This window comes from Tympanuchus pallidicinctus, unplaced genomic scaffold, assembly GCF_026119805.1.
Source record: "Tympanuchus pallidicinctus isolate F22 unplaced genomic scaffold, pur_lepc_1.0 scaffold1, whole genome shotgun sequence".
Lineage (NCBI taxonomy): Eukaryota > Metazoa > Chordata > Aves > Galliformes > Phasianidae > Tympanuchus > Tympanuchus pallidicinctus.
In genome coordinates, this window is record NW_026294618.1 from 54,379,761 (window position 1) to 54,523,939 (window position 144,179).

Here is a 144,179-nt window from a genome sequence, read left to right on the forward strand (position 1 = left end):
CACCTAGACTTACAAATTGTTTAAAAACGATCTGCTCTTGCTGAAAATTCCTGTCCCCCAAACTAATGAAGCATTTCAAAGTTTCTTTTGCTCTTTCAAAAGGATTTGTAAATAAAACAAAAGCAGAGTAACACATGCACTAATACAGTGGTTCATCCACAGCCTAGCAAAATGTGTGACTGAGGGTTTAAAAAACAAAAGCAGGTGTTCTACTGCCATCACATGGTCATGAAAATGCCTAAACAGAGCTGTAAAATGAAACCTTAGTGCTTCTTCAGAATACTAAGCCTATCATTCCAACTGCTAGTTCTCTTAAAAGTCACTTCCAGCCCCTCCTAATGAAGAATAATCTCTGTTCTGGACAAGTGTTCAAGAATGTGAAAAACATAATCACTGAGTCCTAGAAGTGACAAAAGGCTGTAATTTCAGAACAGTTAGGGAATAAGTGTCAGGATGTTTCAGCGACATAAAGTAAACCATGCAATAATTAAAATGCTTATTGCCTCTATATATCATGAGAATCTCATGACCCCCTAGTTCAATGCCACTTAAGAGATAAAAGGTACTGCCTCATGCATGTAGTGTGCTATAGCATCAGTCCTTGGCTGACATCGATGAAGCATAAAACAAATTGGTACATAGAACTTAATGGAATACTTATAATGGAAATAGGCTGATTCTCATTACAATATCAACTTCTCAATGTACTTCTATCTTGTCCCTCACAGTGACTCACCAACTACATGTACAGCTGTACATCATTTTTTCTCCAGTCTTTCTCCATAAAGCAGATTTTTGAGACCAGAATACTCTAAAAAAATCATACATGAGGGTAAGATACACAAGTGATCTGATTTAGGATAGGTTAATTGTGGAGATCACACCAATCATCTCATGTAATGAAAGGCTACATTCAATATTAGCATCTGGAGTGTGTGTTTGCAGCTGTCATTGATGTTTCTTGACAGACAGACATCCAAGGAAAAGATGAACTCAAAGCAGTCTGTATCCCAGAAAGCCATTTAATTTAAGGTAACACAAATTAGTAATTTATTTTACCCTGACATTTTTCAATTTATATATTTCAGTGCTTTATTGTGATGGTTTTGACTTCAGTAAAGAACTCATAAGAATCCTTTGCTCCCTCCCTTCCTATACCTGAGGCTTTCACTCCACCAAATGGCAGGTTCAGATCTCTAACAAGCCAGCAGTTGGTCCACACCATGCCAGACTGCAGCCTTCGTGCCACTCGGTGAACGCGTCCCACGTTGCTGGACCACACAGTGGCTGCAAGGCCATATTTCACACCATTGGCTCTTTCGATCACTTCATCTTCTGTATCAAATGCTACCACACATGTCACAGGACCAAAAATCTCTTCTTGCATGCAGCAAGATTCATCTTTGATTTCGGCAATAATGGTGGGCAACATGAAATAGCCTTTCTGGTTGCCAGCTGGGAGAGCCAAGGAATCCACTCCCTCTCCACACAGGATTTTGGCTCCTTCAGCCTTTGCTTTCTTCACATAGCTTCTCACCTGAGGAAAAAGCAGCAAAATATCATTTCTAAAGGATAACATTCAGAGAGCTCACTTCTCCAGTCTGGATAAATCCTCAGGAGTCCAGGAATACCCCCAACAGCATCACACTGCTCTTACTTCCCTTCTAATGGCAGAAGGGTATTCCCCAGCTTTTGATCCATTTCTATAAAAAGCCTAGCAGGCTTCACTATTGACCCTTGCTAGTAATCAATCTCAAAATGGCAGGACCCGTGGTAAAATCACAAGTGGTCCAAAAGCACTCCTCCCTTTTTCCAGTAGCTTGGTCAATTTGACATATCTTCCATGCCATGGTTCACTCATTACTTCAAGGGATCAGTAACATTTTCCTGCCCCATGGGCAGGCTTGGTGAATGTTTACATGGCACTAGGATGATGAAGCCATGAAGCCTATAGGAAATCTCATCAATAAGTAATTAAAACTGCTCCCATGGCTTCTGCTATCATATGCTGTACATAGAACATGCTGTTGGAACTTCTGCTGATCCAGAATCTTTGTTCTGTTTCTCTCTCTATAGAAATACCACAGAAATAGTACTGTGCTTCTTTCTCACTGTTTTTTTAAGCACATTTGTATTCTAGATACAGAAGTCCTCTATCGTGCCCAAGATGACCTCAAGCACTGGGTGTTTCTACCACTCTACAATAGGAACAGGCTGAAGAACTTGCTGAGGCCTCAAGAAGCACGACAGAGGGTTGGCTTTCTCCCTCAGTTTGTGGTTTTCCGGTTGCTTCTTGTTTACACTGATTGTATCAGTTTTGGGGTCCGAGCATCTGCCTTCTTGAACTGTGGCTGAGACCACAAAAAGTCATTGAAGCAGACATCACTGTGCATTGTCTCAGCTGTAACCTACACTCGTGCCATTTCAAATTCCTGCTAGCAGAGTATGCTAAGAGAGATATAAAAATAAGATTTTTACCTCAGTTGATTTTCTTAATAGGCAAATAAATGATCTCAGCAAATGCAATACTAACATAAGTGAAAACGTTGTTAAGCTGTAAGATTAGTCAGCATAAATTCAGGATTTTGAATTTTTCCACTTCAAATGAGAAAAAATAGCTTTTTAAATTACTTCCTGCATGGAGTTGATTCTTCCAGAGAAATCATGTGATCCCAAGCCACAGGCAACAGAAACTTTACCTAATGAAAACCTTATAATGGCTTTGAATCTTAATCCCACCCAGCATATACATGTAAAAACATTTTTTGTAACTCAACAAAAGATAAGATCAGAAAAACCTCATGTAATACTACCTTTTCTAGATGTTCTTTACTTATTAGTGCTCCCATGTCGACAGAAGGATCTGAGGGGTTCCCAACCTTCCACTTCTTAGTCTCCGCTACAAACCTCTTCACAAACTCACTGTATATCCCCCTCTGAACAAAGATCCTGGAGGTGCAAAGGCAGATCTCACCCTACCAAAACAAAACAAAAAAATCAGTTCATATTACATTGTATTACTCACCTGCATTAGGACCTGCTTCCCAGGATGAGAGTTGTGCCCCTGCATCCTGGGGAGTGGAAACAACATTCACCTACACAGCAAAGCAGGATTTTTCCCAGATCAAAAGGAAGAGAGAAGACAATACAGTAACAACAGTGTTGAACAGTCATTCACTAATGTAAGCAAATTTGGGTTTTTTTCATTAATAACACTCTACCTTCTCCAACATTTTTCATAGGAAATAAGATTTCCATTTTGGACTGATGCCTCTCTTCATTTCCTTAAAATGCCATGCTGATGCCATGCTATTTTTCTGAACCCTTGTCCTGATATAGTTTCATGGCTTTGGCAATCTCTCCTAAGGATGGGAACAGTAACACTGATAGAATTTACAGGGAATTTTCTAATTTATTTTCAGCAAATCAAGTTTTCCACTTAATTGCAGGGAGGAATTTAAAGCAATTGCTTCCTGGAGAAATAAAGGACACATTTATTGTAAGAGGGATAAGGATACTTTTTTTTTCCTAGCATCTGATGGAGAGCTATAGAAAGAGCACTTTCTTATTTTACTTCCCTGACTCTGGAATAACGTGCATATTCTCATATTTTTTCTGCTTGTAGTTCACTCACTACACAGAGCCTAAAAATAGACCTTGTCAGTTTAGGATTTGGAATCAAAGGTACGGACATGTGTGCCTTCACTAACATATGCACACCTCCTGCTGCAAGCACACAGTACAGAGGCAGGAGGCACCTGGTTGGCAAAGCTGGACCGCAGAGTTGTTGGGATGCACTGGCTCAAGTCGGCATCATCGAAGATGATTGCAGGGTTTTTGCCTCCCAGCTCCAGAGAAAGCTTTTTGCAGTGCGGAGCGCTCTTCTCCGTGATCCGCTGGGCTGTGAGTGTGCTTCCCGTGAAGGAGATGAGGGGCACGTCAGGATGGCAGACGAGGGCTTCTCCTGTCTTGGTGCCTGTCCCAAACACCACATTCACCACCCCGTGGGGCATCCCTCATGGAAAGAGAGGCACAAAGTGAGCACACCCTCCTCTTGCTCCGCAGGTTTCAGTTATCAACGTTTTATCTCTGGGCTTAGAAAATCACTAGAGACAAAGAGTGACCCTCAACATAGGTAGCATGGTCACAGGTTAAACAATAAAACCAATTCTACCCATCCGTCAATCTTGCCCAACATCCACCATCAGTAATCCAGTTTTCAGTCATTCAGCAACAGGGAAAAAACAGTTATCTTCTCATTTTCCAAATGGAATAAGAACTGGATCTCAGTCTTCTACGCTTTCATGATTCCTTTGCTGGCATTGTGGACATAGGAAACCCCCACAGGGAGGGCAGGAGTGGGAAGAGAAATACAGGAAGACTTTTCATAAGGAGACAGTGAAAAAAATCAAACAGGGAAATAGCTGAAGTTAGAGAGATGGAATAGTATGGTCACAAGGAGATCTTTTCACTCTCTAGTAAATTCATTTACAATAAACCATCTCACCCAAGTTTTTTGAGCATTCTGATTTCTGCAATGAAAATGTTGCAGCAAGTCCACCCTAATAAACGCAGGGATTTACCTGCTTTCTCCAAGAGTTTGCACATCATCCACGTTGTGACAGATGTCATCTCACTTGGCTTGGCAACTACGGTATTTCCACATGCAATGGCAGGAGCTATTTTCCAGGTCAACAAATAAAGTGGCAAATTCCAAGGACTGATTAAACCAGCTGCAAGAGAAAACCACAAAAGACAGGAGCACAGTTCACTGGGATACAAAACTCAATCCTCTCTTCAGCATTTACATATCAGTAACATATCAGTTCAGATTTTGGAAGGGAATTTGGCTATGGTTTGTATTTCTAAACAACTGTACAAGAATTTGCAGCTAGAATTCTTCAAAGGCAGATCATTTTAAAAGATCTGCACAAACAATGCTAAAGCTGACCTGCTGGACACTGAGTTTCACAGCTTCTCTGGAGCAGAAGCTTATATTCACAGCATGCTTTTCATGGTTTTCTAGGAACACTGGGGCAAGGCTAGCCATAAAAACCGTTCACATCAACTGCTCTGTGGTAATTTTCTGTGTCAGCAATCCAAAGTAACCTCAGTTAGCCCAGATGACTTGCTTTATGATACTGTCTAGAGATTTCTTCCCAATTTTAGTATTAAAAAGAGCATGCACAGCACACAATGCATATTTTTCTGTTTCCACAAAAAAACCAAACCAAACCAAAACAAAAAAACCCACAAAGCTGATATTTTGACAAATTGCTGAATTACTAGTTGTTTGTTTGGGTTGTTTTGTTTTGTTTTTTTTTCAGTAACTGTCTTTAATAATGCTCTTCCTTTACATATTGATTGCAAACGGCAAAAAGAAATCTGTAATTGTTAGATGTGTCTGTTTCAAAAGGCACAGAATTTTTTGCTGCTTGACACATCACATGTAGGAATGGAGCTTTGGACCTTGAAGAACTTCTGTCAGTAATTTTATCAGAAGTACTCATGATCTCCATTGGTCATAAAAACTTTTTAAAAGGCCCACTGACCTCACCGATTTTATCTTTTTTAATAATTCAGGCTTGAATTCGAAGCATTTATGCATAATGTTATGAACTACATAATAGTTGCATCCTTACTACTCCATCTCTCATAAATTCAGCACAGTTGTTTTATATCTGAACCGAGAGCAGCATCTAGTGGCACAGTTCAGCAATTCCCCTGCTAAAATGCAGCTGGGTGCTTCAGCCAAAATGCTGATCTGTGAGCTGCTGCTGCTTGGTCTTAGGTAAATTGATGCCCGGTGTAAGGGAAAAGTTCTTCACCCGAGGGCGGTGGTGAGCATGCAACAGGCTGCCCAGGGCGTTGGCCATGGCCCCATGCTGCTGGAGTTCAAACGAGCATTCGGACGGTGCTCTCAGAATAGGGTTTGGATTTGGGGCGGTCCTATGTGGACCCTGAGTTGGACTAAATTATTCTTCTGCGATTCTAGGCACATTTTAAGGCATCACATAAATGTTCTTTCTAAAAAGAAAAACAGCATAAGTGAATTCACGTGAAGTTTATCATGATTTAGCAAACCATGTAGTACATGACGTGACCCAGGAAAAATAAATGCTAGGTTTGGAAAAACTCCTCAGGCACTGCCCAGTTTTCCATGCTCTGGGAACACTGACCAACTCCCACAGGTGTCCGTGAGGTGTAATGCACACAGCCCATGCTTGCCATCTCGGTGCACTCTGTCGTATGATGAAGGATGGAAGAGGCAAAGAATCGGAAGTTGTATACTACCCGAGGGATGTCCACAGTTCTAGCAAACGTAATCGTTTTGCCTGAAACAAAATCAAACAAACTGCTGTGATATCAGGGGCAGAAAATAGCTCATCTAAACACCACTGCGCCAAAAGCTCACATATACCAAATATCTTGATCGTATCCTTCCATTCGAATACACATCAAGACACTATATTTGACATCAGTAGTTTAGATTTTTACCCTGATCCTTTGACTCTGCTTGAGCAAATGCTTCCAGGTCATGTTCAATCAGGTCTGCCAATTTGTTCAAGATCTGAGATCTTTCCCCTGGGCTTTTTGAGGACCAAATTGGGAATGCGTCTTTGGCTGCTCTGACTGCAGCTTCCACCTAAAAAATGCAAAAGATCAATGGTAAATATTAATGAAACACGTCAGAAAGGATGTCAAATGATCAGCAGACCTGCTTACATTTGAGAGATAATAATTCAAATCACGTTTTTGGAACCACTGAATCTCTCCAGAGATATGACTTCTTCATTTTAATCTTCTCAAGACACCATCCTTTAATTCAAGAAATACTATTGATAGTTTCTGTACTTGATATGGAATTTCACTGTACCTCTTGCATTTCTTCTCAATGGGTGGGCAACACTCCAGGCCTGGAGGAAATGCTAGACAAATCAATCAGTGCTAGCAAATGCCACTGGTCCAGCCCATGCAGAACCTTGTTTCTCATGAGGAGAAGTGCAAGCGCAAAAATCTCCTAGAACAAATGCAGTTCAGCCTAATGTCTACAGTTTGGTCATGCCAGAAAGGGCATCAGTGATTAAAATAATGGGTCTGGGAAGGAATAGACTGCGTGGTCCACTAACCTTTGACTTCCTCTCTCATCTCCCCCAGTTCATTCAAGCAAGGATTGAGAATATGTATACAAAAGAGCTGCTCAGAGGAAAAAAAAATAAGTCTTACCAGATTGCAGCTACCTAACCAAGTCCACAGATATTAAAAAATAATTATATGTGTTTATATTGATGCATACCTGTTTCACCAGCATTTTGCCTGAGACGCACATAACTTCTACATGGTCCTTCAGCCTGACTTTTCTGAACACTTGCAGAATACCAGCACTTTTCTAAAAGCAGACAAAGCTTCAAAGGATTAAAATTAAATAGAAGGATCTCTCCTCCATCAATCTCTTCCTCCAGACACCTGAAGGAAAATTACCTGGGCCTATTGATTGATAATCAGTTCCTTTTGGATGCTGTTCACCAGTCTCTCAAGATTACTAGGGTGGTTAGCAACACGTTTCTATATTTTAGTTAACAGCATTATTTCTCATTTTTTCTTCTTATGTATCATTTAATTGGTTGTATTGTCTAACCTGTGCACCAAGGTGGGCTTTTAGCCAAAGCTGTCTTGGTTGTCTTCCCATTATTTTTGCTCAAAAATTTCTTCAGCTCTGGGAAATGTACCCAAGTCAATAACTAGAAAAATGTTGATGGAACATAAAGCAAATGATTCCAGCTCTACTCATGCTGTCACAGCGCTGGCTCCTGTGCAATCACTGAGGATTTCTTTCTATCAATTCCACATAATTGATTTTCAAATTTGCTCCTTCAGATAATGATGGGTGTTACAAAAAACAAAGTAATTTATCAACACTCCAATGATGTTTTTACAAAACAGCATACAGAAGTTCAAACACAGGGAAATCCTGTTTCCTTCTTTTTTCTTCCCCCTCCTGCCCCTGCATTCACAAGAGAATTTACAGTCTCCTGAAATGAGGGTCAGAGCTTGAAGGACAGGGTGATAGTGGTATGGAGGCCAGTGGAAAATAAACCAGCTCACAAAGTCACACCTAGACTCTGGCCTTTTGGCAGAGTTTAACAACCAAACAGCTGGAGGAAGGCCAAAGCAGGTATGGGAAAGGGGAACTGCAGCTTCTTGAGTGAGCTGGGGGAGGAGGGCACCTACCCTGAAAAGATTCATCCCCTATGAAACAAAACCACCTCCATTAAGTTACTTGTTCTTCCACCCTCTCGTCATTAGGTGCCATTGTGGTGCTGCTTCTCATAAGAATCACAAGAATCACAAGAATCACAGGGTTGGAAACGACCTATAAGATCATCCAGTCCAACCGTCTCCTGTCACCATTGCCACCACTTGTACTAAACCATCTGTTCCCTCTTTTGTTGCCTGTACCCCCTGGTGCTGCTGTGCCCTAGGAAGGCTGATATGAAGTTCAAGTCATCTGCATTTTTAACCCTCCAGCAAGTTTAGAAGGAAGAGGAGGTTGCATCTTCATGGACAAGCAGAAAATTGGCAAAGGAAGGAATGAAGTGTCAGTGGACTGGTTTAAAAAAGCAAGAGGAAAACAAACAAGATGATCATAGAATCATTTGAGTTGGAAGTGTCCCTTAATGACCATGTGATCTAGTTTCCCTGGAAAAAACACCAACAAGTAGATTTAAATTGCTCAGAGCCCCCTCCTGCCTCACTCTGAATGTCTCCAGGGATGGGGCTTCACCACCTCACCAGGCAACCCGTGCCAGCATCTCACCACCCTTGCTGTAAATTTTTTTTTCCTTATACCCAGTCTAAATCTCTCCTCTTTCAGTTTGAGACCATTTCCTCTTGACTTATCACAAGAGACTCTGCTAAAGAGTCTGTTCCCTTTCTTATAGCCCCCCTTTAGATACTGAAAGGCTGCTCTGAGGTCTCCCTAATACAGAATAAATACAGAAGTAGTAAAAGGGAACAAGGGTTAAAACAGTTTAACTAGCAAAAACAAGTTGAGCCATGAAGAAGACATGCATAAAAATTCAACTATGAATTTGTGTCTGAAACACTTCCTTCTGCTTTCCTATTCTGCACAAGAATCACACAAAGAATACACAATCCAGAGCTACCATAAAAGCTACCATAAAAGATTGATACCAAAACACGTAAAATAGCCCTTGTGACACAACACCTGCATTCCTAGAGGATGAAGGAAAAGATGAAAATCCTTTTAAGAGAGATTTCTTTTTTTTAGAAGAGATTTTTGCCAGGTCCTACTAGCTCCCACCATCTTGCCTTTTGGGGATGTAGGGCACCTGCTCAAGCCTGTACTGCATTTTTTGATAAAAACTGGCTGAAAAGGTCCTTGCAGTCAGCCTGGTGTTGAATTCCAATATCAGAAACAGGTTTGCCTTTTGTTTCCACTGTTTTAAGTTTCCAATGAAACCAACCAAAAACACCAAGACGTTGAGCCTTGTTAGAAAACAGCATCAAGCTCTTCACTGAACCTGGACCTTGATGCTTATTTTACAGTCTCCAGATAACCTCTAAGTAGTTTGACTTCACTTTCTCCTGCAGCATATTCCACTAGTCATCAGTGGATGCCAGCTCTGCAAAGCCCAGTCTTTGATATAGCTGACTAAAGGCAGGAGCAAAGGACTTGTCAACTCCATACAACCCAAGCATTATGCACAGCATGACCCCAAAACTGAGAAGAGAGAAGCCATTGTTTCTCACACGTATCTGAACTCTTCTCCCATATCTACATCATGGTCAATAGCCTAATTTTGTTAAGTTGTTCAGGCATTCTCACGTCTCTCTCAATTTTATGATTCTGCAAGCGAATGAACAGGAAGATTTGCACCTGCACATCAAAGAGAAGTCTTTCCAGGCACAGTTTGGGCTGGCTGGAGCAAACTTACACAGATGTATTCTAGCAGACTGAACCTGTTACACTTTAACCCTTGGTCATGGGCATCTAGCAAATATTTACCCAATTGAAATTACAGTGCAAAGGTTTCTGATGAAAGAAGCAAAGAAATGTCTGCAGGACTGAAATGCAAATAAACAGCTACATAACAATAGCACTTCATTTAGAAAAAAAAAAAAAATCATTTGGAAAAATGAAGTTACTGTACACTACTTGTTGATGTTTTCCAAGTCTTTTACATCATCTAACATTTTCTAGTCGCTTTTCTTCCTGCCAAAACTGAAGCAGTATGCTAAGCACTTCTAGGCCCTTTATAAAGTGGCATCAGTGAAGCTGCAGCACCCCAATGAACGTTACATTGACATACAAGGGACGTTCATCCCACCAGAGAGCACAGGAGTAGGAAACATTACACTGATGCAAAAGGCAGACTGCTTCATGAGGAAATGTATGCCACCTCACCATCTTTATTTCATACCCAGCTGCTAATATCCAAGCCAGAAAGGTCTGAAGCTTTTTACCATAACACAGGGAAAGGGTCAGAATGCCCAATCCTTTCAAATGACAACTGTAAATGATCAAGACAAAAGGGCATAACATATTTACCTGTACACAGTACCACTAAGTTTATTCTATAAGAGGTCAATAACTCTTTTTCTCTCTCTTCCAGTGCTTACACTTAGTGCCAGTCTGAGCGTTACTGTTAACTTACGTGCAAGACACCCCTTGAAACAGCTCTACTGAAGGAACTGAATCTTGTTTGATTTACACTGGTTTATAACTCAGTCTATAAGTTTCTAATTGCAAAATGTAAAAATAAATAATAAAAATAACTATTTGCTGCAGCAGCAATCAATTACACAATGCTACAACACAATCAAGATCTTACTCATTTAAATCTTAAAAGTCTTTATCATTTTTCCAATCTCCTGCTTTCCAACCTCTCCCACTCACAACATGCATTTCACATTTTAATCTCTTTGTGCACTAGGACAGTACTCACCTCTTCTATGCCACTGTTTGGCACCCTGCAATAGACATCTCCTGTGGATGGGTTATAGGAATCTATGTAGGAGGAACAAGGAACAAATTTGCCAGCTATAAAGTTTTCCAGCACTAGCAGATCCTCTGAGTGAGCCATTGTTAGCAGCTTGCTTCATCAGTGATTTTTTTCCTAAGAGGTGCCAGTTCAGATTCATAGTTCAGTGCGTATTTGTACTGCAAGTCTGAACTCCTCCCCTCTCTCTCTGCCTTCCCTGCATTGCTCACTTGCAAGTCAGAGGGAACTACTGCAACAGCAGCAGGAACGTAGAGGAAAGGGTGGAAAAATGACCATTTCTGTGACTTACTTTCTCCTTGCTGCAAGAGTTAAAGCAGGGAGGCAGAATCAGCTAATATCTACGAGGAGAGTTCATTTTTCTCTGTAGGAAATAAGTTGCTGAAGAAAAATTTTCCCTCTATCAGTTTTTCAGGCTTCAGTCTGCAGAAATTCCTTTTGCAACAACTGCACAAAATAATTACCTCACTAAGGAACTGCTCCTTACTACCGATAAGCAAAAAGGCTTGGACTAATTTGTCTGCAGCTCGCTTGCTTCATCATCAGTATCTGCCCTCGTAACCTCCAAAACAATGGCTCTGCCATGGTTTTTATACTCAAGAAACTTATCTTTTTTCTACCAATATCCTCAAACCAAGCAATACAAATGAGAGGCCCTTTAGTTAAAAAAAGAACCACAAACATTGAGAAGCATGATCCTGTCCAGTGCAGGCACTCTGTGGCATGTTGTCAGAAATTCACTTTTTTTAGACAGGCAACAAGACACCTACTTTCATGTTTTCTTTCTTAAATATTCCAGTGGAAATATTTTACTACAGACAAACCTGTTACATATAATTAAGCTTTGCCTTAACTTCCCAGTAACAACTGTTTAAAATACATCTTTCTTTGAGAGAACACAAACTACCAAATGGCTCTGAGACCACATGCCATCTCCTTGCTCTCTGCCTTTAACCAAACCACTACATCTGTGCTAAAGAGCATTACATTATCACCAGGAGACTGTCAAAATCTCCATTTAGAGAGCTAGAAAAGAGCTAGCTTCAAATACCTAGAAAGCTTTTGAACATTAGACTACTGCTAAGTCTTAAAATTTCTTGTAAACCAAGGTACAAACAAATTTTGATTGAATAAAGTTGATACAGCTTTGTTGTCCAATATAGGCCATTTATTCATCAACCAGCTAGAGCCTCTGGTCAGCTACAGGCTTCAGTAAACAAAACAATCTAGTTTCATCAACATCCCGAGATTAAACACCACAGAAAAACACTGCATCTGGGTGAAAGAGATCCATGTGCACAGTAGCTCCACCAAGGAGCAACATATGAGAGAAAATTATTTTCACAGAATGGAGAAGTCACGTGTCCATTTTGCATTTTAAGTTTGCAAGTTCAAACTTATGAATCACAGAAAGCAAGGAAAAATTTATAATAACTTAGAAGTGTTTAAATAAAATAAAGATCAAAGAGTCAAGAATTATGCTCTAAGTTATTTTATTTTCTTACATTTTAAAAAATAAAATTAGCCAGAGTTGGCACAACTTCTACGACACAGCAAAAGAAACTTCTTTTTTCTTTTAAATAAATTTAGGGACAGGAAAAAAAATCCTGGTACAACACTACATGCCATTCTCTTGAGCCCAAAGTAAATAGTTCGTTTTACCCTGAATATGCGTTCAACTCAAACCTCAAAATATATTAGACCAATAAAGTTACTTTACTGAATTAATGTGCAGCAAAAAAAAGCAGATCAAAGAAAATATGTAAACAATTTATGTCTAGAAAAAGTTTGCTTCATGATGATTCATCACTTTTTTCCCCCCCCAGTTCAACTTTCTAATATTTTTCCATCAGGCTCTTTAACGGGTAAATTCCACATGGAGCAATACTTGGACTCTTCTGATCAGTGAGTGCAACATCAGCAATTTCTTGTCAGTTGGCATCTTGTTATGCAGTGGGAAAGACTGATGAAAGGTTCCCTCAAAAGTCTAATTCAAACTAACTTTTGTGACCATCTCCTTCCCCCCAGTAAATTGCACTTGTTCCTTCAGCTGAAGTAACTGGATTCTTAAACAGAAGTCTGGACATCTGATTGCATTTTGGTTGGATTGTGGAAGTCCAGGCACCGTTGTCATTCTTTAATCTAAAAATCAAATAGAAAAAAATGGTGAAAAATGAAGTACTAACTGTAAAATTATCACAGCTTTTTCCAATGTGATTATTCATGGGGAAAAAAAAAAAAAAAGGAAAAAAATTCCTTTTGCTCTGAATATCTCTGGAAAAAGATTACAAGGACTAAAACAGTAATACTCAAAGAAAGAGTTTAGTAATTCCCAATTCTAGAAATACTGGACATCATAGGTCTAAACAACTTCACTTAATTCAAGTTACATTTAAGCAAAAAGATCAAAGCCCTAAATCTGGATTCAATTTACAACCGTATACCATTAAAGCATCATAATTCACAGAGCCTTTGATAGATCAGAGAGAAGCCAGAAATTTTCAAGCTCTAATAACAAGTTTTTACATTAAGTCACTCAGCTTCACATCTCAGTACCATAACTTTGTTAGTATTTCTTAATTTCTCTCCCTCGGGTCTAGAATTAGGAGCTTAAATTCTAAATCAAAGATCATAGCAATACTTTTAAAATGTCAGATAAAGGTCATTTGTATTTTTCTGCTCTTAATAGAAAGTAAAGCATTTATATTTAACCCCATGCCTCCACTTACTTTCCACTTGATTGGAAAAAATCTGTAGGCATTGATAAGAATAACAACATACAACTACCTTCAGTGCTAACAGACTAAGACAGGAGACACAAACTTGCCATAGTAAAAATGGCCAATAGTTCTTATTTAAAAATCTATTATTCTTATTTTAAAATAAAATCTATTTCCAGTATATTTATACAGTCAATTAAGTTTCAGAAAGACTGATACTAAAAACAGTGTTATTTTTAACTGGTGAGAGGGGACAAAAAGTATAAATTTCAGAAGTTCGCATTTTCCTTGCAGCTTGCTAAAGCATTGTCTCTTTTTCAGTGAAATAAATTCCATTTTTAGGCTAAAAGGCATAAAATCAAACATAAAAACTAAATGCTATATGAAAGTAAACACCATTCCTTTACATTATAGAAATTCCACTGTAACAACACCATACCTCTGTGATAACTCCTGCAGCAATAGTGGAACCACCATAGCGTAACATAAACCTCCCAAGCTCTTTAAAATCTTTATACAGCTCTACAGCAACTGGCCTTTGAGTTTCTAGTTCTATTAAAGCATTCTGTCCTTTAGAAAGGAACCTGAAAGTAAATGAGCAGAAAAATATAACAAATGTATACCTATACAAATGAAAAAGAGAACAGTGAGTAATTGGAAAAAAAATGAACTTATAAAGCTCAAAATATGATGATCAAGCTTGATTTAAAATATAACCCAAGGCACCAGACTGAAAACTCACTTGCCTGGAGCACAGCTTTCTAAAAGGTATCTGACCTTTCTCTAAAAACTTCTACAGAATGTCACCCACCACAGTACCCAGAAAATTGTTTACAAATGAATTATCCCATTAACTCCCAGCTTTCACATCTAACAGAAATCAGCCTTGTTTCAAACCCAAGTCCCCACAACCTAGGAGCCAATCCATTACTCTATAGACACCTTTCCCTAACCCTAACCCTATCCTATTACCTTTCAGTAAGTCTCAGTCATGCCATTTCTGGAAAATGATTATTTTAATTATTTGTTTGCCAATAACATCTCTATCCAAATACAGCTTTCAAATAACAAAAGGGACATTCCTATAGGTTAACTTGTATGAGGTGGTTCTGTTTGATTCTGACTGACTATGTAGCAGAATTCACAGTAACCCATTTCCACTATTACACCAATTTCATAAGAAGAAATGAGATAATGTAAAAAATAGGTATATCTTTTAAGCACAGGGCTAGTGATTTGGGATTCGTTCTCAGTTCTGCAACTGATCTTATGCAAGTCATTTTATTTCTCAGGTCCTCACTCCTCACTAAGTGGAAACAATTTTTTAATTCATAAAGCACTCTGAAATCTAAGCATGAAACCAGCTAAAATAATGGAAGCTTTTTTTTTTTTATGTCCTTATAAACATATTATTGCTTTATAATAGAACTTGCTTGATACAACACACTTTAATTTAAACTCAGCCCATTTTTTCAATATAATCATTAAGTATTCAGAAGACTTACTTAGGTTTTTTCTTTGTCACTTCACCAGTGCTTTTGTGCAGGACGCTCAACAATCTTCTAATAGTAGCAGGTTCACTTACTGTTTGATAGTGTAACAGCACCTAAAATACAGTTTCCTTTTATTAAATCTTGTAAAATAATCAGAAATCCTAGGTGTTAGTACTCAAAAACACATAGCTCTTTTAAGATTGATTTTTTTTAAACAAATGTTTCTAAAACTTCTCCCTTAAGAGTCCCCACTTCACATTCAGTAACTGTTTTTATTTCCTAAGCTTTGTGATCTCTGCCAATATAACAAAAAGTTCATGTATTATTTAATTGCAAATACATTTTTCACTCTTAAGCGTTTAGTTTGTGCCATGTCTATGTACTTCTGTAGTATTAACCACGTTTTGTTGTTGTTGTTTTCAAGGTATCTTATAACTCAGTGCATCATTATATTCCTAACAGGGTATGGGCTTTCAAATGAACAACCTAGCCTGACTCCATGCTGGAATGCATTCTCCAAAACGGCCTAGCTAGGCATCAGAAGCAAGATGCACGAGCAACCACAGCAGCATCTTACATCCTCTTCAAGTTGCAGCAGAATTAGTTTTCCTTTGAGGGAGGGAAAAACATCTGGATACTAAATGACTCTTTACATTAGACATGTGGGAAAGCATATGGAGAGGAAAAACCCTGAGCAACTTGAAATGGAAATAACTTTCAGAGAGACTTACAGGGAATCCTTTGGTGACTGGAATCTCAATATTGAAGATGAGAATCCGAGCTCTGAATCGAGTGCAAACTTTAACAGGTTCCTTGGGATCACAAAACACACAGCCAACACTACAGAAAAAGAGAACAAAAGTTCTTACTTTAACACATATGCGTAATATGATATGTCATATATACGATATAAAAAGTTTAATTGCCATTCTAAAAAAAACCACCATGTTTAAGACATGTAAAGCAAAGACAATAACATTTAATAACAGCCAGGAAAAAAAAAAAATCAGGAATATCTTATTAAAACCTAAAACCCAAGTAATTTCTATACGATGTCTACGCTGCTTAATGGATATGCATGACGAGATCTGTCTAGTTCAATGAACAATTACATCCACTGCTAATCAGTTTCTAAAAATGTCATCGTTTCCTGTGTGTAGGTACTTTGAAGAATTAGACTTTCATTCAGAGATCGTTCCAAATCAACAGCACAAAATACTGCAGGGAATCCAAAACGGCAGTGCCTCGGTAATTTAACTAGTTTGTGGACAGATTAACATAGCGATCAGGAGTCTCAAAACTCTCTCAGGAACATTTACATCCAAAAAGCTCTACTTATAATAAACTGAGTCACAAGAAAGCCGATGCTCATTACAAGTCATTAAGGTAGACCAGACAGCTTTCTCATGCAGCTGTCGTCAGACAGCTAAAATGAAAGTTAATCCCTCCCCCATCCAAAAAAAGACCAGAAAGAGTGAGCTGTGTGATTAACCCTACACATAAGAAGTAATCAAATTTCACCAAAATCAAGAAGACTTAAAACCTGCACCCCTTCTTGACAAATCTAGTACATCTTCAGAAGAGAAATGACATCAAAGTGATGAACTGCATCAAGCCTTCATTCAATAAGTAAATTTTACTCTCCATTTAATAACTACATACCCCACAGAAATGTGTTTTTTTCTTTAGAAACAAAGCCTAAATTTGCAAAACTATCCAGGCATTTTCCAAGCAGTAGTTTGGAAAGTTCACGCCTTTTCAATGTAATAGAGCAGTACAGATTACAGACCCAATTATCTAGCTTGAATAACAATTGTTACTTCCCTAAAAACTTGAGGCTAATGCTCAGCACAAAACCTACATACTGAAATAGAAACAAAGCCATTTACTCTGTCTCCTTGAATTACATCAAAAGAAAAAAATATACAGGGTCAGCAAAGCATTTGCCATGAGATAAAGTGACTGAACATGTTGAACAAGAAACTCAACATCAATTTCGCTTATCCAGCTTTACTTATTGGCATGCAATGGCAGTTGTTTGGATGCATTCTGTTAGAAAAATTTTGACAAGCTCTTCAAAAACATCTTTTTCATTTAGCAGGAAGAATTCACTCAATTCAGTAATTAAGATATCTAAGGAGAAGTCTTCAGGAAAAAAGCTTAGAAGGTTGCTAGTGTCAGCACAAAGCATAACAGCTAACAGCATTCTTCTGAGGCTGCCGTTGTACTTAAAGCAGATGTTTCCAACGTTTGTTCGTGCAAGCCAGGTGATAGGCATCACTTCGGTTTTAAATATCCTGGTAGCCACATCATTCTTCAAGTAAACCGCTGATTGTTAAGTGTAATAGTTATAAAGCTTTTCATTAAAAACAAACCGTTACTTAGACTGAAACTTAGTTCTGCTCACTTGATTTTGATGATATCCATGCCGGTCAAAGTGAGACTAACGTGATCTCCTGCTGCAGCCCAATCAACCGGTTCATCGTGAAGTGTGATTCCTGGAAATGAGTAAGAACAGAACCGCACAGTGAAGTACCTAGGTTCTGAGTTACAAACAAACACCTCTGTTTGGGCCATTTGTGCTTCATCAACCATTACTCATCAATTTTCAGTATGAATGGGTTGAGAGTAAAAGCTTTTTAACTGAGAACACTGAGGAAGCTTTTTTTTTTTTTTTTTTTTTTAAATTTCTTGCTAAGGACTCTCTATTCTCTAACCCCACCCTGCACAACAACATGGCTTTATATAAGCCATAAGAGAGGCCCTGGCACTTGTCACATAGCGCAGATGACGCAGTCCTGAAAATGCCGTAGTACTGAAAATCTCCGTGTCTGCCCCACCCATCCTTTGAGGCACATGCACACCCCAGACCGCATCTTTCATGTACTTTAATGGTACTATGTCAACTTTCATTTACCTTAAGTGGGTTTGCTAACTCTTTCATAAAAAAAGCGTAACAGATTGCCTTCCATTCACGACATCGCGTCTATTAGAAAGCATCGTTTGAAGTAATTTTATTCCTATCTTCATGTATTCTAAATGCTTTAAAAGTTATCCTGCTAAGTAGGTGAGTATAAGACTAATTTTTCCCCGATTAAAATTCTGAACTTTCCAGTGGAAACCAAGAATTATATTGCTCAGAAAAAAACTTTAAACAATTACTGCATACATCTATAGGATCTACTTCTATTTCACTTCAGACTGTTTATATATTTGCAAATCTGTTCCCAAACCTTTTGCCAAAGCCATGTCAGGAAGTATCATTGAGCTACAAGTATGTTAAGTACTGCTTTCTAAATAGTTCTGTAATTGTTACCTATGTATGTGCCATTCTCACAAAATGATTAAATCAAGTTCAGCCTCTCGAAAATGAAAAACTCATTCTATTGTGCACACTATATATAGTTAACGTATTATAGCAAATTACATAATCTTTTCTTCACATTAAATGTAAATAATACATTCAGATTAGATGTTAGGAAAATATTCTTTACTCAGACGGTGGCGAGGCACTGGCATTGCTGCCCAGAGAAGGTGTGGGCTTCTCCATCCTTGGAGATGCTCAAGATCAGGTCAGATGGAGCCCTGGGCAGCCTGAACTGGAGGTAGCAGCCCACAGCAGGAGGTTGGAACTGAGTGGTCTCTAAGGACCCTTTCAACCCAAGCCATTCTCTGATTCCATGATTAATTAACTTACACTCTCAATTTTCACTCAGTGTTTCAGACATATGAGAGACAGTACACAAGGGAACCATAGGATTGTACATAGAGTAGGGTGTTCTCAAACTGAATGTGACAAAAAAAGACATCTTTTTCCCTGCCTCTTCCCTCGCTCTCAAAACAAAGGATTGACTACAGCAGTTCATCATCATAATTTGTGTGTCATCCATGCTACTGTAATGTTCTTGTGCATTGCTAACAATGTGTGTACAATAGTACAAACATGCACACTGAAGAGCTTCTCAAAGTAAAACCAAGAAAGCTAGTTTTGGAACAGAGCACAATAGTTGTACTGACATGTTGCTGAATTCAGATTAAATAGTTAAGACACTGAAGCCTATGCATTTATTTCAAGGTCATATTTTTTAACTCATTGGTGTATGCTCAACAATCCTGTTTCAGGAACAGAAAACTAAAACAGCTTAATAACCAATGTCTTGACTTAGCAATTCCTCCTTTCAGAGATGAAATGTATTCAAGATTAAATCCAATTTTCTTGTATTTTGTTGGTGCTTAAGACATTTACATCCTGAAAGTTTGTATATTAATGAAAGGATCAGTGACAAATCTCATGAAAAAGCAGCACAGACATAATTCTCAAGTTTTTTCACATCTTAATAATTCCTAACAGTTACACTGCACAGTAAACCTGAATATTCTTGTACTGCATTTTTAAATAGATATATATGTATTGTTGCAATTCAGAAGATTCTTTTTTAATAGTTCATAAAACAAAGTCAGGAGGCCATAACACTTGGAATATCTGATAGAGCAAAAAAAGGCTAAAAAAAAAAAAAAAAAAGATTTCACATACTCTTCACAGACATATTTATACAGATACAGTCACATCTAAAGAAATTCGTTTTATGCTTTCACATTTTATGTTTGACAGTTAGTATCAGTTTGACAGTCTGTTACCATTTCAGTAACTGCTTCTAAGCCCAGTATTGACCTGAAAGTAAACACGCTTCTGAAGACTGTACCTTTTGCAGTGCAAGTTTCATTGGGAGGCATTGCCAGAAGTCGTTCTCCAACTTGAATATAGCCAGCTTCTATTTTTCCAGTCACACAGAATCCTGATCCTTGGTCTGCAATAAACACAGTAACAATTTGAAGCAATTTCTTAAGGTCAATTTCCCATCACAAGTTACCCCTTCGGAAACACACAGATAAGCCTGTAATATCATAAAGACTTTTTCCCTATCAGAGAGTTCAGTACTTGCAAGACAGCCAGCTGTGCATCATTGTGAAAATGAAACTTTCAATTCAAAACCTCTAGATCTTATGTTTTTCAGAACTAAGGAGAAATATCCTTCTTTAAACAACTGTAGGAGCATGAAGAAATACTTTTTAGTTTTGCAGTATTAGATTAAGCCCCTTCATTTCTAGGGATTTTATTTAATTCATGATTTTCTAATTACAGATAAAAAATATACTACAGTCATAACAATTTTCATACACACAGGTGCAACTTCCTATACCATTTACTGTTCAACTGAGTCAGAGCTCTACATGCTCTGTTTGCATATTTCATTTACTCCTAGAAAAATCAATAAATTATTTGGTCCTATTTAACATCAGGAGTCCTTATAATTGCATATGACTTAATTATTTCTAAGTAGAAGATATGCAATTTATTTTAATTCTTGAATGCCCACATCCCTAACTGATACCCTGCTCACTACTTGAACAATTCATTTTAAAAAGAGGTGCCACACACGCGCATGTACAAATATACACCTTAAGAAATGCCTCTCTCCCACAGCAAATGCTTACGGATATATTAAAAAAGAATCATCTGAAGTGATTCTACATAGACAACACAAACAACAAATATATATATTTTGGTGAATATCAGAAGGCAGTAATCAGCAAACATTAATATTTTTTCTACCACATTAGTCTTGAGTCTTATACCTCCAATACTTCGTTTTGCATTCATAACTGTTATTGATGAATGTTTCCATCCAGCTAGCTGGAAAACTATTACCAGTATGTCTGTGAGCTAATCTCCCCTCTACTCATGCTGGCAAACAAGATGGACACAGTCAGTTAACAGATGACATAGGATGTCAAAAGAATAGAAACCTGGAGAAGTAGATAGCTGTTAGAAAAGTATCCACATATTACGGTACATAAGCTATCTCAACACTGTGCCAAAAAGAACCTAAAGCTAGCTCAGTAAGCACATGCAGACAATCACAATAATGAACTGGTTCCTGGTTCCCAGCTATCTCCAAGCAGAATCAAAAAACAACTCTCTCACTACATCACCTGCTCTGCCTTGGTAGGCCAGTATGCTGTTTGAAGCCTCGTGCATGCTGACTTCTTTTTGAAAAGTGCCCAATTCCTTCACTTCCCCATGAGATCAGTGCAAGTACAAAAATGCATAGTAGTGGACAGAATTGGGCCATAAAAAAGGGCTTGATTTCTGCACATCATGCTAGTTAGGTTCTGCCATTGAAAGGATTAGGCCTCTTGGCAATCAACGCTTTTCTCAAGTCAGATCAAGTCATACCCTATAATGAGCTCAGTGAGGACACATGTTGCAGTGAAGGCAAATGTGTTTTCAGACAGCTCTTGTCAGGAGATAGCTTGCCTGGAGAGAACATTAGGAGGTCTATGGAGGTCAGTAAAACCAGGCCGAGGTAGATGAAACACACGCATTACAGCCTCAATAAAGAAAGGGGATTTCCAAGCTGCATAAGAGTGAACTCAGCGCTCTCACTTTTTACACAGTTCTGCTCAGTTCAAAGTGCAGGAGAAGCAGGACTGCTTCTCCTGCATATGCACGCACGTTGGAATAGAGCTGAGAATAACTGTTGCTTCTGCAGTGGTGTCTGCAGTTACTTCCTCTAATGGCATCCAAATTAATTAAGTTCTGATATCACATGTTTAAAAAAAAGAAAAAACCCACAACCTAAAAAGCACCTAAAAGGCCACATTCATAAATGAACCCTGTATTTGTAAATTGAGTTTATTTCCAAAACCATTGTTGGTTTGCTTACTTTAACAAAAATCAATCTCTCTTCCAGAGAGCAGATTTAATCTAAATTGTTCATTTAGTGAAACATCACTCAACACAAAAATGATTATTGCAACAAAATATTATTATGAAAGATCTCAATCAAAAATTCCAAAAAAACAAGTTCACAAATTGAATGTAACTATATTGAAAACCTTAAACATGAAATCTGTGGTAAGGCACCAGGGCAAATTCTCATGCAGTGTTTCAATATTTAGTATTATGGCTTCAGCATGCTAAGTAGGCTATCCCAAGGCATTCATAACAAGTAGTATTTTCTCAAAGACCCAAATCAGAACACCTCAGAATAGATTTTTCCAATTACAGCCAGTATTTCAACCTGGTTTGTTCATATCTCCCCTACAAACAACCTATACCTAAATTCGAATTTTCTTTTAAAATACTGAACTAAATAATATGTGATTTAAAAGATTTTTTCATGCTGCCATTTGGTTTGCAACATTTCTGAAGGAACCTGCTCAGAGTTTCAAATTAGATATGTTGTATATCTTACTTTTAATACATTTTCTAAATTATTTCTAAATGTAAATATATTTAACTCTGAAAATATTAAGTTTATCGCGAAAATCTTAGCTGCTCACAGCATTCCATTTTCTTCAGGCCATGGCAACAAAAACTGGTTATAGTTACTGGCTGTCCATATTTATTGTAGTGATAATGAGCTTGGAGCCTCTCAGTTTATCCTTGGCTGGCTACAAAGCTTCACCAACCCACCCCCTTTCTTCTACTCCCTCCCCAGGCTTTATATAAAATAAAAAAAATTAACATAAAAGAAACAAGTCACACTTTTTTTTGTTTTTTTAAATTTAAATTAAATCTAGGACTGAAAAATAAAAGGCTTAGAAATTGTACTTGCAAAGACAGAGAAGCAGTACTCTAGGGAACAAAACTCTGTTTGGAAAAGAAAGGCTCCCAGATACTGTCACACAGAACCATCAACTCATTACATAACTAGCTAGGAAGTCACCTAGATTCTTCCTCAATTTTTTTCCAATAGGTTTCTCCTTCAGTGATGATGAAAATATCAAAAAGAACAATACTTACATTACTATTCCTGTTCAAATCCACTGATAGACAAAAAGCTCCTATTTTAACATCTATTTTTACATCTCTTTTCAACAGTAGTTTTAAATAATGGTGTCATTCTGGTGAAAACATTAGAAAAATAACCAACCTTTAAAAACATCAGCAACACACAATCTGAACGGTTTGTCCACTGATCTTTGCGGTGGCTTGAAAGAATCTGCAAAAAAATTGGTAAGACCTTTTAGAATATCTGTATTTAAAAAACTCTCTCAACAACTTCTCACTTGGAAATTAATCAACCACATTGCATTCCAAAGACTTTGTCTCACATCTTCCCCAAAATAAATATTTTGAGAAGCACATGACTGAGCCATATTTGTTTCTAAATGAGAAAAACTGCACTCACCAATCTGCTCTAACAAACACTTCCCTTGATACCATTTTGTGAGGTCACTTGACTGACTTCTCGTGACTAAATTTTCACCACCAAGACCACTTGTTGGAATATAAGCCACATCACATTCCTGATTATGAAAATAAACAGAAGTTAATCAGACATTGTTAAAAGCCCCTTCTAGCAAAAGCAAAGGATGCATTTTTCAATATTACACCTCTAAGCTTTACTTTGTATTTCCCATAAAGACAGGTTACTTGGTGAATCCATTTCCTTTCTGTTTATCTTTCCTAGTCACAGCGCTCCAGCAAGGAGTTAAGATAACAACATTAACAACTAGAAACTGATTTCAGATAACAAACTCCAACTTCATATCAGACAGGCACGCTTTAGCCTGAGCTGCTGTTCTACGCATAACGATTTCAGGAAGGCTGCAACCAGTTCAAATAGATAGCAGTTTGAACTGAGGAAATGGTAGAAATAGAATTGAGAATGGCAAATAGAGTGTTCTTTTAGTTCATAATCCTTGCCAAGACCTGCTCTAATACAAAATCATCTACTGTAATTCATATAACACTGAACATTTCAGCAATCCCTCATCTACTCTGCTTTTAGAAAACAATTCCAAGAGACTACAATGCGAGTGCCCCAAAGATTCAACAGGCCTAAGAAAAGATGAGTATTAAAAAAAACTGACTAACCTTACAAAAGGGTCAGAGAACACGCTAGCAGGAAGAAAAGGAATGTGCAATAATACATGCACATATGACCAGCAAAAAAGTGATACAAAATAACCTGACCACAACAACCACTCATCCTACCCAAATGCCTGAACAAAGCAATGAAGACCTCAGAAGTGTATGTTACCTTAAAGCCAGCTTGTTTAAGAAACTGGCCAAGCTTACTGGTAATTTCCTGGAATCTTTCTTGTTGCCAATTGACCTAAAATAGAAACAGATTGTGATAGTAAATTGTAGATTTCTAACACCTTAAACAACAGTTGCATGTCATTTAAGTCTGTAGTACCAATTGGGCTTCTCACACACAGCACCTGCAGATGTTGTAAATACAAGATTTCCAGGTGGGTTAATAGTTGAATACGTAAGAGCAAACAAACACATTAACAAATAGTGACAACAGTCAACACAAATTTGCATGCGATTCTAGTTTGATTAGTCCTTGAACAGCATCTAATTCTTCCCTTTTTTTGCTTTCCTTTTTTTTTAAACGTTCACACAAAATTTAGATTCATGAAGATCGTATATCACAGCAATAATCTAAAACACAGCAAGTAATATGTAACACACTTTACAGATTTAAATAAAGCTCTTGGACTTGACCTGACTGACCACCAAGGTGCCCTTACAGATGCCACTGGATTAGCACCTTAGTCCAAATTTTCACACCTCTATTCATTTTAAATTTAAATACTATCTTTCTAGTGTGCTTTGAAAATATACTCAAACAGAAAATTAGTGTATAGCCTAAATAAAAGACTAAGGGCTGAAAATCAAAGAAAGAAAACAGCAATTTCACTATTAGTTTCATAATATTGATCTTTAAATTTATGATGCACAGTCCTAGGTGAAACCCCTTCATTTAACTGAGAAAGTTAAGCAAATACCTGGTCCATTTTATTGACTGCAACAGCTAGCTGCGTGACTCCAAGAGAGCGCACTAATAATCCATGTTCTCGAGTTTGTCCACCTGTCTCAAATCCTGCTTCAAATTCTCCTCTGCTGGCATCCACAACCAAAATAGCCACATCGGCCTGGAATATAAAAACAAAAGCAAAAAAAATATCCCAAACAATTGAAACTGTTTATGAGATGGTAATAATCTGACTAAACACTTTCATCAGCAACAGCCCACACAATTGCACTTTACAGAGAAGGAATGTGCTTCAAATGCAACTGGAACTGTTTATTTTATCTGCTTCATGCCCATTTCACTGACATACCATGGCATTACATCACCTCATGTCATTCACTTGAGGAACCTGTCTTCTTCAAAGCACCCACTTTGTTGAATGGACCTCAACTAATGAAAGTATTATTCAACCAGAGACAACTGCTGCATGTTGCATGTTGATGTTTCACAATCTATTCAGCACAAAGGAGCATGCCAGACTCAGAAACTGGAAGACCAAGTAATCCACCACATATTTTATTATCTAGGCAAACGCTCCGCCATGACATTAAAGACAAATAGTTATTGCAGCCTACAGCACTGTAGAAAAACCAGCACACAAGGAAAAAGGACAGATTTAGCTGTCAACCTTACATGTTGCTATATAACATGCCTATTAAAAAAATCAGATAATGAAAGCAATCAAAAAACAACTTTCTCTTCTTTTGTAAGTAACAGCCAGTTAGAGTTAAAGGAAAGAGAGAAAAGAAGTGCTTTCTCATATTCTTTACGTATGTAAGCTTCAGGATAGCGGGAGAGGAAACAAAGCCCTCGTCCAAAATACCTCTCCCACTGATCTAGATGCAAATTCCCCACATCTCACATAGTGAGGCTTGTGCATGCATGAGTATGACAAAAGGGAGAGGGGGATGAATTTCCCCATTGCTTGGAGCCCCAGAAGTGTATTGTGGTAGATGTCTCCCTACAGAAAAATGTTTGTTTGTTTGTTTTAAAGTTACACAGAAAAAAAATTGGCCTGAGAACTTAAGTGAACTAACTATGTATTTAAGGCCAGATCCTGGTTCTGAAAAGGCTCATTTGCATTTTGTGCAACAGCAGTTGGAGATTCCCACTAACAAAATTTCCCCTGATGTGAAGGCATCAGGGCCATACTTGCTTTCTTCAACCCATTTCTTCTCTGCTAAGGCTACCTGGGCATCAAAAGCTTGTAGTTTCAGTGATTTCCTTAATAGGCTTCAGAATACAATTGCCCTGAGGGATGTCCTGAGTGAGTCCTGAGGGAACACAGAAGCGCATCAAGCCTTAGGTGGCAAGCCTTGTCTTCTGCTGAACTAAGGCAACCACTGGTAGGTCTGCAAGTTGTATCCTAACACTTTGTGTTTGCATTACTTTTTTTTCAAAGATGACAAAGCGCTTTCAATCAAAATTGGAAAGAAAATAGTGTGGTTGAGTCAATATTTTCTAATGATCTAAAAGTAAAGAACTAATTCTGGTTTCAAAAATCCTGATCTTTCTGCAGTTTATGTCTCACGATATAATTAACTACACATGCCCTACACCACACTTTGAGAACTTTGCCTGTCCTGTAACCTAACCACTGAGTCACAATCCCCAAATTCTTACCCAACCTCTGCTACAAAGCTAGAACATGATTTGGTACAAACAGCTTTCCCACAGCAGTTACTCTCTCTATAAAACCATAGTAACAGTACCTATCCTTCCTGAGATAATAAAATAAAACTCATATTTCAGGTCATAATAATGCAATACACAAAACACAAACCTCTACACAGTATGTGTCACAACACTTAAACTCTTGTAATTCAAGGAATCAGTCCTACAATTAAAAAAACTTGCATTTTCAAGTGGGGAAAAAAATTGCACATTTTATTGCATTTAACAACGTACCTTTCTCCCCTATTTAACTATCATAAATTAACCAACTAGCCTCCATGAGAATCGGAGGTATAATACCAAATTCAATGATAGCACCCACTGCTTTTGGATTTGACCTACTGCTCCCAAAACCACAGTCACGCAGTCTATACAAAGCTTCCACTGAATAAAACATACTGCACATGAACTCTTATCTGTGCTTAATCATACATTATGAAATGTATTAAACACATGAATACCTTTTGCTGGCCTAAACTTCTTCTTTAAGCTCAAAACCACTTCAAAATCTTTACCTACAAAACTACGTTCACAGAGATTCTTGAGTAGATAAATGACACATTTGAAAAACTGATTCCATCTAACTGCAGCTCAGTATTCAATCTACTTCCCTAATAACACTCTTCCAAAAAGTTAATTACAAAAAAAAAGAAAGCTGCCTTTAACATTAAAACAAATATAATCCATCTAAAGTCTAGAAAACTTGTAAGCTATTTTAGCACCATCAATGATTCTGTTTCATGTTAGTTTTTATAAGAAGAAAGCGAATTTAATTTTAAAGTTATAAATAATGCTATTGGAAAAGACATTTTAAACCATCTCTACCTGTGCAGCTCCTGTGATCATATTTGGAATAAAGTCTTTGTGGCCTGGAGCATCCATCAGAGTAATTACTTTAGTCTTCGTCTCAAACTTGGTCATACCCACATCCATTGTTACTCCCCTTAAAAAAGACATATGTGGAACAGATCATTAAATTGTTTTGAAAGCTTCACAGAGGTATAAAGTAAGCTATTATATGCACAATCATGAAATTATACAGGTAATAAATTTAATTTGATTCACTCTGCATCAAAAAATTGAAAGAAATTTGTTTGCTGGAAAAGCAGACTCTAGAGCTATCTTTATGTAAGTCTAATCATTAAGAAACAAAAATCAAGCAAAAATACCAGTTTAGAGACATTTTCCCTTAATAATTACAATTTATCTTCTGAAGAAATGTCTGGTACCTAAGTGAATAAAAGTTAGAAAGTGGAAAAAAGAAAATTAAAAAAAAAAAAAAATAGAACCAGGGATGCAAGTTTAGGGCTCATAACGGTTTTTTTCCATGAGAGTTTAATTGCTGTTAACATTTTACATTTCATAGGTAATAAATACCTGACCATATTTCTAGTTTATCATCTTAACCACACTGCACCACAAGTAGCTTATATTCATACTATAGCTAACTTGCTAATTTTTCTTTTACAAAGCAAAAATTACTGTTCTAATCCAGTTACATCTACAAGCAACAAAATTGTCTCCCCATCAGTTTTCCTCTCTTACACACTTTTACAAATATTACAACAACACTACCAATACTATACAAATTAGAAACCCTAACGTCAGGCTTCTTCTGAAAATCATGTTCAGTTGCTACTGGATATTCTCCCCCAGTTCCCTGTTCCCACTCCTACTCAGGTTTCTACGTTCATTTCATAACTGAAAGGAGATGCATATGCAAAAGTTTAGTTACATACAGAGTGGCTGCAGATGTGCATCTGCCTTTAAAACAAAGGTAAACACACTACAGCCACCAGTCTAACTGATGTTCTACAGCAGCAGTTTACTCTGTTACATTTATCTTTGCAACCAGAGGAAGTTATATGCTGTAGAACAATGGATGAATGATTAAAAGGAAAACATAAGGGTTGTTCCAAAAGTAATGCCTCCTATGTTATTCCACTGATCCACACAGTCAGAGACAGATGTTGGCAGCATGGCAGTAAAACACTGTACCTTCCCACCAACAATCCATTACATGTTGTTGCTGTGTGACACATGGCAGCAGAGGAGCAGTCTGACAGAATGGCATCTGACATGGAAGTGCATACGAAACAAAGGGGTGTCCCTGAATTCCTCCAGAGAGAAAAAATGGCCCTGACATTCACTGATGCTTGCTGAACACCGAAAGAAAACAAAGAGTGGATGTGAGCACAGTGAGGTGGCAGAGGTAGCAACAACAGTGTGAAAGACAAACCATATCCTATGTGTGATAGCCATGCGCAGCTGTCACACCACAAAATGAAGAGTGACTCAATCAGCTCATCCAGAACAGATGACAACCAGGGGACTGTGTACAGAGCTGAAAAGAACTGAGTATCAGTTTCAATGCTTTGGAAATGACGGTGGTGACACTGAAAAGTCATAAAGCTTGTGTCAGTTGGGTGCCATGAATGTGTGCACGGGAACAAAGAACACCATATGCAAGTTTGTCAGTACCTACTGAACAAACACCAGGCTCAAGGTGAAAAATTCCTGAATCACACCATTGCAAATGGCAAGACACACTGTCCCTACTACAAGCCAGAGTCAAAATGGCAATCCAGAGAGTGGTAATGTGAATTACCCATCAAAGAAAGGGTGAAATAGTGGGCCACCTCCACTGGTGTAGATCTTTACAAGTGCAGCACACAGGCTCTTGTTCATCACTGGCAAAAACGTATAGCTAATGGTGGTTACTATGTTGAAAAACTGTTTTGTAGCTGAAAATTTGTTCTATTAAATTTGCACCTGCAATCATTTACATGGAAATAAATGAGGCATTACTTTGGGAGCAACCTACCTATCTATAGCTAGATTGATAGATAGATATAGACACACACACACAGGAAAGTTCTTTATTTTTTTTGAACATAATATATCATGTCACTTTCTATTCAGTTTTCTTGAAGGTCATATATATACGTTTTAATTAGCTTCACTGCTTCCCCATTACATTCTTTTTTAATATGGTAGAATTTAATTTTAAATTTCTGTAAAGTAAACATATATATTTTTTAGGATCAACTTGATATTCAATGTAATGTAAGTCAGGTGTGAACCAACATTTTAGTGCTTAGTTTACTGTTCTGATTCCCTTTCATACGAACAATTTAACCTTGAGTTTTCCCACACAACAATAACCAAGTTGAGAGAAAATTTGCAGTAATAAGCCAGAAAGACAGCTTTATAGAAAACTAGCTTTCAGCATTGTACATTTTGGTCCCACTCTACAATCCTTCGCATAGACAGATGTGAAGAAACACTGAACTTCTCATTCAAATTTTTGAAATCAAACCAGTATATTAATTCTCTCTTGATTTGTACTTCAACAAAGCAAAATATTTACTTGTAAGCACTGAGGAAATACCTGTAAGCATTTAGAATGCTTCTATCAAAGTCTTATTAGTAGATCTCCTAACAAATGTTGCTCTTTCAGAAAAATGTTATTAATTTCCCATTAAATTGATAACTCTACCTTTCTCTTTCTTCCCCAGTTTCATCCAAGACCCACGCATACGCAAATGAAGCTTTGCCAGCCTTCTTAGATTCCTGTTCATATTTGTGCATAGTTCTTTTGTTCACATTTCCCAAGAGGTAGAGTAGGTGACCCATTAAAGTACTTTTACCTGCATCAACATGTCCTATGGAGGAAAAACACAGCAGTTTTACTGATTTACAAATTTTAAATATAGTACAACATGAAATAGACAAAAATATATGAAAATCACATACACTAACGTTCATGCAATCCACAGGATTTTAGCAGTACTGGCAGACACTATACTGAAACTGGTACTTTATGTTGACAGCCAACTAGTATCTCCATATTAGTACTAAAAAGAAAACACTACCAAGAACAAAACAAAACAAAACAAAAGCAGATCTTACTAGTCTGTCAAATGCCAGTTAACTCAACCTCATGGTTTAGCCAAGGAAGTCTGAATGTACTTTCGCCCAATAGCAGTAGTCAAGCAGATACAACTGAAAACAGCATATGATGATAAAGAGATGACAATTTTCATTTTTTATCACTTCCCGATTCAATCAACAGAGTTTTTAACCTCTATACCTTTAACGTAACATTATTACCTATTACCACCAAATTAAGCAGTTGTTTTCCTCCTTGTCTCTTCTCCAATTCCGCTTTCACATCTATTTGTGGTTTTGTCTTGCTTGTTTTTTTTACTGGAGTAGGCACGGTATTCTGCTCTTCTGAAACCTGCACTACTTGGGGTGAAAGAGCAGGTTTTGATACTGCCTCAAGAACCCCAGGAGTTACACTGGCTTCTTCAACTGGCAGTCCTTTCTGAGGTGTGTTAACATGGCCATTTTCTTCAGTAATCATACTATATGAGGAAAAAAAAAAAGAAAAAGAAAACACAGGGAATGCAAATGTCGAAGAAATTAAAGAAATATAGGAGAAAAATAATCTTCCCTTCCTTATTATATAAGTCTCAGAAAAATACTATATAGTAAGTTGCAACAAGTCCATTAAGGTGGAAGTAATGAGCAACTGGATACAAACTTCACAATACCAGCTCTGAACATCTCGTCAGATAAGTACTATACACAAAAGCAAAATAAATAATCTTGCAAAACACATGAAACTCTGATAAACAAAAGCTTCTCAAAGCCACTTCTTTTAACATGGAGGGAAAGGACTACAACAGAGACTGTCCTTCTCTGCAGTGAGACTCCTACCTAAATGAGCTTTGAGACGTCCTAAAATAGCTTTCACTTACAGTAACAAGTACAGCTGAATGGAGTGATATTCCATTGTGAGAACATTAGCAAAATATAGAAAGACTAGAAATAAAGCATATCTGAGCTGCAATTTAAGGTGCAATGTTTCCACAGAATCATAACAGGTAAGTCAGCATCTTTTTTTTAATACCTTCATCACTGACCTGATGAAGGGTAGAGTCCACCCTCAGCAAGTTTGCTGATGATACAAAGTTGGGAGGAATGACTGACACACCAGAAGGCTGTACAACCATTCAACAAGACCTGGACAGACTGGAGTGTTGGGCAGGAAAGAACCTGATGAGGTTTAACAAGTATGGAGTGTTGCATCTGGCAAAGAATAACCGCATGCATCAGCCTGGGTTAGGAGATAATGTGCCAGAGAGGAGCTCTGCAGAGAAGGACGTGGGTGTTCTGGTGAACAACAGGTTGCCAATGAGCCAGTAGTGTTGCCAAGAAGGCCAATTGTATCATACGGTGCATTAAAGAGCACAGTCAGTAGCTTGAGGGAGGTTATCCTCCCATCTACTCTGCCCTGGTGAGGCCACATTTAGAATACTGTGCCCAGATCTGGGCTCCCCAGTTCAAAAAAGACAGCTATTTTCTAGAAGGAATCCAGCAGAGGACCACAAATGTAATAAAGGGCCTGGAACACCTCCAGTATGAGGAAAGGCTGAGTAACCTGGGTATGTTCAGCCTGGGGAAAAGACAACTGAGGGGTTATCTGATTAACGTTGATTAAGTATCTAAAGGGAGGTGGGAGGCAAACGGACGAGGCCAGGCTCTTCTCAGTGGTGTACACTGATAGGACAAGGAGCAATGGCTTAAAACTTGAACACAGAAAGTTCCACACAAAAATGCAGAAGAACTTCACAGTAAGGGTGATGGAGCACTGGAACACATTGTCCAGAGTGCTTGCGGAGACTCCTTTTATGGAGATATTCATCCTGGATGCCCACTTGCATGACCTACTGTACAAAACCTGTTTTGAGGGGTGTTGGACTTGATCTTTTGAGGTCTTTTCCAACTCCTGAAATTCTGTGAAGTCACATTTATCAATATTGTAAAAGTTTTGTTTTTGTTTGTTCCTACAAGGAAAAAGGGCTTCTTCACCTGGAAAACTGGAAATCAGTGCAGTTCTACTGTGGTGCAGGCTACTTTCTGTAGAACCGATTCTAGCAGGTTTTCAGAAGCACTACCAAAAGCTAATACAACTATAATCATTTCCAGAGTGAATCTTTCAGTCTCCATATCTCATTTATATACCAGCAAGAAGGAAACTTCAGTTTTTCTCTTTTCAGTGTTTATAATTCAATTTATTTTGGTATTGTACTTCAGAATCCCATGTCACAGTACCTTCTTTTTTTTTTTTTTTTTTTTTTTTGACAATTCAGTGCAACGTTACTTCTCATTTTCTGTCTGTATCGGCACTCACAGGAGTATTTGCATTGTATTAGTTCCTTTCTATTTCCTCTCAGGAAACATAGTCCAACCAAGCTAGTCTACTTGACAAAGCAATTCAAGCATTACAGTCTAAACTGTTAAGCCTAGTAAACGTTCACAATGAATGGAAATTTAGCCTCTAATTACAGCCATAGCTACGACGGCCATTTTATACCCCTCCCCTTTTTAACTCAGAGTCTAGCTACAAGGACTATATCAGAATGATTTACTTTGACACCTTTTTTATAAGGGCCAAAGCCAAGTTCTTGCTCTTTACTGTGAGGATCCCAAAGCAGAAATATGCATATTTGTTTCTTGGCTACTAATCCAAAATTTAAACCTGGGATGGTGCATCAAGATTGATACACAATCATCATTTTCTCCAATAAGCTAAGTACCGAATGTGGTTTATGTCATGGAGGTAGCAGGAATTGGACAGTATCTACGCTGCTGCAAAATAGATACACAACTCTCTGGAAAGTCTATTTACATGAAGTTATCCTATTAAAATTTTGTAAACTGTTTAAAGGAAAACAGTATCAGTTTACCGCCCTTGGTCACACATTCATGACATTTTTTATTTTGATTTGTTCTCAAGGATTGGTGTTACTTAAAATCTTTATAGGCGGCATGCACAGTGGGGTCGAGGGCATCCTCAGCAAGCGTGCAGACAACACCAAGCTCAGCGGTGCAGCTGACACACTGAAGGGAAGGCATGCCATGCAGAGGGACCTGGACAGGCTTGAGAGGTGTGCCCAGGCCAACCTCACGAAGTTAAACAAGGCCAAGTACAAGGTCCTGCTACTGGGTGACGGCAATCCCAAGCACAAATATGGGTGGGTGGAGAATGGAGAATGGCTTGAGAGAAGCCCTAAAGAGAAGAATTTAAGGGTGTCAGCTGACAGAAGACTCAGCATGAGCTGGCAATGTGTGTTTGCAAACCAGGCAGCTAATAGTATCCTGGGTAGCATCAAGAGAAGCATGACCAGCAAGTTGAGGGAGGTGATTTTGTCCCTCTACTTTGTTCTTGTGAAACCCCCCCTGGAGTACTACATACAGTTCTGGAGTCCCCAACAGAAGAAGGACATGCCGCAGTTGGAGTAAGTCCAGAGGAAGACCAGAAAGATGATCAGAGGGGTGGAGCATCTTCATTACAGGGACAGGCTGGGAGGGCTAGGGCTCTTCAGCCAGGAGAAGAGAAGGCACTAGGGGGACCTTATAGCTGTTTTCCAGTACCTGAAGGGGCCCTACAGGAAAGTTGGGGAGAGACTTTTTATAAGAGCATGAAGCAACACGATGAGGGGAAGTGGCTTTAAACTAGAAGAGGGTAGATTTAGACTAGATATCAGGAAGAAATTTTTTTTAATGTGAGGGTGATGAGACAATGGAACAGGTTGATCAAAGAGGTCCCTGTAAGTATTCAAGGCCAGGCTGGATGGGGCTCTGAGCAACCTGGTCTAGAGGGAGGTGTCACTGCCTATAGCAGGAGGGTTGGAACTAGATGATCTTAAAGATCTCTTCCAACCCAAACAATTCTATGATCCTTTGATCTTATGATATCTGGAAAGTAGCCATAATATGTCATCAAACTATGGGATTAGATGAACTCCAATATGTAACACCGTATAGTGATAAGCCAAATATTCTTTATAAAAAGATGCACTTAATTTCCTAAACTCTAAAAACTACTGTCTCATCAGTTATAGAAAAGAGAGTGAGCTATTGCGTAAAAAAAAATAAGGCACTAGAGTTATTTGTGCTTTGTTTTGCTGGTAAAAGAAAAATGCATTTCTATCAGTCTGAACAAAATACTTGTTTATTTGTTTTTGCTTTTTTTTTTTTTTTTTTTTTAATTCCTTAATAGGACATTAAGTTTGAACCGAAAAATCTACTTCGGAATGGCACAATTATTTTCTCTAATTTCTCTTCAGAGATTTATTAAAATTTATTTATTAAAACTGACTGAAAAACAATCATGTTGATAGAAAGCAAAAATTCATAGGACTGCAGAATTGCAAGACAAAGTTTTCTACACATTCTAACAACGTATTTAAAAACACCTTAATTACAAGAAGCACACCAGACCAGTTTGGCCTGAATCATATATTAACCTATTTAAAACTTATTTGTGTTAGATGCCTTCCAACAAGATTACCATTCTTATCTTTTTTTCCCCCCATGATGAAGTTCAATTCAGTGTGAGCTCAACATCTATCACTTTCACACCGAAGCATTATGGTGGTTGCTAATACGAAGTTACAGTACAACGCAAATACAGTATTTCACATTGGTGTTATTATTTTTTCTTAGCATCCTAACACTTGAATTTCTAGAAAGAAGCAGCCAGACAAAAACAGCCTTTGCATTCTGCAATCCAGTATTCTTTGCAATTTGCATTACTTCCAAAACCAATTTTTCAAAAATGAAAAACATTGAAAAGAAAACATTTAGATAAACTTGAAGTAACGTGATCCAAAAACATGCTATCCTATAGCTTTCAAAAGCTTTTTAAAAAACAAAACATATTTTGAAAGACAATTTATTAGTACGTTTCTAAATTCTACTTACTTAAGCAATAATTTTATTTTCTAGTCTCAGAAGCTCAGATTTTCCCTTAAGCCAAAGACAATGTCAGTATGAATTCCAAAAATATGATGAATGTGGAATGGCAGAATTCAAACCACTTACAGCTCCTCAAAGAATCAAGACAAGATTAAACAATCATTCTCTCATGATTAAGTACCTTCTGGTGTGACTATCACTGCTCTTGGATGCCAAAATGAGTATGTATTTGGGTGGTTCAAGAAAAGGCACTAGATAATATACTAGTGAAATAATGAGTGAAACATGACTCTAGCCACTAGCCTTGCTATTATTTCAGGGGTAAAGTATTTGAAAATTTGAAACTGTTAGTAGACTACTCCAGCTAGATTTCTAAAGGTTTCAGATACTACCACATTCTGGAAATCTGAAAACATCTATGATAACAGAAGATCTGCCATTTCTATTTGGAGGAAGAACAATTCCTAACCATTTGCTTGCACTGTGCATAAGAATTTGTTAAATACAGGCTTGATCTCCATCAGTTCAGCCACAGGTGTCCAAAGCTCTCACCACAGCTTTTTCTTAGCAATCAGAAGACAAATGCCTGGCAAAGTTCAACATTTAGTAGAAACTAGAGGCAAGATACTTCCTATGTTATCTTTGCCAACACAGACCGTAAGATTAAATTGAGTAAAATGTTATGGTTACATCACTGTTTTCTGGGAACAAGAAATTCTGAAATACAACATATGCTGTTATAAAACATGCTAAAAGACACTCATCTTCACGCAACTGTGTTTATTGAGGTTCACACTACCGACATTCAGAGAAGAACCTGAAAGTTTACCTGCTGAAGATTTAGCTTTTAAGTATTATTTTCTTCAAGTCTGGATGCTTCATGAACTATTTTTATACAACCGACTCTTTCGGAGTACACAGAGTCATTACAGGAATGTCTACATTTATTTCCCCTTTCAAAATTATTAATTACAAAATATTGGTCAGGCTGGTTAAAATAATCACCCTTTTTTGCTCACAATTTTTTCTGCTTTCCTTCACAATTGGACAAGAGAAAGCCCAGTAATTAATCTCACTAAAGTACCAGAAAAACATCTTGTCAGAAGTGAGCAAACTCCATTTTCCAGAGACAGTTTCTAAGGCAATCAATGCTCAGAGTAATTCATGCCTTCTAAGACTCCATTCACACTTTAATGGAGTATTATTCGTTCGTTTATTATTACGAGGTCATGCATCATAACAAAATTGGTATCATAAAGACTGAGTAGCTATTCAAATAGTCAGTTTTGTTAATGCTAGACCACTGTTTTAAAAACGTGGCCCATGAACTATCTTTAAAATTCCATAAAAGTTGACAACAAAAACTAACATACCATAGAATCACCTTGGAATGATGCCTGCACCAACAGCATACAAACATTTAGCAATGAGAGCATGAAGTGCAAACTCCAAAGGCTAACATCACACTTGGTTTAGAATTCAAGTTTATCAAAACTCCCATGAACAATTTCTAAGAGAGTGCTTTCAGTCAGAGATACAAACTATGCACTTAGAAAAACGCATTATTATAAGCCCTCTGCAGTACATTTATTAGTGCATAAGTAACAAAGAGAATCTGAAAAATAATTTTAAAATCCTTCTTAGGCATTAATAAGCATAAATCTATTGCTTTCCCCAAGAATTTATCTTTAAATAAATTATCAAGAAACCAGCAGATAAATGTGTAAGAAAAAAAACCTCTCATACTTAAGGAGTTGAGACAGGGAAAAGGGTTTGCTTTTCAAGTTTAGAAGTGGACAAAAGCTACAAAGTCATTACAAGCTTGCAAGGCAACACTAGTGCTTCAGGTAACTTCAATATATTTAGCATAGACCTTACACAGAAACTATGGGAAAATGGAAATGAGGCTCCATAAGTTAGGAATCAGGCAGAATAAGCTACACTGTCCTAAAGTAGAGAAGAAAGCATATGGTCAAGGCCACCTCCCTCAGTTCTGCATGTCACACTGCTCCAGTGGTCCATAGACAACAAAGGAGGTCATCACAGGTTCCTACAAGCGTGATTCCTAAAACATGCAGACAACATTGCAATTTCTGTCAGACTTTATGCCATATTTGTTGATTGGTTCTTCTCAAAATCTCCTTCTATTCTTCAATAAACCACTCCATTCCTATTTATACTAGCTTAAAAGTAAATGTCTAACATCCATATGATTTCTGTAGGAATCACAGAATGGTTAGAGTAGAAAGAGACCTTAAAGCCCACCCAGTTCCAACCCTTCTGCCACAGGCAGGGCTGCCAACCATCAGATTAGACTTTCCGGCGCCCCATCCAACCTGGCTTTGAATCTCTGCAGAGAAGGGGTACTCACAGCTCCTCCAAGCAGCCTGTACCTACCACCCTCTGAAAAGGGTGGGGAAAAAGAGGCTTGTTCTTATTTAGCAGCATTGCTGAAATGCTGATCAAGTGAAGAGAAGTAAATAAACATCTTCGCAGTACCAAAGATTTAGACCTGAAGATATCAGTAGTAGGTTAGGTTTTATTTTCTGTCACAAAAAGTATATCACTATAATGGAAGGAAGCATAATACAAACTGTCAGAGTCCCTAAAGAGAAGCAGAGCAGCTGAGAACCACGCAGAGACAACTATTTTTCCTCTGAGACTGAGTCACCATTAGCCTATCCAAGAATTTCTCCAGCCTACACATGAGCAAAACATTCCTACTTCATTCTTCCCTACAAAGTAGACACACATACAGAAGGCAGGGTAGTCATTAAATAAGAGAGACTAAATTCTACATTTATTCTTATTAATGAACACTTCATATAGCCATTATCTTATGACAGCTAAAAATGCAATCACTACTATCCCTATCGAGCCACTGAAAGATTAAGTGGCAGATCTTTTTCACTCCTTTATGACTACTTTTCATTAAGTTATATCTACATCATTTTACTATTATGAAGAACTATTTAAGCAGTGAAATAGGAACACCAAAGATGAAGATTCCATTAAGTTAATACAAATCAGTCATTACTGTCATGGTTTCATGATTTTTGGTTTTCAGTATTCCACATCATAACATCATGTAGTGCACTGGGAGTTTAATTGTTAATGCTCAAGTTCTGGGTACCTGTCCAGAAGAGAAGAACTACATTCCCCAGAAAACTTTGCGGTCACAGTGAGTAGATAGAACTCCTGGCAAAATCACCTGATGGGTTTTTTTTCATCCCCTTTTCTTCGTTGGCTCTCCTCCCATCTCCCTGTTGCTCAACTGGACTGCACATCTCACCTCTGTGTTGCAGTGAGGCCTATCCACCTTTCAGACATTCTCTCTCTCATTATATTTGATTTATTAGCTTCAATTCTAATTATATTGTATTATAGTGTGTTATCTTGCATTCCAATACTATATTTAGTAAATTAGTTTGTTTCTCCTCAGATTGTTGCCACTGTTTTTAATTATTCTGGGGTTCCCTGTTCCCTTTTCCGGAGGCACAGATTTTGCAAAATCCCTCTGCTCTGCTAGTCACAGAAGGGGGCTGAACCAGCCCGTAAACCATTGACAATTACAGTCACTAATCAGCAAAGGTGAGAGGAAGAAAAACGTTTCTCTGATGTACTGCAAATCTCGAACAGCACAGAAAGAGGATTTTGAAATCCCAGAAATTTTTAATTTACATTTTATTGTATCTAAGTAGCTGAAAGACATCAACTTCATTCAGCAAAGGCATTTAACAATTTTAAGGATATAGCGATATCAGCCTTACACCCCTGTATTAAATGCACTTAGGAAACTAGGTAAAACCATCTGCTTACTTTCTACAGTTACACCAAACATGCTCAAGGTACTGTAAAATAAATACCACGCTATCTTCCTGCTCCTCAAAATGCTTTCCAGATCAGAACTGCAAATACTGCAGCTGAGGTGGGGATGTTGGCATTGTTTATGCTTGTGAACTATTTTCCTGAGGATAACCATGCTATTCCTTGGCACAAAATATGTGACTATAATAAGATTGAATTCAAAATCACAATAAGCATATCCAAGCACAAAAACTGCATTAAATATTGTTACTAGAAACCGGTCCAATCCAAAAGGAAAATTAGGTGATGGAGGAGCCGCAGAATGCTACATGCAGTGACATTTCATAGAACATATTCCTAACATGCTTGACCTGTCCTGGCTATTGTTGTAGGTAGGTGGACTCTGATTCAGCATGTTTTTGCACTCTTAACGAGACATCTCCCCAGCAGTTCCAAGTTAGGATAAAATTAGAATTACTACTCAAAATTATTTCAGCATAAGGAGGACTGACTTCTCTACAACAGTTATACCTTGAACACCTGTTAAAGTTAATAAAAGCTGCAGAGGAAGACAATTTAGTCTTAAGTGATTAGTTTCCCCATAAATTATTCTTAAATGTATTACTTCCTTTGAAGAACAAGCAATTACAGTTAAGATTTATCGATTTCATAATTCCACTTAGCAAACTAAATTTAAAATAAACGAACCCCAAGAATGTTCAGTATTCTATGAAGCGGATGTTTAAATAATCCGAATAGCTGGTATCTCTCTACACTATTCATAGTGAAAGGATTTGTTAAACTCAAAACGTGAGGTACCATCTTCTGAAAGTAATTGTGAGTCAAACAAGAAGCTGAAATGGTTTGTTCTGGAGAGTGACACTAAAATTGCTGTAAAAATAGAAATAAAAGAAGAAGAAAGCTTGCTACAGGTGCATCAGTCTGAAAGAAGAGCTACTGATGTACCTTGATGTAAGTGGGCTCAGCTTACCATGGAACTTCAAATCCCATTGACTGTTTCTTTCCAGACACTGTCATTTTGGTAATTTTCGGTACAATTTCAGATTCCATTCTGGCTGATCGGGAATCCCTTGATTTTCCTAGTAATAGACAAAAAGTATTTTTGAACTTAAAGCCATAACTAACAAGCGTTACATACAAAGTTTAACAGGTTACATTCCTTCTCTTTCACCCAAAATTACCAGTCCGTGATAATTATGGAATTTCACATTTCAATTTGAATAGATACGTCATATATATAAGTAAGAAACTGATCTACAAACATTTCTATTTTGAATATCTAATCTGCATCTCCAAGCACTGATGTGACAGCCATACCGTTTAAGAGCATTGCTATTTTGGCAGTAGTTCTGCAGAATGACAAAGGCATATCAGAAAACATGAGGATGAAGAAAATACTTTATAACTGCTCATTAATCGATCAGGTTAATACTTTCTTGCAATTTTCCTTTCGTCTCAATACTGCTGAACCTTTACATACAAGGTGGGGAAAAAAAAAGTAGTCAGATACTGCTAACAGCAGCAGAAAATACAGATGGGTTACTTGGCCTTCCCACAAACCTGTAAAGATTGCAGACTCAAACTAAGCTACATCAAAGAAGCCAAGCAACACTCAAGCTAGCTAACTTAAAGGTAATTATGGAATGAAAACCAGAACTGAACAACCTAATCCCTTTTAAAGGTATCAATTTTTTACCATAATTTACACGAAAACACAGATACAGTAAGATTGATTTTGAATTTTGTGAAACTACATTCAACAGACCTAAAAGCACAGTTCCTTGGAAATCTGTTGAAGAAGTTATTTACCTGATGAGCAGCATAAATAAAAATAGTAAACTAGTTCTTTTCTTTCCACAACTCTCAGTTTAACATGCTAAGTAACTCCTTCCTCCCTCTTTTAAGAGAAAAGACTTCCAGCTTTACAATACGAGTGACTATAACTACATCTCTTCAAAGATGTTATATACACAAGACAGAAAAACAATAACCTGAATTCAGAATTAAACTGAACATTTTATACTATCTTTACCTACAGAAGCATTTGAACACTGGAAAAATGCTGTTAGTTTTCAAATAATACTCAAATTCTGACAGTCACAATCAAGTGAACACTCTGAATAAGAAGTTAATTTTTAAGTATTTTAGGTTACTATTAAGATGAACTACTGGAGCCACTTGGTCCTGTTCATTCAGATTAATTCTTTACTGCACCCTAAGTATGACAGCTACACCTCTAAAACCACACGATCATAGCTCTGTACAAGTTGTATGTAAAGTTGTGGTCAAGCCTGTTGAAGGTTTGTTTCAGGTACGGAAAAGGAATACCACAGACACGTCTGTAATAGCACACTATAAAAGCTGTTGTGCAACTTTTCAGATTTTTTTTTTTTTAAAGCAAAAAAACAATTGTTGATTGAGGAATTCTTATGTAACTTCATCTTCCTCATTTACTTTATCTGTTGATATTTATTTTTGTTATATGTAGCCTGGAGATCTCTGGAAGAATTAGCCTGCATGAGTATCATTACTAATTGCAAAACAATTGCACCAAATAAGGAAAAACGGTATCAAGAGAAATAAAGGCAACAGCACAGTTCTCAAAAAGTATAAATTTTAAAACGGACAAATAGTAAAGAGCCAGGGAAAAAGTTCTCATAAATAATTGGCAAGGACTAATAGATAAACGCAAAGATTTTCTTTCACGTTCAAGTACCTACCTAAACAGGTCCCTTACACCATTTTATTTTTAATGAGAACTTAATTATTTGAGTAAAAATTTTTCAGAGAAGTTATGTGTTTTTTTTTTTCTCATTTCAACTGAAACAATTTTCAGTCAGACATCGCCTTCAACTGCTGGTTAGACATGAATGTTTTACAGCTCATTTGAAAGATGAATTATAGTTAATTCTCAGGAAACATCATGTTTGAAATCAGGCTGCTGGGAACTAAGAATTACTAGAACCACAATGAAAAAGTTGAAAGAAATCAATGAAAGAAAATATTTGTTACTGTGTACCTTGCATATCACTTACAATCCATTAGCAATAGTTGTTAAATTTGATCCAATATCAAAAGTCACCAGATTTTTAAAAAAGTTATGTTCTCTAACCAATTTATCAACTAAGCTTCAGTCTGTACAGCTGTTGGAGTGTTTTCGATTGATCCAGAGTTAATGGTACCAGGAAATGAAATATATTCCACAGATCCAGAATTTAACATTAATTTCAAGAAAGTTAAATAATTACCTTCAAAAGTACTATGCTACTCACTCTCTAGACAAAGTTTAAAAGACGAAAAAAATTCACTAGAACTACCTCACACACACAACTTAAAATATTTACTGCAAACTGAAGCATTAAATTATGCACCTAGAAGAAACATGTCACACCAAGTAAGTGATTGTGTTAGGAGAAAAGGTTCCATATGCAGAACACTTAGCATTGAAAACAGGGCTGAACAAAAAGAATTAAAGCCTGAAGCATTCACACAATGCAACAAACAAACACTGAAACCTAAAGCCAGACATTAAAAACATTAAAAGGTGAATAAAGATTAAAAAAGTAAAATTACAAAGAGCAAGAGAAAGTAAAATAATTGTTCACTGACAGCAGACAGGTTCTGTTGTCACTAACAAAAAAAAAAAAAAAAAAAAAAAAAGCACTCATTTCCACATGGCTGGAGTAAGGAAGGAGACCAGGATCACATATAAAGCCAAACCAAACCATAGAGGACTACCCTGTAAAGGCAGCACTCAAACAGATGCAATAATCACACAGTAATTATTAGTAATACCACTGGTAGAAATGTCACACACCATTTTTTCACTCCACTGTTCTCACAACTAAGTACAATAAAATCAAATAGCTCATTTAAGATAAGGATCAAGCCTGATTTTGTGCATTGCAGGTGCCATTACAGATTAATAGATACAGACTTCAGTACAAAGGACAGAAGTCTAGGAACAGAGCATATACTTTACTATCTAATCTACGGAGTATTACAGAGAACTGCACCATAAACCCTTATCCACTTCAGCAGACAAAGCAAAAGCTATTCAGCACTTAACAGATAAATACAAATCCTTAAATTGAACCTTGGAACTAAAAGGAAGTCAGTGCGCAATGCTGATATAATTCCCAAAAGAAATACTTCTGAATCAACAAGCTAAGTATCCTAAGGCAAGTGAATGTGCTACAACCCTGGAAAAAGTGTAGGTGCAGTAATCCCAATCTGATTAGAATAAAAGCAGATGCAAGAAAATTGACCTCCAAAGGAAAAAGAGATAAACTTCTTGCCAAGAAAAGCTTAATAAACATTCTTCTAACCATATACCATTTAGACATTCTTAAATACAAACCCAAGCAACTCAGTGGCAATGTTTCTCCTAACACCAAGAGTGTGTATGAAATAGAGATTAATAATGACTCTTAATTGAAGTCCTAAAGTAGCTCCAATATTTCACTTACTCTAGCTATACAAAAAGCAAAAATGAGAGGGTCATTCATGAATTAGAAAAATATAAAGGCTCGCCAATATGATAGTCATCACAAGAATGTTTTAAAATATTAAAATAGTTTCATTTTTTTAAGCAAAGTAGTTTTCAGATACTAACTACACTGATGTCACGGAACCTGTATTACAAGTAAACCATAACTATGGGTCAAACAGTATTACATGCTAAAACATGCACTGATGCACCTTGCTTCAGTTTTACATTAGGACGAGCCCAATACCAAAGGGAACAGATAGATCTGCACTGACATTACTCAAGTACAACTGTGACAGTATTTGACAAAACTAACAAACATTTATGCTCCTCTTTGCTTTTCCCTACCCTGTAACTGCCCTATGGTCTTCCAGCTGAAGAGCCTTTTGATTTGGTCAAGAAGTCTTACCAGAGACACCTGCTGCAACTTGAAAATTATTAGTAGTACAACCCTGAAATCTGATGGCATAATGGAGTACTCGCAGACTGAAAAACAGGAGACAGATATACACATACAACAACCAACTAAAACATCAGAGCAGTTTTTAAAACTGAAAACAGCATCTCAGGGTGTTCATGGTGGAACAGCAGAAGTGCACGGACAAGTCAACCATCTTCCTTTACCATAATCAATTTCACAGATTTGGGTTTCCACTGTAAAAATGGCTCAAAGGATTACCTGCAAAAGATTTAAACAAAGAAAGCAAAAGATTATTTTACCTTCTTTACCAAATAAAAAAGATTTGAGAATTTATTTTTTTAGTGTATTTACCATTCTATTAGTTTCAATGAAAGTAAAAATTGATCTTCAATTCTGTTGGAGGCATGGAAGAGTTATTTTTTTTAGCACTTGGAACAGTCAAATGCCAGTCTGCTCTGTTCCCAGGTAGATTAGAGGCACATATAAACAACATAAGTCTGCTAAACATATGCTATCTCAAGAAACATAAGTAAGAAGTGAAATAGGGAGGAAAAAGTGTTCACATTGATACTGTAGAAATGAGCACTAGTAGTGCTCCTATGATCCAGATGTCTGGATCTTTTTAACAGTAGAAACAAAATGTTACCTTTTTCAAATCCTACACACAGAGACTGCTCCTCCCAATTTGCTTCCCTTCATTAAATTGGGTAACTGCCCTGAAACCTTACGCTAAACTGTATCACTACACTGTGAATCCTGCTTCTGAGAAAGATCAACTTCAATCTTTACCATGCCTGAACTAAAATAAAAAAAGAAAAATAAGAAGATAGGAAATGTATCAAGGTATCAAGCATGTCTTGTATCCATGCCTCTCAGATGGTAACTTTACTTAAATAAATCCAGGCTTACTCAACCACCTGCAGATTAAAAAAAAATATTTTGTGCCTTTTGTTTATTTTGCTTTGGGGCTTATTTTTGTTTTTATAGCTCCAAGAGACAGGAACCTTTGAACTTCACTTTGCCAGGAAAAACAAAATTAGTTTATTTAAGAACGTCCTCCCTTAGTCATCCAACTGTATGAGCATAAGTGCTACACATTTATATGAAGGTCATTCTAGAAGTGCAGATCTAGCTTATTCACATAATAAATGCAGCATCCACACAATCCTCTTCACAGAATCACAGAATTGTAGGGGTTGGAAGGGACCTCCAGAGATCATCGAGTCCAACCCCCCTGCCAAAGCAGGTTCCCTACAGCAGGTTGCACAGGTAGGCATCCAGGCAGGTCTTGAACATCTCCAGAGAAGGAGACTCCACCACCTCCCTGGGCAGCCTGTTCCAGTGCTCCGTCACCTCACTGTAAAGAAGTTCTTGTGCACATTCGTGCAAAACTTCCTATGCTGCAGCTTGTGTCTGTTTCCCCTTGTCCTGTCTCCACGTACCACTGAAAAGAGACTGGCCTCACCGCTATGGCCACCACACTCAAATATTTATAAACCTGGATCAGGTCCCCTCTCAGTCGTCTCTTCTTTAACTGATAGCCTGTTGTTTTTTTTCTTGAACAACAAGGGTCTAAAACTCAGGTTTTTGTATGTCTCATGAAATTACTAAAACTACTGTTTCTGATATACACTTCTACATTAAAGCTGAGCGCTTCCTATACTGAACACTACATTTTCTTAAGAATCCCAGTAAATTCACATGTATTTTTTTTTGTCACACAAAAAAAGAATATTTCTTATACTAAAGAATATCCACTTTTTATATTTCTGTGCAGTATCAGTTCATTGTCAGAATTGGAAAACGATTTTTCAGTATGAAGGTATTTCGGAACATTCTTAATATATACGATACTAGCAAAAAAGTGTATTAAATTCTAGTATTTATCCTCAAACTAGAGATTCTACTTGCCAACTTCCCAATAAACTGCAGTAACCTGCATTATTTCTACTCCAGATAAACACACAAAGCAAAAAAACACAGAAACATAAAGCATTAGTGGGGGAAGGGGTTAAGTACTGCGTAAACCAGCAGTAGCATGGAAAAACGTACATGTAACCATGTCTTCTGATCTAAGGAGATATGGTTTGCATCCCTCCCTCTGCCACAGACTTTCTATATAACCACAAGCAAGTCACTTAAACCTTCACCTACCAATTATATAGCAACATTCACCAATTGCATAAAGGAGAAAAGACAGGGCACTGGCACTGTGCTTTGTACCATCACATCAAGCGATTGTTCCAAGTGTTTCATGACTCCATTTATTTTTCAAGTGCTCTACTGGTGATGCACCTGAGTCTATCAGCAGTAACACCAGTACAGACAGGACACAGTTCTGTCTGAAAAACAGATTAAGTAACTGAGGCCTGCATCACAATAATACTTTCCTTCCTACATGCTACAATTTAAAACTAAATTTAAGGCCCTAAGATTGAAAAAAAAAAAAAATAAAATTCCAATCATGGGTTTTCCATGAGACAGCTGATGAAGATATGCCAGAGTGATTACATATAATCTCCTGCTCTGAAGAATCTATCATCCATTTGCCCACATGTATGCAGACTTACATTAACATTTAACACACACAAACATCATTGTAATAATCTATTTCAAAATACTGATTACAACATGCTTCAAATTTTTTCTATTTCTTCATGGACACCATAAAACCTCAACAGCTGCTAGCCTTTAAGTTTCCCTTAAAAACAGAATAACTGTATTTTTCTCCATTCAAATCCCACAGCACACAAGAATAACATGAGAAAATATTTTTTTTTTAAATGTCATTAGAGAGCTGCACAGTACTGAAATTTTTTTTTTTTTTTTTTTTTTTTTTTTTTTTTTTTTGTATAATTAGCTGAACTATTTGAAACTCACAAATTCTATAAAATGACCTAGAATTTGAAGCATAGTGCAGCTTGCCAAAGCACACACTGGATCTTTGGTGGTGGTGGTACAGAGAATTATCAACATATCACAGCACTGGGAACAGTACCAGAACTCCAGGACTCTGACCATGTCCTGCTACTTACGCAAGCAAGCTTCTGAAGCAACAAAGGGTAACAAAGAAAGGAAAAAAAACAAATGTAATGATTTAAGAAAGTCTCTTCCATTCCTCTATTATTCAGTTGCCTTTAAGGAAAAGTCTGAGCGACTGAGACTGAAATAAAACTGTCATTTGTCAAAACTCAAAATAAAATGTCACTCCACTGTATTTAAATTATACCAGTTCAGAATACTTAGTTTAGGGAAAAGTATGACATTATACTATTATAAACTGCAATGAACAATAGATGATAACAATCTCACTCTCATGAAAATAATACAATCTACAAAAATCTTTTAAAGAAGTCAATAAGCTAAGTTACCTTCTACAGTACTTAAACACATCCATTCTGAAGCCATTACTGAAAACAATTCCTCAAACAAGAGCATTTAACATTTTCTCTTTAAAAGAAAGGTTATTTCGTAATAGAAACCACAGTCAGGATTTCCAGGTAACTTTGTCTTCCTTTTATAAGTACTGCCTTCTTTGTAAAGTTTCAGATGGTGAATATGACTTTTTTTCATGAAAATGGGAGTAGGAATTTTCACTGAAAAATGTTGAAAGTAAAAATATTTGCTTATGTCTGACTAGAACAATTGCTTCATTTTTAAGGTTTGATAGTGTGTGGGGAGGGGGAGGACATACTCAGGAATATCAAATAGCTTGCTCTACCTCCAACATGGGCCAATTCTTTGCAGCTCTAACAAAACAGACCTGCTACAATTTACTAGCCCAACCCTGAAGGTGCAGAAACAGTTTGCCTTGCTACAGCCAGTTACCACTTCTGCAAATGCATCAGGCACTATCAGAGGGGCTAGCAGTTTCTCTTGCAACAGTTAGCTGGCACTGGACATTGCTCAAGGCTTGCTTTCAAAGCTAACAGCTTCTGGCTAATTGAACAAATGAGTTTTTGCAATTATGAGTTCAAATGAAGTGTCTTCCTGAGGTCAATTTCCCCCCCCCCCCCCCCAATTCCAGATACAGGTAGAACGAGGAAACTGGAAAAGAGCAGGCATAAGTTTACTTTCAAAAAGAGCAGCAAAAAAATATAATTTGCCTAAGTTAAACCATTCAAAAGATTTTTTTACTTCCTGAAAAACAAGGATTAAAAGACTCAAACATTAATACAACAGAGGAGAGCAACAGTGAAAAAGAAGAATTTGAGATTATTTAAAAACCTAAATTGTGGAAAACTTGTAGTGAAAGCAGAAAATGCAAGAGGACACATACTGAGTGACAGATCACACACAGAAACTAAGCATGAACAGCAGGAACAGAAGAGGATCAGAACAGAAAAGTGATGCAAGCTATGAGTGGAAAAAAGTGAATGTGGGGGGAAAAAAAAAAATCACGGCCAATGACTGGAAAAATAGGGAGACTAGGGAGACTAGGAACAACCAGATAGAGATTGTAGTGATCACAGAATCATAGAATGGCCTGGACTGAAAAGGACCTTAAAGATCATCTTGTTCCAACCTCCCTGCTGTAGACAGGGTCGCCAGGCACTAGACCAGACTGCGCAGAGCCACATCTAGACTGGCCTTGAATGCATCCAGGGATGGGGCATCCACAACCTCTCTGGACAACTGGTTCCAACGCATCACCACCCTCCGTGTGATGAAGTATAAAAAATGGAAACAAGATGAAAAACTCAGAGTAACATGACGAAATGTGTTTAGAACAGAAATAGGAATTACATGAAAAATTTTGAATATGAAATAACAAATTAGAAAATGACATACACACTGAAATTAGATCAAGTTGAAATGGATGGAGTGGAATGGTTTCTAACTAGGCAATAACACATTATCCTTCCTGTCTGGACCTTAGCCGGAATTTCTGGAGTGTCACTGTAGCCTTGCCATCAACATTTTCTCTCTAACTGAACCCAAATGATGAAGAATATAGCAGTCAGTTACTGATACTCTCTTGCTCTTCTTATCAGAAAGAAGTACGTTCTAGTGGAACTTTACTGTGACTTTTATATTCAAATTGTGTGCATTCAAATACTCAAATATTGCTAAATTGACAAAAAAAAAAAAAAAAATTATGTTATTTTTTTCTCTTGGTACCCATTGCCACTGTACCTGCAGGCTTCACAAGCAACTTCCTTTCACCATTTTAGTAGGGTTTTTTTATTCACAATGTCATTATTCCACTTGAGAAAATAACTTGGAATATCTGATGTCCCAGAAAAACCTAGTATTTCAGAGAATGCTATAATGTATTTTATATGTCAAATTTCTTACTGACCTCTATCGCAGCTGTGAATATTCAGAGCTTGAGTAGATTAAACTCTTCCCTGTTTCCAGATGTTTAATATGACACTCCAATCAGCAATCACCCTGAAGTAGTGTTTAAGCAATATAGTTCAACAAAGGAACCCATAGTTCAGTTCTATATGCAGACCACTGATTAAGTCTTTTCATAGACATGGCTATTTAGTCTGCAAACTGTGAATATAAACCAGACTAGATGAAAGAAAAACATCGTCACTGGAGTAAAACTCTCATTTCAAGATTTCCAGTTTCATTAAGCCAGCACCTCCGGAGTAAAAGGAGCAGAGGTCTACTGTACGGAAAAGCAGACCTGTGGGGGGATGTCTGCCTTCTAGAGATTACACAAAAATCAGCTGTCTCCTTTTGATGTTTTCAACACGTAAACATTTAAAGGTCCAATAGAAAATCACAACTATTAAAACAGTGACTTACTCATCCGTCAAGTTCTAGATAGCAATCCCTGCAGTATTTCTCATGCCTACTGTGCCTATTACTTATAGCTAAATGGGCTAAAACTCAATCCTTCACATAATTGTAACTCATTGCAACTCATCCTGTAACTACTGAAACTGTATTTTTGGTAGGTGTATTTCTTGCACTACTCTCGAGTAATGCCAATGACATCCCTTCTCAATCCGTAACCAAAGCTACAATTTGCTGTAAAAATCATTTACTTATTAGACATTTGCAGTTGTTCTGTACCAGCGCCTATCCTCTCCCACACAAACAACTAAATCGTTGGTGGTGTTTTCTAATTCAACGAATTTTTCTTAAATGACTGTGAATTGTCTTTCACTGTGATTTAGAAAACGCTCAGATCGATATTTCTGAAGTGCAACTTCCTACCATAAATGGTCATGTAAAGAACAGAGTCAGCACCATATGTAGGATAACCCTAAAAAGATATTATCTATTGCTACTCAGTTAATTGGGTAGAATACACATAGGCCATGCAAATGAACAAAATTTCTGTTAAAAACTTGGCCCAAAATGAGTATGTAAAACTGAAAGTACAATATGTACATTCTATTAAAATTGTAATTCCCAAAAATAACAAACAGCAACATCAAGGTTTAATTCTTAATTAATATTATAATGCCAGAGGATGGTGCTATTTGCTTGCACATCCTCCAATTAATTCAGAAAAAAAACGTCATGCCTTTTACACACATGGACATTTTTGATGATTGTATTACAGGACTGTCAAGATTTTACTAAAGAAAACTTTCCCAATCCACAACTTCTATTTGTGCACTAAAATATCTTCAGTAAGAAGCAGAAGTTAACTATAAGGAGAATAATAACAAGAGAACAACAAACTGACAGTACACAAAAAGTAGAATCATCTTGTATTTGTTCACTCTTCCACAACTTCTCTACAAACTTTCCCCAGAAGGTTAATAACGCATTCTCTCAAAGCATCAGAAGAGACTAAAAAAATCTAAATGTTCAATATATAAAGGTGAAACAGTTCAACTACTAAAAACCATATATCTAAACATATACAGTGTCCACAGCAAACTGACTCACAAATGCATTTAATTACACAAAGTTACTGCATACAAGAGTGATAACTCACTCACAATGCCTTTTGTATTTGTGCTTGCAAGGCTATGCTAATTTAACAGTAAATCCTCAGAAATGTACCATTTTTTAATTCGTATTTTTAAAGGCAAAAGATGGAGGTACTTTACTTACATATTTTACAAAAAGTCAGCAACAGACTCCAATTTTTAAAGCTTTACCTATAATGAAGATGAAAGGAAATTACAGAATTTATTAGAATTTCACTAAAGGTCAACTCAGAGATAGTAGGAATGGTGATATGGGCTTGTCAATAGGAATGGAGCTAAGAAGATGGGAGAACATTGTGTGGAATAAAGATATTTCAACAGTTTTTGTGTTGTGACAAAATTGATTTCTTGAATATCCTCATCATGCTACCACTACTCCACAGACAGAATGAAAGATCTTCCCAAACCTGTAAATTGGGCATATCTCTAGAATTGGGTAAAACTAGGCACGAAGTCAGCAGTTAGTAATTGACAGAAACTTCTTACATACCATACCATCAACAACACAGTATGTGTTCAGAACACTGACTCACTTCTTTATCCCTTCACTTTGGCAAGCTACAATCTTCAAATTTTTAAATTATTCTACTATAAACACCTAAACAGATTTGGACATAAGCCACAATGGAAAAGACTTTTCCATTATCTTTGTGGGAGAAGCTCAGTATTTATTTATATTTGTAACTCACCTCGAATTTTTGGTACAAATATTTAAAAGCTAATTAAATTAATTTTTTTTTTTTGCTGTGCAACAGATGGCAGCAGAGGGGCAGTCAGATACAACGGCATCTGACACAGAAGTGTGTGTGAGGCAAATGTGTGGAACTGTATTACTCTGCGTGGCAGAAGGCGGCGATGATTGCCTTCTGCTGAGATATAAACTTTATGGAGCAATATAAGATGACAAGAAGGAACACTATCTCACCCCTTCCATTGACCAGTGATGGCTCAAGAGGAGCACAGTCTCCATCAGGAAAGATATTGCTCCCACAGGTGCTAACCCTTAAATGAGGGTGAGGAGAGGCAGACACAGGGTCCATCCCTTCCAGTCACTCAGGTGCACAGCTTGCACCTGAGCTCACTGGGTTAGCCATGTCTTCTCACCTGGTGCTCAATCACTGGTTCAGGCTGTGACATGGCAATTCCACTGCATCTTCCACGTGGAAAAAATTGCACATATTGACATTTGATTTGCACATATTGCACATATTGACATTTGATTAACATTTGCTAAGCACTGATGAAGACTAAACAGTGGATGCGAGCACAGTAAGGCGGTGGGTGGTGCATTTCAGCCGTGACAACACAGACACTGGGTCACCTCTGCTGGTACAGATTTTTATGAGCACAGCACGCAGGCTCTTGTTCCTCGTTAGCAAAACGCATAGCTCATGGTGGCTGTGCTGAGTGTTTTGTAGCTGAGAATTTGCTTTAACAAATTATTGTGTTATTGTGCTCTTTGTATCTCTTGTAGTTTCCATGGAAATAAATAGGAAACAATGCTTTTGGAGCAACCTACATACACAAATATTAAATATTTTCACCAAGCAGTAAAGCAACTCTCTACGATGAAAACTACAATCAGACAAGAGAACGTAAACAAGAATAGTTAATGGTAACAAAAAAGAAAAACAAGAACAATGACATGGTGGAAGCTACTGTGCTATCATAAGCCCCAAAATAAGGATCAGTAAAAGATATCATTGTGACCAAATAAATTAGACATGGTCATTTTCCCAATTATTGCAAAACAGAAGCTGGAACAAAAGGTGTGCTTAGTGCGTGCATTTCTTTACTACTTCAATAAATCGAGGAAACTGACACAGAAGAAGCTGACGGCATCTACAACAGTGACAACCAGGATGAGGAAGACACGGCCACGTGAAGATGAAAACAGTAAAAGGTAAAACTGAACTTCTAAAAATCTGCCTGTTTTGAGAAAGTAAGTTCTATGCAAGGCCTTCAGCTCAGTAAGATATGCCTGCTAATCTGGATGGAAAAAAGCTCCCAAAGGCACGAAAAAAATGAAAACAGGAGACATCATGCTACCACTCATGGCAGGTGCTCTGATGTTAAGGCAATCTTGCAGAGGAGCATCTTCCTATGAGAATCTAGGACGATGGTCATTTCTTTCAGAACAAGTATTATCTCTGGATGCCACTTACAGTAAATAGAATTTTTAGAGAAAAAAAGATATGCTTACGTGAAATAATGATACTGCTGATGAAATGATGCATATAGATGAATAATGCAAAAGGGTCTTCACAGGTGATTATCTCAAGCCACACAACTTCCAGACCTAACAACGATAAGCCCCTGATGATGAAAGAACCATACTGAAAGAATAAGGATTGAATAGAAGTACTTCATACATGCTATTTTACAGGATTTTACAAAAAAGCACAGCTCAAAGATGGAATTGTAACTTGAAATCCTGCCTCTTCTGTAATTGCAACCACTCTCTTATACCTCAAACTTAAGATGATACAGGAAATGTACAACCTTATCAGAAGTTAAGTGATGTACTAAGTTGATTGTAAAAAGCAGTGAATGGAACAGTTTAATATACACATTTAGAAGTTACTTTAAAGCAATTATTCTGAAGTGAAAAATGTTTAACATGCTCAAATTTTTATCGTTTTTTATATAACAAAGAATAAATGTTAAGAAAGAATGAGTGGGAAACAAAAGACATTAAAAATGCATTGTTCTCCTTTGCACGTGCAAATTAGGTAAATTTAAACATTTCACACAATATCTGTTCAAATGAAATTTGCTGAGTGAACATACACCTCTTAGAGCACTCACTTGGACTAAATGTAAAAGAATGATGCAAAACACATGCTTTTTAAAATCAAGTAATTAACAAGGTGTTTTGTATGGTTGTTTGTTTGTTTGTTAACTCCAAAGTAGATGCTGATATTAATGAAGTACCTACTCTTTCCATCCCTTCATTAGTCCACAATTTTAGGTTAAGGGGAGGTGGTTTATGCCATTATTCCTTAACTGCAAAATATTAAGCAGTTTTAAATAATAAAAATAAAAAAAAATACTGCATTACAATTCCTAAGTTGAAATTCATAAACAATGCTTTAATGATCCTTCTATTACTTTACACTATTATTTTATTATTCAACTTAGAACAATTAAAAAAGAATTATGGGTTTGTAAAAAGTTTTTTAGGTAGATGGAATAGTTTAAGTATTCTGTGAAGACATCCAACATCAATTTTAAAAATATAACACCAAGAGAAAACACTTAAGGTTTCCTCATACTAACTGAATTTTGTTATGCCATATGACAAATAAAACAAGGGCCACATGTGTGTGAAACAAGAAGTTTCTACAATATGTTCATGCCCATCCATTTAGTTCTATAGATTACATTTATCAATTGATGACTAATATTAGGGATTAACAGGGATGCACTCTCCCTATATTTATATTAAGTAACACTAAGCCAGAACATCGTTCTATTATTACCCAGAGTCTCATTCCTTTCCTTAAAGCTATTTTCTAACCATGTTGGAAAAGCAAAAAAAGTCAAAAGGAAAAAGCCTGAAATAGTCTGGTGATGTGAGGGACTGCTAAGGATGTCAAGAAAAGCCGTGGATGCCCCACACCTGAAAGTGTTGAAGCCAGACTGAATGGAAGCCCATGGCAGGTGGGCTGGAATTAGATAATCTTTAAGGGCCCTTCCAGCCTGATTCTTACCCATTCTTTATTTGGTAGAACAAACTACCAACGAGGATACAAAAGCGTTACTCCACTTCCATTTCTTCTATAGGAAGACTCCTCAGCTGTCATAACTATACTAGCAGATTTGCATTTCTATTCTTTATACTGGGGTTTAAAGCTCAAGACACAACTCATCTCATACAGGTTCATCACCATCAGTTCTCTTCTGGTACATTTTCCAGATACTTTAGTGCTGTAAAGAACCTTGTTCATACATGTACTTCCTAAACCCTAGCAACTTCATTTGGGAAAAAAAGTACAATCTCAATTTTGTCCTTGGAAGTACAGAGATGAAAGTTCAATACACTGCACACATACCTACTAAACAGCAACTGTCTAACAAAGACGAAGAAAACAGTTAGTAAGAACATTCCTATTGAAGGCCAATTACACTTTCTCTAAGCATGAAATGAGAAGCAAGCTGATAGTACTGATTTATATTTTACTAAGGAGTTCTTACGGGTTTTGTTAATTTTTCTGTTGCCTCAACTGTCAAGTCATCAGGCTTCAACATCTACTCACTCCTGTTGCTTCCTTTAATTCTAACTTAGTACATTCCCAAAGCAAACACAATTAGTTTGCCACAGTGCTGTCTTGCCTTCTTCATACAGGGTAAACATTTGAGGCAGGTCAAAACACAAAGGATGCAATGGTTATTAAAAAAGACAAAGAGTACTGAAAAGTAAAAGCTTTAGTATTCTTTACTACATAAATGTGTTAGTGGCAACACATTTACAGAGAAAGGATCTTTGAAAGCTAGGTGTAAAACTGCTAAAGATCTCAGAATTTAACTTGCAAAACAAACACAGGCTCCATCAAAGAAGCTGGCTGATCAAGCACACTGAATTTATCTGACGTCAAGAACCTCCCACAGTGTCATAGCAAGTATTAGAAAAAAAGAACTGACAGAAGTTTAAAAAAAAAACAAAAAAAAACACATTCACACATCTATCTCTACAACTTTAGAGACAAATATCAAGCCACTATCCACCACACTGTTTGTACAAATGTTGCTACAATATACACATAATGAAGATGTAATTTCATGAGGAATGCATTGTGGATGCTATCAGTGGGTATTTATTAGGAAGTCAGTGAATCTAACACGAGAATATTAAGCTGACAGTAGGGCTTTCACTAGCTAACTGAAAAAATCCTGGTATTAGGTAGTAATTTTATTTATCAAGGGAACTGTTGCAAGAAGAGGTCCAAGTCATGCAAAATCAAACAAAATGAAAGCAAGCAAGGCAAAATCTACATGACACATATAGTAACATAGATCTAAGCTGCAAAAGATACATTAAAATCTGTTCTGCATTAAAATTTAGGATAATATTATCAAAACTGTCCTACTTTCAGTATAACAAACTTCCTAATTTACATAAAGATTTCCCTTTGTAATTGAAGCCTGTTTTACATTATCTACATTACGTTTGCACAATTTACGTACATTATCCCTCTGAGAATTTAACTATTCTCCAGTTTCCTAAGAACTCCTCTGCCTCAAGTCAAATGTATCAAGATCCTATACTTATCAAAGATAAACTTGATTAAGTCTAGAAAAAAAAGGGAGACTGAACATTACCATACTCTGAATAAGGGAGATTATCTAGAAAACATCCTGCGTATAGATGGGACATGAAGCACAGCATAGGAGGCTCTATTGTTCATTCATTCTATTGTTCACTGAAACTATTCAGGAGATCAAAACTGGTTTATAAAGAGCTGTGTACCCTAGTCTAGAATAAAACCTGAATACAGTACAACACAACATGGTTTCAAGTAAGTTTGCAAGATTTATCAGATGCAGGATATGAATGATAATGAATACCAGAAAGAGAAAAGTTCATTTGTCAGTCTGAAGAAGTGCATTTCATTGTACCCGGACTTCAGAGAAAAACCTGTGCAGCCTGAAGTTCTTTTTTTCCACGTTTTCCTCTTCCTTGTTGCAGTGAAAGAAGTTAAGACATATACAGCAGTAACTGCATGCACACAGATCACAACCACAACCTTACAAGTTTCTCAGAATACATATATCAAAAAACACAATTAAAATCATACAATAAATCACATTTTTGTCTTGAAAAGCATTTACTTAAGATCTTTAAGAGGTAATTTTCCTCTTTTTTTTTGACTTGGGCATTGAGTTGTTCTTTGCATATAACCACTTTCACCCCCTTACTTAGCTGACAAGCAAAGTTAGTCATTTTCCTATCTATGTAAGCCTGCAATAGGGAAGAGGAAAACATTAAAAATAGGAAAATGTGATTCTAAAACCACAAAAAGGTGGTAACAAGGACTCAAGGAGTAAGTACTCAAAACAACTTCAACTTATATTTTGGAATTAATTAGATATAAAGTTTCCATTTAACCTGGATTTTTAAATGCAGTAAAAACACGGAAGAGTAACTGAAGCAACAAGACCAGTCACAGTTCCTCCCTGTTTGTCAACCAGGCATTACATATTCCACAGACATGGCTTTCCTCCATACTGAAGTTACTAGCAACATTATTTTTCAAAGGTTTTGGCTTTTTATGTATGAATTTCTACAGTAATTCTGTAGAGTTTTGACAGTAACTTCAAGATTTTAAGCTTCATGGCACAGGTCTAACAGAAGACAGGAGGAATCTGGTACTCAAGCTACTTGTAATTGTCAACTCTAAACACTAAAACATCACTTATCATGAAAGGAAATTCAAGGGAGTTGAGATGATTAAAAAAAATGGATAATATTTTGTCAACAAAGGACAAAACATTTTGGTAGAGAGGCATACAAGTAGCGTGTGGGCAACATTTCTGTTGGCATATCTATGACATAACAGTACAGCACACAACTGACAAGTGTTGTAACAATACTGAACCACATGGAATAAAAAAAAATGTATGATACTACAAAAGCACATTCAGAAGACAGGACAGAGATAAGGTAGGAACTGATAACATAGATTTTACCAGAAATAAAATTATCTGCAGTTTAAGTTACCTAGAATAAAAAAAGACAGTATAAAGTAATTTTGTATTTTCTTGTTGTATTTTAACATCACCTTGGCTTTTGCCTTTTAACTTCATTCCTGAATTTCTACATGTTCCGTTCTGCAGCTCAAGTTGATTTTTCCTTGGTAACAGATATATTTTAAATTAGTTTGTTGTTGTTGTTTAACTCCCACAATTTTGAATTTGATATACCCATACTTCTAACATTCAGGTGACACACTAATTTCTGAAGCTGAAATGCATTGGTTTACAAGTGTGAAATATCACTGTCTTAAGTCTAATCAACAGCTTCGCTTTGAGTACTCAAATGTAAACGTCAGGGAGAAGTTACAGCTTCTGGACTGATAATACATTTACACTACAGCAGCAATTATTTATCCGTAAAATTGCTAAATAATACATGCTGCAAAGAGCAGATTGTCTCTGAAAAAACACAGTATTTATCCTCAGAAAACAGAGATAAAATGCTAACAGCCAGCATTAAAGTGCTTCTAAATTAAAAGACCACTAATGCAAATGTAATTGAATTTTGCTTCCTACTGCAGGGAAAGTGCTAGCTGGGAATGGTGAAGTGATCACTCTATTACTGAAGAGCTCAGACTATCAACTCAGTAACTCAGTCTTTTCCCATAAACAACACAAACAAAAACATGAGACAGATGACTTGATAAAAACTTGTAAAATAGCCTTACTGTAGTCTTAGTTACAGAAAGAGTACCTCATTCGGTTGTGTTTTCAAATAAGATATTCTTCCTTTATTTACAAGTTTATTTTACAAGGTCACAAACAATTCTAGAACAATTTTTCAGAGCTTTGAAATTCTATCATAAAAATAACTTTTTCATGACTTCTCTAACATTTTAGATCTTACAACCATTACAACATGCATTTCTCCTACCAATCTGCCGGATGATTTTGATTCAGAATGCTCATGCTGAACTAGTATTAAGACTCCTGTTCTCAGCACCATATTTATCCAAGCCTGAGTGTGACATACTGATAAAGGACATTCAACACTGACTATTAAGTGTCAATCAAGCAACTTTAAACACTTTTGTAATATAAGGAGAAAAAAAAAAACAAACAGATGTACTGGGCCATTTTTCCTATACTGACTTGCAAATGACAATCTTAAGGGAAGAAAACTGCTATTCAGTACTAGTAGTAAATCTGCAGATAGATAATTCTCATGCTAGCAAAGAAAAATCACATAAGAATCTGCCACACAAAACAGAAAAATATATGTTTTACCAAAACTGGCAGTGGAGAATGGATTACCAAACAAATTTCCAATTTAAGATTTTTGAGAACTATGACTCTCAACCAAACCTTCCCAGCACTCCAGCAATCACATCTGAGATTTCTGAAAATTTTTCACATTACCTTTTAAGGACACAAAGAAAAGGAAACAATGGCCATCTTTCCCATGACCTGCAAAGGACTGATATACAACATCACTGAACAAGCAGAGCTACTGTTTCCCCAAGATCACTGCTTTTTTTCTGGAATCTTAAGCTTCTAAAATAATAATAATCACTTTTAGTTTTATCTAAGATCTCTTAGTTTCCAAGCAAAACACTCAACTTTCACACACAATGCAGCAACTACAAAAATGATCGACTTTGTATTGGATTATATGTTGTGTGAAAAAGGCAAATCATACTAGCGTTAAAAGACTATAAAAGAAATCTCTATAAACACTTGGAGTGTCACTTTTTCCATTGTAGGTGTATGGTATGTATAAGGAGAAGCTCAAAGAGGTATCTCAAAGGATTTTAAGAAGCTTTTCAATACTGATGACACATTTTTCCCTGAAATAACCCACTTCCTTTCTAAAACCCACACAGTACCTTAGTGTCAAGACTGAATTGCTTCTCCTGAAGTACGTGAATACATTTTTCTTACCTAAAACACTGAAGTCTTACATTATCAGTCGTATCTTAACTCATGGAAAGTAGTATTGCTAGTCATGTCAGATTTCACACATTTCCATTCAGTAAAGAACACACTCCCCTTGCCACAGGCTGAGTATGTGTTGTACCAAAGTATCACTAGGTGTAAAGGGCTCTTATTGGGCATTTGAGAACTTCTGTTACTGGATAATGAGAAAAGCCAGTGGAAGTTGGGAAAAATATTTCTTTTCAGTATCTAGGTATAAATTACCAATTTTGTAATGGGCAAAATCAAGGGATTACAGCTAAGTATGGTAAGTGGAAATAAAGACTTTTTGGCTAATGACAGCATATTGGACATCACAATCAAACTTCACGATGTTCTTTTCTCCAAGACTTCTTTGGAGTTTTCCCTAAGATATCAGTTCATGATTTTACTTTTAGTTAAGATTTCCAAGATCACCTAATCACAATAACAGAGCAGAAATGGCCAAAGCTACTTGTCAATATTGGTGCCCAGTTGCAGCATATGAAGTCAGTAAAAAAAAAAAATATCGTATGTGCTTGGACTGAAAAAGCACCGTTAAGAATCAAAAATTCAAATGCAAAATGCATTCAAATGAGTGATAAGAAAAAGCTATTTACATTAACTCACTTTGTGGTAACGCTTGTGAGATTTCCATTTTCTTCTGGCGTAAGGCAAAATTGAAAGAAGATATTTACACAGAAGAGTCAAAGAATGAATTCTAGAAAACTGTTAAGATAAATAACATTAAGTAAATGCAAGCTAAGCATCTACTTGTTTTGCTTGTGGGTCATATTCTTGAAAATGTCCTGTCTTCATATCAACAACGTGAATACCTGCACTATTAATAAAAATCAGAAATCAACAATAAATGTCAGTGAATAAGTACTTGCTAAAACGTAGTATATAATAATACCTAAATAATAAAAATAGTTGCTATAATATGGTATGATAAATATAATATTAACAGACAAAAGAGAAGCAATACAGTTCAACATCTAGAAAAATAGACCTACACTCTATTCCTAGATTATCTGGCACATCATGAGTAAGGCTTTTCAGCTTCCTGTGCTTCACTTCCTATTTAGCCTTTTTACTGTATTCCACCAAATATTTATACATATAACACTATGAAGGCCCTGTTCTACCATGATACAAAATAGCCAGTCCCCCACACAGATAGTTCAACTATGACAGTGGCACTCATTTGAAAAAGATTCTTCCTTTCTACCCCAACGCCAAACCAAACATGCTCAGTTCACAGTATTTTTTTTTATTTCCTGCAAGGAGTGCACATTTACAGAGATTTGACCTCCTTCTCGCTCACATATCACTAAAACCAAAAATCTTAGTGTCATAAAGTGGTTAACAATTCCGTTAACAGTGCCTGAAATGGAATAGAATCTTGCTCGCTCACCAGTATCTGTATTTGTTCTATAACTCTAACGAGGGTAACAAGAGATGAAAATGTAGTTTAGACAGAAAAAGCAAACAGAAATGAAATGAGTACGTACAGAATGCACATCTTTTCTGACTAAGGCACCATTTTTACATAAATATTTTTGAGAAATTTGAACTTCTAGAGAAGCCATTCTGAGAGCAACCATATTGCAACAGTGCACTTTCAGTGTAATCTGAGCAGCACTAACAGCCACTGCTTAGAAAAAAATGGACACCTGAGCAGTGCTACAAATATGACAAACTTCATTGCTTTAAGAAAATATATTAAGATTTCATTCTTTGATTTAATAGACCCAGAAACTCAATATAGCCAAATTAAATACTAAGATCCATCTTCATCTACTGCTAACATGACAGTGAATAAACACTAGTAAAACTCTTTTCCAAAACATCCATATTCCTACTGTAGAAAGAGTCTTCACTAATCTGAAATTCTTGAACTGCTCATGAAGCATGATTTCTCATTAAAAACACATCATTTTAATCTTTGCAATCCACAATTTTCCATGTTCTAGCCACCTTCTAGTCACTTTACCACCAGAAAGTTTTAGAGAAGGACAATGAGTTATTCTGGAAAGGAATAATGACGCCAACAGAACTACAGACATACCTAAGAAGTCAAGAGGCTTAATTTTAACAGGCCATTTTTAAGTACACAACGTAATGTTTCCACAAATTAAATAATGTATATTTCTCTAATGACAGACACTAGAAACTTATAAAGAACTTCACAAGAATCATTAATTGCAACAATCACCTAAAATCACACAAACTGTGTTAGCTTTGAGTTCTGGCAATGGAAAAAAAAAAAAAAAAAAAAAAAGAAAAAGTACTTTAAACTGTGTAGATAAAAGAATAATTTGGTTTTACAGCATAGTAATATTAAAATACAGACCCAATTCCCTCTGAACTGCCCCATTAAGATAGCAATTTGTGAAGCAGAAGAAAGCTCCCTGAAAATAAATAACACATTAATTGGCTTTGGATTTTATTTCATCTCTGTTTTCTAGTACAGAGTAAATATATCTGTTTCACACAAAAAATGATTCCCTTAACCTCCCTACTGAAAATGCTGTAAGGTCAAAACCATTAGGACACACAGAAGTATATACAAGTTAAAGCAGTGACATTTCCTCATCATCTGAACACACGACTGAACTTCACGAATTGAACATAAAATCTACTTCAGAGCTTGCCAGCTGTATTTCTTGTAAATAAGAGTTACCAATAAAAACTCAGTTTTCAAAGAAAAAAAAAAAAGCAGCAAACCCTCACCGCACCTTTGTAATTCATAGAGAAAAAATAAAATTCTTAAAGTGATGAGATTGGGTGGGTTTGTTGTTGTTGTTGTTTTTTTTTCCCCCCTCCCTACCACAACTCAATGTTTAATATAAAGACTGTTTTTACAACAATTTTAGAAAATTGGGCACTTTAGATTTCAGACCCGACTGCGTATAGAACTGCTGTCTATATATAACATACTGTGATAAACTGTACATACTCCATAAAAAGAATTCATATCCTATCATCTTAGAACTATTTTGAACAGCAGAAACTGCTCTGAAACTTTCTGCATAAGTGCTGATTTTTAGAAATTGCTGATTAATGAAAAAATGAATTTGAATCACATGACTGGAGGAAAACGTCAGAACGAAAACAACAAACTCCACCCCTCTGCACCAACTGGTCTCTTCAAAATATTATTGTACAGCAGTTCCAGAAACTGAAGTACCTTGGTGCTTTTTAGGATCCCAAGAATTGTCTGAACAATTCGATTAGAAATTACTCAAATCGCAATTTCTGAATTAAAAAAAAAAACAAGTAACAGTTATGTGAAGTTTTGATCTCATTGTTCTAAAATTGGAATTTGCTGCTCCTAACATCCTGCAAGTTGGGAGGGAAAAAAAGCACCAAATTTTTTGTTGTGATTTAAAAAAAAAAAAAACAAGTAACTATTATTACATTAAAAAGTATGCAAAAGCAATCATTTTTAAAATCCTACTGGGGGTTATTTTCGTATTCTTCTCTTATTTTATTTTTACTTTTCATTTGCCCTGATTTTCCAAAATAGGTTCTAATAGAAATCAAAGTCAATTCACACTCGTTTTCCAAAGCATGTTCTGATAAAAATCAGCTAGAAAAAGAAAGCCAGAAGAGGTAAACGGAAGAGATACTCAGAAACTTTATTTAGTAGTCTATGTAGTACCTTCTACCATAACAAAGATCTAGAAAGCTAGCATTATTTTGTGCCTTTTTCTTCTTTCACTGATACCCCTTCATTTTTAAGACCCTAATATTGTTTTAAAATGCTATCAAAATTATCAACATAACTTCAAACACCCGTTTCGAACAAAAGCAAATTGCAGCCTGAATATAGTATCTGAAGCTGTATTAGCATGTGTCAGTTTCTGCCCTATTTTCTCCAAGGCAATCTTTCATTGAAAAAATGATGCCTGTGCATATTTAGACATGAATTTCAGTGTTCCCACAACAGAAGCAATTACAGAACATTTAATCACCACTGTAATTGTATGAAGAAATTAACAAGAAACTGTAATTAAGACTGCATTTTCAAATATGCATTTTATTTAAGCATATAAAGCAATATCCAAAACATAATTTCATATAAAAAAATCAGTATCCACTTAATTAAGAATAACGTGCAAAATAAATTTAATGTATGCAACACCTTAGAAATATACAGTCCAAATACCAGAAGCCATATGTCTACGTAGCTTGACATTATCTTTCACATGTTCATATGTCAACATAGACACAAATACTTTACAATGTTAATGTGTATTCCAAAACATATACAACTAACCCCTATTAGACCAAAATACACAGTAGCTGCAATTTGAAGGGAAAAATTATATATACACACACCAGTAAAATAAGATTATTTTAAGCATAACACAGGCAGAAACAGAGTTGTTATACACAAATGCCATGTACCATTATATTTATGGAGTATTTTAAGAATATTAAATCCATTACTGATGAAAGAAACCTGGTTCTCATTAACAAGATTAAAGAAATTAAGGAGTAACAACAAAGCATACACAGTAACACCTTTGGTTTAAAAAAAAAAAAAAAAGTAAATTTTTGCAAGTGTCGAAATTGCCTCTGCTGAAAATTAATTGGAAATCAGATTTATTCTTCATTTAGGTATCCTTTTAGTGCCCAGCCTACAAATTTGTATTAATTCAAGCCTTGTTTCAGGATTCAGAACTACAGGCTGAAGAAAAATTCCTCCCCCACTCCTTATACACAGAAAAGCATGCATTGTTTCTTCAAGATCACTGGCAATACTGAGATACATGCAAACAAAAAAATATTTATACATGAAAATTTAGCTACCAAACAAGATCCAAATGTTTTTTTTATTAAGATATCAATTCTATAATAAGAACCCCAATAAACATATGATACTGGCCTTGGGCTTCAGTCACTTATTCAAAGTTTCATTTGCATGAAACCCATGGCAAAACTGTTCTAAGTACTACACGTTGCCACCTACTTCTTGCACATGCTTTCCAAATGCATCCACAGTTATACACTTCCATGTATGTTCCAGTACTCAGCTCTAAGTTCATTACAAATGCTAAGAAATTTCAGGCAAAGAACAATGGACAAGAGATTGAAAAAGCAGACCAAAAACAATGAAAAGTTCAACACAACAAAGATTTAGAGGGAAAAAAAACTTACAAGAAAAATTTAGAAATGTACATATTAGAAATCTCTACCTAGCCCCAAGAGTACATGGAACATAAGAAAACAAGGAGATCTCCAATATATAGCCAGGCATACCTTCAGCAAGCTTTCCACTGTTACTTCACATACAGAAATTAAAATTTATCTACTAGAAGAATATAAACCATCAAAAAAGCTCGCTAATTTTAGCAATAAATTCTCCAAATAGGACATTTTGCCTCAGTGGGAAAAATACATCTGAACTTTGTAGAAGTGAGAAGTTAATACTAACTACAGAGAAACAGACAGCTGTAAAAGTACAATTTCCTATTAAAACTGATCAGTGAAGTAGTGTACAATCTATCTAGTTCCATCAAGAATATGAATCTAAGAGGGATCAAGAAACTACACGGATGTTAATTTATGGAAGAAAGGTAGATCCTCGACCTAAAGGCAAAGGAAATACAACAATTCTGTTCCTGCTCATGAACTTACAAGAACACAGTGTGAATGCTGGATTGTATTGCTTATACTTCAATGCTTTAAGGCACTTGAAACAAGTAAGGATACAGACGATTGAATCTAAAATGTAATCTAGAACATAAACACGTCAGCACTGTTATTAAATATAACTTTTATTAGTAAGAATTAGAAATATGTCATTTGAGAGGTCAGATGTCAAATTGCTGACAGTCCTACAAAACAACAGCTAGCATCAACCAGACAAACAAGTGTACAGAACGTGAAATTTATACCTGAGCACACTGGAACTCATCCTGTTTTTATTTAGAAACAAAATTACAGTGCAACCTGAAGTCAGGAATCAACTTAAGTTTTTGTCCTATCTTTTGATACAACACACTAAATGAAAACCAGATTAAAACCATATCTACTCTTCTATACTAGCTGCCAAGTTTGTTACAAATACACATATTACAGTACCCGAACAAATGTATTTTTTTAGTTGCAGCAGTACCTCTATTGCACATTTTGCTGATAGGAATCTAAAACACTGACACTGGAAGTATACCAAAGAATTAATGTATACTAATGTATACCAATGTAAAGATACACACATCTCTAACTTGACTAACAAGGGCACCAGAATCTGGTCATCAGCTAAAAAAGTCAGTTCTAGATGTCCGAATTCCAATCTTCAGTGTAAAGCTTTGAAATAACAGTGATGGTGGCAATAGTACAAAACAATGTGTACACCACTATGGAAGCTTTCTTCAAAACAGACAAGAGGCAGATACAAACAGCACCTATGCTTTTTGTCTGAAACATTTTCTTCCACTAAGAAAATACGCCCATGCTAAAGTTAGAACCTAGTCCAATGCTCTTCTAAAGGACTTGAAAACAAATGATAGAATTCCACTAAAACTTCTCATGAAACATGTGCCACATATTTATCTACAAAACAGCTACAGTAAAATCCTGAAAACCATATTCTGACAGATGACTGGAGAATGGAAGAAAGGGAATGCAATTTCAAATGTAAGCGCTTGCTCCCCAACAAATTTGGTCCTATTGAAAACTATACATGTCCTATTACAACTTTCAATCAAAACCTGAGGTTAGTGAGGCTTTTTAAAAACGAAGAATTTTTTAAGTATAATAAAGAGAATAGTGATTAACAGCATACCTTACCAGGAGATTAAGCTTTAAGAGCATTTAATAAACAGCTGCAATCTAAACTGAGGTTTCCACACCCCAAACTACACACTACATAGCAAAACTGAGTTATTTCAACAAAAATAATACTTCAGTGTTCTTCCCCATGAAACATATATACAAATACCCCTAGACAGGTGTTCCAAGAAGTCCAAAGAGGTTTATAAGATATTGTATATGCCATATCAACATACTAAAATTCGAGACTTCACAAAAGTTTAAAAAGTTGTAAGTGAAAATTAAGCAAAAATAAAGATATTCAGTGCAACAGTTAAAAAGTTCACATACAAATTTGTTACCAATCTTACAGTGAGAATCATCACATCAATTAAAAAAATTTAAAAACTCAATTCTGGACTGTAAATAGGTCCTATGTATTTCTTTTTACAACGTACCAAGATAAAAACATTGATTCTTTTCTTTTTCCTTGTGCTACTTTCTTGTAAAAGCTTTTTGTTGATTAGCTTTTACAATATCATCAGGAGATGCTGTTTTGAAGTCAAATGGCGTTATGGCTGTTTTAGGAGCAATTTCCTTAGGTTTTACATCTTGTACTTGTCTACTGTACAGGAAAGCTTTATGCATACCAACTGTGTGTCGCTTATAACCTTTTGGAGGATAAGGAAGACATAAAGTTAAAGCAAATGCTGAAGGTCTTGCACGCAGAGCCTTCATCCATGAAAGGGACAAGTCCTGCCTCTTGGAAGTAAGCCCTCTTCTGGTCTTATTTGTTTTACCTAAGCCAGAACATTTTCCCTGCTTTGCCTTTAAAAGTTTTGTTTCGGGAATTAAGACATTTGACTGTTTTATCACATTCTGCTCTGCAGGTGCGTTCGCATTTTTTAAAAGGACACTTAAATCAATGTTTGTTCTTTTAGAGGGCCTCAATTCAGTTACACTGAGTACAGAAAAGTCTGCTTTCTGTTGAGTATCATCTACTTCAATAGCCTCTGCTATTAAATCAGAGAGTGTTAAGTTCTCAACCTCCTTTAGTGGAGAAACTGAAGAGAGGGCTAGAGAAGACAAAGATCCTGTTAACTCTGGCATCCCACTTGCAGTCTGTGGTTGACTTACTAGTTGTGATAGCGATGAGGTTCCCAAATTCTCATCTGAGATACTTGCTGTTGCCTGGGTATAAAGATCAGCCAAAGAATAACAGTGGCTTGCACCGCTTTCCTGGTGCTCCTGAAGTAAGTCAGCCAATGATGTATTTCCAGACCTTAAAACTGGCAACGCAGCCATCTCTGAAGAGGGGCTTTCTTGCATTCTACTTTGCACAAGTGAAGAAAAATTTTCAAGTTCATTCTTTCTATGTGCAGTATGGCTGACTTCATTATCAAGAGCCAATTCTCCTAAAGCACACGTTACGCAAGGACTGCAAAAATTTTCATTACTACTGCCATCAAAAGTTTCTGAGGAAATAGATGGAATACTGTCTTTAAGACTCAGAGAATCACAAGCCACATTCTGCATCAGCAAGGATTTCAAGTCCTGTGCTTCCTTGCATTTCAACTTCTTAAATGAAGAATTTCCAGATGGATTACTTCCTATACTACAGCAAGCATCTTCACTGTCAGAAATTGAACCTACTACACTTGCACTTTCTGATAGCTGATTCTTTGTCTCATTCATAGGCTCATAAAATGATTCTTTACAGGTATCATCGCTGGAAGAAGACAGAACAAGTGAAGAGGATTTTGATCCTTTCTTTTCAGATGAGTATATACCAGTTTTTTCAACATTAGGGAGCATTTTGTCACTTGCAATTAAGGAATAACAAGCTGAACCAGTTTTGGCTGTCAAATTTCCAACCTCTGGTTTGTTGGAGCTGTCAACATTTTCTACTGCACAAGTGAAACAGTTTTTATTAGTAAGTAATTCTGGAAAACAAAGTAAGTCTCCTTACCTTACAATAGCCAAAAATTTTCAGATGGAAGTACAGCCACAACGAAGAAAGTAGAGAGCAGCATCAAAAAAAAAACAAACAAAAAAAAAAAAACAAACAAAAAAAAAACAAAACAAGAAGAAACATGAAAAGGCATTTAATTACAAAGTGTTATTCAAAGATATCTGCTGTTCTACAACTAAATTATTGTTATCTACTGAAATACCTACACAACTTCACAAATCAGCAAAGCAATGCCAGTAAAGACTATAAAGATTCAAGTAGAAATCAAAACAAGAAAGTTACTGTACAAATTATACACACACACACACACAAAAGGTATCACTGTGGAATGTCAGTTTACTGAACAAAGATTGAAAGTACAAGTTAGGACATATTTTTATTAATTAAGTCATACATGAAAATTCAGAAATTTACTATGAAATGCAGATGGTTGCTTACATTCTGAATTTAAATTGACAGTTACACCAGTGAAACACACTGCTTCCTTTAAACATTTTCAGAAGAAATAGCAGTTGGCATCTTTAAGATTTCCAATAAATTGCTAACCCAACAATAATCATCCTCACAGCCTGTAAAGCCAAAATTAACTGTATATACAAATGAAACATCTTGAATACAAACAATTACATAATAGCATACCTTTTGTCGTCTTTCTTACAATCACAGCATCCTCATCCTTGGTCTTCACATTTTGCTTACTGTCTTGTGAAAGCAAAAGATCCAAAGCCTTCTGTACATCAAATTTACTAGCCAGAACTGCTTGCTCCATTGCTTGGTCTGGTACAGACTCTGCCAAAACCTCTCTCATTTGATCAAGGCATGAACTAAGACGAGCTATAAAAAACAAATTACTGTTACAAACTGACACAAAACAAAGTTCTAACAAATCAGTCTCACTACAAACACCACACATCTGATTAACAAAAACAGTAATAGAAAAAAAACAGAGAGAAATACCACAGTAAGAGATAAACCCTTCATAAATTAATCTCTTTTCCTTTCACAGTAAAATTTTATCCCTGGAACCCTGGAGAATATTTGATTCATTTCAAATATTGTAATAAGGAACACATCATTGACTACTATGTTTTTATTAGTCTATAATAACGTCTCAACATCGTAATACTTTGATGTTATAAAACTAACTGCAGAGTAGAAATACAGGTGATCACCTTAAAATTACTCAAAATCGTTTAGTAAGTTAAAACATTCTGTTAAATTGGTTTCTGTGTTAAGTGTTTACAGGAGCTACAACTTGTATCAAAATTAAAGCAGCGTTTTTGGTACACTCAGGCCCTAAAAACTGAAAAGGTTTAAATACTAGCAAATCCAGATGAATGCAGCAGCTTTCAAACTACATCTCCTAGAATCAAAAAATATTTTTTGGTTCATAAAATCCATTTTATTTATAATGTATTCCTACACTCCTGAGAAAAACACTACAAAACATACAGGGAAATGAAAAGAAAAGTTACAAAATTAAATCCTAAAGTTAAAAAATATAAAGAAGTTATTTTCACTTTCCAGGATTTGAGCACAGTTCAAAATGAAAGAAAAATTACACTAAAGATATACTCACAATAGTTCAGAAAAAAAAGTGTTTTTTCCTCAGACATCTTTCACTTTTCAATTTAAGTCTAATGACACAGTTATCATCACTCTCACCAGTCTTTTTTAATAAATATTTTTGTAATTTAGTAAGCAAATTTCCTCAAACTAGAGTAGCCGATAAAGCTGACCACAATACAAATCCTGATTAAGATAAGGTTCTTAAGTTCTGACATCCCACATAGCTAGAGACAAAAAATTTAACAGGATGTCACTTCAATGGAAGTAATGTGCTGATCTCAAAGATAAAAACCTAACAGAACAGAAGAGTATCTTGAACATCACTGTTACTGCCAGTTTCAGGAAGACCATTAAAACAACAGAGAGAAAACTGCAAATTCCTTATTTGAACAACCCCTCGAAGATGGCAACACTGAAAGAACTCTGCTAAGCAAATCCAATACTACATAACTCCACACGGTTACTTAGATCAGCTGCTTTGATGCAGAACAAGTACTGGTAGAGCCCTGAACAACGTCTCAGTTGAACATTTTATTACCTGTCAATTAGGATGAATAATCTCCAATTCCCTACCTTGATTACAATCAGTACTCTTGTATTAATGGCCAACTTGTCACACTTTTCCAAGTGCTCTATGATAATACCGAAATAGAACAGATCTTATGAAAAAGCACTGCCGAATTCACAATGGAAACGGTTATTGGTAGTTTTCCCTTCCATCTTTTTCCTTTATGTCCAGAACGAGTTTCCTCATTCACACATCACTTCTCAATAACTGACGGACCTTGTCAAAAGTATTATGAAAACGCAGTTTATGGCATTGTCAAGATCATGGAATCATAGAATGCCCTGGGTGGAAAAGGACCACAATGATCATCGAGTTTCAATCCCCTGCTATGTGCAGGGTCACCAACCACCAGACCAGGCTGCCCAGAGCCACATCCAGCCTGGCCTTGAATGCCTCCAGGGATGGGGCATCCACAGCCTCCTTGGGCAACCTGTTCCAGTGCGTCACCACTCTCGGAGTGAAAAACTTCCTCCTAATATCTAACCTAAACCTCCACTGTCTCAGTTTAAGACCATTCCCCCTTGTCCTATCACTACCCACCCTCTTAAACAGTTATTCCCCCTCCTGTTTATACACTCCCTTCAAATATTGGAAGGCCACAATGAGGTCACCCTGGAGCCTTCTCTTCTCCAAGCTAAAGAAGCCCACTTTCCTCAACCCTTCCTCATAGAAAAGGTGCTCCAGTCCTCAGATAACTGCATCTAGACTGGCTCTTTCCAATTACCTTCTACAGCATCACTTCCTGCTACAAATCATATTACACCCCCAGTTTATCATTTACCCATGTATATTTGTTATCACTGATTCTACAAATTCAACTGATATTAAATTTAGATTTATCTATTGCTCCAGAATTTTCGACAATGTACGTTTTAAGTACCAAATTTCATTTATACATTTTCTATTCATTCAACAACAAAATTTTGTGCTTACTAACATAAAAATAACTCTCAAAATTCCAAATAAGTTAAAAAACAACAAGTTAGCTATTAATATTTAGGAAAGAGACTTGTGAATCCTTTTCACAGAACATTTAAGATATTAGGTAGCAAGTTTGAAAAACAAAAGCAATCATTCTTTACCCCACCTCTCAGTCCATGGAACTGGGCTCTTAATATTGAACTTACAGCTACAGCACCAAGTTGAAATCAATGACTAATGGATTCAGGACAGCATCAGATAAAACTGTAAAGGATATGGGTAGCTAATGACATCGTTTCAAGGAAATGCATCACTTCACACATCCCAAATACTACTACCTACCATTTTTGGAATGCAATGTAAGTAAAAGACCATTCTATATACAAATACTCTTTCTCTATACAAATTTCTCTTACCAATATTAAGCTACACAGATGTTTGGTCTAAAACAGTATAGTAGTTCTGTTGTTTATATTTCATATCAAATCTAAATATTTCCAGTAAGAAAGCTTTCCTGGTTATAACACTATTCCATATCATGACATCATACAATAGGCTGTTGAATGAAGAGGCACAGTGCACTGCAAAGCTGTACTTCCTTTTGTCTAGCAGTCTTACGTGAGTTCTGACTCCCCAGGAGGAAGATCACTGAGATGTACTGCATTTCCCTAGAGCCTTAATATGATCTCCAATTCCAGGTGACATGGATGAGGGCTTCTTCTGGGAGCCAGCAGCACAGAGAGCAGCAATGCACTTCTGGCCTTCCTCTCTCTCCCATTTGAGTTACTAACTGTAACTCCCTTTTCTTATTATTATCTTACATTCTTCTACTATTGGTAGCGAATTTGTTATCTCTCCCTTCCTTAATTGGGTCATTTTTCTTTCCTCCACAACAAAAGAGGAGAAAGGAGTCCCCCTACCCTGTCACGCTTGAAACTGCTACAAAAGTAAAAGTATATTTCAATGTAAGCAAGCGAGATACAAGTATTATACGAAGGCAGTCACGAGCCTGAAGAATCACCATGGATGCTACTGCCCATGAAGCACGTAGTTCTAACATAAGATTTCAGAATATCAAAAGGTAAGTTGGTTGAGTAAGATCGAGTTCAGACTATTTGGTCTACTACTTTGAATCACATCAGATAGGTCTGAGTAGTATTCTTTTTCTGTCATTACCTCTATCAACTTCAGTCAACTGATGATTGGGCATAAAATAACCAGCAGCATCTTCCGTATCCTCATAGTCATATTCCTCTTCCAGTGGCTCAGCAAACGTTGCTGGTTTGTCTCGTCTTGAGTAGATAAACTGAGCTGCTACATTAGGTAAAAATTCAAGTATTAAAAAAACAAAAACAAGTATTACTTCCTCCTTTAAAAACAAAAATGACAAGAAAAAAAAGTTAGGATGCTAAACTGTTTTCACCACAGTGAAAAGACAGATTGGGAAATATCTTTGTATCTGTCCACATCACCTAAGTAATTAACAAGTTCAATACTCAAACAGAAAAAAATATTCCAGGTCTAAAAAATAGTTACTTTCTACACTGAATTACCTCCTATGGCCTGATGTCTTCATAATATTATTCCAAAGTTTTTGTTTTTTTTTAAATTCAGTGACAAGTAAAAAAGTTAGCATGCAAATAAATACTGCACTTACAGTATTGTACTGTCACACTATTAACTATTTTTCAAGTACACACAAGGTTCATCACTGAATGAAAAAATACCCTATTCCTTAGAAAACATCAAGAAAAGACTAGCAATTAAACTTAGAAACTCAAAATGTTAACATTTAAATCAGGGAATGGGACTACAATTAGTAAAAATATATACCCAGATTAGCTTATCTAAAAAGGATGACAGAGAAACAGACTTTTAAGGATCCAATTAACTCAATTACCCATGGCCAGATGCCACATCATAGATGCTGTAGATTTAGAACCAAAAAAAGTCATCCACATTAGCACAGCTGCAGAACAACATCAGCTATACTATTTCTAGGGTCTATCCGGCTCTACACCGCCACCCAACCCAGGCAAACCCTGAATTTTCTTTCAGAGATGAATACAATCTAGTAGTATTACAGCTAAGTTGAATTCAGCTAGGCCAAGCCACTCCAATCCCATCTTACTTGAGCACATAGCATCACTATTTTTGCACCTGTTTTGCCATGTTCCAAATAATCAGAAGCTTATTAACTTCACATCAACTTGCATGAGAACAGCTGCAAGCAAGGGCCAGTGGTACATCCCACAAAGACTCATGTGCCTTCAAAGTTTTGTAAAAGATATCAAATACCAGACACTGAATCACAACTGTTGCACAGAGATGGATCCTACAAATACTTTTTTAAAGATAGCCAACATTTCAACACCATCAACGTATATCCATAAATCAGATATTCATACGAAGCACATTCTGACCATCCGTTCCCCAAAGTAATGTAGTTGACATGACTGAACATGTTTACCATTTTTATACGTAATTATTTGAACTAACCTGTAGAAGGAGAAATGCAATAATCATCTTCTACTGACTGGCCATACACATCATCATCTTCAAAATCTATCAAGTAATAAATAAATAAATAAATAAATAAGGGTTAGTTTGCACAATTTTTAAATAGAATCATAAAATCATTCAAAGGACCGTGGTTTTTTTGTTCTTCTTTGTAGGGTATTAAGATCTTCTACATCTCCAGTATTCCAGAAGTACAATAAGTTGCTGTTCATTTACCTAGGTAACATGCTTTACTATTAGATGTTAAAATAATACAGTACTTTATTTCTCAGCAGAAAAATTTCAGGAGTTGCGATTCTTCACCATCTCCTCTGGAATGCTGCCCTCATCATCTAACTTCCTTCAGTTCTACCAACTTCTATTCCTAGTGCTTCTCTTGATATTTCTACCTGACTCTCGATAGCCTTAACAAAAGACTGTTCTATTACAATCATCACTCCTGTAGCTCAGATTGGGATTTCTACTCTATACTTACCTATTTCTCAGCTTTCTTTTCACTGACCTGTCCTCGTTTATCCACCCACCTTCCAAAACTCAAAGTTCAGCAAGGCAAAAGCATAATTCTAAATTTCTTCCCACTGTAGTTTCAAGCAGTTTCAGCCAAAAAAACAAGAATCCTATACAGTTACTCAGAGCCTCCCATAGACCTTAACAATTCAAATTTTAAAAAAACAAATCAAGAATCAATCATCAGGAAGCACAATTAGAAAGTAAATTATTCCCTATTAAAAATAAACACATACCCTGGCATTACATAGATCTTGAAAATAAACCTGCACTTTTCATCAAGGATAATGAAATACATAATAGAATAATGAAATACTTTTAAAGATGTTGCTGCATCTGCTTAACAAATTCACAAATATTGTTTGCTTATTTTTCCAAGAGCAAGAGGAAAAAGTAGCTGGCAGCTACACAGAAATCTGGTACTCAGATACCATCTTAAAGGCCGCAGAACTAGAAAATTACAATGTATCCATCCAAAAAACAAACAGGATTATTTGAGATGTGAAAGGTTAATTTTACTCTCAACGCAAAACAGGAAAAAAAAAAAAAAATCAATGTCAACTTAACTTGCATTTACCATAGACTATTTTTTAAAAACTAATAGAAAACAGTTTAGAGACCAGAGATACGTTCCACAGCATCAACAGCTATTTTGCAAACATACTCTCTGCAGGAATTCAGCAGATTTCAGTTCAGAACTCATTCAGCTCTGAATACACTACCTCAAAAAGAGCTCAAAAACAGAATACAGTTACATGAAGGCTGAAAATCCTTCCTCAGGCCTCAGAAGAAGCCTTCCTATGAAAAGAGACCAAAAATACTGCAGATGTTTACTTTAGAAGACCAATAATTGGGCTTAACAAAGCAATATACATACATGTGTTCTGAGTAATGTAGCAAAATCGCACATGACTGCAAAAGTAATATATGGCGGAAGTATATAGACCACATGTATACATACCTATAATTAAACCTGATGTGTAATGCAGCAGAATTTCAGAGTAGCAACAGCAACATAGGCCTCATACGGTTACATCAATTTACAGTGCATCTCAGTAAACTCAGTTAAAAGAACTCCTCATCTAAGTACAAGCACTAAAGTGAGTTATAAAGTTCTATTCGCACAGAGGTCCAGTCAAGACCAACATCTTTGACGATGCAAATACCTATAGAGGCTGAAAAAATTCAGCTCAAAAATTCATGAACTTTGTTCACTCAAGAGGAAGAGCAGACAGGCAGAAATATTTCCTGCATTTTTTGTATGCGACAAAAAGTTAGGCAACAAAACAGCTGCTTCCATGCTAAAGTGTTATCTAAAACACCAGTATAAAGTGGAAGTGTGCCCATTTTTTTCACAAGGCAAGCCAACACAAATAAAAACCTTGAGCAAAAAGGCACAAAGGACAGTTTGCCTGTATTAATAGGACAGGACAAAAAAACACCACTTTACTGTAAGCTCGAGCCAAATTCTTACATGAGATCTCATTCACTACATGCAAACTTTAGTGCAATACAGCAGAAATATCTGATTCTTCCTTAGACGCTCAACTCTATCCTCTAGAACTACGGCTCTCCTACACAGAAGTGCTGCCGCTGTACAGATGTTGCCGCTTATCCACATTATACCATCTTGCTGCACTGAGACTTTGGGCCCACAAACTTCCAAAAGACTCAAGAGACGCTCAGTCACACCGATACTGGCTTTAAGCGACTCCCACGCCTCCGAAAGGCGCTCAGCCTTGGCAGCCCCGGGCCGGGCAGCTCAGCTTGCCAGGGCCGCGTTCCCACGCTGACCACGAGGCAGCACGTCGGCGGCGGGCAGCAGCGCGGCCACGGGCGGGAAGCGGCGGGGGGGCCCGAGGGGGAGCGGGGCGAGGCCTCCCACGGCGCCTCGTCCAACCCCCGCGGAGGGGAGGGGAAGGGAGCGAGCTGCATTTCCCCTCCCACCAGCCCGACGATCCCCCGCGCCCTCACTTCGAGCCGGGCGGTCTCCTCAGGGACCCGCCGGGAAAGGGCTGACGGGTCGGGGTTGCGCGAAGGGAGGGGCTGTCGGCAGGCCCGAAGCGGGAACGGCGTCGGACACGACCACCAACTCCTGCTCGCCACTACCTTCGTCGTAGTTGTAGCCTCGGACGTTCCTGTGCCGGGACATGATGGCAGCGGCCGCGTCGCTCGCCCGCTGACGGTGGGACGCTGGGCCTAGGACGCCATGTTGGTCTCCGTCAAGTCGCGCAGAAGCCCTCTGCGCAAGCGCACCGAGCGCACTTCCGGCCGCGCCGCGGCTTCGCGCACGCGCAGTGCTGTCCGGGAGATGCGGCGCGTGCTGATCGGCGGTCGTGGCGCAGCGCGGAGTGGTGGCGAATCCACTCTCGCAGCAGGAGGAGCTCAGCCGGGCGGGACGCGTGCTGGGCGGCCCGTCTGGCTTGAGGTGTGCTCATGGCACTTGAATTGTAATCGTGTGTATATAAGACATTGAGCGCAGCCCAAAATGAATAAACTGCTACAACCATGTTCACATGTATAAACACATGTACTTAACCTGACTGAGTCTCAGAGCGGTCACATCTGTTAAGACAGCATAGCGTTCTGAGTTGGCCTAAGTTTGCTGAAAGGAACACTGACCCGAAAGTGTTTTCTGTATTTGTGCAGTATGACAGTGGTAGTGTCAGAAAGGCATTTGAAGCACCCTGCAAACTTGCAGCGATGGGTCTGTAGCAGCTCAGTGTGACCTGGCTGCTGGTGACCCATAGCCATTGCGGGGTGGTGGCTGATAAATGGGCTGTACTGATTAGCATGGCTGTTGGTGGTGGTAAATGCTCAAGCTTTGAGTTATTAGGCTTCATGGTGGTCTTGCTTTCACTTACGTGCCATCCTATGGTGAGAACCACCTAAAAGCCAGGTCGTGAAGAAATATGCCTGCAGCTCATACTCGTGCTGGGTCAGGGAGTAAGGCAAGCTGGAAAGCTGCAGCAGCGGAGAGAAGTGTGACATCCCTGTTCATAGGCCCACTGGTGCTCCAGGGCCTCAGTGCCACAGGTTTCCCTGCGCTGGAGTTCAGCTCAAAAGACTCAGTTATTTCCTAGACATTTGCAGTTGTTCAGGGACTGCTAGGCAGGTGGCCCCTCCAGTATTTCTCAAGTCAGATGTCTCTCTCTTCCATTCAAGACATTTAATAGTTTGTTTACCTTCTTTGTGTCCTGTCCAGACACAGCTGCAAATCCAGCTTCCTCCAGCGACCTGCATAGCCCATCTGTCCTCAGTTCACTTCCAGCCACGCATCCCAGCAAGCATACAGAGCCTGGTTGTCCAAAATGTGCTTATCTATTGTCTTGTCCCGACTGGTAAAGCAAAAGCTGTCTCTATCTGCAACTCCATATCCTTCCTGACTACTGCCAGAGGCAAGGTGTGTTAAACATAAGCCAAAGTTTGTGTTCATGTACAAATTGTACGCAAATGTGCAGATTGTTTCCTTGTGTTATTTGCATATTTCTAATCAGTTTGTACAGAATGGCACACTCAGCTGCACAAACTTAAGATCTACGTGGTGTCTTTCATATGGTACTAGGATTAAATTACAACAGGAAACAAAGATATCTAATTAATGTTGATGTACTGTTGACCTTCAGTGACAGAAATAAATGTTCTCCGCTGCAGAGTTTGACAGAAATTGTATTGATCACTATCTGTCCCAGTCTCTTGATATGGGTCAAAGATGCAGAACTGCTGTCATACTTCATGATTTAAAGTATCATAAGCAAGCTTTGCTGATGCTTGCTAAATGTTAAGTGCCACATGGCATGAAACAGTCTTTAGAAGCTCTTGAGTGTCTTCAAATGCAGTTTTTGAAGGATTATGACAAATACGTACCCAAACCATTTGTAACAGTAGTGATTCCCTGCAGAAATGTATAAAATTTCTAAACTACTGATTCACATTGCTTCTAGCAGAAGTCAGACTGATACATTCAAAATAAGTTTGCAGTGGGAGTGCTTGTAGAAAACTCCTAAATGCAGGGCCGAACAGGTCGTGCTTTAAAGTTGTGTAACATCACTTAGAGCTGAGGTAGTATCTTTTGTCAGGTGATACAATTCTAAATTCAAAACTGATTGTAGCATGTGCAATCTGGTCCTCTAGTGAAGTAAATTAGCACTGTAAGTTAGAACCCTTTACCAGTACAACCGTCATAACACTCTGCCAGTTTGCCTCCAACAGCTTTAACTTGGAAACTGCACTTTTTTCAACCTCGAGAATTACTCCCATTTTTGAAGTGTTAAAATGTGCAGTGAGTATTAATCATGTAAATTTAACATATTTTCCTTTTTCATTTCTCTTTCTCTGACATTTCTCTTTTCAAACCAGATCATGGAATTGCAAAGATGCTTCTTTTAGTCTTCCTCATCATGCTTTTTACACAAATTGCCAGCTGCTTATCAAATAATTATTTTTCATTTTTGAATTTTATGTTCATGTTCATTATGTTATCACTTTGGATTTTCAGCTACTCTGCAGATATGACCTACATTTCATTTGCTTGATATTCAAATGTAACATTGTTCACAGTAGTTCAAAAATAATATTTAAAAGAAGGAAAAAAAGATAACGGCATTAAAAATTACAGAGATTATCTAATATTGCACATAATATGCTGTGTAACCTTTCCACAGCATTAACATTAAAGTTGGAAGTTTAGTAATATAATATAAAGACCTACAAAAATACCCCACCCCTCCTGCCCCCCCCCCCCCCCCCAAAACAAAAACAAAAACAAAACAAAAAAAACAGCCAGGAACAATAATTTGATACAGAAATGCACTTGTTTTATATTATAACGCTGTCTCTCAGAAGTCATAAACGCATTGTGATCATTTCTTCCATTTCTAATTTTAGGGAAACTGATCAACTGTTTAAGTGTTTGAGAAAAAATAAGCTTTTGTTCTCAATTCCCACCTCTAACAGCTACTGCTATTTGGAAGTGAATGCAAGGTTCATGAAAGGTATTCACCCAATAGCAAAGCAGTCTGACTACACAGTACTCCTTCAGCAGCAATTACTTCTCTAGCAGGGAATCATATCAGTCTGCCTCCAGTAATTCTGATAGAGAAATGACTAACCAGGTCACTTCTGGTAAGCACTATGAGTGTTTATTTCCTTCCTGCCCACTGAAACTGTGTGAACGTCGGAGGTCGGAGGTGGATATTCATGCTATTCCATAATAAAATAACTTTAATCATGTACTTTTGCTTAGCAGAAAATCTTGTGAATGGTGTTATTTCTTCTTAATGTGAAGTTATCCAGATTTCTAGTAGTTGCAGTGCTTTTAGTTAAAAGAAATATATTTTGTCTATTTCAATATTGCTTTTTTTTTCAACCAAAGTTAAGCAATCCATGGTTTGGAAAAGAGCAGCTTAATTCCAGATATCATGCCATACTATGCAGTAGATGGGTAAGTTTTAAAATAGAGATATTATCAATATCACTGTGTACTTTTCCAGCTGATAAATGATTTAACTAAAGCAAAAGAACTGCTAACAAAAAAATATGTCTAATTTTTGAAATGATGCTATCTAGATCAGGAGGTGACTAAGAATGCAATGAGTATTAATAAAAGATCATTTTGTATATATGGTAAATAGCAAGTATCTCCACTTTTCCACAGTACAATGAACTTGTTAAATATATTATTTTTTTTAGAATTTATCGATGTGTGGAACAGTAAGTTTTGCATGTGAGATTGTATGATATACATTAGTCTAGATGTTATTCAACAGGATCTAGCAAAATTAGACAAGTAAGCTATATAACGTCAATCTGATGTGGAAATGTTGCCTGTTCAAATGGGTTAGCAAAAAACAAACAAAAAAACCCCCAACATTTTGTGTTCTTCACAAATACATAAAGTTAGTTTTGTAGGAAGGAATACATGATGAATGCCCCATCCCTGGAGGCATTCAAGGCCAAGCTGGATGTCATTCTGGTCAACCTGCTCTAGTGGTTGGCGACCCTGATCACAGCAGGGTGGTTGGAACTAGGTGATCATTGTGATTCTTTTCAATCCAGGCCATTCCATGATTCTATGATTCTATTATATATGTGACTTTAGCTATGTCTGTATTTCTCTAAGTATTTTGGGCTCAATCCTAAATTTCCTTATAATCTTCTGCCACTCTTCTGGTTCTCATGTAGAATGAGTCCAACAATGGCCCAGAAAGGGAAGTTCAGCCTCTCAAGAAGGGGGCTGTTGTTGAACCATACAGCTACAAAGGCAGGAGTTTGAATTCAAGCACAGTTGCTGCAAACATAGTAAATGTGGGCACTGTGAAGCACTCACTGAAAATCTCAGCTTAATTGTTTTTACCATAGAATGCAAATAAAAATATGACATGATTGCAACAGAGAGTTGTATTCATTTCTTTACGAATTTTACAAAGTGTACTGTCCTTACAGAGTGAGGTAGGTGATGAAAATTATCAGGCACACAGGCAAATTCTTACATGAAGATTAAAAGGATTAAGACTTTCTCTTACGGAGAAGATGCATGAAATGGGACATGAGCAAAATATGTAATAGGCAGTGGCTTAGAATAGCCATTGTTTTTGTTTTGTTTTCCACTCAGAGTAAAAGAAGGAATTCTTGGAGCTTAAAGGAGGCAAAATTTGAACTTATAAAAGCAAACAATTTTCATTCACCACAGAACCAAGCTGTAAAATTCACTTCCAGAAGAAATGTTCAAGACCAAAAAGTTATCAATTCAAAAAGTTTAGATAATTATGTAGATTATGGAAATATTTAGTCATGTTCACAGGAAATATTTAAAACCTATATAAAAGTTCTGGAAGGAATGGAAATCTTCATGCTAATGATTCAGTCCACTTTTAATTGTGAGAGGGAACTGACAGGATAAATTAATGAGAGCTACAGACATGTGGAAGAGATGAAACAGAAGGCTGTCATGACTCAAGGTTAAATAAGATGCACGTCTGTGATTAGGCATATTATAATGATTCATACAAATATGTAGTAGCAGCATTCTCTTGTATGTGACTGCATACACTAATTTAGCAAGCACTTTAAAAAGTTTGTTGTGGGTCTTGGTTGCTATTATAAATAGTATGCCTTCACCAATACATATGTGGTGCAATATATTTCTTAAATGTAGGGATGCAGTCTAAATTCCAGTAAAACCAGTGGAATCTTATTCTGTTGCCTCAACAGAATAAGGAAATTAGATAAAGTAGCAGAGTTGTAAAATGAAAGTAGGATGAGTACAGTTTGAAAAGTACCTCACTTTTCTTGATAGAGCAATTGATCATGCAAATCTTCCCAGGACGTTCCACTGCTGATCTCTTCATATAGACATATAGACGTAAAATTGAAAAGAAATGTTGACACTTGTGTGCTTGGGAGAGGCATAATTATAGCTGGATTGTTGGGAGGACGGCCTGTCATTCCAGAGTATTATCTTATAATCACTCTACATTTGTTTTTATGTTTATGTGTTTTTTGCGCACTTCTGAATTTTCGGGATCTGCCTTTGGAAAACACAACTATGCAAACCCAACCAGCAGAGATTGATTGTGTTGTTGAGGAAAGTCCATAGAACAATCTCTCATAGTCTTAATTTTTGTCCTTTTTTGCTATTGTTTTGTTACTGTATCGAAAAGAAAAAGCTGACTGAGAAGGGAAAAAATACTGGCTAACACATGGAAAATGTAACAAAGACTTCCAGCAGAAGAATAAATTCAAACTTCCAGAAGATATACAGAAGAATTACCATTTGATAGTCACAGATTAACTGTGGCTCTGGCAAAGTCATTGAGTATGCATCAGTTTTATTTGAAGTGCAGACTCACACAAGGGCTCTCGGCAAGTCATAGGGTATCCTGAAAGTGAAACCCCAGCTACACAATGTCGTTAGGCTCATTTCAAGTACGAGCAATGTGGGGTGGCAAGCACAGCAGAGCCTGCACGGTCTGCTAGCCTCTGTACCACGAAGTATTGGCATGTGTCCATGTTGTTAAATCTGTATAATTTGGGTATGTCAGGCTGAAAAGAGTTACATGGTGTTATGCATTGTGAGGGAGCATCACTCAAGTCATTCAAACTGATAATATAAAACTAGTCTTTGACTAAAGTCTTGATTTTTCTGCCCCCAAAAGGCTTCATTTTAAAGTAGTTCTGTATGAAATTGCCTTTTTCTCTCTTAGTTAATTCTCATGTCTAAAGTATCCTACAGAACATATTGCAAATTCATCACACACTCAAAGGAAATATTGTACTTCAGCTGTTCTTTTATTTTACTTTTCTTGTTTGGTCATGTGGTTACCACCCTAGGATATTTTGTTCATCCTGGAATGTAAAGCAGTGACATTAGTGGGGAATGGAAACTTGTCCTGATCTTGCACAATAATGTCCTTTTCGTTCAGCTCTAGTTACTGTATCTGATAAACAGGAACTACTTAACATGATGCTAATTTACTATCAAGTTTGCTTCACATGTTTAAAATATAAAATTCTGTCGCTCACTGTTGCAACAAATGTCCTATCTTCCATGCACTAATCTTGTATGGCAGATGCAGACTCTCAAATACATAAATCTACTTGAAAACCAATCTGATAAAATGTTATGCCTGCAAAATGATGATTCACTTATATCAATGTACTTGTCACTCAGACCTTTAAAAAAATTACATATAATACCACAGAGTTGGGTGGGTGCTGAAAATATGCAAGACCTTGATAATAGGAAAACATTAGCCACAAAGTGTAAAGGAGAAACACTAATTGAAAACAACTGCACCAGTCCGAAGTTCTCTAGTCTCTGCATTGTATATTACAAAAAGGAACACATAAACCTTTGGTCTTACAGTGTGACAGCAACTATTTCATGTGCAATGGCAGTTTAACTGGAGGTATCTTACTCATCTCTCCAGTTTTATACCCACACTGTTTATAAAAACAGACATGGCTTAGGCTTTATGAATCAATATTTTAATGCTGGTGTCAAAACTTTAACTGATGCATCTTGCTCTACCTCCAAAGTATTCTGTTCTGAAAAGGTTGTTTTCTCACTTTCTAAGCTATTGCTGGGCATAGATTAACTACATGTAAGTTTTACTTAATATAATTTGCTTTATGTGATTTTGTTGCTGATTAAAGATCTTCCACCACTGCATTGAATTCCTCATATTTTTAATGTTTGTATTCATACAGTGAATGTATGAAAGCTGTATATGTATAAGCTGAAAGACACAACAATGTTGTAGTGTAAGCTAAATTCCTCTAAAAGTTGAAGTCATCTTCTCAAAAAATTGGCATGATGGAATGAAATAGTTCTTTATATCTCTCTTTTGTAGATAAAATAATTCCCCACTAGACTTCATGCTGAATCAAGCATACCTTGCACCAGGTGTTCTTGCAGACAGCCCCTGAAGGGGCTAACACATCGGTAACACTGTCACCTTTGAACAGAGCTGATCCACGAAGAAGCAAAGTCTCTTTGCTCTTCACTCTTGGCAGTCAAGAATTAAGTTCATTAAGTTCTGCACCAGTAGTCTGGGTGGGATGTTTTTGTTTTTTGTTTGTTTGTTTTTCACAACCTTAGGAAGGCTTATCAAAAAAGAGCTATCATATATTCCTCCCATCTTCGTGAAATTCTGTGGCAAGATACAAGAGAAAGACACAAATTAGTGCTTACTCAAACACACAGAAAATAATATAAAATTGAATTGTTACCTATGCTATACCTGCAAAGTTTCAAGTTAGCAGTGTTTTGAGTCTTATGATGGTGTTATAGAGATACAAAGACTGCCACAGTTATGGCTGTGAAGGGCAGCAGGGGTACAACATACACAGTGCAGAAGAATCTGGGTTTTGTCACTTCTCTGTTTGTTGAATACTTGTCTCATTTGGCAGAAATTGTTCCTGGAGTGAGAAGTATTTAATATAAATAGTCACTGTCTATCCACATTACCTAAGTTGATGATAGGATATTCAGGAAATAATGAAATTACCTCTATTCAATGTTTAATAGTTAGTAGTATGAAAAGTGGAGTAATTGAAGCAGGGTAATTTATTTGGCAAGGCAGGCAGAAGTGACTTCAATAAAAGTCAACCAGGTACAAATTTAATGCTGTAGCAATAAATTTTAGTACCTACTTGCCATTCAGAAACCTAATTCTGCTGAAGCATTAGAGAGATGCATCAGTGTTTTGCTGGATTACAAGACATAATTTTGATATCATAGTTCATAGCTGGGATGCAATGCCAGCATTCTGTATTCATCGCTTAACTTTGTTAAAGTTTAGAATGATCTGCAATGTTACAAGGAGGATCAGATCAGTACAAGCATTATTAGCAAAAGAAACAAAGAAGATTCCTACTTCATTTTAATTCAGCTATGCTTATGTGGAAATGTAAATTTTGTTCTCAATAAATGTCACAGCAGAATTCTACTAATACTCTCCAACTAAAAGAATTTGGTCATCTTTTTATAGAAATGCGTTTGGGGCCTGGTCCAAACCTCATGAAAGTCAATTGAGATAATTGCAATGGCTTTCGTGAATTATTTTGACATTAAAAGACCAATAAAACATATAAAGGAAAGGATTTTGGTAGAACAAAACTGCAAAATTGTACGTCGAGTTCCAGTGGAGTACATTGTTTTAGAGAGGCCCCTATTACTACTAAGGGAACCATGAGCTGAGCAACAAAAGATAATAATAGGTATAGAAAATTTCTTATCTGTGTTCTCAGGCAGTGAGAAAATGTCAATGGATGTTATCTGTGAAAACACAAGATTGAGTGAAAAAAAAAAAAAGGAAAAAGTAGAAGATAGCAAAGGGGAGGCAAACAACGGAGGCTGTCCCTATGAGTTGGAGAAGAATGGTAAAGGAGCTCTGGAATCAGCCAGTCCTGAGGGACACAAGGAAAGGCATAAAATGGGTCCTGACAAGACCCAAGAAACCTGGCTGGATCCGATGACTGCTGGTCAGGGGGCCCTTTGGATGTAGTTTTAGTCAGGGGAAATAACCTTGTGTTGTACTGCTTGATAAAGTTTGCATTTCAGATAATAAACTGTGCCTGAGGAAAGGGCTGAAAAGAGGTTTGGGTGTGGTGTTGGATTTTTACCTGGCTGATGAGGCAGCCTGCCAGTTTATAAAAACATAGGAGCTTAGCACACACTGTATGCTTGTACAGGACTTCCTTTGCCCTGGAATAAAGACATGATGCTTTTCAGTATTTTAAAGCAGACTTGCAAATTACCTTTGAGTGCATACCATGAAAAATTATCGCTACTCCAAGTGAAGAAAAAGATTGTTTATGATCCATGAGTTTGAATTTATTTTTTCTTTTTTAAGAGTGTTTTGTATGTTGGCAGGTAACAATTCCAAAAGTATCTATGTGTGAAGTGGTAGAAAAGCACACTGCTCACCAATGTAAGTTAAAGAAGCCTTAAATACAGTGGACTTACGAGCTATGCCAAAGTACAAAATGAAGCCTTAGATTTTCTTGGGGATAAACGGGGAAATAAATAAATGAGAATGGAAAGCAAAACTGTAGCCACAAAATAGATGTGTATATCAAGAGAAGAAAATAATAATTGAGGGAAGTCAAAATGTTTGCATATATTTACTCCAGAAAAGGCAAAATATGGAAAACCAAGTCAGTGCAAGTTTTACCCAAATTGCCAGACTTTATGCTATCCTATTTCTCCGGAAGCTAAACATATCTTTGTATTAATAGCAAAAAGTAGAACACAGACAGACTTTTTAATATAGTTTAAATTTGAACTCAACATCGACAAGGTTAAGAGAAAATTACTCTGTTTTGGCTGATGAATGAAGGAAAGTGTTGCTTTGATGTAATGAGATTTATTCCTATGAGAATGCTCAAACAAACAGTCTGTTCAAGGTATAAACAAATGTGATTATTTATAGACTAAGCCTGATACAGACCTAAAACTCCTCACTGCATGAACAGTACTCTGTGATGTTATGCGAAAAAAATGCTGTTTGCAGGCACTGACACACGGTGTGCAGTATTTTCTAAGAATGATAATGCAACATGTTCTCCAGATCCTCACAGGATATGTATTGTTATTTCAGGATCCCTTCCAAATCTATTTGATCTTATTGTAAGACTCACTTCAATGGATTTTGGTCCTTAGCTTGTCATGTAAAATACAGGCTCAATACAGAGTTTATATTCAGAGAAGTGAAATAGAACCTTCCTATTCCCACACCCTAAATAAGCACTTTCACCCCGTTGAAGATCCTTCCAAAAATAACAGGAAGCAGGCAGGTAATAGTAACTATCTGGCCTAACATTATAATTGCAGCCCCAGGGAAGGAGGGAATAATGGATGCTTCTATATTCATTTTCCCCATGATGAAATCTCCAAGGAAAAAGGACATTTGTATTAACAAAGATTCCAAATCTTTAAATAATCCCTTTTAAAAACCAACTGATTTAATCATTACAAAAAAATCAATATTTTCTACCAGTCCTCTGCGGTGCGTATGTAGCCAGTGCTCTTTCACTGTTTATTCTTGACTTGAGAAGAGGAATAAATGTCCAATGTAAAACTATGGACATTTATACAACCATAGCTCAGCAGATGAGTGGAGAATATATTTCTAAATATAGACCTCTATTGTCAGTGTGTGCAAGTATTAGCTTGTAATTACTCCCTATTAGGCTTTCTGCTGGTCAGAGTCAGATGTCTTCAGCAGGGAGAAGGTTCATATTTTGCTAGGGCAGCAAGGAGAGCACTGTGCAGACTGCACATGTAGGATCCATCTCCTGTGAGTGTATATAGCTACAGGTACATTCCCATGTGTTGAACAGGTCTTCTGTCAATACCATTAGCTCTCTCAGCTGGTGATTTCCTCCTGTTTCTTGGTGACCTTATCTTCACCCTTAGCAACTGTGGTGAGTTCCAGCTCAGCATTACCTGTGTGTAGCAGCTCAGCAGCTTCTCGTGAACTAAACTTAGCCCGGAAAACCAGGAAGTGAAGCCAGCACAGAACTTTTCAAGTGGTAAAGTGGTTCGAGGTAGAACAAAACTGTTCTGTGACTCACCTATGGGAGAGTCAAAGAGGGATCAGTAGTAGAAGTTAAGGTCAGATGCTGGCTTTAGTGGGTGTAAGGTGACCTGGAGACAGCAATCATGACTCTTGGCGTTCCCTTCGAAAGGAATTGCAATTAAGCCACCATCGATTAAAAAAAGCTACATATATAGCTATATATAATAAGCATTTTTTAGCTGTTTGATTCATGAATGTGAGAATTCACACAACAATATTTTCTTAAAGAGATTCCCCATTCATTAATGTAAATTTGTTCTCAACACTGAATGGTTAGTTATGCAATTAGAGTGTGGTCATTCTTGCAGAATTTGTACAGCATCGTCATACTCATCAACATACTCTATACTCATCAGATCCCTGGCCTGCAGATGGTCAGAGAAAATTTTTCAACCCTCATCTCACGTTAACTTGCTAAGCTCATCTGGGCTGAGAAAACTTGTGTTTACTGTTCCCTGTGGGCCTCTCAATAAGAAATAGAAATGAGATTATTTCAGTATTTCCATCTCTGCTCTCTCATCCCACCTGATTCTGCAAAATCAAAAGGTCTCCTCTCAAAAAAATCCAAAAAGGAAACACTGATCTCTGTAAAATCAAGAAAACTTCTACATAATAATTAATTGAATTTCTGGTTTACGTACAAAAGACAGAAGGCAATATATTAAGAATAATATGTGCAATATGTTTTACTAGAAATATTGCACTTTGTTTCATTCAACAGCCAGAGAAGACAATGATATTTTCCTGGTAACATCAGTAAGAGCTAGAAGACAATATTTGAAGCTTGTGTTATGTTTTATGACCCATGGATAAGTTTTTGTTGATATTCTACTCAGCTCTCACATTCAGCAATATTAGAACTATCTTTAAACTTGAGGCAACTGTCATCTTCATGTTAATGAAATCTACACATACATGTTTTCTCTGCAAGTTTATTACTTCTTTCTGACAAATTTTCCTGTCTCATCCAGGAATACTGATCATTTTGCAGATTATAAATCAGGAAGAGTCTTCTGTTATCACATAACTTGACCTCCTACATAAACTATTTAAATGAGCTCTTACATGAATTGATGCATACCATTTAGACTGTAATTTTTTTTATCCTAATCTCATGAATAAATAGTTCAAAGTCAGAAAAAATGTTAAGGCCTGTACCAAAAAATCCCTGGCCACTCTGTTCTTCCTCCTTTTCAAGGTATGTCTTCTCGTGTTAGGACAACGGGAAATGGTTTCAAACTGAGAGAGAAGAGATTTAGATTGGATATAAGTTTTTGTTTGTTTGTTTGTTTGTTTTTTACAATAAGGGTAGTAAGGCACTGAAATAGATTGCCCAGAGAGATAGTAAAAGCCCCATCCCTGGAGATATTCAAGGTCAGACAGGAGGGGCTTTGAGCAACCTGATCTAACTGTAGGTGTCCCTGTTCATTACAGGGGAGTTGGGCTGGATGACCCATAAGAACTGTTCCAAGTCAAATGATTTACGATTCTTAGATTCTAATTTTATTTTCAAGGTCCTACATTGGACCTCTGGAACTTCTACAGTAACACATGATTCACATTACTTTTGAGTCTGCTTCAAACATAGATGCAGGTGGCATCACAACAGTGGTGGATATCACCCTCTGCAAGATGTGCCTTTCTGTAAACCACAGACTGCTTCTGTAGTTGTTGTTTTAGAAGAAGCCCTTCAGCTGGTGTTATCACATGATGACACAAAGTGTGGGAAATGAGACATTCGACAGGTGCTAAGAGAACTTGAAGACTAGAAGCAAGAAAAAAAGAAAAAAAGAAAAAAAAAAAGAAAGAAAGACTAAAGTTATGCCAAGAGACTAGAAAAGCAATAAAAGTTTTGAAAATTGTTTTCAAGGTAGAACCAAAGCAGAGAGAATTATAGGTCACTGGCTAGATTAGAGGAAACAATACATGAGATGCTACATTATATTTATGGCCACTTCACATGGTTATGTGATTTCCCTACTCTATTATTCCAGACCTTATGGAACACAGTAAAAAATCTTTATGAACTGCTCCTTCTTTGGAAATTTCACTTACAATAGTAAGTCTGCACAAAACTGTAATTTGTTGCTTTTTCAGTGAAAACTTGTTTCAGCATCTGAGTTCCAAAGCAGCTGTACAGCTGTCTGTTGCAAACTTGGTCTCAGAATTATTCAAATGTTGGGGAAAATACTCTAAGTCAGATACCATATATTTTCTGATTGGTTGTTGTTGTTGTTTGTTTTAGCTTGGTTTCCTAAGAAAACAGCAATTTGTGCTGTCCAGGCAACTTTCTGTCCCAGTTTCTTTCTGACCCGTTTCTATAGATTTTTTATACTTTTCTAAGTATGGCTGCCATCTTAATAATACTTGCAATCCTAAGTGTTTCACAGAATTTATCTCATACATGGAATATCATCTCACAGTACTCAAATAGAGGACAAGAAAGGAGAACTCAGCAGTTACAAAAAATATTTGCCTCTTTGGCCAGTGAGCCCGGATATAAGCGGCTGGCTAACAAGCATAGCAATCAAGACAAGCACAGAAGCAATATTTCCTTACTAGGAAATTTTTTTATAATTACCTTTGAGGGAATTATTGTAGAGCAGAGGATATTTTGGTGGAAAGGGTTGAAGAAAAAAAGAGATCAAAATCTGTAAAAAGTCAGCAATGCCTCTGCTTAGAACCACCTATTAATTACACATACAAAAGATTTCTGCAATCACCAGAAATATTCAGCACGCAGTACTTTTTTCAGTGAGTGTATTCATTAAGAATTATCCCAAATACATCTTTAAATGTCATTATACCTATGCACAAAATAGCAAAGAAATATTTTAATACATTTATGCATCAATTCTAAGCAGTCAAATGTTTACTTGAATATGCAAATACAATGTATAAGTGCAGCAGTAATATAAGCATCCAAAAATTTGATTATAATTTCAATTTCATTAACACTATCCACTTTCTCCAAAGAATGCTGATTAAAAAAATCAAGTCAAATTAAGAAATTTGACTAGAGCAGTAAGTCAAATTATGCAACTATTTATGCAATAAGTATATTGTGTATAGAAGTTTTTATTTGCCAAAGCAATAATTTTAAAACCAGTACAAAACCAAAACTGAATATAATTAATTGGAAGAGTATATGTTTCAAAGCAAAGACTGATAATGAAAAATATCTTCTGAAACAAGGGCTGAAACAAACTTTTAGGCCAAGGCATTGTCTTTTCATTGCTATCACCAGAGGGGCACATGGCCCCCTGTCCTCTCTGCCAACTCTCTTTCGTATGAGTCAGCAGGAGATCGAAAGTCTGTCAAACAACAGAAAGGAGATAACGCATTCATAGACCACTCTATTCCACACATGCCTCCACAGCTTTATTCCAGTATGCCAGAAGAGGAGAATCAAAATGACTGCTTTCTCAAATCCATCCACGTGCCGCTCAGTGTCGGCCTTGTTGAAATGGACAAAAGGGCAAACTGTCTGCAAATGAGATTAGCATCAACAAGGGCAGCAGGGAGTTGGCTTGGTCACTGCTGCAAATCAGCTTGTACTCTCAGCTGCTCTGCCCAGCAGAGATGCAATGGTGGCCCAGGAACTATTCCCCAAGGTGCTCTTATTCCACCTACAGCAAATCCTTGGATTTCACTCCAAGAATGCCAGGAGGGAGAAGTGTGGGGGTTACTACTGGCAAAACTGCATTACAGCTTTAATCTTACTGATTTTAAATTGAACCTGCATAAAAGATGAGTCTTTGTATTTAAAAAAAATATATTGACAGTGAAGAATATTTCTCCCACTCTAAAATGAAGTACCTTAAAATTAACACACAATGAATATCTTTGAAATTATGCTCCACATCTTTACTAATGCAAATAAATAAATAAATATGTCTTTTAATTTTAATTAATAAATAAATAAATGTGGAGAAAAACAATTACACATCTTCACATTTTTCAGATACAACAGCAGGTATCAGGAATAACATACATAGACCATGTTTATTAGGTACAGTTCTGAACTAATTGTTAAAAAAATGGAAAATTCCAAAGATAAGCATGCCATACACAATATAAAAGATTATATAACAAGCCAACTGGAAAAACACCTTCAAAACCTGCAGCACAAATCTTCCCCAGAGACTGAGTACAGTCAAAATAAAAAAAATATACCGAATAATTAACAGGTGTCTTTGAAAATGGGGTGAAGTGGTTTTAGGCTAATATCCTGAAGGAAGTAACATGGTACACACTAAATCATGCATTACAGGAAAATGAAATCCTACCCACCTAGCTGCTGTTGAACCTCTAAGAACTGTCATTGCACAGGTGCTTAACAAGTCAAGAGTTAAGAAAGCAGTTCGGAGCACAACTATGTCCCTCTGAGACATTTAACGCTGCTCCAGATGACAAGTAAAATCATCCTGGCAAGAATGTCAGTGAACAATACTGCTGGTAACTCTAGACAAAGAACCCAGATCCAAAGGTCAGTGAACGTGAGTGGGCTTCAATGGGCTGTGGATTAGGTCCCAGTTGCATAGGGTACAGAAGTTGTAGTAGGGGCCTGGGGAGAGAAGCCCACACACTCTCTTGTGGCAATGGGCAGTCTTTGGTACCTGCGCATTGCTCTCTCAAAGTGCTGGAATCCAAAGGTGAGTTTGGCTCTTTACTCTGACTACTCAGTGTGTGTAAGAGTTGAACTAGAATGGGTAGAGAACATAGTATTGCACAGTGAACCATATGTCCTGGTAGGATGAACTGCTGTAGAAGATGAAATACTAAGTAATACTGAGAATTACTGGGAAACAAAACAACAACAAAACCAGTAACAAAGAAAGAAAGAAAGAGATAGAGAGAGAGAGAGAGAGAGAGAGAGAGAGAGAGAAAAACCAAAAGGTATTGTTTAAGAAAAATACCTGCTTGGCATGTGAAAACTCTGACCGCATTATGAGTCACTGCAAGTGACTTCTGATGATTCACTGCCATTTTCTAAAACTCTGATAACAATCTCTAGTTGTTTCCAAAACTTTTTTTTTTTTTTCCCAAACAAATAGCTTTGGCAGCTTTTCATATCACAAAACTGCAATTTAGTTTTCTTCTTTTAGTCATATTAGTGAGTGTAGTAGGTTAAGATTGCTTACGTTTCTTGCTCTTTGCATATAGGAAGTCCATTTCTAGTGTAGTGCATTAAGAACTTGACTGCTGCAATTCCAGTTGTAAATTACTCTTAATTCTGGTGTTGATGGTCATTTCCTAGGAACAGGAATGAAGAAACAGAGCTCATACTGGTAGACCACTGGAATGCCATCCGATTCTATCTTTTGGTTGCTGACATGGCCTCTGTTTGAGCTAGTGACTCATACTTTATTTATGCAGGAATGTTTAATCACTTGCTTACACCAGTATCATTGCACAGATAAAAATAAAACCATGGACATTCTGTCAGGTATGAGAATGTTTCTTCCAGTCAAGCATAAATCCCTTTCCAAATGATACAATGTAAACTGAAAAAAAAAAAAAAAAGTTTTTTCCATATCAGAAAAAGGGGGTCAAACTAAATTGAAGTAAATTGACACACTCAGCAAAGCTCACATGCACAGAGTTTAGCAGTGAAAAACTCAGCTCTGTTAGTACTAGTGTTCCTGACAGTCTTCACAGTGTTCTGTTCTGAACCTATTCAGTTGCTTGATATGAATTTAGGCACATTAAAAACTCTCCCAGAAATCACAGCATCCGGCAATTTGGGTAGGCAACAGCTTTGAAAATTGACATTATACAGCTTTGGAATATGTTTGAATAGTTTTGAAAAGTGGTTCAAGTTAAATCTGCTTATCAGATAAATTGTTTAAATAAATGATTGATACATTTCATACTTAAGACTGCAGGAAGAATTTCTTGATTCTGTTCATTCTACTGCATCTTCTTACATAGAAATGTGAAAATTTCAGATGGGAAACATCAATAGTCAGATAATTCTTCCAGTAATTTTGCTCCAATTTTTTTGTTCTACTCCAAGGCATACATCAGTGATTGCACTCACATGAAATAAAAGCTGGTCTTGTGTTAATCACTGAGCACTGTGTTGAGACATCCTTGATCACCATGTGAGTGCTCCTAGTCCATTTCAGCACAATATTGCAGAGGCTAACTAAACCACTCTCAGCTTAGTTTAAGCCATTTTGACTTCTAAAAGGAAGGCTTACCAGGTCTCAGCCAGAAATCTCAGCTGGGAGTGAGATTTTCCTGATTTTTTTTTTTTTTTTAAGAAAAACAGGACAGAATACAAGGCTGAACTGTAAGAATGAACGAATATTGATATTGGATCAGACCTAACACTGATCTAGCTCAGTATTTGACACAAGCATCAGCTATGAGCAAAAACGCTAAAGGAACAAAGCCAAGTACTGAACGATGCTTGTATTTATTAACATTCAGCTGTAAGAAATTTTGGTGAAAACTGAAACCTCCTGATGGAAGTTTCTACAGTGATTTGTCTGATCTCATTTAATTTATCCATACTTTGGCATTTTTACTACCCCATAGTACTTGGTCATCACCTGGAAAAAAAAATATTCTCCTTCACTTAAGCCTGCTGCTTGATAATTTTTTAGTGTGGTTCAGGTCCTTGTGTTGTAAGAAATAGAAGACAAGAAAAGATTTTACTAAGTGTAAAATCACTTCATTGTGTCATATTGTATTAGGCATTAATATTTACATAGAAATCAGTATATCTGTGCAAGTCTCTATTGAATTTTCAATTTGTTTTTAGTGCACACGGACCTGGCAGTTTACTCCATTTCAGTTACAGTGTGTTGATCAACGCTTTTCTGATTCCTATGGGGACATCTGTTCATTAGCACGCAGGGAGGCCAATATCGCTTTAGGTAAAGATCAGCTAGTTCCTCTGTTCTACACACTTGGGAAGAATAGCATTGCTTATAAAATGTAACAAATGTTTCCTGGGCTCCAGCCAATATATTTTTGATCTTTTCTTGATCTTCATTTTCACTAATCCTTTTCTTTTTGTATTTGTGCCTTTTGTTGACATGCCAAAATTCTGTCAGTCTTGTTTCCTCTTTCAAAAAACGTATTTTTGTTAAGTTGAATTAAGCATTCTATCCTGTTGCCAAGAGCAAATTAAGTTCCCCCCTTGCTGAAATAAAATTTTGTAAAGTGTCCGGGCAATTAGCTCTAATATGTGGTTGCTGTAACTCTTAATTTTCCTCTTTCAAGGGTTTTCTTTTCCTCTGTCTTTGTTTCTGCACAGAAGATGTGAAATTCCTTCTCTTCCCTCTGGTTGTAGCCTTTTAGTTCCACAGTATCCAGCAACCTGAACAACTTAGCCAAACCTCACTTTTAATCTATAATCCAAAGGTATTTGAACTAACAAATTGTTCATTCTTCAAGCAGAAGGCTGAGCTGGTGGACCAGCCTGTTGGAACTGGAACAGAACTTGAAGAACAGACTTCTGAAGAGCTCTCCCAAGCACAACATTTAAGCACATCATACATGCAGCAAAAGATTTCCCATGACAGCTGAAAACTGGCACAGCTCACCTGTATAACTCAACAACAGAAGTCTTTCACATCTTTGCATTTGCTGTCAGGGGCTCAATTCCAAAAGGGGGGTTCAAGGAGGAAAAATTACAAGCATATAATTATTTCAAGTAGCTGGAAAAGGAAAGGCCTCATTTGAGAATGATCACAACAAAGTCCTTCCTGTGTGGTGGAATGGCTCAGCTCTGCCTTATCCTTCTAGCCATGCCTCAGCATTCTCACACCAACAGCAGCCTATTGAAGGTTTCTTCTCCAGGTCGTCTTTGACAAAGAGGTTTTCCTTATCCCCTTCCCCACTTCTTTGCATTGATATACATGCAGGAAGAATAAGACAAGGATTAAGACTTCTCTCTGCTAGCCATACCAAGCACTCTGATGAGGAAGGATGTAATGAGAGCCAATGAAACAGTTGTCTCAGTTCCAGTAAAAAGTCATCTTCTATTAAAAAAAAATCCTGGACAGTTTCCCAGTGTCAACTAGATTAGGATCAGCTAATTTGTTTATAAGGAGTCTGACAGCTTGAACATTACTCTGTCAGCCACTGTCCCTCTCTTTCCTTTACATCCCTATTTATTTTGGCAGACTTAAGCAGTGTATATGATAAAGCTGTTTTATAGTAACAGCCATAGTTCTACTTAAAACAGAGCACTGAAAGTCAGAGAAAAGCTTCTTGGATTCCAGAGGATATCTATACACATCTACAAATTGACCAGCCGCACTGCAAATGCTCTAACGAAACAACACATGAAACCTACAATGACATGAAATTCTCTTTTGTTAAATATATATATATATATATGTACATATACTTCTATATGTACATATATATATGTATATGTATATATAGACATATATACATACGTCTATATATATATATACATATACTTCTCTCCACAAGTGTATTTTCCTGCTCATGTACTTCCCATTGCTGATTGCCAATCCATCAATGCACTGCTCCCTTAAGTCTGAGATGTGGGTAAAATTTTGTCTCCCTTCTTTCCTTCCTCTATTTCCAGTTGTTTCTACAACACTTCATAGGCTGTCTCTTTCCTAATTTTATTTCCTCTCTACCCTAATTGGTAATTTAGAAGGGAGATACAACTGAGAATAAGGTGCCCAGCCCTCATCAACTTCATTACAAACAATGCACCAAGTAGCCCTCAGTGTTTGGAAATTCTCTTGTGAATAGCAACACATTAATAACTCAGTCTATTTTAAAGTAACATGGCTGCAGTTGTATTCAGTATTTCATGGCCCGTCTGCTCCCTGCCTTTTCTAATATCCATAGCAGCCAATTTTTCTGCTCCTTCAGGTGACTTAAAATAATCTGCGTGTGGACAAGAGTAAGAAGCCTCTGTATGTATTCCTAGAGAATAGTTGGGGGGGATCCTGAAGAAGGTTATGATGACAGGTGTGAGCTGAAGCAACTTCTCCTTCAGATATCCCACCATTGCTTTGTGGAATGGGTGGGAAAGGGCACGGAACTCAGTTTCTAGGCAATCTGCATCTGAACCTCCTCTGTCTTTTTTTGTTTTTTTTAACCAATCAATTCAAATCCCCACACAGGCTCATTTTGCGGGATCTCACCATAGCAGCCATGTGTGACCTGCTCCCAGCTTCATTCAGTACACTAGCAAAGTTAGCTACCCTCCTCTGTTGTAATTAGTATCAGAACTCATCAGAACTCTGGTGCCTATTATCATAGTGCTCCAAGAAAAGTCTCAGATATTTGAAGGCAAGTCCAATAGTCCACAAGGCCTGAACTTTCACAGTAACATTCTGCTCCAAATTTTATCCTCCTCCTCTAGTCCATGAGTTTCTCCATGCTCTTCTCTCTTCATCTTTTCATTTCCCATCTGGAAACTCTATTCACACCCTGTTCTGTTCCACTTGCTTTAGCTTCTTAATCCTCCTTGATTCTTACCCCTGATAAGAATGAATTCTTTTATATTAATGTTATCAAAAGGATGAGTTAAAGTCAATGCAAGACTTGTAATTCAGCTGCATTGTTGAAGTGAAAAGTCAAGCCAGTGAAAAAAGCAAATAAAACATGCTCGAAGGTATACCACAGCAGCTTTTAAAAGAAAACACAGCCTCTTCAGAAAAAAAACAGGCTTCTAAAGATGAGAGAGAGGTGCATGATCATTCAAGGGACAAGTATTCATAGAAGCTACTGGTAAAGTACATACAATATTTTTCAAACTTTTCAGGTCAGCTATATGATTAGAAAAACCCATCTCATAATATTGCCATGGTTTTCCCATGTTGAGTCTACAAAAAGATGTTCTATAGCTAAATAATGGTATTAAAATATATATCTACATACCATAACAATTTTCATAGTAAGTCACTATTTTTTTTTCTAGAATTTTCTTATATTAGATGAGAAAGGCAGAAATAGTATTCCTGCAGTATCTTTCAGTTAGTTCATAATGCCACAAAATATGTAGTTACTGCTTTTCAACTTTGATTCAGATGAAGAGGTCACCTTCTTTCTGAAGAGTGATTGTAATCTGTTTCTTATTCACTTTAATTCTCATTGACTTTGCAGCTTTATTCTGCAAGGTAAGTAGTACTTAAACTTTTATTTTCTGGCCTTCAGATTAGGATTTACACAGTTGTATCAAGTAGTCTTGAGAGGCATATTATTTAACAAATATTATTTCCAAGCATGTTTACAGGGGAAAAATCAGAAAACCTTGGATGAAAAACGGATTTAAATTATCATAAGGCATAAAATGAAAAAAAAAAAAAAAAAAAAAGCTATTAGTTTATTAGAAAGAAAGGAAAGTGATGTATTATGATGTAGATTATTCTTTATGTACGACAAAAGCAAATGTGTTTTCACACACATGAGATAAATTGCAGTCAAGCTATTTAGAGGGAAACGTATTAACAAAGATAGAAGAGTACTGGGCAGAGCACAGAAGAAGTGAGTTTCTACTTTCTGAAGAAGATTTAGGTAAATGATTTATGTTCTAGCTGGCAGAGCTAGATGAAAATGCCTTTAGAAAGAAATAAGAAAAATTTGGAAGTAGCCAGGCTAGCTGATTTTGGAACTTACAAAGGTGCTTTCCTAAATTCCTGAATCTTTGAGATCCTGGAGAGGAAGATCCAGAAAATGAAGAAAGGCATATACTTTTTGAAGAGGGAGAGAAGACGTGAAGATGCCAAGCATTATAAATTAATCAGTCTATAAAAATCCTGAACAAATTACTGAAAAATCCATATCAATTGCTGTGAAGGTGATAAAGTGATTAAAAAAAAAAGGCAACAAGGGAGTATGAAACCAAAGTGACTTATTTCTTTGATAGCTTCCAGGTTTAACACATAAAGGTGAAAGAGAAGATATGCTGTATGTCAACCACAGTAATTTTGTCATTGACTATGTGGTGTTTTTGTACAGAAGCAGAATCTAGGTATGGTCACCATCAGGTAGACAAGGTTGGCTGAAAAAAATAATTTTCAAACCTAGTTATCAGCGATTCCCCAAAAAACAAACAAACAAAAATCCTCAAGTATATTCTGCCAGGATTCTCACAAATCTAGTTGTATTTAATATTTCCATAATCATTTACACAGGGCAATAGAAATCCTACTTGAAAAAAAATCTTGTGGGCAGCCACAAGTACTTTGGTGAAAAGGATTACAGTTCACATTAATCTTTTTAAATGGGAAGAATAGTGAAAAATTAGCAAATGGAAATTCGGAGATGAAACCCACCCAAAGCTACACAGAAGCAGAACACCACAACACAAAAGGAGAAACTATCTGGGCAATGTGGCAGATCAATAACTGGATGAGACAGAAAGCAAAATTTAGTTTACTCTCTGCTGGGGAGATTTCAGGCAGGGCCCCCAGAACTATCCTAGTCACAGCCATAGCAATAGTAGTTGTACTCTGCGTCTCAATCCTCTTGCAAATCCTGAGAATTGAAGGGTATTGTCTGTGCTGGAGAGCTTTGATGAGGCATATTGTATTATGAAGAAAGCAAATACTATGTATGTGACTCAAAGGCCACTTCACTTCATACAATTGTGCTGGTATGAAGGTGAGTGGTGAAGTCTTTTGGACATATTCTGGAAAACTTGAGTCACTTTACTGGCAGGGTGATTCAAGGATATATTTCAAGTACAGGTTGGACAATAACCTGACAATTACATTTGTTTTTATGGCAGTGGCGATAGTCTTTTGGGGAGGTTACCGCACTTCCATCATTCATATACACTCTGGTAGTTTAGAAGGAGGATGCTCAGAGAGGGAAACCTGTCTATAGCCCTGCTTGGGGAAAATAAATCAGCTAGATTTATAAGTAGTCTGGCCCCAGCTGTTCAAGGATTAATGTGTCAGCCCGCATTATGTTAATGAATTTTTGGTGCTGTTTTACTTGGAGTGTTTTTTAGTTTTACTGTGATTTCTTAAAAAAAAGAAAAATATGTATTCCTGGATTATATGGGATCTATTACTGAAAAAAAAATAATAATAATAATAATAATCTCCTAGTCAATAGTATTGCTTGGGTTTTTGTTTTACAAAACATTAGCACATAGCCCATTCTTAGGCCTCTGTATCATAGACAACATCCAATGAAGTCAAGATCAGGAGCAGGATCTCCATTATGCACTGAATCATACACATACTTTTTTGTTAAGAGCGCAATCAAATTATCTTAGTTCTGCAACTCTTTTTTTTACTATTACAGATTGCACAGAGAAAGGCTAAGCTTATTCACAGGCACCAAGGTACCATAAAGATTGATCAAACACAATAAACTAAAGTGGCAAGCATAAAGTTTCTGCATCAAAGTCTCAAAAGCCCACTGAGGCAAAACACTCCTACATCTTAGCTGTGTACAAAACATTCACAAACAGTGAGATACTGGCTTTAAACTCATAGATAGATGAACTGAATCATAAAAATTGGTCTCATATTATCCCACCCAAAGCATGGATGACTGGACAAAATGAGGGAAGCCAGATTAACATCCAGGTTAGCTGGTGAGTATCATCGTGACTCTGCATCTGTATATAATATGTTTTTCATAGCAACCACAGCTTGTAGGTGCAAGGACAGTGTAAAAGGGAGGAAAAAGAGTGTTTAACTTTTTTTTTTCTTTTTTTTTCTTTTTTTTCACTTAGCTCAAACACAGAAGTGATTCATTTTTACCAGTAGGGAAAGTAAGGGCATCCCTTTCATGAGTCAGATTCTTTATCTTGTGGATTTCTGTTTTCAGTGTCTTGTCTCTTGATTTTGCTTTTAATTCCATGTGACAGTGACAAGCCTAGCACTGAAAAGATAACCACCAAATATGCTTTCTCCTCATCATATCAATCCTAGTAATTTTGATCTAATTTCAGTTCAGGACTCCTTGTTGCTAATACCAGTTGTAGGTGACCAATTCAGTTCAGTCTTAAGTGCCTGAAGTTATGAAAGCTAACAAATACACGTCCTGTTCACTTTTAGTCAGCACAAACACAGAACCTTGTCCAACCAGGCCACATCTACTAGGCAGATAGATAAGTACATTTGAGAGCTTACGTTTAGCCCTTACAGTCTGAAATCCTTCATCAGCTTTTCTGGAAAAAAATTAAACAATTCTGAATATTAACATGTATTTCACAGTTTAGCCCTGATGTAACTTATCTGGGCCTCCCAAATCATACCAGAAATTAATCAGCCATACAGAGTTAGGGCTGAAAGGTCTCAAAAGTATTCACTGACTTTGCATGCCTCTGTTTACGGTTGTCTGGCTTTAAACACTTACCAGCAGGTGTCTAAATTAGGCTGTCTAAAAAAAGAAGAACCCAAAATGTGGGGGACTTTTCAGAAAAGATTTCCCCAGGTGATGAGGTCAAGGATTTTGAGTGAGCCAGTCCTCAGTTCAGAAAAGGAAACCAAAGCCTGATCCAAAATTTACTGAAGGGCATGATAGGCTTGTATGACTCCAAAATCTGTGGAAGTGACAATCACAACATATTCCAGATTGTTGTGTACTTCCAGATGAAGCTTGTATTATAGGGCGCTGTTGAAGAGAGATGATCACTTTCATATTGAAACTATATATTGCTTTTCTATGCACCTGCCTAGTTACTTAGTATACAGAACACATCTTCTCTAAAAAGAAATAGGAAAAAAAAAAAAAAAAAAAGGCTGTTTTTAATCTAGTCCTGAAACCAAGGGAAATGTCCAAGGAACCAACCATAATCTTTTTTACTGGTATCTGGAAAATGTAGCTTCCTTTGAGCTTTTATATGCCGAAACAGTATCTGACAAATCACTGTCACTTGGATACCAGCCACTTAGGTACTCTGATGCCAGACTTCTGCGTCAGTTTTCAGTTCTGACAGAGTCTTATTTCAAACTATTTAAATACTCAAAACACCTTGAATTATTTTTGTATTTACAGCTCTGTCAAAATCCCTAGCTCCCCCTGACTGGCTACAAGGTCTTAAAAACTCCAATTCTCTTGCCTTCTCAAATTTTTATCAAAGATTAATTAACATGGGTTGAAATATATCCTCTTTCTTAACAAACGAAAAGCTGTATTTTTTTAAAGTGATCACAGAGAGATTCAGGATATGAAAATAAAAGATTTTAATGGTGTAGACAGAAATACAGTTTTGGAGAAGTTGGACTAACCACCTGACAGTGGCAAAGAGAGTGAGAAAGGAGGTCAAATGTGCACCAGTTAAATACACCTGTGAACAAGGAGGTGTAGAGAATAGATCGCTTAAGAAACGGCAGAAGTCAATAAAACACCAAAAACAGAATCTGGAGCTCCCATCTTTCTTCAGACATCTTGTTACATAAAAAAAAGGACAGTATTTGTCTTCCTTTAACTAAAGGAAATCTGGGACAAATCAACGGGTTTTCTGTCTCTTTTTGCAAAGCAGAGGAAGAGAACTCTAAAATCTTGGTTACTTTGTGCATTTAACTAAGCACAGAATTTGGCCTAAAGTTTATCTTTGTAGGAGACAAAAGATCTTGTTTTCATCAAATCTTTACTCCAGTGAGATAACACCAAGATGAAATCCAGTAACTAAATACTAGAAGACATAAAAATTCTGTCATCTTCATTTCTCAGTGGAGAGCTGAGTTAAAGAGCACTTGAAAGCTAGGTACACAAAGGGTCTTAGCTGAGCATCTAATTCCCATACCACCATATCTACATTGCCAAGTAGAGCAGCTCAGAGGGAATGGATTCACTGCATGGAATGATTGATATGGGGGACACATCCTCTTATGGGATGGTTGGTTGACAAGTGCTGAGGTCAAGAAATATACCTCCTATTCAGTCCCCAGAAACCAGAGACCTATGTGCTGAACTGTGGACTTCAGGAAGGTACTCCTCACCCCCCATCATTTACAGCTTTCATTTCAAAATACACTGCCAGAGAAAGCAGTGCATGAGAGTTATTTATTGGCTGTCACTGGCCAGGACAGGGCTGGATCAGTTTCAAAGCCATGGGGGTACCACGTCCAGCCCTGTGGAACAGCAGCAAGCAGCCCTTGCATGGGACTCAGCCTGGTGGTCCTGTGGCAGGCAAGCTGGCCAAGTAGACTGTGTCTCTGGCCAGGGAATGATGGGTGGAGAAGGAACAAGGCTTTTTTGACCAGGCAGGCTCAGATATGAGCCAGGCTTTGAGCTGTTTGTTTTGTCCACACCATAGTATTTTTTCACATAGATGGAAAGAAAAGTTCAAGGGCCTGATGAATTTCAAGACATCACCATCTGAAGCAGGGGTTTTGAGGTGTTTCTGCTGCCTATGTTCCATTTTATGGGCTTGTACAGTATTTTAAGTAATTTGCCCCAGGTTATTACAGCCATTTGTGGCAGAAGAAGGAAATACACCTTCATCCCCAGAGGCTCTGGCTAACACCACAACCACACAAGCATCCTTCCTCTTTTGTCCTTCCTCCCAGCTAGTCAGAATCAGCTTATGTTAACAAACAGGGACATTTTTTATCACAGAGAGATGACAGCCCAAGAGGCAATGCAATGAGATAGAACTTGCTGGGAGCCAGACACTATGATCACCATGTGGCACAAGGTCTATCAAATACAAAATGACCATAGCCCTATGAAAGACAAGATTTCTGTGGAGATGCAAGTGGAAAGGAGGCAGAAAGGTAAAAAGAACAGCTAAGGAAGGTGTGTATCTATTTGAAAGTAAAAGAAGGTAAGATTCATAGCTGTCATCCTATTTCACACAATGGTAGAATTTCTAGTGGATTCAATAGGATGACTTATTAGCTAGCCAGATGTATGACTAAAGAGAGTAGGATGTCAATGTACAAGTTAGTGCTGTCACCCTCTACAAAGCTCTGAGATGCCAACATTTTGTTTCCTCCCAAACTGAGAGGGAATTGTTCAGTACTAGATTTTTTTTCAGATTAGAACATGATGTAAATGCTTATTTTGGTTAAGTCAATATAATCACCTTAGACCTTAAGATTTTGGCTTATGTTATGACAGAAAAAGCTAAAATTCCTGAAAGCCCTGTGTATTTTATACAATCAATATATAGAATATGACTATTGAAATGAGAAACTATTTTGATAACTTCTTGCAAATTTTTTTCAAAAATTAGTATATTCACATGAAAACAATTTTATTTCATTGAACAAGTACTTCAAGCTTTCCACCCAACTTTCCATTCATTATTTTTAACAAGCTGTACTTGCATGAACTGGAATTTCAATCTTAAAATGTAAGGCTCAAAATCTTGCTGTTCCTGATGAAGAAACCTTGCCAATTAGTTTTATTAGAAATGTGTTATCACCTATTATCTTTCACAAGCCTTGGATCAGGCTCATACTGAAAAATCTGTAGCTATATCTTTAATCACAGTAAAAATCTGAAGAGATGTAAATTAATAAAATGTAATTAATAGATTTTTTTTTTCTCAAGGCATTTTCTAGCTTGTCTTTTGATCATTATCATCAAACGTTTCATCTGTAGTGCTTTATTTGGTGTAAAAATAGAGAAAAAAAATAACAATGAAAAATAAATTAAAATGTGTGGATCTTCTTGCTCAGTATTTGGAAAAAGCTTTTTGAGCATTCACATTTTCTAACTACAGAGCTGGAGGAATATGTTTTATGTTTTCATTGCGCGTACAGGAGTAACAATTTGTGTGTCAGTTACTATCAAATATTGTGAAGTACAGATTTTCTTGTGGTACGTTGGCATAATTACTACCAGATCTCATTGAATTATTCATTTTCATTCTTTCAGTTAAACAAACAAATAAACAAACAAAAAAAAAAGGGGGGAGGGGGGAAAAGGTACAATTTCACGAAAGTTGTATAGAGTAAGTTGTGGCCCTGTATTTTTCCAGTTATCTAAGGTTCTTTTTATGTCAGAGTCCTGGCATCTGAATTTCTACAGAAGAAGAAAAAATACTTCTGCACTTATTTCAGACTACAGAGCAAGTATACAGGACTGAGCTGATCTTGGTTTGCAGCTGTAGAATTACAATGGGAACAAATAGGTAAGAGAAAACAAGACAAGAAGCATACCAAGAAGAAATTACATTTCCAAGTTTGAAGCAAGTAGTCAAAATATTGAGATTTGCTGTATAAAAGATTTGCGTGGAAACATCAAAACAACTGTACTGACACACTAAATATTGGAATGTTTCTGCTACAAGATGTCAGCCTGACAGTACAAGGTGTTATTATTCTTCTAATGTCAGACACAATACAGACATCGTACTAGTGCTAATTTAAGAGCTTTAAAAAGTAAAGATATGAATGAAGTAAAACTGAAGCAGCCTGCATCCCTCTGCCACTGGTGCTCCGTGAGGCTGGGTGACTGCATCCACCTGCCATAACCTGCAGGCTTTTAATTCCTGCTTCCTAACCATGGCTTGAAAAGCAGAAGAAAAGGACACCAGGTAGGAGGTTGCTTACAATCACTCTGCTGCTTTTTGTGAGATTAAATGTGGGGATTTCCCACCAAAGTGAGGAAGAAAGCACACCTGTAAGGACTGAACATCACTAATATTTTGGCATGCCTTCCTTCCTGTTCCAAAACTTGCTGGGACATTTTTCACTTTTTTCAGCCTCTCTTTTGTGTTACAGCTGTATGACAATATGAAATTTTAAAGCTGTGAAGCTGTACTTTCCCATCTGCTCAAGTCTTAACATGACTGGGCTATTTTTCTTTTAGAAAAACTAAAGAGCTGTTTTCTACCTCTTTACTTTCCAGTCCTTCTCTGTGATTTATTTTCTCTCACTCTCTCTTTCTGCCCTCCCTTTCTCTTCCATGTATCATGTTGATGCTCCCTGAAGGCTGTCCCACCCCATGCACTTCACCAGGGGAGCAGTGTGGCCTTCTGTGCTTGGATCCCCTGCTTGGATGGTATTCTGCTGATAGAAGCCTGGAGTGCACAAAGGAGATAAAACTCATTTCTCCTCTATGAAATAACGGTTGGATAAGAGTTGACCAGAATGTGTTCTGACAGGGCCTGATCTAATATCCACTGCAATCAATGGAAGTCTTCAACTGACTTCAGTAGGTCTCAGATAAAGTCCCATGTTAACATTACAATTGCTGTCGTTCACAACAGAGGCTCTGTACAACATGTTTTGTGAGAATAAAAGACAAATATGGCATGATATGTTTATCTCTGCTGTTTTAAAAGAACATAAACTTCATTCAAATTTCTCACTTTGTTTTCTTTCTGCTTTTATATATCAGATGTTCCCCTGTTTGCAACCCTCCCTGTATTTTGAGATCTCTCAAGCCTCAACAGAAAGACAAGAATATTAAAAATCAACAAGGAAGTTTTCCTCACAAGTAATCTAGGCATTAGTGGTGATTAAGTGTGACAGAAGAAATGACTTTAGAATAATTCAGATGAAAAAAAAGGTCCACCTTCTTTAATTGGATCTCACTTGCATGGGTTACACTGATACCATTATCCTCCATGTTTCATTGTGTTCCAGGAAAAAACAGACCTAAATATCTGATATAAAAACCCAAGTTGAACTTTCTCGGGCTGAAGATGTAGAGGCTTTAAAAAAGGCATAAGTATGACTCCCCTTTTAGAAAGTTGCCTCACTGCTATTTAATAAATATCTGTAGAGTTTAGAAAAGTCAATACAGCTGTGTCTGCCGACCCCCACTGTGTGGACAGAAGGAAGTGGAGTAGGAGAAACTGTTCTAAAAGAAAGATCTCTCTCAGAGCTTTTTGCTTCAGTAACTTTCCATTTGATTTATATCACAATCGTCTTAGTGACTCTCATGAACATTAATGGACTAATTCTTGCAACATCCTCTAAGGAGTGGAAATATTACCGCTTGTAACAGTCCGAAAGCTGGACACGGTTAAGCTAAATGATGTGCTTTGGGTCACACAGCAGGCCCATGGTAGCATGCAGTCCTCTGCAATGAAACTCAGCCTCATGGTGACCTCAGCAATTCCAGGAGGACCCTTGAGCACGTGATGAAGTTATACCAATATGTTTTGCTGCTGGCTGTTGCTCTTGAAATCATCTTGTCTAGGGCTGAGCTTCATGCTTCATGTCCTGGGCTTTGTCCTGCCCTCATTTAGACTATCAGAGAAGTCCTTTTGATGCTGCTATGAACAGAAGCAGGCATATGACATTACGAAAGGGGCCTGTTAAAGAACTGAGAACTAAATTCAGGATTGCATCTGTGTCTCAATTCTGTTTGTCTTAACTAATGCATATACTTAGAGATACACACATGTGCACGTTTTTTCTACCAACCTGGTTATTATACCACTTATATCTTTTGCCTCCTCTCTGTGATTTTTTATATATTTTCACCTACCACCTCTGAAACTACCATTCTGAAATTAAAAAGTTCCTTTTAAATTGTAGTTTTTTATGCTGAAACCTCAGTACAGGAAAGAACAAACTAATCAATAAACACTGAAGTCAGCTACCTTTTATCTCTTTATATTATACTTTCCCCGGGTAGTTTGGCTTTTAGCTTTTACTAAATCAGTCATAACTCAGTATTTAAATATAAATATAAATGTATTTAAATTATTACTACCAATGAGGCTTATCTATATGAAAAGTTATATTGTTTCATAGATATAGTTTTTGTATATAGTTTTTATACGTAGTTTTTAAGTACAATTTTTAGTTAAACTGATGTAGTAAAATCTATTCAAATCATGTACAATTCATATAGATTTTATTCTAGATAAGATAAATTAATTTGAGCTGCATTAAATAAAATTAATTAAATTTATATTATGTTTTACACTATTTTCACTAATGTGTTTTCCAGTGTGATTTCAAGTTAAACAATTTCTACAAATTTAACTTTGCAAAGACAAAAAAATTAAGTCTGGTCTTAGCATTTCAAAGGACTAAAATGCTGACATAGTTAACATAGCCAGACTAAAAGGAATTTTCACAAGTAGCCACCAAGTTTTACCTCAAGGACAGTTAAAGGTGAGATCCCCTACACTGCAATTGAATAGGAAAGGCAGGGCATTTTTTTGGCTGATCACAGTTTTCCTGATCAAGGAGGAAAAAAATAAGATGAAACCCTTAAAAACCTCAGGAAATTTAACTATAACTTTATGCCCAAATAAAACTCCAAGAGTTGGCAATGTAGCCAAAGAGAGACTCTGTGAAGTATTTGCCACGATGAAAGAGAACCTGGTAATTATTGTCCCTTAGTAGGATTGATGAATGGTTTTCTAGAACTACACCACTGGCACTCTGAAGAACCTCACAGAGATGTCCCTAATAAGTCAGACATAGACACTGCAAAAGTATTCCCAGCTAACAGCAGGCCACAGAAAAGCATTGCAACCATGTGTAATCAAAGCAGTAAGCAGTACTTAAAGACTGATCTTGATCATAAATGTGCAAGGAATGCAAGATGTAGGAAATGCCAAAGGAAAGGTCATTTTTTCAGTTGTATGCTGATCAAAAGCAATAAGAAGGAGCATGCAGGCCATTCTTCTTAGGCTCTAGTGCTTATGTTGGTAGCTCTGATGAATCCCAGAAAGTGAATTTGTGGTAAGTGTATCAGCTTTAATCAGGCTTTATAACTAAAGTCTATTTTCAGGGCTAGTATACAAGATTCTTCATTACCGATCCAAGCTAAAATTCACAAGCATCACCTTTGATACATCAGTGGCAAGAATCGGCCTTGAAAGTGCACATGACAGAGGAGATAATGTGCATCTCATTTGCTGGGATCTACTGTATGGTCACAGGCTAAGATTCAGCCAACATGTAATGGCAGGCCAATACGACTGATGCAGAAGTTCAAAGGGTGCACTGGAAGAATGTGAGTCTCTTGATATGTGAGGCAAGAAAGACAAAATGCTGGAGAGGTAGCAATGCCCTGATAGCAGTGATGCAGAGCATGAAAGCTCAATTTCAGATGAGGTCAGAAAAAAACAGCCAAGGGATCTGAGCATCACAGCAGCAGGTCCTGCAGGATGAAGCAACATATCTTGCATATAGTCTAAGGTCAAACTAAATCCTCAGAGGAATGCAGTGCATTCAGATAACCACTCTCCAAAGCAATCAGGCAAATAAATGTTTTTCCCCAAGATACAGTATCTCAAGTAGACTTGGGTAGAACTTGCAATTTGCAAATTTTCAAAATTATTTTCAAATTTCTCCATTTGGCAAGTACTTTTAATTATGTAATTATTCTTCTGGTACTGGCAAGAAGGTAATTCAGGAAGGTTCAAGTCTTAAGTATTCCTATACTTTGTGTGATTAATTACAAAAGGAGGTCATGGAGGTTTGAGTGTTTCCTTAAGGTTAGCAAGTGCAAAAGTGTTTCTTTGAACCAGAGCCTACATCATCATTACTAATTCAGAGAGAGCAGGAGACAGCTACTAAGGGAGAATATCTTCTGCCTGCAAAAAGCCTGGTGGGTTTCATGCTGCTCTCCTGTGAAATGAGAACAGATGAAGACATATATTCTACAAATGAATCTTTTGTGAGCTTCACTGTTGTCTGTAGCAACTCTGAGGTCATTCTCTGCAGTCAGTTCATTTCTATAAAAAAATAAAGGAATACAGAGTGTTTGGTCTTTTCCAGCTCTCTACGAGAAGAGTGTGTGTTTCATCACCAAATAGCCTACAGATGTTTCTTATAAAGGAATAAGTATTACTGGTGTTGCTCCTTTCCACGTAAAAGTAGAACAGGTCTCTTTCTTTCCTATCTAATGTGAGATCACATAAAGTTTCATGAGTAGTTTCTAACACAAGATTTCCACTAATAACCTATCTGGGCCTGCAAAATCAGGTGTGACAGTGTCCTACAGAAAGTTTTCATAACAATGGCTATTGTTACAGAAACAAAAATCTAAATATATTTATTCCATGGCTGAAAGCAAAACCACCACAGGGTCAGGGAAGTTTACAATCTATTGTTCTTTAGGAAAGTCAAAACAAATAAAACACAATTATCTGACCAAAACCCAATAGAGTGCAAAGTCACAAAACATCATGCCTTTTTAGTAGCGAGTTACTAAATACAAACAAAATTCATATTCCTCTCAAGGGTTTGGGTAATCCCTATAGCCTGGAAAGGAAACTGAAAACAGAAGACAGGAAGGCCCTGAGGCTTTTAGAAACTGCAGAAAAAAAAAGAAAAAAAAAAAAAAAAAAGAAAAAAAAAACAAGTATATTTCCATAGAAGGTTGGAACACGTGAAAAAGCCAGACAACCTCTGAATACTGACACATGAGTACAGCAGTACAAAAAGGGTGATTTTCTAATAATGCCAGCTTTGTCTGAGGAAGACTGGAAGAGTGGTTGTCAATCTCTTCGCACAGGAGGGAGAGAAATAGCCAGTAGGGCTACAGTATGAGCCAAAATACTTAGAAACTGTGTGGATGCAAAGTACAACTAAAAAGTCACTGCAAAGGTGAAGAGTATGCTTTCTTACAGGGGAATTCCTGAGGAACTATCATAAAGAAAAAATGGACCATGGTTTATAGAGCAAAGTTTCAAAGCTTTTTTGGCAAGATTTAAGTTCCAATGCATTATCACTAGCCCTCAATGTCCTGAAGCAAAGGCAGAGACTGGAATAAATAGACAAGATGATCCTTCCTTGGCACAGTTATGTACAGATCAGCTCCTGTTATGTCAGCTAAATAAAACAGACTCCATAGGGAAGCACTTGCATTCTCAGTGACTGACTCTTGAAAACTGTCATCTGTCAGTCCATCTATCCACCTACCTATTTCTAGGAGATAGAGATTGCATAGTCTATATTATGATATCCAGTGGTCTCTGAACCATTTAGATTTAGATGGAAATTTAGATGAGGAGTAAAAGTCCTCCTGCAAAATCATAAGAAAATTTGTCTCCACATAATAATGTTTCTACACTAAATCCTACAGGTTTTATCAAGAGTGCCTACACTGCACATTTAAACAATAACAGCAACATTGCAAAGCCTCGAGGTATATGAGGTAAAAAAAATTACATGACTTGCTGCAAGAGCAGCCTCTGGTAGTGAAAAAAATATATAAAAATATACATAACATGTATGAATTCAGTGGAATGTTTTTATTCCCCACAGCTGTGCAATCAAAGACACTCATGAAATGTGCCCATGTTTAAAGCATCCCAAAACATCAGCTCTAAGAAGTGCAATCTGCTCATGACATTCATTCAGCCAAGTCTGAGGCTCGGGATAGCCCATTTAAACACTGTCATTGTTGACTGCTTCATCATTTACATTAGGAGCATTCAAAATGTTTTTTGGTTCTGTCCAGACTCTTCAAGAACCACACTTCTAACCCAGGGTGTGTGTGTGTGCATTAGCCTACTACACTGGGATTTAGGACATCGGAGGGTAATTCCTGAAACATTACAGTATAATCATGCAGTTCCTACATGCCTGACAAGAAGTTATTTGTCATAGATCCACAACACCTAGTCGAAGTGTTGTCACAGTGTATTTCTAGGGCCTAACCTAAGAGTTGTCCTCCTATCTAGTTGTATTTGGGCAGAAAGCAGGAGTATAAACAGACATTGGCCTTCTCATCAAATTAAAGCAACATCTGACAAGTTACAGATAGTTAGGCGAGATCTTTTATGTATTCATATGCATCTCTCAGCAATTCATCTGGTTCCCTAATTGTCTTGGTTAAGACAAGAAAGTTGCCTCTACTTGCCCCATTTCTAACCACAAATTCTAAGGATCCACTTCACTGTAGCATTTTCAGAGCTACAAAAGGTACTTTTCCCTACTTCCTTTCTCATTTTCTCTCGCACAGAAATGGCACCCAGTGCAAGATTGCCTCTCTTTTCATGACCAATTTAAAAATAATCAGATTCTCAGGAAGATGGAATTGTTCTGTAATTTTTGCTTATGCAAAGTAGGTGTATTTTTAAAAAAACACTCTCCAGAGGAGCTACCATCGTACTTGTTTTTCTCATTGAGAAAAGGGGACATCCCCTGAAAATAGCAATTTCCTGGAACTGGGATAAAGAATTTTAGAGAAAGTTCCATGTGAAAACACAAAAAGAGGCAAGGCATTAAGAAATAATATATGATTGCAAGCAAACAAAGAAATGAACTCAGCATAATAAAGTTAATACACTCATGCTTTATTCTTAATGAACAAAGTAGTAAATATTTTATTACAGACTTAAGACTAATAAGTGACTAATTAAAGGAAATTTTTTCCAATAACAATGTTGCACAACAAGTCCCTCCACCAGTTTTCACAGGAAGAAAAGGAAGAAAAGTCTTCCTTCATCCCAAATACATGGATCAGAAAAGCTGCATGTGGCTGTATCTGATTATTATCTAGCAGTCATATCCCCATCAAACTGAAGTGCAAACCATTTTTCCCAAAGCAAGTTCACCCCTGACAAGAAGTTAAGAACTCTTGACAGAGTTTCCATAGCATCTCCAAAAATAACTGAGAAATCAGAAACCAACTGGTGAACTTATGGTACAAGAGGCAGACGATGGTCCAGCTCCCTCTTCACAGCTCTTTGTACTTGATGGTGCTGACAACACTAGAGCATGTATACGTCAATATACTATCTAGATATGAGTCAGAAGACATATGGAGAATACATATGTGTATCTGCAAGAGTAAACTTTTAAAGTCACTTTTCTGTTCATAACCACGCTGAAAAAAAAAAAAATGAAAAAATAAAAAGAAGAAGAAGAAGAAAACACAAAACACGACCAAGCCAATCAGCCAAACAAAAAAGTTGTTCAAAGCTGACAAACATTGTCACTAGTGCTTGTTTAAATCATTAGCTTGTCATCTCCTTCCTTCTAACTCCAGTGAAGAACATAACCCAAATACATTGGTTACCACTAAACAAATAAATAAATATGTCAGTTTTCTATAGAGACTTTCCCACCACAAAATCTCTGGAAAAAAATTAATTGTGTATACATAGGAGAAAATGCTTTCCAATTCCAAAGTACAATTTTGGAGCTGTACGCGTAACGCGGCCATGTGCTGGGCTATCTATAATCCATACTAGAAAGCAACAGTAGATGGCCTACTTTTCACAAAAAGTGAGAGCTAGAGAAAACCACGTTGTGCCATAGGGAGGGGAAGCACACACACAGCCTTCATTATTAATTGGCATACACAGAAAGAGCAAGCAGAAACAAGACAAGTAAAAGAGAGAAGGGAATTCTCCCAGAAAACATATGGGAAGTACAACACAAGAGTAATAAAACATTAAACAATACAGCTACAAACACCAATGTGTCCACAGAATGCAATCATTAGTAATGAGCATAATGAAAGCACAGGAAGTGTGACTGCAAAAGTTAGTGTCTTCTCTTACACGTGTGAGAGGGTGCCCAGCAAGAGACTAGGGTGTCTAAATAAAAAAATGCATGAAAGAATCTTCCAAGTATCATTTTCTATATAACTCACCAGCCTTCACTGAAGGGAGAAGTAAAGGAAAGCACAGAAAATTCCATTTTGACACCTGTCTTCTAAAACTGTTTTCATTTTCACAATTTCTCTTCGTAGTTATGCGTAAGGGAGCTGCAGAAAACAAACACTCGCAGCAAGGCAGCCTTGCAGCAGGCCTGCTTTTCTGTTCACTGGTGTCACTGGTAGCCTGGAGTAACTCCTTTTCAAAATCAGCCACCAAGGCTCATATCCCTAAAGGAAAACAAGTGCCCAGCCACTGTTCAGGTGCTCTCTGTTCAAAAAACTGAGTGTGCTGCTTGCTCAATACTTCTGGCTGTCCTTTTCCTATTTGGTTGAACTCTCACACCAGAAGTTTCTGAGTGCGGTCGATGAACATTTACTGCACACCTCAGGAAATATTTCTGCAGGTCTCCAAAGCATTTAAAACACTGGAAAACCAGTGGATGAATGCAGATGCAATGTTGCAAGCAATTCACAGAGTTACTGTAAAAAAGCATTTTGCAAATGTGCTTTTGAACAAAATACACAAAGCCTGTTGGACACATACTCAATACAGCAATTGCTTCAAAGTTGTGTTAAACAACAGTAATCATCTCTTCAAACACTTAGTCTTCTAATTAGGATCCAATAAGCTTATTTCAAAGCTGTTGGTGTGACATGAAAGAAGTTTAACTGGACAAGATGGAGGAACTTAGGGGCACAAGAAAGTCAGGAAGGAGAGCAGCATTATTTGGATACACAAGGTTATTGCCAACTTAGTTTGACCAGCTATTAAACATCAGTGTGTAACAAGGGTTGAAATGTATAAAATGGTGGTGATTAATTTTGTCTTGACCTGAAAAGATTGTTTTCCTCAATAATCTTTTGGCACCTCCTACTGACTAATACAAAAAAAAAGTGACATTGGGCCTGAAGGTGTAAAACAAACAGAGTGGAAAGTGAAAAGTTTTACTGTGTGGCCTATATTGGACTACACAGAGATATGGAAAGTGTGAAGGAAAAGTAAAACAGAAGGAGAAGTCTGATTCATCTTCATGGAACTCAGAAGGTTTGAGAGTGATATAAGAATGTAAGCATGTAAAAGGTTGGATTACTGTAAGATGACAATGAACTAACAGCGGGTAACCTGGAGCAGAGGGTGTCTGTGAGATACTGCCATGCTCGGCACGGCACAAGTGGCTGAAATCATCAGCACGTGTTTACCCTGAGCAACACTACTATGGTCTATAGGTTGAACTCTGCTTTCAGTTACAGCAGGGTAAACCTACAGTACATCAAAACCCATCAGTGGAGTCACTTTGCATTTACAGGAGCAAAAACGGGAGGAAGGCAGCAGGCTCGATTCCCTGCTAAAGCAGTGCAAAGGTGCAGCTCAGTCAGAGGACACACTTGAAAGCAGCTACAGAACAAAGCCGCTCTCCTTGCCAGCCGGGCACACAGTGTAGTAACCACACCCTCCGAGGTAAACCAGGTACATAGAGCAAATCGCTTCTTTTGTGAGTAGGGTTTACTTTATCATTTTGAAAGGCATATTGCTATTTCTTGACATATTAGCACACTTAAATGAGTCACTTAAGAAAATAAACTTATTTGCCTGTGTTTACATTTATTAGTCCTACCCTCTATTGTTAATCAAATTTGTCTAATGCTTTTATCATGCTGTGTTCTAAATAAATAAATAAACACCGCAATTGCCTTTGAAATACTTGTTGCTAGCAAGAAGGTAAAGGCAAGAAAGCACATTGTCTGCTGTGTGGCAAGAGTGGGTGGAAGGGATGCACTGCTCCAGGTAAGGGATGATGTCAGTATCCCACCACACTGCTCATTCTTGCTTCGAATATAAGTGACCTGCGACAGGTTAGGAAGACAGAGCTCTACATGCTGCAAGTGCTTCCCATTGCTAGTACTGCATTTTACAAGGGATGAACTACTTAAATCGTTCTGTGGCTGGGTTTCAGAGAGATGCTGCCCTGCACCAAGCCTGCTCTGCTCCTTTTGCAGTGCTGCTGCTACTGCCCAAGGAGCTGGGCCCTAAGCCTCGTTGTGCACCCACTATACTATGTTGTTTCAGAACAAATTGAGTAACAGCTTCTGTACAACATATGTTCCGTTCAAATAGAGCTCTATTTTTGCAGTTGAAAGGCCTGGGGCATTTCTCTCATTCCAAGCCGTACACAAACAAAGAGGGTTTACCACAAAAAAAGAACCTCTGCTGAAGCGTGGAAGGTTTCTCTTTGCTCCCTCACTCCAGATCCCAGTTTCACCAAGTTGTGCCCCTTTCTTTCATTCTAATACTACACTACTTGATCCGACAGGTCTCTCCTGGCAGCAGCCCTCTTGGTTTCCCCTTCTCTTTCAGACTGACAGACTCAACTGAGACTTAGATGTCAGAAACTGTAGGTATTATACCAGAAAGGAAATAGAGCTCATATGCTGCTGCTGATTTTTTTCATTCCAAATTTCTGTTGATTCGTTCTAACCATATCACTGGATTCTCATTGCTACCTGACCTAGGCTAAAGCCAAATTTCCCGTTAGAATGAATGAATAAATAGGGTAGTGCCTTAATCACTGTTTCCTAGCACTCACACTGTTCCAGAACACCACAGATTCACAGTGTGGGTGCTCAGGTACACTCCAAGGCTCATGCAGAAATACAGTGGGCTCTCCAATGGCATGTGCTGCCATCTCCACTGCTGGAGCAGTAGTCAGAAGAGTTCTTCCTCCTGTCTCTGAAGATGTGCACATGCTGCAAAGTGGGACTGGGAGCATATCCCTGCACTCCATGTAGACTGGGGGATCGTTTCCACTTGATGGTGCAGAGGGACCGTGCCTCCTGCTGGCCCCCCCTCACTTCACCAGCATTTTGGCCCTGAGCAGGTGACCACAACACTCATCTTCAAATGCAGGTGGTGACACTACCTCCTGTCCTTGGGGACAGTGCCCTTCCCACTATGAGGTGCTGAGATTGTGCATGCTCCCAGTGCACCTTACTGGAATGAAACACTGATGCTCATGGTTGGCCATAAATACAATCACAGAATTAGAAAATCATTTGAGTTGGAAGGGACTCTTAAGTGTCATTTGGTCCAAAGCCCCTGCAATGTACAGAGACAATTTATAGATAGATCAGGTTGCTCAGAACCCCATCCAGTCTGACCTTGAGTGTCTCCATGCGTGGGGCATCCACCACTTATCTGGACAACATGTTCCAGTGCCTCACTACCCTTACTGCAAAAACCTAGCTTCCTTATATTCAGTCTCGATCTCCCCTCCTTTAGTTTGAAACCATTTCCCCTTGCCCTTTCACAACAGACCCTGCTAAAGAGTCTGTCCTCTTCTTTCATATAGACCCCTTGGGATACTGAAAGGCTGCTCTCAGATCTCCCTGGAGCCTTCTCTTCTCCAAGCAGAACAGCCTCAGCTATCTCAGCCTGTCCTCATAGGAGATGTTTCCATCCCTTGGGTCATTTTTGATGGTCCATCCTCCTCTGGATGCATTCCAACAGATCCATGTCTGTCTTGCAACTGAGAACTCTGTATTTGGATGCAGCACTCCCGGTGACATCCCTTACCCTTACCTGTGAGCTGAACAGACACCTCTGAGGGACCCAGCACTTGATGCAATCTATGCTAAATCAGAAACAGTCACCTGTCTTTTTCCCAGCCTTTTTAATCAATCCTCATAATTTCTTTTAAGATAAACTATTAGGAAGTTTGCATTAAAAGGAAACATACTTTTTTTTTAATTTGTCTTCCAACATATCCCCAGAATCTGATTTTCAATTATAAAAATACCATAACTGCAGTTGAAACGTTACAGTAACTCCAGTCTAAAAGTGAAACTAAAAAAGTGAAAGTTGCTTACTGCTTTTCACTGCACAAGCTGAGAGAAATGCTGAAAGTAAACATAAAGCACAGACCAATGTGTTTATAAAAATGCTCCTGGCACTTGAAGATGCCTTTGGAGCAGAGGGAAAGAAAGGTGAGCATCTGTAACACTCGTGTTAGAAAACCACGTGTGTGATTGAATGCACTGCACGATACTGATCCCACAGTACTTGCAGGTTTTGTGGCAAACGTAGAAAAACCAGGAATAACACACAGCTAGAGGCAGCTCCTGGGATTTCCCAAAGCCTGAAATGAATTGCAGCCCTCACCTATCCACCTGAGGATCCCCGATGTGAGTGCTCACTGCTCTCCTCCCATAGAGCTCCTGCTCTGCCTGGCTGTCCCTGCTCAGTCCACTGGCCCATGGAGCAGATTGCTGTGGAGAGGCACTGGGGCTGCACACAACACGTCCTGGGGCTGATGTTCAAAAGGGATTTGCACAATGCTCTGACTGTGCTCTTAGCTCCACGTTGAGGTTTTTGTTTGCAGCAGAGGTGTAGGAAATCAGGTAACTCAATGTGTATTTACTGCTTATATAATTACCTCTATTAAATTACTTATATAATTTGTGTAAGTAAAAGATCCCCAGAACACACAGTTGCACTGCTTACAATTACTCCGTTGGTTGATGCAATTACTATAAATAGGCTGAGAGACATCACTAATTAATGAAGTCGGAGGGGTAACACAAGAGCTCTGCTGCTCCACATACCCTGCACAAAGCACATGCGGAAGGGGGATTCTTGTTCTGTGGGGCTTTGGCAAGTGTCTACCAGAAAGAACCTTTACATCCTAATTGCCTCAGGCTACACACGCTCAGAAAAGAAAATGAACAAGGAGGGTCATGGCTCATTTTTAGCTAAACTTAGCAGCACCAGTGGAGCCTATGTATATGTCTGCCTGATTTCAGTGGGCTCCATACGTGTGGACTCGGGGAAGACCAATCAGCAAACCTGGAGTGATGGTGCAATTTCCCTCTTCATTTTGACCATGATAAAATATGTTTTATTTGCAATTTTAAGTATTTTTATAAACTAAATGTATTTATAAACTAAGTGTGTGTGGAAAGGGGGGGAAAAAAAGCTTTTATTCAGTCAGTGAAGAAAAAATGTGGTCTTGCATAAAACCTTCAGAAGAAAACTGGGCATCCTAACAGCTCTCTTGAGAGCAATAATAGACATTCTTTGCATTTATTCAGCGAATTTGCATCCAAATGGGGAAGATGTTGGATTTGTCTCAGTTCACCTCGAAACGTTTACAAAAATCAGCTCAGAAAGACACTTCCTGCAGCAGCAGGGAGGGATAACCTCGCACCGCTCAGGTTGTACCTATGTGGGAAGCTACGGGCAATTGCAACATTTCCCTCAAACGTGCAATTTCTGTCACAAAATCAATAGCGCCTGCTCCGAGCAGCAGACCCGGCTGGTCCCGGCCCAGCCTTACAGCTGCACTGTGATGTACTGCGGGCCTCTGCGTGCCGAGCAGAGCCGGAGCGGGGCAGTACCGATGACTCTCGTTTACAGCGGAGGATGCGGGACTGGACTTTAACGGGGCTGCTGTTATCATCCCCGTTACTTGTAGGAAAGCGGCATCTTAGTACGGCGCCCAGTGCTCAGATGCAGCAGACTCGTTTAGAGCTAGACAAACAGAAGCCGAGAGAGCAGGCAGCTCCCGTCAGAGGTGTGAAAAGCAGCAGCAACGGGACAACAGAGCACGATTCTGGGGGACAACGCGCTCCCCACGAAGCGACGTCCATGCGGAGCTCAGGACACGGGCCGGCCCGCCGAGCCCCCTCCCCCAAGCCGTAAGTCGGCGGCCCCGCAGAGTTGGGAGAGCCTCGACGTGGCGGCCCTGGGGGCTGCAGCGCTGTGCCCGCGCCCGGCTCCGTCCCGCTCCGCCCCGGGGGGACATCGGGCCCGTCCCGCCGGGACCCCGCGCGTTGGCGCCGCCACCCCCGGGAGCGCCCGCGGCCCCGCGGCGGGAGGCACAGCTCCGCCCCGTCCCGCCCCGCCCCGCCGGGGCTCATTGATGATTCGGAGCCTTTGAGGAAAGGGCGAGCGCGGTGCGAGTGCTTCGCGGCCCCGTTTTTACAAAGTACGGCGCGGAGCCTGGGAACTCGGCGCGTTTCGCCATCTTTTTTCACGTCCTGACTCATTTCTGTAGCAAAAAAAACGTGTTCTCTGGTGCCGATCGGACACCCACCACGGCTCCCGGGCACATCCCCGCGGGGAACTATCGCCAAAATCCCCGCGGCACCGCGCCGCCGCCCCACACCCCAACACGCACGCAAAGCGCGCTCCGTGCCGGGGCCGCTCAGCCCGCAGCAGGTGCACCCGGGGAGGGACACCGAGGGGGCGGGAGGCGCGGAGCGCCCGGCGGAGGTCTCCAAAACGCGGTCGTTCTCCTCGTCCGGGGGTCTGACTCCCCGCTCCCGACGGTTGCTTCCTCCCAGCCTTCGTCCCGCCGGGGACTGCGGCGGGGCGAGAGGGGGTGCCGAGTGCCGTGCCCCGCGCTGCCCCGTTTCGCCCGCCCTGCTCCCCGCCGCCGCGGCACGGGGCCGCCACTCGGCGCCTGCGCACTACAGGGGCGCCAGATTTGGCGGGAGGGGGAGTGTCCAAAAGCCCTTTGTTTGATGGCATCTCTGTTTACAGAGTTTACTCTTTAATCTCAACCTGTTTCCTCCTCCTCCTCCCGCGGCTCCTCGGCACTTCGCTGAGCGGCGGCGGAGCGCCTGGGCGCAGCCCGGCAGCAGGGCGCGGCGGCGGGCGCGGGCTCCCCCGTCCTCCTCCCCCAGCGGCCGCCGCGAGGATGGCCCGGAGACCCCGGCACAGGTAACGGGGCGGGGGGTCCGCGCTGTCACACGGGACGCGGGGCTGCGGGAGAAGAGCTCTCCCGTAACGGGGCGGCAGTGCAGCCGCCCCCGTCGCACTTGAATCGCCCCGGCTCCGCAGCGTCCCTCGCCCCGAGGGGACGTACCGGGCGCCCCGCGCTGCCCCGCGCTCCGCAGGGACGAGGGCTCGCTGCCCACCCGTCCGAGGCTGCCTGTCGGGAGCTGTCGGGGCGGCGGGCAGTGCGTCCCGTCCCATTCATTCATTCATTGCCGGCGGGCCGTGACGGCAGGTGGGCGGCGGGCGTGGGGCTGGGCTCTCTCTTTTTCTTATTCTTTCCTTTTTCATTTTTTCTTTTTCTTTTTCTTTTTCTTTTTTTTCTTTTTTTTCTTTTTTGTTTTTTTTTTCTTTTTTTTTTTCCTTTTTTTCTTTTTTTCTTTTTTTTCTTTTAATTTATTTCCCCATTTTATTTCGCAGCCGCTGCCTCTTCCCCACAGGAGCGCGGCTCTGCCCCACGGGTGCGGCTGCGCGCCGCGAGGTTGGGCTCTGCCCGCACGCACGGCGGAGGGCGGCTGTGGGGTGCGCTCCGCGGAGCTGTCACCGTGCCCGAGCCGAGGCCGGACGGGACGGGACGGAACGGGCGGGAGGGCGGTAGTAAGAACCTCGTGGTCGCGTTCGCCGCTGCGCTGCCGGGCGGGCGCTTGGCGCGGGGTTGTTTAATTAGCAGCGGACGGCGGGTCGGACACGTGGAGGCTTTTTTCTCTTTCTCTTTGCATTCTCCCCTCTCCCCTCCCCTCCCGCTGCGCTGTGACAGCGGAGCGAGGCGCGCTTCTGCCTCTCCCCGTCAGTCTGCCTGTCAGTCTGTCCGTCAGCGCTCGCGGCCCCGCGGCCGCTCCGGAGGAGAAGGGGCTTTCGGCGTGGCAGCGGGCGCGGGGTGGCGCGGAGCGCGGGGTGCCGCTATGAATCACCCCGCCTGCCGCTGCCGGGCCGGGCGCCTCGCGGGCGCCTCCCGCAGGGACTCGGCCGCCTCCGGGAGCGGCCGTGCCGGCGGGAGCGGAGCGCGGGCTGCCGCCAACCCCGCGGGGCGCGGCGCGGAACGGAGCGGGAGAGGGCTGTGCCCGCGGGGCTGCTGCTGCCCGAATTCCTTCAATCGCGGTAGCGGCAGCAGCGAGTCATTTCCTCTCCACCCTCTCTTTTCTTTTTTCTTTTTTTCTTTTTCCCCCCTTCTCTTCTGCTCCTTCCCCCCCCTCCTCCCCCCCTTTAGCCGGTTGCTCAAAGAGGGAGCCCGGCGCTGTTCTGACTCCAGTCTTCAACCCCTGCGCCGGTGAAAGTTGTGGGGGCTCCGAGTATCCCAAGGGCGCGGGATGCTCTCCCGCCGCTGGAGGACGCGGGGAACGCGCTGGGTTCTCCGTCAGCCAGGTCCGGCCGAGCCACCCGCGCTGCCAAGCGTGCTCCGGGAGCAGCGCGGCGCGGACAGGATGCACTTCTTCCCTCTGCCAAACTCCTGGGAGCCGCAGAGCTCCCTTTGCGCGCGAGCAGCTCTGGTGGCAGATGAGCGCCCGAGCTCTGCCCGCCCCGGCGGCCGACGGCGCTGTCGGTGCGTGACCCGGGCGCTGAGTGGCCGCCGCGGCAGCTGGACATACACATGGGAGCAGACGATGGGGAGCGTCCTGCGTGGAGCGGGGCAGAAAGCAGGGCTGCAGACTGTGAAGGCGCGATTAACCCCGCGTGCTTTAAAGGGTGTGTGCTCAACAGCCCGCGTTTGAGGTGTCTGCGTCTTTGCTGCAGCTTGTTTTAAAACGTGGTCTCTCGAAAACAGGAAAACAGGATAAACAATGCTTGGGAATTAGGGTGTAGTGAATTGCCTTATTACAAAATGACTGTATTTGAACTGCCTTAGTCATCCTGTAACATCCCATAGCTCTGTGCCATCAGATAGAGTGCAGTCGTTCGTCTCATAACATAACACTGTTTCTGTTTGAGCGCTGTAGTTTCGTCTCTGCCAGAGTGTCAAAAGTGCTGTTCCTATCACAGAAGTTGGAAATAAAATGTTTCCCAGCAGAAAGGCAGCCCTGTTTGCAAAGCCATCCTAGTTCACTGGGGGAAAAGTGCTGTTTGTGAGAGTGGTGAGAGCCCTTTTTACCCCTGATAGCCTCTGGGGAAATCCCTTAGTCATGAAGGAGGTGAGCAGCAGTGTGTCAAAAACAATATGAGGTATTTAGAAATGGAGTAGAGGTAATAAAGCCTTGAATTAGCAAAATGGGCAGTGCAAAGAGGCTCAATCCTTCATTGGTTGGTTGCAGGATACTCTGTATGCTTGTCCACATTTACGCTACCACTCACTGGCTTCACTTCATCAGAAACTTCTGTCTTCACACACAAGACCCATAAACATGGGCTCGAAGAAGGTCATTATGGGTGAGCCTTTTGTATTCATATATCTCGTTTGGGAGCCATGCAGCTACCTGTCCTATTGGCCATAGCAAACCACGAACACTGTTCAGAACTTGTGGCATGAGTTAAAGATCGTGAGTGTGCACTTGTGTAATGGACACAGCCTCCAGTTCTCTTCATTGTCCCAAACATTGTGTTCTAATTCGAAACCCCCATTGGCTGAAAGTTTGCCAAATGTGTAATTCACCACCGATCTAATAGTGTGAGCAGGTCCAAACATGCATGGCAGCGAGAAGGCTGCCAGCCCTTTGCTTGTATCTGTGGATACCAAAAACAGCAGAACCAGTTCGGAATACAAGAACAACAGAATGCAGAACAAAATCTTGTTGTGCAAGTTTTAAAACTTTTATCTGTGTAACCTTTGTAAAGATTGTGTGTTTTCTGTGTGCTGTGTAATTAAGTAGCTCCAGTCCTCACGTTCCGCTCTGTGTCTTGCTGTGTTTCCTGCTGCAGCATATACAGCAGCGATGACGATGAAGAAGATGTTGAGATGTACGACCATGATTACGACGGCCTGCTTCCTAAGGCTGGGAAACGTCACCTAGGGAAAACCAGATGGACCCGCGAAGAGGTAATTGCCAGTTCGGTCATCTCCTGCATGGGGGAAGTCAGAAGGAGAGTGTAGCAGTGACAGCTCTGAGAATAAAGATGGTTTTGACCCATTAGTTACATGCAGCGTTTTACTTCGCTTTGAGGATCGTTGGTTTCTTTTAAATGTCCACCACGGTCTGCCTTCCAGGTATTTGAGCTTCTGTAATCCCTGTTGAAGAAGCAGATAGAATCACCTGTGGCAGTGCTAGGCGCTTCCCGCTGCCTCTCTGTGTTTGAGAGCGGTTGCTATGTGCGAGCTGACGTGTGCTCTGTGTCCCACAGCAGCAAACAACTGTGGCAGAAACTGCTGCAGTACTTTTGTGCCATTTGAAATTTGCACTTTAATTGCAGCATTGTGATTCCGAGAGGAAATAAATTAAAAGCTGGAAGAAAGAAACCCAGTCGTAACAAAATTGAGCATTTGAGATGTGTTTTGCCTCTGAAGGTCAGAATAATGCCTTAGTCACGGTACCTGCTGACTTTCCAGATAAATTCAAACTCCTTTGCCAGGTGGATGTCCCATGGCCACTGAACTGGTTTGTGCTCATTATGAAATGCATTAATACAGTTATTGAGTTATGTTTTGACTTTCTCCTCTCTGACAACGTATATTGATATATAAACAGAGGCAGGTCACCTTTTGCAAACACTTATTTTTTAATCCACAGCCTGCTGTTACTGCAGTGGCTGTGGTGGTGATGGCTGCGTGGCCCAGTGGCCTCTTCCATGTCACAAGGACCAGGAGTGCCCAGGGAGGTACCATGGGGGTCATTGCCCTCCTCCTATCTCCTGGGGCAGTTCTTGTGAGTTCCCCTATCTTGATCTTTCCCAATACATGATACTGCTGCTTTTTTGTCTCGAGGGTCTATATTTCTGGCCTTATCATTAAAAATACTGGGCTAAGTTTCTTGCTGTTGCAAGCATGCAAAACTCCCTCACAGCCATCAGGAGCACTCATTTTATTGTGCTTTCATTGTAAACGGACCAGCAATGAACAAATTACTGGAACTCCCATTACTTGCAAGACATTCAAAGCTTAAGGCTGTGATTTCCAGAGGTCCCCAGACAGCTGGGTGCCTCAGTGTCATTGTTTGCTGTGATGCCTGGCATCAAAAATGTCCAAGCGCTCCTGTAAATCCAGTAACAGAGTAACAGTTACACTGCTGGGAGCAGTAAAATGGGAGTCAGAGAGCATGGAAAAAATTAGCCTTTCTCCTACAGCACTGTAAAGAGCCTACCAAAATCCATGGAAGAAGAAAAACCTCCGGATCTGGGCAATTAAAAACACAAGAAGACTGCAGACCACCTCCTCTTACTCTCAAGACACAAGCCAACAAAAGTAATAGATACATACAGAGTTAGAAGTGGGCAACTTAATTTTGAGTGCCTTTCATTTGCATCATAAGAGATCATGATATTAATTATTTTATTTATCTATTTATTTTTAATGATTCAGGATGAGAAACTGAAGAAACTTGTGGAACAGAATGGCACAGAAGACTGGAAAGTCATTGCCAATTTCCTTCCTGTAGGTGGACACTAGTTTCTGTTTCCAATTCTAGTGACAACTCTTTATCAGAGGTTTCCAAGTAAGGGAAAGGGGAGTGGTTTTTGTAGTTACTTTTTTGCGGGAGATAAAACCTCCACATCTGGAGACCTCAAAAGTTTGGTTAGAACTCTGTGAAGCCCTTGCCTTAATTTTCCTTTCACTTCTCAGAGAGGGCCAGGGAACATCAAACAGACTAAAATGGGGGCCAGGGAGTGTTGCATGATCAAAGGTCAATGTAAAGCTGAAACAAAATGTCTTAGTGCAGAGAAAAAAAGTAGCTTTGGTGAACTCTGGGTAAGTGGTTTAAAAGAGAATTGTTTTGTGAACGCTACTGCTGTAGCAGAAGCACAGCAGCTATTGTCCCAGAGGATGAGGATTGAGGTTGTGTAGTCTGAGCTATACACCTGCAAAAACTATAGAAACAGTTGCACTGACCAAATGATAGTTGGGCACCTTCTTCTCTGACCTATTGTATGATTCCTTTTTATCTTAGTAATCGTAGTTGGCTGTGAAATATGCTGGAGGCGCACAGATAAGAGAGTTATCACTCTACATTCATCTTTTTCAAAGAATAATCTACTTGTGTGTTTTATATTTCATTAGAATCGGACAGATGTTCAGTGCCAGCACAGGTGGCAGAAAGTGTTAAACCCAGAACTTATCAAAGGTCCATGGACTAAAGAGGAGGATCAAAGGGTAATCAGTTTTCCCTTCCATTTAATTAATACCTTAATAACAGATTTCATGTATTGGGGCAAAATTTCCAGAGAGCTGAGTGGTTTTAACTGTTGTAACTGCCTGAGGCAGGACTGATACTGCCTTATCAGTGCTTAAGTATTTCTAAGTTTTCTATGCAAACTATTTAATTTTGCTTTATAGCGCTGTAATGTAGAAATGCAATCTAGAAATGCCGTAACTGTTACGAGATTTTTTTCTTTTGGGTAAAAGTGTAAATGGGAAACAGGGAACCTTAATTTTGTGTTGGTTTTTCTATAGCGATTTTGAAAAACGTCATTGAAAATACTTCTCCACTGCAGTAAAACTTTCATTGATTCATTATGCATCATTAAATACAGGCAGTTTTTATGTCTTTCTTTGAAGGTAATAGAACTCGTGCAGAAATATGGTCCAAAGCGCTGGTCGGTCATTGCTAAGCACTTGAAGGGAAGAATTGGAAAACAGTGCAGGGAGAGGTGGCACAACCATCTGAATCCAGAAGTGAAGAAAACCTCCTGGACAGAAGAGGAAGATAGAATTATTTACCAGGCACACAAGAGACTGGGAAACAGATGGGCAGAAATTGCAAAGTTGCTGCCTGGACGGTAATGACATATGCCTTCAGCTCTCAAATAGGAAAAAAGGGAAAAGCTGTAGGTTCAAGCAGGCTTTTTCAGCCTTTGCATTATAAATAGAAAATTTTGGAATCAAAACCTGGCAAGCCAGTGACATCAATGTGCTTTTGTCTCAGTGAGAAACTGTGCTGTTTGGTCAGTACATGGAACAGCATGACATTTTTACATGCTTTTAATGTTTGCCATAGACAAAAAAAAGCAGTAAGTAGAGCAAGACTGTACAAGTTTCCTGAATGTATGTTCAATAATTGACAAAATTGAAAATAATTTAACAGTCAGACTTGCAAGTGGAACTTAGTTTACATTCAGCCAAGAGTGCACTTGCAAAGTGAAATCCAGTATGTTGGCTCAGAATGATTTAGGAGAAGGCTGCTTCAGCATTTGTCATTGCTCATGAATTATCCAGAAGGTATTTACCTATAATCCACATATAAATCCTCATATAAAATTGGAGAAGCTGACTTCCTTGGGCTGCAGTCCTGGAAATACTTATCTCATTGAAAGCACATGCACAAGTTACATATACTTTTAGGTATTCAGAGTCTTACTCACTGTACAGTAGAAGTGACTCAACATAAAGTGTGTTGAGCAACTACTGTAAGCAGAGGAGGGTTTTCCGTTCCCATTTTTATTCCTGTTTCTTGTTGAAGCATCTTCAATGCCTGAGATTGTGATATCATTTCAAATGGGCATTCCATAAGCTGCTTCCACCTTCCAGAAGAAGGCAAGAAAGCAGTTACCACTTGGAAAGTTTCTATGTAGCCCCCACACATCACTGATATTAATTTCAACCTTATTATGTGGTGGTGATTTTTTTCAAGCGGAGGAACTGTTGCTGACTGTATACAATCTCACAGACTTGTTATGTTTACTTTTTCTGGCCCATGATTCGGAGAGTTTGAACCTCAGTTTTTCTGAGGCAAATAGCCATCACAGCAGTGTTGTTTACCAGGTTTGTGTGCAGAGTACAGTGCTCTCATTGCCTAGGTGGTCAGCTGGAAAGTTGCTTGGAAGCTGGTCTTTTGACAGCTGTGCTCCATAGCCTTTCTTTCTAGTAGCGAGTCACAATAAAACAGTAAGACTTGCAAAGGTGGTGCTGGTAGTCTTCAGGGGAACATCAGAGAAGTGTTGGGCTCAGTGTCACCTCACCTCATGGGAATGGGGTGAAGCTGATGGTATTCATTGCTTGCAGTTTGAGTACTTCAGGCTTATATGCTTTATATGCTTCGGGCAGTGTATAAACAACAGTAGCTCAGTTGTCTTTTTCCCTCCCTTTTACAGTGAGCATCTTTCCTGAGAGGTTGAGGGTAGCATTTGTAAGGGCCAGGGCCAGGGGGAGGTCAGAGCACTGCTCAGGGTTCGAACAAATGCTAACAGTGTCCTCCTGCCTATTAGCCTCACTTATAACACCCCTCATGCGTACACGTTTCTGTTGCAGGACTGATAATGCTATCAAGAACCACTGGAATTCCACCATGCGCCGGAAGGTCGAGCAGGAGGGCTACCTGCAGGAGTCCTCCAAAGCCGGGCTGCCCTCAGCAGCCACCGGCTTCCAGAAGAGCAATCACCTGATGGCCTTTGCCCACAACCCACCCGCAGGCCCACTCCCCGGGGCCGGCCAGGCCCCGCTGGGCAGTGATTACCCCTACTATCACATTGCTGAGCCACAAAACGTAAGCTCCTGGAAGCTCTTTTCGGTTTTGTTTCCTTCAGTGGGATGGGTGGGTGCAATTCGGTTGATTCCCAGTAAAACAAAGTTTTGGGGTTTTTTTTCCCATTCGTGGAGAATTGATCTATGTTTGGGGTCAGGTGAGGATGGTTTGGACTTAAGCAGTGATGGGTATGTGCCTGCTTCAAATCCACTGCTGACATACAGGTGGAGTCAGGTTCAGCATATTTAGCATTTTGTAACCACTGGAAATGTTTTGAGTGCTATTTTTTATAGTGGTGAATGTAGACATGTTGAAAATGAGTTAAATCTGATTAACTTTGTGTTCTGTCTCAAAATCTTCTGGGTTCATTTTGGCTATATTCTGTGAATGGATTCCCTATCAGAACCAAGTAAACAGTAGTGTTTTAATCTGATTCCGTTCCTATTAACAATTAATAATGAAATTAATAATTAAACAGACCTCTGCTTTAAATGCTTACAATATAGTTTTAGATGATAAAAAATTGCATCTTTTGTTTTTTTTGAGATAGATACATCTCACAAATGCATCTACAAATTATTCATTTTTTTCATCAGGAGGGTACATGCTCCATTTGTAAATGTTCTTTCTCCCTCTGTAGTACTCACTGTCATGTTCAAAAAGCTGCTTGTTTTGCTTGTAAATTTTTCTTTATAATATTAAGCTTGCAAAAGCAAATGTGTTTTTAAAGCAGATTCACAGCGTAGGCAGGTGATATGCCAGAAGTAATAACTTTTAGTCTCTTTTGCTTTTTGGCCTAGGTCCCTGGTCAGATCCCATATCCAGTAGCACTGCATGTAAATATTGTCAATGTTCCTCAGCCAGCTGCTGCAGCTATTCAGGTAGATAATTTGAACATCATTTCGAGAGACAATTTGTTAAACCTTTGCTAAGTCAAAATGCAGATGTCTTACCTTAAGGAAACATTTTAATGTAATATGTGTGAAGAGAGAAAATGGGGAAGGTGGGGGAGTTCTGACCTGGCTAATAATTGCTTTTTCTGAAGTGAATTTAGCACACAGTAGTTGTCTTCTAGTGTGATAGATTTTGCTTTCTCCATTTCAAATGTCTGAACTGAAATTCAGCAGGGACTTTGATAGTGGAAAACACGATTGACATTTGTTTCATCTTTTGAGTCTAACTTGGCTATTATAACCACAGAACGGCAAGCCACGAGCATTTTAGTTGCTACATCCTATCAGACCTTTATCTTTTCTTTTCCCTCAACTCTTAATTTCAGAGACACTATAATGATGAAGACCCTGAGAAAGAAAAACGAATAAAGGAATTAGAGTTGCTACTAATGTCGACTGAGAATGAACTGAAAGGGCAGCAGGCATTACCAGTAAGATTGTCACTGTGTGCTTGGATGGAGGGATAGCAGCATTACCCCAGTGCTTGTCTTTTTAACTTTTTACCCCCTTTGCCTTTGATACTAATCGAGGATCTATATTTCTGTTTTAAAAGGATGAAACATAGCACATGCATACTCTGTATCTGCTTTGTAAATTCTGTGATAAAAAAAATTCAATTTGCAGGTATTTTACTTTGCAAAGTGGGAGCAGGGCTGGGCTCTGTAACATTACATAATGTTGGAAATGTGATGATTGTACTCAAATGAAAAATCCCACAGATCTTAAACCAATGGGAACTGCGTTTTTCAAAGTGTGCAATGGTTCATGTGATGAAAATGTAGTGCCTATACGTTAGATTTTTCTTCTCTGTTGTATTCTTTTCTTCAGCTGTGTTTTATATACTTTGTAAGCTTCAGACTTGGTGCATGTTTGACAGTTTGTTTTACTTCTCCAAATAATGGTAGATCCTTCATAACTGCATGTGTGGAACAAATGCTGGCTATTACTGAATTCTTACACTTTGTTGTATGTGCCATTGAATGTTTATATGTGAAAACCCTCACTTAGTTACTTAACACCATCACCAAAGCCAAGAGTCCACAAATCATTTTGGAAGAAAGGTGATAGCCAGCAGATTCTTTGTTTTGGTTTGTTTTGGTTTTTTTTTTTTGGGTAATATTTAAATTAATAGTAAAAACAACTGCATGCACGATACGTTAGTTTGGCCACTTTTTAACTTTAGTTAATGTTTTGCAATTTCTTCTGTTGCATGATCACACTGGAAAGAAACTTCTGTTAATATGTTCTTCTGCTTTCCTAACCACGTTGATTTGACAGCCTCTTCATTGCATTGGTGTAAGCTGTAGTGTTAGACAGGGATAGAAGAAGAGAAGGAGATAAGTAAACAAAAGCAACTCTAACTCTAAACTCTTTAGTGTTCTACAGTGCTGAGTGCTCACTAGGGAAACCCTGCCATTTCATGCTTCTCACAGAAAATGACTTGCAGACACTTGTTGAACTTTTGGAGTAATGCAGTACAAATTGATAATCTACTAGTCATGACACACATTCATAATCCTGGAAGTGAATTATGAGGTAACTTTGGGATAACAAACACAGTGCTGAAATTACTTAAAACAAGGTCTTGCACTGATGAAAGGAAACATCTTGACAATTGTTTCATAGGCATAAGTTTTTAGATGATGATGCAACTACTTTTATCTTTCCTCCAGTGGCATCTGACGCCTTATGCAATTTCATTGCTAAGTTCCTTCTGCCTTCCCCCCCCCCTCCTTTCCTTTTTTTTGCTTCTTCCTTTAGACACAGAACCACACAGCAAACTACCCCGGCTGGCACAGCACCACTGTTGCTGACAATACCAGGACCAGTGGTGACAATGCACCTGTTTCCTGTCTGGGGGAACATCACCACTGTACTCCATCTCCGCCAGTGGATCATGGTTGCTTACCTGAGGAAAGTGCGTCCCCTGCACGGTGCATGATTGTTCACCAGAGCAACATCCTGGATAATGTTAAGAATCTCTTAGAATTTGCAGAAACACTCCAGTTAATAGACTCCGTAAGTAGAACTGTCGCCTCAGGTGCATTTGTGTGTGGTCAAGGAGTAAGGGGAGAGGAACTGGGACCATCCTAAAAGTATTGTTGGTTTTTGTTTTTCTTTCTGAGTAACTTCTAATTGCTACAAGATCCGAAGCTTAGCTTCTGAAATAACAACATATGTCTGCTTGTAATTGAAGCCCCTGAGTGTGGAAGCGTTTGCTTTCTGTGCATGTCTCCCTTTCCTGCTACACTTTGGTATGGGAATGTGATTAGTGAATGACACATTATGAGTTTCAAACAGCCTCTTACTGTGTTGCATCTCCCTAAGCTAAAAGCAGAGACACCATGGAAGATTTTAAACAGTGAAATAATACTTTTTTAGATTGGAAGTGACACATGCTGTAGGTTTACATGTGGCTGATCATGTATCTGCATCATTTTTTAAAATTTCCTGTCGTAGCATCAATTGCTGTTTCCTAGAGCAAAAAGGCTTTGCCCTAGCATATGTGAGGAACTGGAAACACTGTTTTTAACTCCAAGGTAGCTGAGTGACACTCACATGTCCTTTTTCCATCGCGATCTCCCGGCTACTGTGTGTAACAGGAATGATGAGGGGAAGTATGTTTGCTGGTGGCACTCTGCTTCAGCAGCGGAGGGGTCGGCTTTACGCAGTGCCAAATCCCCTTCTGCACCTCCAGAGCAGTTGTGCTGGCTCAGAGGAGACCAATCTTGGCTGGGAGTCTAAGGCACATGTTTTTTTTTCGTAACGATTTTTTGTCTTTGTTCTGCACAGAAAATGCTGGACTAGCCAATAGCAAGGACATCATTTGACTGACTGTTTCTTTAGGACCTCACCAACACTGATAGGGTGCTAGCTTGATATGCTTGACATGTAGATCGAAAACACAAATAAGGGATTTGAGAATCAGTAAACAAATAAACACGGTCAAGCAGAATTGAATTGGGAAAGTCTTTGTATCCTAACACTGCATTTTCATGAGGTGGCACTATATACTTATATACTTATGGCTCCGTGCCTCCCACGTTGTTTCAGGATCCTTCATCATGGGGTGATCTCAGCAGTTTTGAATTCTTTGAAGACACAGACATTCTGGCTGGCAAAACTACTTCAGGCAGAGCCGTGCAGCTGCAACATGGAGGGGCCAGTGCTTGTAGACCTCCAGGACACCCCACCTCAAACCTGAGCAAAACCATGCCAAGTCAGGGCCCTCCTGGCTCACCAAAGTCCTTGTCTGCCTCGCAGGGCAGCGCGACTCCGTTGGTCCTTCGCAAAAGGAGAGGGCATGCCAGCCCCTTAGCCAGTAGCCCCAGTAGCACCTTGGGACTGGCTGATGGCAGCAGCTCAACTTCTAAGCACTCCCCTGTCAAAAGCCTGCCCTTCTCTCCCTCGCAGGTAGATCAAGACTTCTGCACAGCTGTTACTAATTCTCAAAAGTCGCTGCAGTGTTAACAATTTAGAAACTAATCCTTTGGAACAAATGACTAATTACCATTGCACTCGTTGATTTCACTCAATTTTTGAATCTTCTCACTATTCCTAGTCTTCACCACTGAGTGTAGATCATCTGCAAGCTAACTGTTGATTTTCTTCTTTCAAATTCATCTGTGGAGCTTGGGTTTTTCTTTTTGATTTGGTTTGTTTTTGTAGGGGATTGTGATTGCTTGCTTTGCTCATGCTGTTAACTCCTTCAGCTACTAGAGTTAAACATTTCTGATCATTGGTAATACTTTCCATCACTGTCCACTTACAGTATGATTCATTGACCTAGAAAACCCCAAACTGCATTTAAATAGCATTCAGGCTGTGAGACAAACTGGCAACAACCAGAAAATTCCAATTGTGGGGCGGAGTAGAATAGGAATGAGGAGAAGGTCTGCCTCTTACAATTGTCCAGGTGCACTTTGAAATTCCTGTGCACTGTTGCTTTGTTTCACAGCTGCAGCACTATTTAGAAGTGTTTTGTTTTCGTTTGTCTGTTTCTGTTGTTTTTTCCTTGATTTGGCATTAAAGACAGATAAATACTTTTTCATGAAGAATATAGATGGCAAGATAACAATCTCCCACCATATCTCCAGTTATGTGTTAGGTATTTTAATCATATATCACTTGTCCAGTAAAATCCATGTTTTCACACATACCGTATTTTTCTAATCTGGTACACGTGAAGTCCAGCAGGTAACCTGGTGAATCAGTGTCTGAATGAAGGATATCACAACACTCATAGATTTATAGATACTAGAAATGGAAGCCATATTTTTGGCTGCCAAGAGGAACTCATGGAAAAGCAATTTTCTTCAAACTGTTATCTCCACCTCCTTTTCAGTCAGCGGAAAACACACACCCATTGTAGGCAGCAAATTTCATTTTATGTTGTGAAAATGGAGCACTTTGTTTTGAGAGAGACGATAAGAAATTTATTTTCCTGTCATATCTGCCTTATTTACTGCTTCAGAAGTATCTAGATTCCCCTAATAAAAATTTGTGGAATTGTAGAAACCCCATTTCCAAAGGGTTTCTTCATGAAACATCCCCTACTCATTTTCTCTTGTTTCTTACATCAAGCTCTTGATATTAATTACACTCTATTTGCAAAAAATCCACGTCAGATGTTTAAGTGGTAGAGATGGTTTCTGTTTGGAATGGAGTGTCATCTTGTTTATGATTTCCCACAATAGAAACTTTAGTCCTTACTTTCTGAATGCTCTAACCAGATAGTTTGCAGAATATTGTTTTTACACATAGTCAGGTACTCTACACACACCTACCCGTATGGTAGGGACAAGAGAGTCACTTATGGCAATGAGAAGGAAACAATTTATTTTTCTTCTGTTCAGTAAAGTCAACTGAAGAAGTCTGCATCACAGTCTAGGTGGCCCTGCTGATTTTTTCTTTTCCTGTCTACAGTTCTTAAACACATCGCCCAGTCACGAAAATCTGAACCTGGACAACCCTGCACTAACCTCCACGCCTGTGTGTGGCCATAAGGTGGCTGTTACCACCCCATTCCACAGGGACCAGACTTTCAAAACTCAGAAGGAAAATCACATGTAAGTTTTTTTCTCACGCTGCCTTGCCAGGTTCATGAGAGTTCATTTTTTACAGGTTTGCATGCACCCAAAGTTCTGGCTGTGTGCTTCCTGCAGAGTTATGTGCTAATGCATTCAGATTTTTCTTAGTTTGGAATAAGACTTCCACTACATAACTGCAGAGGAAGGCTGTTACCATGCACATAGGCTCATCAGTTGTTTTTTTTTTTTAAATAAAACCATTCTACCTTATTCAAGTTAAATAGATGTTCTTCCAGAAGAACACAGAAGAGCAAAACGGATTGTATGGTTGAAGGAAAATATTTGTCAAAATCTCACTGTAATGATTGCTTTTATGCATGTGTTTTTGTAAGGAGTTAATATTTCCATCCAGTTCCTTTAAAGTGTTTTTCCTCTTTCTAAAGTTTCAGAACTCCTGCAATCAAGAGGTCGATATTAGAGAGCTCTCCAAGAACACCCACTCCATTCAAAAACGCACTTGCAGCTCAGGAAATCAAATATGGTCCTTTGAAGATGCTGGTAAGAAGGAAACAATGATAAAAGTTGCTTTGATATTAGTGTAGAGGGATGTTCTGGGACCCGTGTGTAACGTTTCTTCCTTTCAGCCTCAAACTCCGACTCATCTTGTAGAAGATCTGCAGGACGTTATCAAGCAGGAGTCAGAGGAATCTGCGATAGTGGCAGGGCTACATGAAAGTGGACCCCCTTTGCTGAAGAAAATCAAACAAGAGGTAAATCGCAAACTTACTTGAGGCAATTTAATTCAGCCCTCTTTGCTGAGAAACTTAGACCAATACCTTTTCTATTAAAGAGCTGTGTCTGTTTTTCTTTCATGTGAGCCCCAAGATCTTACTGTCAGTTCTATATAGTGTACTAGGCATGTCTAATTCATCTCCCATTGATTTCCATAGAAGTCTTTCTGCCGTTTTCAGCAGGGGTTTGCTTAGGCTGTTCTAATGCAGTTTTCATTTGAAACTTAAAAAGAAAAAAAATTAGACAGGAATTTGGATTGAATCTTTCTAATACTGGTGAAGACTACAGAAGAACCCCACGGGGACCAAGCTACATGGAGTGATTTAGAAACCTGAACATTTTGGGATGCTGCATTATATCACTTTGTCACTAAAATTCTAAAAATACATATATTCTCAGTCCTTTTTAGAGGATTAAACTCTTGAATACTGACAGAACACTGAGTGCAAGTATTCAAAGTTATATTAGGGGATTTTTTTGAGAACCTTGAACATCATTTTCAACAAAGAGCAAGGTTGCAGTAAAAGAAAGTACTGTAAATGTGTGTTATGTGCAGCTGTGAAGAATATTTGTTCAATTTGTTAAACAACTGACAGATTGATCTCTCTCTGGTCAGTTAGATGCTGGGTTTTATCACGGTGCCTTTCCTGCTTTCAGGTGGAGTCTCCTACAGATAAAGCTGGAAATTTTTTTTGCTCAAACCACTGGGAAGGAGAAAACCTGAACACTCAGCTCTTTACACATGCATCTTCCATGGAAGATGTGCCAGTAAGTGCATATTTTCACACTGCCAAATGGATATTTTGTTTTACATCTGTAAAGTTCTTAAAAGGAAGAGAGAATTTTTTTTGTTTGACCTTCCTCACAAGTAAGCATTATTCATTACTACTGTATTGTTTTCCTGTATTAAACACGTAATAATCAAAATCCTGCTGTTAATTAGGTTGCTATGATGCCTATAGAAGGTAGCTGATGTTGCAGTCGCAGCCTGTGCAGTCTGCATAGAGTGTGCTCTTGGAGAACTACTGTATCTGTGTATTGGAATGGCTGGACTGCAGAGTTAAAACTGTTAAAAGAACGAGAGGCTCTGCTTTGTTTTGTGCAAAGGCAGCCTGGCTTATACGTGGGTCTGTGCCTCACCAAGATTATTCTAAATTGATGTTTCTCTTGTACTTGAGAATTTAAGGCTGAGTGCTGCATTTGTGGCAGTGCCCACCATTGCTTGCTTCACAGTCAGGCTGAATTTGCTTTTAGTACATTCAAATTCAAGTGGTTTTCTTAAATACCTGAAAACATTTTTTTTTTTCTTTCCTTCCTTGTTCAGAATCTTCTTACCAGCTCAATTTTAAAGATGCCAGTGTCAGAAGAGGAGAGCAGTTTCCACAAAACATATGCTGTACCTAGGAACCGGCCACTAGCTAGCCCACTGCAGGTAACAAAACATACACTTGTACGTATGTTGATAGTACAGCGTTGGCCAGAGCTTGTCAGCTGTCTTGGGTTGGGAGAATGGACCTGGGCAGCCCAGCTGTGCCAGCACAGGTTCAGCCAGCACTCCTGGCCAGTTGCAGCCCAACACTGTGCTGCCATGACACGGGGCTGGGGTCTGTCCCCAAGGGCTGCTCTGTTGATGCACCAGAGGTGGAGATGTGAGTGATGGTCTGCAGTGCTTCCTTAGCACTCCCTGGACATCCTAGAGCCCCTGAGCAGAATTAAAATTGTGACTGTTTTAATGTCAGCCGAGTGTCAGGCTGGATTTTGGGTAGCTGTGGTTGTTCCTGGTGTTAACAACAAATGTATAAGCTTGCTATATTTTCAAATACATAAATTTCTTTTCCATTGGGCGTGACCTAAAGCCCACCAAAATCCTTAGCAGCCTTTTTGTCAATTTGTGTGGGCTTTAGATCGGGCCCTCACACATCTTTCAGAGAACAAAACACAGTGTAGCTAGTGATTAATTATCCTTCCACCACAACCTTTGTTTTTGAGGCAGGTGGATAAGTGATTTTTTTATCCCTTCTCCACGTGGGTGGGTTGGGAGAAAGTCATTCTCCAGAGTGAGTCACGTCAGAAAGGAAACCATAAATAACACCACAGTTACTGACTTTCGGACAGTCTGCACGGCTAATCCTTTCTTTTCCTGCTTCTATTCAGAATTTACATAAGGGGTTATTTACAATAACAAAGAATGAACAGAACAGGGTTTGCATCAAGGATCTCTAGCCTGGCATTATAATGTAAGCTACTAAAACTTTACACACAGCCCCATTTTTGCATTTCAAACATCAGTAGTACCTCCTTGCTACTCAGGCTCAGGGGCGGTCATCTGGGTACTGAACTTGAACCATTTCATGGTGGAACAGCCCATGGCTCCCACTTTGGGGACACATTTGAGGGCACACCTGAGAGGCCATATTCCGTGCTCCTTAGTAAGGTTAGGGCAAAATGTTGAGTTAGCTAACATTTTGGTAGAGATGTGTGTTGTCTTGTTACATGGTGGTTGCCTGTGCTCTGCCTGTAATAAAAATGCAGCATCTAAGGTGCATGTCAAGTAGGAACTTTTGATCTTGGGCATAACAATGTTATGTTTCCTGCTATCTAAAAATAATTTCTTAACAAGCCGCTGTAAATGAAAGAGCTTGTTTAACCTTCTCTCCTAACTTATGCTGACTTTGGTCAGGAAGTTTACATAAGTCAGGTTGTAGGTTGTTCTGGATCCCATTCTTTACTCCTTGGTCAGGAAAAGTCCTTAGTTTTGCATGTTAGAAGTCAGATATCCTTATTGTTTGGATAAAGAGGACTTTTCCTTGAGTAGAAACTGAGTTAAGAAGAACTTTCCATCTCATTTCAGTGCTTAAGAAGTGTTGAACCAAAAGACAAAGCAGTTGTAAGAAGCCCCAGAATGAATGCTTAGATTCAGCTTCTTGGTACCAATATGTAACCCTCTTTGCTGATGAGGAAGCACTGAGCATTTCAGCTGAAATGTAAGCAAAAATGAGGCTGGAGGTAACTGTGTCTGTGGCATCGACAGTTTTTTCAGAATAAAACACAGGCGTTTCATAACAGCACTGTATCATTTGTCCCTCACTGTGCTGTCTGTGCTGGACTTGGTGTCATTGGTTAGGAAGGAGCATCTGCTTCCTCTGCTGTAAGACTTGCTTGGTCTCACATCAGAGGGGTATTTGGTGCTGTACAGTACAGAAAGAAGCCATGGTCTGGGTCTGATGCATGCCAAAAGGGATATACTACTGCTGTGCCTCTAATGCTTTTCCCCATTCACCTATAGAGAGGACATGACCTGTCTAAAGGGTGCAAAGTGGTTGAAAATGCTGGCATTTGTGCTTCACTTGTAGCATTTTGCATGGATCAGATGTTAGCATGTTATCATTCTACACTTTCTGATTCATAATTTGTTGTGTTGCCCATGTACAGATAGGCATACACACACACGGACACGTATAAGTATTGGACTCAATCCATTGATTCCATGCAGGTAGAAATGAAACACTAGAGAACTCTTCGGAGTGAAATGTAATTGTGTCTGTGTATGTTTACATTGCTGTTGTTAATACTTTGGGTCTGATCCAACCTTTCTGACTTAAGCAAATTTCATTGACTCTAGTCCAAGTAAGAATTACAGCACTCTTTCCACCTTCGGCTGTGTGCATGGAGAAGGGAAAGAGAGAGAGAGAGTAGAGAGAATGAACTACACTTTTTTTTCCCCCCACAGTTATGCTTTTAATACAATTTGTTCCTAAAATTAAATTTTATTTTTTAAAATTAAACTTTTGTAAGAGGGAAGTAGTATGTTTATAAGTCTGCAGTATTTTTCATTGCTTTAGTAACTTTCACTGCCTGTACTTAAAGAAAAAGGCACGTGTCTGGCCACAAACTCACTGGAGTCTGGTTAGTTACAGATGTTCCACGCAAACTCTCAGGATGTAGAGCTGGTCATGCACAACTTGGTAAATAGTTGCTGATGAATACATCGTGATTCACCATCAACTTGGGAGGAACAGTATGTCACAGCATTTGGCATGCAAAGACAGGTAGCTGGATATAACCACTCTGGGAATAGGGTGCTATCAGTTTTGCGCTAGTGCAAGAGAGAAAAACAGTAGAGAAACTTGGGTTTACACTCTTGTTTGTTCCCCTCTTCATAAAATGTTGGGTGTATTAGCATCTGTATGTAGGGTTTTTCTGGTAAGGTATGAAGATTCAGCCAGCACTTTTGCCCTGCACAGTACATCTCATGGTTGCGTATGGGATGTTCTTTTACTGTCAGGAACGGGAGATGTCTCGCCATCCCACTTAGGGTGTCTTAGGGTGGAACTGGTCTTAGAGTGCATTGCATGAATCCCAAGTACTTTTGTTTTATATTTGTTGGAGCTAGCTGCATCCAGTACCCTACATTTTTGTCACTCAAACTATACTCAGTCTCACTGCAGAGAGATCTTGGCTTCATCAAGAAATTCTTCAAGGGTTAAGATTTTGGGATAATGTCTGAAGACCTTATTGAGGCAGACTGAAGATCTGTACTGAGTTTCGCTTGAACTGCACCAAATAAGAGGTTACATAAAAATGATGTTCCTGGCTGTTCCTGTCTAAAAGTTACGTTTTATTTCACATTATGTTCTGTAGCCAGTGACACAAGTAGCAGTGCACAATACAAACTATCCTAACATAGACATTTTAACAGTTAGAAAAGTAGGCTAAATCATAGGCCATCCACCTAACCCTGCAGGCTATCAAAAGACACCATGAAATGGAACCTTTTAAGAAAATAGCACTGCTTTGATATCTTCTTCCCCCACTAACAAAGGAAACAACGCAGGGTAAAAGACCTGCAAGCTAAAGAGAATGTTCTTAAACCCATAGCTCCTGTCACTTTCCATTTTTTAACCACAGACTGACACGTTTCAGCTCGAATTTCCTGACTTTCAGCGGTTTATGTAACCCTTTTCTTTAAAGAGTAAGTCTAAAGGATTTTAAAACAGTTACTTGGTTAACCTTTTCGTGATCGTGAGCTGTCATTACCTTATTTTCCTCAGTTAAAAAAGAATTGTGGAATTTCATTTGCAGCTTGTTGTTAGACAGTGCTTACGGGCAAAGCAGCACACCCTCCTGCATCAGCACATTTCAAGTGGAGCCTTTCTTTTACTCCTCTCTGTGACTCCTGAGGAGCAAGAGGGTCTCATAGTCTTATTCCCTTCTTTGATTAATCAAGGGGAAAGGGGGAAACATGCTGTGCTCAGTTCCTGGGAATTTCAAGATTTTCACTGGAAAGAGAAGTAGCCCTGAGGGTGTTATCCTTTCTCTTATGTTCTGTGCTTTGCATAAGTGACAGAAGCAAAAGGTGGTTGAGAAGTACAGGTCAGCCATTGGGTGCTTTCCTCGCAGAGCAGCAGAATTTAGGTTGTGAACAACTCAGCAGATGTAGCTGCCTGCTGCAGATGCAGAGGTCTCTGCTTTGAGAAACTGCAGAGCTGTTGCAGAAAATGGACCATTTGACTACCAACCATTTGCAACGTGTTCTGATTTGTGAATAAAATAAAATTACTTAAGGTCACAATTAGAAAGGTGTTGAATATCCTAATGTGAGTTGCAGGTTCTCAGACCATTTCCATATCTCTGGCATTAATCTTAGAAAGCTCATACATTTTGATCATGGGTTTTGTCTAATGAAGGGCTTCAGAGTTAAGCTCTTAAAAGTGCCACCAAATAGGTCTGCTAGCACTGATATCAGACTTATCATAAAAGCTGGAGAGCTGGGCCATCCTATTCTCACACATGTAGCAAGCTGTAATTCTGAAAGTGAGCAGAAACCTCAGAATTTAGGAAAAGACCATCCCATGCCTCAGAGGAACAGGAATGGTGTTTTGCCTTCTCAAATGGAGTAGAGGACTGGAGTAGTTAACTGGTCTAGGAGGGCTTCCTTTTTTCTCATCCTCATGGAGTAGAAAACCAAATTGTCCTAGATGATACTTTACCATAGTGCAAGGAAAATGCTTTGTTTCGAGCTATGGCATTGATCATTTCACTGCAAAGGAAAGAATTCTACATTTCTGTTCTAAGCCACCTTTTCTGTGGCATGTGCTGCAGATTATTTAGCCAGAAGGCCAGCTTTTTGCAATAGGTAAAAAGTCTGAGATACCTTCTGGTAGTCTGAGCTTTCTAGATGTTGAAAACATTTTGGCTATTTTAATTAAAGTCCAAAGAGCAAATTTCCATGAGGTTTTCTTTCCTTACGGTTCTGTTTTCTCTAGATGGTCCAAGTTTTTATTTAAAGTGCTGTAACTGGATATCCCAGTTAAACAGTCTGTACTGCTGCTCACATCTGCCCAAGGGCAGCTGAAGGTACCTTGCAGGATAAGTGAGGTAGTCCCACTGCCAGGAGAAGGATGTGCTGAGGGGATTACTGAGGTTAAAAAAAATGAAGCAGAGAGAATGACACATCAGGAATAGACTGGAGGTCTGTGATTTTATGCTATGGGAACTCACAGTAGCATAGCTGCTTCTTCACGAGTCCCAGCTATAACTAAAGAAGTTGCCGTGCAAGGAAGAGCAAAATGCAGCTATGGAAATACTAGCAGAGAAGGCTTAAACTCTTTTAATTAACAGCAAAATTAAGAGTAGTGTTCTGCTCTTTCAGCCAATGGAAAACATATATGGAATTAATCATACCACAGAAGTCTCGTTCTTTCCCCACTGGCTAAGAGGGGAACACCCCACTCTTAGATGGCTGAATTGAAATGGAATGAATCCACTGAATCAATGAAAGCACACCTATCAGTGTCAGTGAGTTTGGGTCAAGCCGTTTGGCTTCTAATTACAAAGCTTTTGTGTTTCATCCATTGATTTGCAGAGCAATAGGGGAGACACAGTGAGCGTTTTCCACAAGGAACATATCAATTTTGTTTCTGTGCTGTTTTCCTGTGTACCCCAAGCTATTTGCCTGGGTCTCCTCTCTTCTCATAAGTCCTGGAAATGCTGCTGTCTGCAGGGCAGTGATGCTTTCCAGTAGCAGAGTCCTGTCAATACTCACCGAGATTCTGGCATGGAAGGAAGCGCCGTGCTTCTCAGCCTCCAGTTTTGCTCTCCCTTTTTGCTAAGCGATCCATTAGCTGCGGATGTTCAGCCCAGGCAACATGCTGAGCATCAGTCATGGGACCCAGCGCTCGCTGCCAAGAGCGGCAGTCGAATCTCTCGCCTTCAGATGACTTTCACACGTGCCTCCAGTGCCGCGCGGCAGGGCTGGCAAGGCAAGGCATTGTGCTTTGTTATGTGCTCACTGCTCGGAGCCAAGGCTTCGGACGGGAAAAGTTTATTAAAAATACCTACTGTAAATGTTACCCGAATTCCCCAGGGTAAAATTGAAATACGCCGCTGTAGTGAATACACTACTTTGGGTCAAATCCTTCTGTATTCGCCAAGCTCTCACCGTCTTCAATGAGAGCTTGATGTAAGCTGTAAATTTGCATTGTAAATTGTCCCAAAAGAGAAGGGGGAAAAAAAAAAATAGTGTAATGGATTTCTGGAAAAATACTACCAGGGTCAAAATTGAGTAATGTGAACTGTCCTGTGCTGTCCTTCCAGAAGAGCTTGAGTAAGAAGTTTGGGGCAGACATGTGCTGGGGACCCTGTTCCCCCAGGGTGTGGGGACAGCTGGCTCTGAGGGAGGGCAGGGGGCTGCAGCCCGTGCAGCGTCTGCTACGCCTGTGGCATAGCAGAGTGAGGAGCAGGCTTCAGGTGGAAGGAGTGACGTGCAGCAGCCTGCTGAGATGTGGGAGATACGGGATGGGGATTTTGTTTTTTTCTTTCCTAAGCACATGGCTGTTAATACAAAGAGCTCAGTGTAGGTACTAACAATGAAATGTAATTAATGAAATTGGGACACTACTTGCCTCAAGTTACTTCCATTTTTTAAAAAACTGGCCTATAGGGATGGATGGGCTTTCCCTTACATATTTACAGTTACCTAGGGTTCTGCTGCTCCAACTTCTCTTAACCAGTTACTTTGAAGCTTTGAAAGGTCACAGGGAAGTATTCAATGGACACATATTTCTCTGCCTCAAAATGATGGATATTTTGTAGTCGCCAATTGCTTTTGAGATGGACAGACTACCTGACTTCTAAGCAAAACCGATGGCATTGTGGCAACAATTACTTTGGTCCCTGATGCAAATGCCTCTAAAATAGCAAGGGAAAGTATTTGCAGGTGCCCAAGTCCCACTGAGGATCAGTAGGAGGCTGTGGGTTGCCAGCTGATGTAGGCACCTTTGAAAAAGTTACCCTGGGAGTTGTTTAACTAAAGTATAAAAGAATCTGTGGCGTGTCATATGCAAAAAGTGTGTCACACCTGCTTTTGGCTGCAGTGTGCACCCAAGGCTCACAGCACAAGCTGCCCAGGCTGAACCACTTTTGTAAGAGGTAGCTGTGTGTTTGTTCATTTCACAGATGCGGGTTTCCCACAAAAAGCTGTAGAAACTAATGAGTTGAGGCTGGACCTTTTTCTCCTTTACACAGGGAACTCCTACTGAAACTGAGCAGGAGTTCAGCCTGCAGAAAGGCATCAGTAGCAGAGACAATATTTGGAACTTGTCTACAGATAAGAGAGAGCTATGTCTGGGGAACCTGAGGACTAACCTGCATTTCCCCACCATGGTCACACAGCTCATTCACTGCTTTTATCCATTTTAGGCTGCAAGCCTTCCAGAGCAGAGAACCTCTGTCCTTGTGTAGCAGCGCCCTGATTAGGGCCTGTAATGAAATTTATCTGCACTTCCTATGTTGCCTTCTGACTGCACATGTCTTGGATAACACTGTTTACAACCTGAAGAGCATTCTTCAGGAGGATACTTTAAGGATCCTCTTGCACAGTTAGCAACTAGAAGGAGCAGCATAAAGAACCATGGGCATCCTGGGGTGCTTCTGTTCTTAGCAGCCAGTTTGCAGTTCAGTAAGTACTCTTGCTTGGTGCCCTAAGTGTTGAGAAGGCTTTGGCCACCTCATTGAGTGATGTAGATCTTGAGCTGCAAAGATTAACCTTGTTGAAAGTAGAGGAAAGCAGGGAAAGGTTTCTCTTGATTTGTGTTTTTTGGTGGATCTTGGGCTTAGACCTTCTTAATCTTGAGGGGTCCCATGAACCCCTTGCTGGCAGGTAGCTTTCATGAACACAGTCGTGCACATTTTTGGAATTTATGCTTAGCTGTCTGTATCTAATATGGTTTTTATTCAGGGTTTAGTGAATATCTCAATGTGGAAAAACAAATAAACTGAGTAATTGAAAGAGTTGAAGCACAAAAACAATACACGTATATGAGTGTGTGTGTAATACTGGTAAGTTCCAGGAGCTTTGAAATTTCATTACTGTTTATAGCTTAAGGCAATGAGAAACATCTTGTATGTGTAGGGAGTAAATAAACAGACTGTGCACAGCCTTCTGTGCAGATATGTTTATCTCAGTTTAACATTATACTAAATGGTGTCTCTAACCTCCATAAATACCACAAGAAGCAAAATGGCTTTCTTGATAATTAAAATGCTGCTTCTGCCAAGGGTCCCCCCACGTCTCCTCTGTTGCCAGAGGAGCTCTGCTCACAGGCACATGCTAATTGCTGCATGCAGGTGAAAGCAGCTTCGGGCACAGAGCTGCTTGCTCACTGTGCTCGGGTCATCAGAGTCCTTAGTATGGACTTAGAGAGAATAAACTGTGAGTGGGAACTTGAGAGCCATTGAATCCTGGCTCTGCTGTTGTGCTGTTGTGCGGCTGGTCTGGTTGTCCACCCTGCAGTCACAAGGTGAGATGCAGGGATGGAGCTTTTTTCCTGTTGTTCTGAGGGGCCCCTCTCTTTGCAGTTGGCACAGCACCCCGGTGCAGGCTTGCTCGATACCTACTGCCAGGTTTGCAGCTGGGGGCCCACAAAC

General features: G+C 38.6%; 3 protein-coding genes across 6 annotated transcripts in view; 1 reads left to right on the plus strand and 2 right to left on the minus strand.

Moving 5' to 3' along the window:
• Nucleotides 1-1,008: 1,008 nt before the first annotated feature.
• Nucleotides 1,009-11,166, minus strand: ALDH8A1 (aldehyde dehydrogenase 8 family member A1). Its single transcript, XM_052680768.1, has 7 exons — nt 10,971-11,166; nt 6,499-6,646; nt 6,180-6,335; nt 4,584-4,733; nt 3,759-4,015; nt 2,814-2,975; nt 1,009-1,537 (listed from the first exon to the last, which is right to left on the minus strand). Exons 1-7 carry the CDS (start codon nt 11,106-11,108, stop codon nt 1,085-1,087), a joined length of 1,464 nt encoding a protein of 487 aa, XP_052536728.1. The 5' UTR covers nt 11,109-11,166; the 3' UTR covers nt 1,009-1,084.
• A 1,004-nt stretch (nt 11,167-12,170) lies between these two features.
• HBS1L (HBS1 like translational GTPase) lies at nt 12,171-76,890 on the minus strand. Of its 3 annotated transcripts, XM_052680719.1 has the most exons (19): nt 76,740-76,890; nt 74,103-74,168; nt 72,780-72,917; nt 69,185-69,379; nt 68,364-68,537; nt 40,318-40,426; nt 30,861-31,117; nt 30,247-30,412; nt 27,573-27,690; nt 25,048-25,194; nt 24,291-24,365; nt 23,436-23,553; nt 23,178-23,246; nt 19,941-20,045; nt 17,645-17,735; nt 15,969-16,077; nt 15,250-15,350; nt 14,184-14,328; nt 12,171-13,166 (listed from the first exon to the last, which is right to left on the minus strand). In XM_052680719.1, exons 1-19 carry the CDS (start codon nt 76,780-76,782, stop codon nt 13,155-13,157), a joined length of 2,238 nt encoding a protein of 745 aa, XP_052536679.1. In that variant the 5' UTR covers nt 76,783-76,890; the 3' UTR covers nt 12,171-13,154. The 3 variants fall into 3 exon arrangements, with proteins under 3 accessions (XP_052536679.1, XP_052536658.1, XP_052536669.1); XM_052680698.1 differs by lacking the exon at nt 68,364-68,537 and having other exon boundaries at nt 76,740-76,888; XM_052680709.1 differs by lacking the exons at nt 68,364-68,537; nt 69,185-69,379; nt 72,780-72,917; nt 74,103-74,168; nt 76,740-76,890 and adding an exon at nt 44,353-44,442.
• Nucleotides 76,891-119,761: 42,871 nt separating this feature from the next.
• MYB (MYB proto-oncogene, transcription factor) overlaps nt 119,762-144,179 on the plus strand; it is a 25,523-nt gene continuing 1,105 nt past the window's right edge. The window contains exons 1-15 of one of the 2 annotated variants that reach the window (XM_052680789.1): nt 119,784-119,882; nt 122,787-122,904; nt 124,381-124,452; nt 125,077-125,169; nt 125,575-125,795; nt 127,264-127,498; nt 128,278-128,358; nt 128,757-128,861; nt 130,192-130,449; nt 131,485-131,844; nt 133,357-133,499; nt 133,904-134,018; nt 134,105-134,230; nt 134,910-135,020; nt 135,577-135,684. In XM_052680789.1, coding sequence (XP_052536749.1) covers nt 119,860-119,882; nt 122,787-122,904; nt 124,381-124,452; nt 125,077-125,169; nt 125,575-125,795; nt 127,264-127,498; nt 128,278-128,358; nt 128,757-128,861; nt 130,192-130,449; nt 131,485-131,844; nt 133,357-133,499; nt 133,904-134,018; nt 134,105-134,230; nt 134,910-135,020; nt 135,577-135,684 — 2,169 coding nt within the window. In that variant the 5' untranslated portion in view covers nt 119,784-119,859. Of the gene's footprint in view, nt 119,883-122,786; nt 122,905-124,380; nt 124,453-125,076; nt 125,170-125,574; nt 125,796-127,263; nt 127,499-128,277; nt 128,359-128,756; nt 128,862-130,191; nt 130,450-131,484; nt 131,845-133,356; nt 133,500-133,903; nt 134,019-134,104; nt 134,231-134,909; nt 135,021-135,576; nt 135,685-144,179 lie in introns of both variants that reach the window. The other variant, XM_052680783.1, reaches the window with a different exon arrangement.

Bases quoted from the DNA above. Each gene is read 5' to 3' on its own strand.
- ALDH8A1 (XM_052680768.1), bottom strand. From the start codon at position 11,108: ATGGCTCACTCAGAGGATCTGCTAGTGCTGGAAAACTTTATAGCTGGC. The intron at 6,647-10,970 runs GTGAGTACTGTC...TGCATTTTTTAG, and splicing joins CAAACAGTGGCATAGAAGAG to GTGGAAGCTGCAGTCAGAGC. The intron at 4,734-6,179 runs GTCAGTGTTCCC...TTTCTCTTGCAG, and splicing joins ACGGACACCTGTGGGAGTTG to CTGGTTTAATCAGTCCTTGG.
- HBS1L (XM_052680719.1), bottom strand. From the start codon at position 76,782: ATGTCCCGGCACAGGAACGTCCGAGGCTACAACTACGACGAAG. The intron at 72,918-74,102 runs GTTAGTTCAAAT...TACCTAATGTAG, and splicing joins TTGCATTTCTCCTTCTACAG to CAGCTCAGTTTATCTACTCA. The intron at 25,195-27,572 runs GTAGAGATGGTT...TTTATATTCCAG, and splicing joins TGATCACAGGAGCTGCACAG to GCCGATGTGGCTATTTTGGT.